Source organism: Trachemys scripta, chromosome 5, assembly GCF_013100865.1.
Source record: "Trachemys scripta elegans isolate TJP31775 chromosome 5, CAS_Tse_1.0, whole genome shotgun sequence".
Lineage (NCBI taxonomy): Eukaryota > Metazoa > Chordata > Testudines > Emydidae > Trachemys > Trachemys scripta.
Window position 1 is genome coordinate 92,398,665 of NC_048302.1, and position 144,179 is coordinate 92,542,843.

A 144,179-nucleotide genomic window follows, 5' to 3' on the forward strand; every position below is an offset into this window, starting at 1 on the left:
AAGGGGAGCCCTTATATTGAAGGGTTAGGGATTTTTCAGCCTAAGGGGAGCAAAAGACTATTGAGCCCCTGCAATAAGGGGATACCGAGGTCTCTGCAACCACAGGGGAAGGACCTAACAGTCAGACAGAGACTAGGCAGAGAGCTGTGACCCAAAGAGGGTGAAAGATATGGTGTGATATTTGAACTTTAGATTAGAAGGAGAGAACTTTGGTTTTGGCTGGAGGGCCAACACCCCAAATTGCCCTACCAGTGTAGGAAACTGAGCCATAGGCATGCAACTGGTGATGGCAATAAGTAAAGCCTACCCTCTAACACTAACCAAGAGAGAGCCCCAACGGTGCAGACAATATCACTTCTCTCCATGGCAGGACTATGTTGGATCTATGTGCGGAAAGATTATCAGAGAGATGGCTGGAGCATGAAGCAGGAAAGCGGTGGGCTCTCTTTTGGCTGCTTTCAGAGGAATTTTCAAAGGACAGGCAGTGCTAAGGACTCAGCAGGAAGCCTTGCTGAATCTATGTGACGAATGCTGGGTTATAGACAGAACCCACAGAGATCCAGGAGCCCTGCAAGATGGTGACAAAGGTGCTTAGATGAAAGTTGGCAATTCCTTTCCTCATTTTTAATTGCCATGCCTACAGCATCTGCAGGATAAAGGGCTGCTATACTACATGTTCACTCAAGATAGATATATTTATAAATATGAAAAACCCTGACAGGAAATACCTTTTGCCATCAGCATCTCAGAGCACTAAACATCACACTGACTGGGGGACTCAGTAACTCACTGTACAGAAAGATCTCCTGGTGTGATCTCTTAATGAGATATGGGTAAGAAGGTCTGACTGTGAAATTGCCAGGAACTGAGGTGGTACTCCTGATTTTTTTTTTTTTTTTTTTTTTTTTTGAGGTACACAGAAAAAAAACAGTCAATAGGGTTGCCACATGCAGAAAAATAGACTCATCAGAGCCCCACCAAAAATCAATTGCATATCATATTCAACCAGTCACCTCCCAAATTTGCCCTCAGATTGTTCAATACCCGAGTGCTGAACCATTAAAATATCAACAGGACTTGAATTACAGCTGCTTTGGTGAAAAAATAAACAAATAAAGAGTTTTTAAAAATAATTTTATAGGTGATTGGTCAAAATACCATTGCATGAGTGGAAGGCTCAGAGGACTTTTGATGAAATATTGAACCTTTTACCTCTGGGTCATCAGGCTGGCCATGACTAAAAGGCATCACTATTGTCATGAAATGAGAAGGTGATTCTCAGACCACTTCCTAAAGTCTGCAAGAGAGGTACCAACATCACATTTAGCACAGCTTTAATTGTCAGCTTGAGAAAAGAAGGCAAGATTGATTAGCCTAAGGAATGAACTACTCTTTCACCCGAACAGGTAGTCTCTTCACTACTGGGTTAAGGGACCTACATGGGACAATGTGAAGAACTATTGCTTGTGCTGCACCAATTCTGTGATAAATAGAAGAATTCTGTCCCCTGGGCTGTCAATCAGGCATCTATCATGAACACTACATTTACGCCGAAAACAAAGGTTTTGCAGCTATACTAAAGCTGGAGTCATTTGCACACCTGAGTTTCTTAAAGCATTTTAAAAACATTAAAAGGGATTAGATTAACTGCTACATCTTTAGGAAACTACATGAAGCCACGCCACATGAGTCTTACTGGCTCTAATGGGAGTTTCACTACTAAAAAACACTGTTATGTTTTTTTTTAAATGTACGGATAAGTACTTATGTTTATAGGAGTTACCTCTTGTTTGACCTGTGGATTCCTGAGATATTCTAAAACTGCAGTAGAAATACCAGAGTTATAGTTGAGAAGACAGGACCAATGCAGCATAGCACTATTAAGGCAGATGTGCTAATGTAGGAGTGTAGTAGCTTAAATAATTTAGCCAAATAAATCATTTTGGTTTTAATTCAGCATTTGGTTATTTGTGTAATTTTACCCATTCAGTAGTGACCTTTCACTTGGATGTGTTGGTATTTAATGAAATTGAGTTGTCTTATTGAAGATAAGTTATGCCTTGAACATAGTCAACTTTTGCTTTTTAGCAATACATTCTAGCAGAGTACAGGGATTGCTCTTAAAAACTTGCCAATTGTTCCTTGGAGTATAGGGAAATAGAACTACTTTATTTAGAATATTTCTCTAAGGAACAATTGGCAAGTTTTAAGGGCAACCATTCTAACAAGTATACTGAGCTTCCTTGAAAATCCTATAAACAAATATAAAACTCAAGGAAAACAACATAAATTAGGTAAGAATTTGATAGTAAAAGCAGTACTGTTTTATAGCCTTGGACTTTGTTGCATTTTAGTCTGTAAACTCTTTTTCAATATATAAATTACCATCATGGGCTCAACTAAGATGAATATGCTGATGGCACCAACTTTATGACCCCTCGGCAGATATAGCAAATGTCATAAGGATGTTACTGTCCCCAAAAGAGATATTCATAAGGATAAGAACTGGACTTGAACTCAGACAAGGTTAGACTCATTCTTAGATGCACGTGCACGTCATGAAGAAGACTTTTGATAATCTCTATTTGGCCAAGGGACCACACCCATTCTTTCTGGACAACTATATGGCAACTGTACTACATGCATTTATCACCTTTAGCTTCACTACTGTGACTCACTCTGCCTGGGGTTTATGACCTAGGCTACAAAGAGGCTACAGCTCATGCATAATGTGCCAGTATTCCTGGCTGAGACACAGTCTGAACGCTTCCCTTAAACCTGTGCTCTGCTCTCCTCCCGGTTTCATCCTCATTCTGTTCTGGGTCCAAGTTAAGGTCTAGGTGTTGATTGACAAGGCTTGAAGCTGACTGGGGTCAGACTAACTCAAGAACTGTATTCTCATCCACGACTCACTTAGAGCACATTGGGGTTGATGTAGATAACAAGATCCAGAGTGAAGCTATCGAGAACTGGAGGCACAGAATTCTCACCATAAGGCTTCATAGACTATGGAACAAATTATCAGAAAAGAACAACCTGAGCCCAACCCAAGCAAGGTTCAGGACAGACATGTCTGTGCACTGGCCTTCCCAGAAAAATGAGCCTTCAGAGTAGTGGCACCTCTCTGTTTCTCACAGATTTTTATGCACCCAACACACTTTCTGTAATAGCATCCTATAGTGCTGAGCGCCTTTGTGGAATTTCCTATAATCATGTGTCAAAATAGATAGGGATACAGAGAAAATGTAATGAGAGGAAAGTTGGAGAATGGAGCTGTGAAGGTGCAGTGTCAATGTCAAGTAAACCTCTTTGAGGGGAGAGAGTGTAATATAGAAAGAGTTTGTATTGCTTTCAGGGTAGCAGCCGTGTTAGTCTGTATCCTCAAAAAGAACAGGAGTACTTGTGGCACCTTAGAGACTAACAAATTTATTAGAGCATAAGCTTTCGTGGGCTACAACCCACTTCCGAAGAAGAAGAAGTGGGTTGTAGCCCACGAAAGCTTATGCTCTAATCAATTTGTTAGTCTCTAAGGTGCCACAAGTACTCCTGTTCTTTTTGAGTTGCTTTGTAAATCAACACCAGGATCTTGATTTGCATCTGAAATAGGATGAGGAGTCAGGGATGTGGAGTACGGGTGTGAGAGATGTCTCCAGCTAGGATATGTGCTCCTGCATTATGCATGAGCCTCTGTGTGTTCCCCCATCATAAGCCAATAATGGAGTGACACCATCAGAGTGATGTAAATACACTCGTCTTTGCACTGCTTTTTTAGGGGCAGTTCATTGTCCTTGATTGTTGTTTGATGTCAATGCTCATTAGGTGTTGGCTAGTGCAAGAAACCAAAGAGAGAACCATTTAGAGCAAATATTTGGAAGCAATTAAAGGAGCTATGAAGTGTTACATATATCATTACTTCTTGCAAAGTATTTATTATCTAGCTGTGACACGTGTCCTAACCATGGCAGTAAGTGTATCCATGATTTGTACTTCCTTGACTTTAATAGCATGTCTCTCATAAATCCTAACAAGTTACGATATATTTAACTTCTGTCCTCTGTTGAAAAGTTGGAGTGTAAATGCCCTAGTGACCACTTACTGTGAAATATTAGAAAATCAGTATCCATTTTTAAATTCTATTTAACAGAAAATGATAGTTACATTTTTATCCCAGGGGGAGATTACACAGTTAGTACAGCACACCAATTATAGTGTGCAAAGACTATATTTTGCTACTTGTTCTGTATCACGCAGTGGCAGATTAGCCACCGGGCCAATGGGGCCCATGCACATGAGCCCTGGCCAATTGGAAAGCTCCAGAAAAATGGGTCCCTGACCCCATTTCGCAGCAGGAGTGCCGAGCAGATGAAGTGGGGCAAGCCCCTGGGCCTTGACCCTGATCCCTGGCACTCCTGCAGGCGGAAGGGGTGGGGAGGGGCCTCCACTTGCTCTGGCCCAGAACCCCTCAAAAGCTTAATCCACCTCTGGAACCATAAATTGATGTCTGGAAATAAAAACAGATACTTGAGTCTTACACAGGGCTGATGGTAAAGTCGAGGGAATAATTTACAAAGAATAATTCACAAATGTTACCTTTTCCCTCTTTATAAATTGTTCGTGAACAGTTCATACATTTCTCAAGTGAATTCATTATTTGGAATTGCACATTTCTTCAGGAAATTATTGATCTGAAGATCATTTGCATACAGTTTATTGAAAATATTTGCAATTTGTGCTGTTATTCTCGCAAGTTGTGTGATACTGAGTGGATGACCTAGGCAGCCAATGAAAATAACACAAATTGTGAATTTTAAGATCAGCACACACTTAAAAATTAACTTTCCAGATAAGGTTAGTACAGCTATTGACAGAAGAATATTTTAGCAGTGTCACACATCATGACAATAAATGTATTACTCTTTAACAGACACAGATCAATGCACATACATATAGTGACTGGTTATTATGGGCTAGATAAAAATTCAACTGAAACTGAGTATACACATTGAAAGGTAACTTGTGCTTTGCTATTGATCTACAATCATCTTTTTTTATTATTATTATATTTTTTATAAATGGAAATATCCTATCGCCTAGAACTGGAAGGGACCTTGAAAGGTCATTGAGTCCAGCTCCCTGCCTTCACTAGCAGGATCAAGTACTGATTTTGCTCCAGATCCCAAAGTGGTCCCCTCAAGGATTAAACTCTCAACCCTGGGTTTGATCTAAAAAGAAAATGAACAAGATTTGATAAGATATATGCTTAAGTGGCCAGAGAAAGTCCAGTGGTTTCCCCCCAAAATCACTCTCACATCAGCTGTCTTCAAACATGAAGAAAACAAGTTTTACAAAGGAGTTTATCAGTGTAGTAATGACTGAAGTAAGATTTGTTAAGAATTCTATCTACAACCTAGCAAATCAGGGTTCAAGTAGCCAGTGTTGTGGGTGAAGCTTCATGAAAACACACAGCTCTTTTAACAGTTATCACTCTTGATTTTTTCCATATTATAACATCCAATGTAGCATTAGCAAGACTGCTGAATGGTGATACTGACTCTATTCTACCTATCTTGTCAACTAGATAATTTAAGGAGATGCACTCAAGACAAAGGACAAATAACTGCTGGGGAATGGTTGTATTGAATGATAAAATGGAGTAATTGGTTTGTTGGCCCCAAATGACATGAGCCAAGGATAACGAAATCTGGCCCTCTTGAGAGCATACTGCAAACTATCAGACAGTTCTTCTAGATATGTGACTGAATAGTTGCATTTCTACATCACTCTGGCCTATGCAGAGCAACACTTTCAGCATTCTAGCATGATGAATTTTCATCACATAGAAATGCTTGACTTTTGAAGCCAGTGATTAAAGGGAACTGCAGTGTGCCTGGTGGTAAGATCAGGTGAACGAAGACTTGGAGCTATGGGTGTGATTTCCAGATCTTGTTGATATACTAGCACTAGTTGTCCTCAAGCTAAAGCACTAAACATAGCACTGTTGCTGTGGTAGCATGGGCAATATTGAGCAGTGGCATGGATTAGCTGCCCCAAGGACAAACCCACCCCCAACCGCATGGGTACATACTCAGGACAGCTAGCCCATGCCACTGCTTATTGCTGCCCAGGCTACCATGGCTATACTACTATTTGGGGTGCTGGAACAATTTTTATAGTTGGGGTTCTGAGAGCCATTGAACCAAACTGTAAATCCTATATATAATGAAAACCATTTCAAGCCAGGGAGTGCAGCAGCACCATTAGTTCCAGCACCTATGCTACTATTTTTAGCATGCTAGCTCAATGATACTTAGTTTAAGTAAGGTTTCAGAGTAGCAGCCGTGTTAGTCTGTATCCGCAAAAAGAAGAACAGGAGTACTTGTGGCACCTTAGAGACTAACAAATTTGTTAGTCTCTAAGGTGCCACAAGTACTCCTGTTCTTCTTTTTAGTTTAAGTAAGTCTCTGTGAGTTGGTGTAGACATAGCCTTAGGGTCTTCTATTCCTAGCTTTAAGAAGCTACAAAAGTAATAGCACTTGAAAGACCAAAATGTTTTTATTTGTATTGCCTTGCGAGCATATATATATATAAAATATATATATAAAATTCAAAACACTGTGGCACTTGTGATCAATTAGAAAGTAAGGGGGATATAAAGTACAATTAGCTTTTTAAAAGTGTAACAATATTATTGCTTCAGATACAATGAAATAGGGGAAAAAACAAGGAACATTCCTAAACTTCAATTTTTGTAAAAACAACGAGGAGTCCTTGTGGCACCTTAGAGACTAACAAACGTATTTATACATTTATTTATTTATTTATTTTTGTATTCTTTAAGCTTCAGTCTTCCTTAGCATTCCTTAAAACAGCCAAATATGAGAGAGTCAACAAATGTGGCTTAACGGTTAACTGTTTAGTAAATTGATCTGTATTTTCTTTCCAAAATCCAAACATGAGCTATAATGATATACTGCTTTTCTTTTCAGTAATTAAACTTGAAGTTATACTAGCTTTCCATTTTAAGCTTTGGTTTTGACACATCCCCTCTAACTTAAGCAAAACCATCTGAAACCATTTTCCATATGTGATCAAATATCATATTACAAGGAAAGTCAAAGATAGGAACATTTTAATAAAAATATTTTTTTCACTACTTAAAAACTTTTCCAACTTTTAGCGGCTCATTGTATCTCAAGATTTGGCCTAGAAACTCAACGGACTGGACAGCCCTCTCCTATAGAAAAACTCACAGAAGGTTGCTCTGATGAAGGAAATCTCTGCAACAGTCCCCTCAGAATTCTGATAATTCAGTGGGGGCATGGGAAGACTGCTGGTTGCAACTCCTGTGGATTAGACAAAGAGGTCAGCCTGGAATCCATGCAGATCCTGGAGTATCTGTGAGATACCAGAGTCATATCTGAAAAAGCCCTCTGTTTCTGCAGCTGCTTTAGCCTCTGGCACGGCTTCCTGAGCATCCCCATATTGGCAATATATCTCCATGTTTAAACGAACATAAATGCAGTTAAGGTTATCCAAACAATAGTAACTGTCCCCCCATAACTATAGCTGAATGCCACCCAAATACTATAATCACAATATGCAATAACCCAGTTGCCATTTGCAAGAGTGACATAGAAATCTAAAACCCTAACGGAAAACAGAGCTACCATAAACGGAGACTCTAAATACCCTTTAGAAACAGTGGCTGTTTGGGTACCTGCAGTTAATTTACAAATGTATGGTTTCTGGATTTGCTACATACATGGTGCTAGGTGCTGAGCTTTAGATGATTCTGGCCATATGTTCCAGTCTTCATTATGTTCATATGTGAATATCTTACGAATAAAGTTTGGGGGATTTTTGTAATGCCCTCAGGAGATCTAACACAAATAATTGGTGGAATGGCAGTGGATTCAGCAAATGGCACAGTATACAAGTCTGTCTCATCTTACGCGGGGGTTCCATTCCGCGGTTAGCGTGGAAAATGAAAACCGTGTATAGTCAAAATTACATTGAGTTCAATGGCAGGTGGAATTGCCCGCACTACAGGTACAGTATTAAAATTGTTATTTTTCTTTTTTGTTGTTGTTGTTTTTGTTTTTGCTGACTGCATAAAGCTGAAATCACGCATGTTAAGATGCAACAGACCTGTACCACAGTGTTTTTCATTGCAAGGCCTGCGAGCCAGTGGCTGCTCCCATCGACCCTAAGTGCAGCTCCTTAAGTTCCCTCTAAGTTGCGCGGCTGCACAGCAAGCTATAAATAGCTGTGCATCAGCTCTAAAGGGCCACTCAGCAGGGACCTGGAGAGGAGAGGAGAGAGGTCAGGGGTGGGCGGGAACTGGGGAGGGGAGCAAGCTGGGGTTTGCAGGGCTGCTGTGGGCCTCTCCCCTGACCCTGGAGCTCCCTGCTGCCAGCAGGGAGCAGGCTGCAGGGAGTCCTCCAGCCCCACCCCTGGGGTAGCCTCCTGCACCCCAAACTCCTCATCCCTGGCCCCACCCCAGAGCCCGCACACCCAGCCAGAGCCCTCACCCCCCCACATTCTAACCCTCTGCCCCAGCCCTGAGCCCCCTCCTGCACCCCAAACTCCTCATCCCCAGCTCCACCCTACAGCGCTCATCCCCAGCCAAAGCCCTCATGCCCGTACCGCACCCTCTTCCTTACCCTGGGCCACCTCTCACACTCCGAACCCCTCGGCCCCACCCCATGTGGCTCTCACATTGAAGGTTTTTTGCCAAAGTGGCCCCCATTTCAAGAATAGTGAAGAGCACTGGTGTACCAGATGGGGAGTGGACTTGTGTTGGATAACAACAATAACTTCTTCCATTTACATTTGCTTAGATAGCACTGGTCTACAATTTTTGAGAAGTCGTCTGCTTCAGAGATAAAATGAGCTATTTATTATGTATTTTGATGTGCTGAATTCAAATATGACAATTAAAACAACTGGCTACTGTTTCTAAGATATTTAAGTTTTTACATTTTATGTCTATGTATATTGTGTAGATAGTAGAGTTTTAATCATAAATTGTAAACCTAGGTCTTTTCATGTGTTTATGGTTGCTTTACATGATAATATTTCACCTGTCCTGTTTATGTAACACTTTAAGAATCAGCAAAAGGTTTATATAAATAAAATTTATTATGAAACAAACGGCAAAAATCTATTCTGTACATAGTTTAGTCCTATTCAGTGTCTACTCGGCGCTTCTTGGCTTGTCTTTTGTATTCATTAAATGGAGCATCTCGTCACTGGCCAGCAATAGTCTGCAAGCATTGATGGGCTCCATTTGCCCTGATAGCGTTTCTCCATTGTTGCAATGTCCTGGTGAAATCGTTCGCTGTGCTCGTCGCTCACAGCTCTGCAGTTCGGTGGAAAAAAATCTAGATGAGAGTGCAAAAAATGTATCTTTAGTGACATGTTGCAACCAAGGCTTTTGTCTGCCTTGTTGTTTCCGAGAACATTTATTGCCACTAACTGGAAGGCTTTCCATGCCGTCTTTTCCTTGCCACGCAGTGCATGGTAAATGCATCATCTCGAAGAAGTTCACGAATCTGATGACCAACAAATACACCTTCCTTTATCTTAGCTTCACTTAACATTGGGAATTTTCCATGGAGGTACTTGAAAGCTGCTTGTGTTTTGTCAATGGCCTTGACAAAGTTCTTCATCAGACCCAGCTTGATGTGTAAGGGTGGTAACAAAATCTTCCTTGATTCAACAAGTGGTGGATGCTGAACACTTTTCCTCCCAGGCTCCAATGACTGTCGGAGTGGCCAATCTTTCTTGATGTAGTGGGAATCTCTTGCACGGCTATCCTATTCGCAGAGAAAACAGCAGTACTTTGTGTATCCAGTCTGCAGACCAAGCAAGAGAGCAACAACCTTCAAATCGCCACAAAGCTGCCACTGATGTTGGTCATAGTTTATGCACCTCAAAAGTTGTTTCATGTTGTCGTAGGTTTCCTTCATATGGACTGCATGACCAACTGGAATTGATGGCAAAACATTGCCATTATGCATAAAACAGCTTTAAGACTCGTCTTCGATGAATCAATGAACAGTCTCCACTCATCTGGATCATGAACAATGTTGAGGGCTGCCATCACACCATCGATGTTGTTGCAGGCTACAAGATCACCTTCCATGAAGAAGAATGGGACAAGATCCTTTTGACGGTCACGGAACATGGAAACTCTAACATCACCTGCCAGGAGATTCCACTGCTGTAGCTCTGCCTTACTCTTGGGTAGTTCCAAATCCCTGACAAGGTCATTCAGTTCACCTTGTGTTATGAGGTGTGGTTCAGAGGAGGAGGATGGGAGAAAATGTGGGTCCTGTGACATTGATGGTTCAGGACCAGAAGTTTCATCCTCTTCCTTGTCTGACTCAAGTGAGAATGATTCTGGTGCACCAGGAACCGGCAATCCTTCTCCGTGGGGTACTGGGCGTATAGCTGATGGAATGTTTGGATAATGCACAGTCCACTTTTTCTTCTTTGACACACCTTTCCCAACTGGAGGCACCATGCAGAAGTAACAATTGCTGGTATGATCTGTTGGCTCTCTCCAAATCACCGGCATTGCAAAAGGCATAGATTTCCTTTTCCTGTTCAACCACTGGCGAAGATTTGTTGCACAAGTGTTGCAGCATACGTGTGAGGCCCACCTCCTGTCCTGATCTCCAATTTTGCAGCCAAAATAAAGGTGATAGGCTTTCTTAACCATAGTGGTTATGCTGCGCTTTTGTGATGCAAAAGTCACTTCACCACAAACATAGCAGAAGTTATCTGCACTGTTCACACAAGTACGAGGCATCTCTGCTCACTTTGGCTAAACAGAAATGTATCCCTTTGCAAAATCAAACACTGACAAATAAGAGAGCACGACACTGTATGATTTCTAGAGCTGATATAGGGCAATTTGTTCAGCAGAGTGATGTAAGCTTCGTTATGATTGCATCATCCATGACTTCTAGGAATAATATGATGCAAGTCATATCATGTATGATGCAATACCAGCTTCAGATTGCATCATTAATTGTTCTGCCTAAAAAGCAAGTACTGTCCAAACCCAGTCACAGATTTATTCATAGATCCAGTCAAAGATGTATTTTAGTCATTTCTTGTTTAAATTGAGATCCCTTCCCTTTATAACTCACTTATCCTCCGCCATACCCAAGTCAAGGGTCGTATATACTGACCAAATAGCATATCTTGAAAACTAGAGCCAATCAACAATTTTAAGCATCATTTTTGTTCTCAGTGACCCAGAATTAGTAAAGTTTGACTACGTTTATTTCAGAAGCATTTTGGCTGTAGAGCAGTGTAATCAGTGAACTGACACACTGGTTTAATCAGAACTGCAATTCTCGAGAAAGTATAATGTCATTCATTAGTCAGACTTCATTCTTATCAAGATACTAGAAAGTTCATCTTTTTTAGCAGTCTGGGATAAGCATACAGTATATTTACATGATAAGGAAGGCTAAACAGGTTGGGGTAAAATTAAAAAGCAATTAAACTTCCATCTAAAGCTTGAACCAAGTATGAACTGAATCTTTTTTGATGTTGAAAAAAGTTCAGCTGATGATCTTTGCCTGCACCATTATTTTTCTTTTTCTCGTGTCTCTATCCTTACTGATTCTGGCTGGAACAGTAAGTGCCCATAGTATTCAGAGAGAACAGCTGCCCTGTTAGCCCCTAATGAAATAAGGCCAGAATGTTAATCAAATATTGCCTCTTAAGAGCATCTTTAATCCATGAAACAATTCTTACTTCTATCTTCTTGTGACACTTTCCATCAAGAATGGAAATGGAAAACATCAACCAAGGTGGTAATCTCTTTAGGGCAAGCACTGTCTCTTTACTAGATATATGCAGTGTTGTGTAGCCTTGTTTGTCTCAGGATATTAAAGACACAAGGTGGGTGAGGTAATATCTTTTACTGGACCAATTTCTGTTGGTGAGAGAGACAAGCTTTTGAGCTTACACAGAGAGATGGTTTTTACAGCACATAACAAATGGAGCCAGATGCCTTACAGAGGCCTCTATGTGCTAGAATTATTTATTATAAATCTCCATAGAAGTCTGTTCTCATGAGACTTTCAGCCCCATTTTGCAGATTCAAGATGCTGAGGTGCTTTTCCAAAACTGATCCAAACTATCTGAACTTTTGTGTGCTTATTCAGGCAAAATCTTTGGATCTCGTGTGATTTGCTCCATTCTAGTCTCTACCTCATCTTATTTGAAAATACAAATCTTTGAATAGATGTTGCCTCTGCTATAGGCAGTTGTCATAACTATAAAGGGAAGGGTAACAGCTGTCCTGTGTACAGTACTATAAAATCCCTCCTGGCCAGAGACTCCAAAATCCTTTTCCCTGTAAAGGGTTAAGAAGCTCAGGTAACCTGGCTGGCATCTGACCCAAAGGACCAATAAGGGGACAAGATACTTTCAAATCTTGGCGGGGGGGAAGGCTTGTGATTGTGCTCTTTGTTTGGGAAGTCATTCGCTCTTGGGACTGAGAGGGACCAGACATCAATCCAGGTTCTCCACATCTTTCTAAACAAGTCTCTCATATTTCAAACTTGTAAGTAAACAGCCAGGCAAGGCGTGTCAGTTTTTACTTTGTTTTCTCACTTGTAAATGTACCTTTTACTAGAGTGTTTATCTCTGTTTGCTATACTTTGAACCTGAGGCTAGAGGGGGGGTCCTCTGAGCTCTTTAAGTTTGATTACCCTGTAAAGTTATTTTCCATACTGATTTTACAGAGATGATTTTTACCTTTTTTCTTTAATTAAAGTCTTCTTTTTAAGAACCTGATTGATTTTTTTCCTTGTTTTTAGATCCAAGGGGTTTGGATCTGTATTCACCAGGGAATTGGTGAAAAGTTTCTCAAGGCTTCCGAGGGAAGGGAATCCACTTGGGAATGGTGGCAGTGGACCAGATCTAAGCTGGTAGTTAAGCTTAGAAGTTTTCATGCAGGCCCCCACATTTGTACCCTAAAGTTCAGAGTGGGGAAGCAGCCTTGACAGCAGTGTTGGTAACAATGCTCATATTTCAGGTTGCCTGACATGTTCCATTACAAGACCATTTTCTCAGTTGTTTATACCTTTGCCAGATTTTAAATATTTGGGCTGAAATTTCCCTTCAGAGTATCTCTCAGGCCGAATTGTTAAGAAAATGTCAGCAATAGTGGGTCAGCCACTTCTCAGAATGAGGTTGGGAAAAAATTTCTTGTTTTGACCCCTTAAAAATTCTCTCAACCTCTTAACTGAGAAGCTCCAGCTTCTCCATACTTTGGAGAATTACCTTTAAATTTGGCAGGGGTGTGTCTCACTGGTGTCAGGGTTATGCCTTTTTCGGTTCCCATGAACCGGTGTCCAAATGTGGCCAAATTAAGAGCCTCTGGAAAAATGTCAATTCACACATGCTTAGTAGAGACTTGATACAGTTTGGTAGCTGAATTCTCCAACGATTCCATCTGAATTGCTCCTTCTGGCTGCGAGGGCTGCTGTGGTGCTGGGCACAGAAAATGAGAGCCGGGAGACTGTCATCTATGCTGTCAATTCTCCCTCTGCTAGCATCCTGGCATTGTGATTGAGAAGGAGGAAACAACCTGACTGGCATACAAAGGCATGATGTGTCAGGGAAGGCAACTGGGATGTGGGAGTGGAAAAAGGTGAGAATGTGGGTCTGGACCATGGTCGGGGGGAGGGGAGAGGCTGGATTAAGACATGAATAGGTCGAATGGGTGGGGACAGAAAGGGTCAGACTTGAGGCGGACAGGGGCAGCAGGGTCTGTAACTACTGGAGCACACTCTCCCCATAACCTGGATTAAAAATTGGAATTCATGAGTCTCAACATTTCTTTGCTGTACACCAATAACTGTGACAACCAGTGGGCAAAATGTGTGCCTTATCTCTCATTAGTGGCTGGTCTACACAGAATATGGTAATCTACTACTGGTACCAGTTACTCTGATAGTAGCTCAGTGACAGAGGTCTGTGCTGTGGGTCTAAAGATTTTAAATCTGCTATTGAGCCAACACGGGTCCACACATTGGAATTTGATGGGGATTGTTGAGTTTCCTTTTCTCAAAACCTAGGGAATTTTATTATACAAAACCCTGCATCTAAAGAATGTTAAAATTGTAAAGTCAAGCACTCAAAAATTAGAAAACACCAAAATTAAGTTTGCCTGGGCCATCTTAATTCAGCCCTCTTGTGTGTATGCATTAGGTAATTAAAGTCTGTGTCCTATCATATACTGTTTCTTTTTCCCCACAATGCAATGCTGACCTGGAGAGTTGAATTCTATCCTAATCTTGTCTCAGCCACAGAGTTCCTATGTGATGCTGGGCAAGTCACTTAAACCAAACTTTTCACAGGTGATCACTATTTTTTTGGACAAATAGGTTATTTGCTGAAAAATGCAGTTTTGGTTGACCAGAAACTATTTGTGAATTTGATCCAATTAGGTTTGACTGGGGGAGGGGGTGTGTGGAAGCTTTTTAGGGGCAGCTTCAGGAAAGCATATGTATGTCTTAGTTTAGTGGTTTTGACACTTGCCTGGGAGATAGGAGACCGAAGTTTGTATCCCCACTCTGGAGCAGGGACTTAATCTAATAAATCCCCACTCCAAGGTGAGCACCCAAATCACTAGGTTATGCAGGGGTATGAGTGCTGTGCTCAGTCTTTCCTGTTGAAGCTGTTTCACTTTGGCCCTGTCAAGGCTGTATCCCCACTTTGAACTTTAGGATACAAATGTGGGGGGCTGCATGAAAACTTCTAAGCTTAACTACCAGCTTAGCTTTGGTCCGCTGCCACCATCCCAAGAATTCCCATGCCTGGGAAGCCTTGAGAAACCTTCACCAATTCCCTGGTGAATACAGATCCAAACCCCTTGGATCTTAAAACAAGGAGAAATTAACCATCCCCCCTCCTTCCTCCCACCAACTCCTGGTGAATACAGATCCAACCCCCTTGGATCTAAAACAAGGAGAAATTAATCATTCCCCTCCTTCCTCCCACCAACTCCTGGTGAATACAGATCCAACCCCCTTGGATCTAAAACAAGGAGAAATCAATCAGGTTCTTAAAAACAAGGCTTTAAATTAAAGAAAAAGGTAAAAATCATCTCTGTAAAATCAGTATGGAAATTAACCTTACAGGGTAATTAAACTTAAAGAGCTCAGAGGACTCCCCTCTAGTCTTAGGTTCAAAGTACAGCAAACAAAGATAAACACTCTAGTAAAAAGTACATTTACAAGTTGAGAAAACAAAGGAAAACTAACACGCCTTGCCTGGCTATTTACTTACAAGTTTGAAATAGGAGAGACTTGTTTAGAAAGATGTGGAGAACCTGGATTGATGTCTGGTCCCTCTCAGTCCCGAGAGCGAACGCACTCCCCAAACAAAGAGCACAAACAAAAGCCTTCCCCCACCCAAGATTTGAAAGTATCTTGTCCCTTTATTGGTCCTTTAGGTCAGATGCCAGCCAGGTTACCTGAGCTTCTTAACCCTTTACAGGGAAAAGGATTTTGGAGTCTCTGGCCAGGAGGGATTTTATAGTACTGTACACAGGACAGCTGTTACCCTTCCCTTTATAGTTATAACAGGCCCAATGATTATTTATGTATGTATTAGCCTGATGTTTAAAGCACTCACCTAGGAGACAGATGTGGATTCAAATCTTAGCTAGGGCTGATTCAGAGGAAGGATGTCAAATAGACTTGTATGGCCCAAAATAGTCTTCTCCAACTTGATGACAAATTTTAAAAATAAAAATCAGAAATGAACTGAATATTTTTTCTGATTTGTTTGCTTGCTGAACCAAAAAACTGTATTGTTCACTACAGACCTACTAAATATATTAAACTAACTCCATACAATCTGATATTCAACTGCTTCATACCTTGTATAGCCTTTTGCACTTGTACAAGTGGAAGTAAAATGCAACCATTTTGATTTGGCAGTATTTTACACCCACTTTGCAAAATGTAAATGCCTTCATGTGATGCAAGGCAATGGTTAATCAGGTCCATATTATTGACATAGTATGACTTTCCTACTGCAAATCAGAATAACTAATAATGTAGATGTTTGATATTACAATATTTGTAAATATCTCATTCCTAATTGAAATATAAAGCCATTGTAGAAGAGTGTACTAGCCACTTTAAGAGCAGGCAACGCTAGCCCTCTTTTTACTGGTACTTGGCTATTTATTTAAAAAGAAAAAAATCTGGACAATGTAATTCTCCAAGAAAGCCCAGACCTCAGGTAAACAAGAGGCAGCACATGACTTCTAGGCTATATAAAGGCAAGCCTGTGGCTCAGTAGAATAAAAGACTTCCACCAGGTAAAGCTTAAAGACACACAGAGGAAAAGTGTGTACTCCAGGAAAGGGGCTGTGGGAGAAGGCCTATGAGGAGGTAGGAAATTGAATGACCACAAGAAGAAAAAAAATACCTGGGGCCTAGATAGTCAAAGGTGCTCATTCTTGCCCTGTTTAATATACTCGGATGCATGTGCCTAGGGCCTCATGGCATTGTCATAGCTGACTCTCTGTCCTTTACACCCCTATGTCACATGTAGTGAATGGGGATACTTGTCAGTGCCTTTTAAATGTATACTAGGCACACATGAGTGGTGGTAGCCTAACTGCCCAGTGAGCCAGCTCCAAAGGGCAGGGGAAGAAGCCAGGGGAAACAAGACTGCCTTATACATCTGAGTCCATCTCAAACAATTTTCTTACATTTTGGCATCATCTACAAATATTGCAGCTGTGACACACACAAGGCTAGTCTCATTAGTTGGAATGATGGGGCAAAATAAGCTTGTTAAACACCTTCCCTTTGAAAAGCATCTTTCCACGGATTTTCCCAAAGCCCCTGGGTTGGATGCACTCTGCATCCCTGGTCCTAGATAGCTGAGGCAACGTCCAACTCACATAATGGTGAGTCAGTCTTTCTCTTTCAGCCAAAGGTGACCAGTAGTCAGCAAGGGAAGGGAGAGTGGACAAGAGAACTGGGTGTGGGAGAAACTGACATAATCTGACCTTATGCAGACTAAATCCATCCCCCTAATTCTCAGGCACAATGGCTCCCTGGAGACCAGCAGCTTGATCCTCAGAGGGGAATTTCACTGTTCAGGGCAATTGCACCTGTATTCTCCCTCTACAGTCCAACAAGGGCATCCACTCTCAGGCTTTTGGCTCCCCAGCTGTCACCTTCTTGGGCAGAGATCTCTCCTCCTTCTGATTAGGATATTTCCAGGCTGCAGATTGTGAATTCCCCAGCAAGTCAGATTGCTTAAGCAACCCTGCTTTGCCTTCCTTTCTTAGAGGCTATGAACTATTGTAATTGCCACAGTTAAGTTACCATCCAGCTCTGTCTAAGGAATCACATTTATTCTTAAGGTGAAAGCATTACAAAAAATATTTAAAATGATAAGAGCCTACCCATGCTAATAGGCTTACCAGAGATCACCTCACCTCCAACAAGGGATCTGGAAGGTGATCATCAAGGGGTTTTACTGTTGTTGCAAGATCATAACCGCTTTGGCTCAGAACAGAGAATCATCAAATTTGTGTATTTCTAGTGGTGTCCCACAGGGAGCTGTTCTTGGCCCTATGCTATTTAAATCTTTATTAATAACCTAGAGGAAAACATAAAATTATCACTGATAAAGTTTGCAGATGACAAAAAAATTGGGGAAGTGGTAAATAAGGACTGGTCAATGATACAGAGAAATCTGGATTGGTTGGTAAGCTAGGCACAAGCAAACAGTTTTTTTTTTTTTTTTTTTTTTTTTTTTTTTTTTTAAGTATGGCTAAATATAAATGTGCCATCTATGTGATTGCTGCTGGAATACCATGTCCACTTGTGGTGTCCACGATTCAAGGAAGATGTTGATTAATTGGAGAGGATTCAGAGAAGAGCCATGAAAATGATGGAAGGGTTCAAAAACATGCCTTATAGTGACAGACTCAACAAGTTCAATCTATTTAGTTTGTCAACCCTTAACCTTCTCTTTGTTATGTGTAATGAGGGCCATGGCCTCCCTCCGAGATTGACAGGGAGGAGCCATTCTCCCCCACAGTGGGCAGAGCCAGGCAAGCCACACCCACCCCACTGGAAGCAAAGGGGTGGGAATGGAAGTTTAAAAGGTGGGCCCTGCTGCTCAGTTGTGAGAGAGCCAGAGAAGGAAGCAGACATCTCTCACCTGCTGCTGAGTCCTGCTCCTGAGATGGAGCTCTGCTGCACTGAGGACCCAGAGGAGGTGCTGGGACTGCTGTTGGACCAGTACCTGGAGGAGCTACTGGGACTGTTGCTGAATGTGTACCCGGGGAAACAGAGGAATCCCAGGATACAGAGGTACACTCCAAAGGGATATTAGGAAGTAGCCAGGGACACCAGACATTGGTTGGATTGCCAGAATTCAGGTCAACATATTTTGGCAGGATCTCTGCTGACCAAGTGGCGGAACCATCCACCACTGTTAGAGCTCTGGGCTGGGATCCAGTGGATTAGGGTGGGCCTGGGTCCTCCTACCCCTGTGGCAACTTACCCACTTAATGAAAAGAGGCCTTCATTTGTCTGCTATCTGCCCGAGCCAGAGGGCCAGATTCCCCCCAAGATTACTAATTCCCCATTGAGCCTTGACTTTATAGATAGGTGATAGTGAGGGGGCCTGGCCTCCCACCAAGACTGACTGGGAGGAATGACCACAGACCCTACAATGTTCTTACAGTCTATAAGGACTTGCATGGTGAGCAGATATCTAATAATAGGCTGTTCAGTCTAGCAGAGAAAGGTATAACATGATCTAATGGCTGGAAGTTGAAGATAGACACATTCAGACTAGAAATAAGGCATAATTATTCTCACCGTTAAAAAATTAAGTATTGGAACAACTCACCAAGGACTATGGTGGATTTTCCATCACTGACCATTTTTAAATCTGGGTTGGATGTTTTCCTAAAAGATATGCTCTAGGAATTATTTTGGGGAAGTTCTACTGCTTATGTTATCATTATAAGAGGTCAGACTAGATTGATCACAATGGTCCCTTCTGGCCATGGATATATGACTCATGGGAAATAATATAGTAGGGTGCATGCAGTGGCAATCTCTAATGTGTTGAGATGCATCACTGATACCAGGGAAGTGGCCCACATGAGCTTGAATGAGCTAAATGCATATAAAGAGCATTTAATTTGCCAATTATGGGTCCTATGAGGCTTGTAGTTTTACTCCTTTTTTTTTTTTTTTTTTTTCCCCCCTGGAGCTAGAAGGAGTTCTTAAGGCCTCCTGCAGCCGTCTGTCCCTTGCAACTTGTTTCAGTGCTACTTTTAGTGGCTTCTGGATTACCTCCTCTTGGGGGTGCCTTGAGAGTTCACCACCACCACTCTCCTTTGTATCTCTATTTGACACTGAAGGTGAAGATATTCCTTTTTGTGTGGCTGTGTTGTGGAATATACAGAGTGCAAGGAATATCTTTCCCAAACCTAGTAGGTCAATGCTGTAATGTTCCACACCTTTAGAAGGGAACTGAAACACATTTTTAGGATATCAAAGGCTCTCTTGGTGACCAGTTTTGATTTGTGGTCATAGATAAATCATCTTTTGCAGACAAAGGACAGATAATGGAGATCAGGAGTTGGGGTCAGAAAGGGTATTCTCTGCCTCTTGTGAAGGTAAGAAATCATATGAGACCAGCTGTCAGGATAATGAAGCCCATGTTTTAGCATGTGAAATGGACAGTGTAAGAATAGGGGCTGGGGGCAGAATGGGAGCTGCTGATAATGGGATAGTAGTCCAATGGCAGGTGGTGGCAAGACAGGGAAAGACCCCATGTATCACTTCTTATCTAACAAAAGCCTTCCAAAAATTCTCCATTGAAGACACACCTGAGATGGACCGATTATATATGTTGTGGAAACAGCCTGGATAGCTGGTCACCGCTTCCATTAATTCCAGGCAAGCATTGCATACAGTCATCATGATCATAGAATAAGGTCCTTTTTCTGTAGAAACCTGTCAGCTGGGAGTCCTAGGGTTAATGTGAGTCCCATCCATTGCTCCAGATACTCATGGGAAACTAGTGATCTCACAGAAGTCTCATGGGGAAATCAACAAAAGTCTGAGGATTGACTAACACCTGTGGTTTGGGTAATGGTCCACTAAAAGGATCCTGAGGGAAGTGGTGACAATGACAGACACTGGTTCCTTTATCATGGTGAGGAATAATGGAGACCCAATTGAGAGATGCTTCTGGATACAGACCTGCTTGACAAGGCCAAGGAAATTTGAGGGGGCTGATACATGTGAGGAGGAGAGGGTATGAGAGTTGCCTCCGAGCTTGTGCCTGACATACACACCTATATATCTCTTCCCTTTCTGCCAGCTGCTGCATCACTAAATTGTTGAACATGTCTCTTTACTCTCTGGTTGATCCCTGCTCTCTCTCTCTCTCTCTCTCTCTCCCACCTGCAAACAACCCTCCCTCACCCTGTCCCAGCCCTCACCGATCTATATGTTCCTTACCGTGATACTGCAGGATTGAAGTGGGGGTGGGGAACAGGGACAGCCAATGGCTTTCAAAGCCGTTAAATAAAAACTGGTCCCAGTCTGAGACTCCAACCTACTAGTGCTATGTTGCCCCCGAGTTAGATTTTCAAATATATCTGCACCAAAAGCAGCATATAGCTCATAGTCAAGGTGCATGGCATTTTCAGAAGACCAGTTATGTCCCATACAAATACACTAGGTGCATAATGTTTTCCACAACCAGGAGGCAATGCTTGGTCAAGAGTAGCATTTTCAATGTACAGGAGGTGCTACTGCCATTATTTGGCTTATGGCTATTCCTATTACATTTCAGCTCTGAAAACAGCAGTATCTTCAGCATGAACTAGCAAAATGGCAGCAGGTACATCATGCAATATTTTGGCATTAGGTGCAGGCCCAAAAGCCTCTATGATCCCTTTCCATTTTCAGAATGGGCACGGAGAAGGGGAGAATGAGGTATGGTGATGCATCTAAGAGGGTTTGACCTGTTTGACAATTGTTACAGCCATATTTTCAAAAGTTAAACCTGTAAATGTGCCATTCTGTAAACACATTTGGTGATGTTACACATACAAGTTTCCAGTGTGAATGTACAAAGCAAGTATTTTCATATACCTAGCCAGCTAGCTGGCAAAATGTGTGTGCAGTAATCTGACTTACACATGTACATTGTGTATTGTGCTCATAGGTTGGATAAATGCATGTGCAGTAGTACGTCTTTTGAAAACGTAGTGCACAAATAAGCTGTTGGATGGATCCAGCAAAGTGGCATTAAATATATAATTCATGTTCAAACCCACATGAACATTTATTGTATATTAAAGAATTAATGCATTGTGGTGGCCCTAATGGTACTTTAATAGCTGTACAAAATATCTGAAGAATATTGACCTTTCTTATTAAAATATGGCATTGACTTTTTGAAGTGTAATTGTAAAGATGAGGTGGGCAGAATTTGGGTATGAAGGGCACAGAAGATGGATTATAAAAACCACATCACTTGGATGTAGCATTCATATTATGATCAAATCATGAAACCATTACATTCAGCCAAATAGTTAACATTTTAATAGAAAATTTATAAGAACATGAGAATGGCCATACTGGGTCAGATCAAAGGTCCATCTAGCCCAGTATCCTGTCGGCCAACAGTGGCCAATGCCAGGTGCCCCAAAGGGAGTGGACCTAACAGGCAATGATCAAGTGATCTCTCTCCTGCCATCCATCTCCATCCTCTGACAAACAGAGGCTAGGGACACCATTCCTTACCCATCCTGGCTAATAACCATTAATAGACTTAACCACCATGAATTTATCCAGTTCTCTTTTAACCCTGTTATAGTCCTAGCCTTCACAACCTCCTCAGGTAAGGAGTTCCACAAGTTGACTGTGTGCTGCGTGAAGAAGAACTTCCTTGTATTTGTTTTAAACCTGCTGCCTATTAATTTCATTTGGTGACCCCTGGTTCTGTATTATGGGAATAAGTAAATAACTTTTCCTTATCCACTTTCTCCACATCACTCATGATTTTATATACCTCTATCATATCCCCCTTTAGTCTCCTCTTTTCCAAGCTGAAGAGTCCTAGCCTCTTTAATCTCTCCTCATATGGGACCCCTTCCAAACCCCTAATCATTTTAGTTGCCCTTTTCTGAACCTTTTCTAGTGTAAGTATATCTTTTTTGAAATGAGAAGACCACATCTGTACACAGTATTCGAGTATTTATATAAAACTATTTCCCAGAGCTAAATACCTTTTTTTTAAATTAAGATTCCATCTGATACATTAATTGCCTCACTCACGTTAATCATTAAAATGATTACCAACAGTATGATTATAGCAACACTTAATAATTTAAATGAGAGAAGCAATACCAAGGAGAGAGGAGTGTGTGCATGTAGGGGAAATGAAACAAAACAGCCCTCATGATCCCTGATTTTTAAAAAGCACTTAAGAGACTATCCCTTTCAAGAGTAGCTAGGATAAAATGTGAATCAAATGCTGTATGAGAAGGCAGACATAAGGGTGACATGAGAGAGAAAGTGAAATGATTACCTAAACTAGAGGACTGCAGACAGTGTCCAATTTATGAATGTACCCTGTATAAGCTTTATAAATAGTAAAATGGATTTATTTGGGGTTTGGATCCCATTGGGAGCTGTGTGTCTGGGTGCTGGAGACAGGTAACCTGCTGATCTGTTTTTAGTTTAAAATCTGCAGCTTTGGGGGTGTGGCCCAGACCCTGGGTCTGTGTTGCAGCAGGCTAGCATGTCTGGCTCAGGGCAGGGTCCTGAAGTCCCAAGCTGGCAGGGAAAACAGGCTCAGAGGTAATTTCAGCACATCAGGCGACAGTCCCAAGGGGATCTCTGTGACCAAACTCATCACATTCATAATATTTTGGATTTAACTTTCTGTTTTTGTTTTACTAAAAGACGTTTGGCATCTAGCACTGGCCAACATGGAACTTCATCTGCCATTGTGCTGTCCCTTTACCTATTTTTTGTTAGCACTCTCTGAAATTTCTCACTTTCACCTCAATTTTGACTGACCTATATAACTTTGTGTCTCCCACTAGTTTTGCCTCCTCACTGCTAATCCCCATTTTCCTTGCCAATGAGAAATAGATTAACTGACAGCCATCCTAGTATAGAACCTTGGGACACGTCACTGTTAACTTTAGTCATGCTAACCTTTGACCATTTATTCCTATCCTTGTGTCTTAGCCACTTTCCAATTCATGACAATATTTTGCCTTTCATCCTATGACTATGTAATTTCCTTAATAGACTTTTGTGATGGACTTTTTGAGAGACTTCTTTATCCATTACGTCATTGATGACTGAAGAATTCTAACAGATTAGACGCTATGCTGGTTTGTCCCCATTACACCATCTGAAACTTCTAGAATTCTATTTTTCAGTTAACATAATCAATTTTCCTTTTTCTGAGGCAATGCTCTTTGTCTAAAATTATAAGGATCACCCCTAAAACCTCCATATTTTTTAGTTCTGGAATTAGTATTTTCCCAACATCTTCTCTTATTTCCTTATTCTTCTCTATTCTTTCTTTTGCTCACTTGTACTCCAGTACATTTTTTGTCCATCTCTCAGGATTCCTGCTTCTGATAAGCTTTAAGAAATTCTCGAAATTTTTTTTTTAAATGTCTTTAGCTATTTACTCTTCAAAACCTCTCTTTGCCCTCTTAATCTTTCACTTTTCATTTAATTTACCAAAGATTGTCCTCCTTTCTCGTGTGAAGGATTAATTTCTACTTTTTGAAAGACAGTACAAGGAGGGAAGGCTAAGGCTTGGAGTTACCTTGATCTACATTTATCTCTGACAAACAGAGCACATATCAACTTTGCTTGCTTGCCTTTTTGCCGTGATCTCTTGGTTTTGGTTTCAACTATTTTTTTTCCCTTAGTTACCATTTTAAAATTACAAATCAGTTGAAAATGAAACCTGTGCTAAGTAAATTTTACTCTCAACTTTGTTTATTGTTGGTACATACTAGTATAGTCCTAATCTTTGCCTGAGCCTGGAATTTCTTGAGTATGCACAGACTGCTCTACCCTCAGGGAGCTGCATTGAAGTCCATGGGCATCAGCACAGGCACAGCAGTCTCTTCATATGAAAGAAGTTGTGGAGTCCAGGCTTATGTTATCATGGATATCTATTTACACTTTATACAATTTTCTCCACTAATCATGTGTCTCCATTTTCTGTTATGACAGCATGGACATAGGATAATTTTTTTATGGATTAACAAGATCCTTAATGGTCCTAGTAAAATGATTGACTTTAGGCCCTTTGAAAAACAGGGTGTTTGTGCGCGCACATCAGTGCCATCCACAGACAACCTAGATGTGAAAGGAGGGTGGGTGTAGTATACATCCTGCACAGGGCCAAATGTCTCTGGAGTCAACACAACCAGAAGGGGAGCTTCTCTGTATCCATTTTCAGTAACAAATACATGTTTTGTGGTGACTGAGCTCATGCCTGTCAGTGTCATCATTCCCTGGAGTGATTCTGCCTGCTGGTGCTAATTTATCAATAAGAAGAGCTGGAGGTCATTCAAAAATACCAGGCTCTACTTTCTGCCATCACCTGCCTGTCCAGTTACTTATCTTGAAGTCTTTGACTTTTTCACTTGATGTACTGCATCTGGCTGAAGTGTAGTGTAAAAATTCTTATCCTTTCAAGAAGATATAGATCTCAAAATATAACAGTACCCTATAGAAGGAGACAAGAATAAAGAACCCACTACTAGCCTGTATCGAAATAAGCATTAGCAAGGAGATTGAGCTACACTTCAATATATTTTCTATCTTTGACCCATTTTACTCTTGATAATCTAAGTTAAATATTACTCAATCTAATGAAGTAGGGCAACTCTTTATTTAATTTAAAAAAATGCTGACCTGGAAGCTGGTGCAACTACACTGATTTCAAAGTTGTTTAAAATGTAAGCTCTACCTAGTAGAGAGCTGTACTGTGGAAAACTAATCTAGATTGTATCAGAGGGGTAGCCGTGTTAGTCTGAATCTGTAAAAAGCAACAGAGGGTCCTGTGGCACCTTTGAGACTAACAGAAGTACTGGGAGCATAAGCTTTCGTGGGTAAGAACCTCACTTCTTCAGATGCAAGTAATGGAAATCTCCAGAGGCAGGTATATATCAGTGTGGAGATAACGAGGTTAGTTCAATCAGGGAGGGTGAGGTGCTCTGCTAGCAGTTGAGGTGTGAACACCAAGAGAGGAGAAACTGTTTCTGTAGTTGGATAGCCATTCACAGTCTTTGTTTAATCCTGATCTGATGGTGTCAAATTTGCAAATGAACTGGAGCTCAGCAGTTTCTCTTTGGAGTCTGGTCCTGAAGTTTTTTTGCTGTAAGATGGCTACCTTTACATCTGCTATTGTGTGGCCAGGGAGGTTGAAGTGTTCTCCTACAGGTTTTTGTATATTGCCATTCCTGATATCTGACTTGTGTCCATTTATCCTCTTGCGTAGTGACTGTCCAGTTTGGCCAATGTACATAGCAGAGGGGCATTGCTGGCATATGATGGCATATATAACATTGGTGGACGTGCAGGTGAATGAGCCGGTGATGTTGTAGCTTATTGCTGAGCTCTGTGACTTTATCCTCACGCACAATTATTTCAAATTTGGTGACAATATATATACAACTCTAACTCAGGAACCAACCCATGCAACAAACCTCGATGCCAACTCTGCCCACATATCTACACCAGCAACACCATCACTGGACCTAACCAGATCAGCTACAACATCATGTAACAGAGAGTGCTAACAAAAAATAGGTAAAGGGACAGCACAATGGGCATGAATACAATGCAAATAAATAATAAAGTATAACAGAAGCCCATGTCAGAGTGGGGAACAGAAGCCAGGCCCCCTTCTCTTCAGCAACGTGGCCAGGCTTCTTCCTCTAAATAATACAGCTCGAATCAATATCAGCAGAAGGAAAGATGAAGTGAGGGGTGAAGAGAGACGTTTGCAGATGAGATCAAAGGTGATATAACCTCCTGGGCGAGGGCTCCCCCTTTATTCACTCACTTGGTGGGAGGGACAGCCTGAGCTGGGACAGTCCTGCATCTTCCAAACTCCTGCAGGAAAGTTCCGTGCCAACCACATCCCCATCACCCAGCCGGACGTGCCCTGAGTCATGCCCCAAAGGATGGGGAGTTGGGGCGGATGAGGAACTGCAGGTGTCCGCGTTGTGGGGCTGTGGCAGCCAGCAGAACGAACCCCCCGCCCCGGCTGGCTGCAGGGACTGAGCGCGCAGGGCAGAGCCAGAGCGCAACTCGCAAGCTCTGCTACCTCTACGGCGACTGCCCGGCTTTTCCCATCCCCATAGCAACCGCCCGGGCAACAGGCGCTCGAGCTCCGCGCTGCTCCTCTAGCACAGCGGGCCGGGGGAGCAGCCTCGCCGTCTCAAGGTGCCTGCACAGGGATCGCGGGGGTCGCACAGCGTTGGGCGGGAGCGGGATGCAGCAACCAGGGGCGGTAGGTGGGCAGCGGGGGAGCCACACAGGGCGCAGCCAGAGGCGGCTCGCTGCGCTAGCAGGGCGCTGAAAGCAACTGGCTTCCTTGCGCTCTGTCTTTGGGGGAGCACGTTCAGTCCCCGCGCCGCGGGGTCCCTGTCCCGCGGGCGGGTATGAGCTGGCACTCTGCCCTCGGCAACGGACAGCCCCATGCCGCCTCCGTCTTGTTTTGTTTTAAAGCGAGTTGCAACTTCCTCCCTCTACAGCAGTACCGAGCTCTGCGAGGAGCGCCTAGCTCTCTTCCCACTCCCACGCCCCGCTAGGGTCGCAATCAAGCAGTGCCGAGGTGACCCTTGTCCTATTGCAAGACCCTCTGTGGGTGGGTTGTTTTTGTTTCGCCTCCAGCTCCCGTTTAAAAGACGCCAGGCATGTTTCCCTTCTAGTAAAGAGGCTCCACCTCTGCGAGGGCTTGATTCGTCTAGCACTTTTAAGATAATTTATGGAGCAACCTGATGAGCTTATTGGCCAAGTTGGATGGTCCTTTTAGAGTCGGATCCTACCTGGCTGGGGGGTTGTCTCCCTCTCGCTCCTACGCGCTGGGGGGACACCGAGATTGCAGAGTAATTACTAGAGAGTGACTTGTAAGAAAACCAGAGAAGAGAGACTTAAAGCCAATGGATTCATGGAGGCGTCCCTCCTTCCTGTGGCCTCTGTGCAGTCCCTGCAGCAGGGGGAGGCTTCTGCTCTTGTTATTGACCGTGCGTTTGGGGAACTGGTAAGTACAAGTGACGACGGGACCTGAAGTGGCTTTGCTTAGTAGCCTCTCTCCCTCCTTCATTGATCGCTTTGGGTTGGAGACGTTGCATAGTAGCAGCCCATTGTAATACGGAGATCACGGGCAGGTTTGTCCCACTCCCCTCCGCCCCCATCACCCAACTCCTCCTTTATGTTTGTTGTCAGATTACTTTCAGCTTGGACTTGCATCACTTTCACCTGCCTGAGAGCATCCTCTAGGAAGGGGGGGGGTGCCCTATTGTTACAAACCTTGACATAAATTATAGCTCTTTTGCAAATGACTCTCTGCAGCCACCGCTAGTGAATCTGACATTGATAAAGTAAAACTTAACTTGATATGTTTGTCATTTGCGTAAGAAGCGTTATTGGAGCCCCTGCTTCAGTTTAGCTGCAGTAAGTGATCTTCAATTTACCCTTCCTTTAAAATAATGAATTTTTCTTACCACTCGATATTCACTGTATGGGGGCTATAGAAGTCAGTACACTTAGGAATCTATCAGAGCTTGTACATATTTGCCAGCATCTGTTTCTCAAGAGGACCTTAATATTCAACAGTAAACATTGTTTCATGCAAGCTGCAAGTTATCAGAGTTTCATCGTAGGCAATTAGTTTTATGCATTTATTGATTTGGTTTAGTATGTGAAAAATAAATCTCTGTCATCTGACAAGTGTCAGGTTGCTGTTCCTGTAGCTGAAAAGTACTCTGATGTAAATAAATAATACAAATAATTTGGGAAATAACTTAGTCTAATCATTTATTTGCAGAAGAAATAAATCAAGATATTTGTACAAAAAAAAAAAAAAAAAAAAAAAAAGGCAACTGCTTATCGTATTTTAGTTTTGCTCCAAACTCTGGTACTATCTGCATGGCTTTAGGACATAGGTCCTGATCCTGCACAATTGAATCAATGGGAGTTTTGCCTTTGTCTCTGATGGGATCAGGATCAGGTCCATTGTGCACATGTGGAACAGCTGGGTAGGTTCTGAGGTGCTGTTGAAGTCTGTGAAGCTGAAAATGCAAGCTTTAAGACAAATTTACAAGACTGAGCATATGGGCTCTGAAGAAGGCATTATTTTCTACCTTGTCAATATGCCATTTATAAATGTCCATAAAAGATGTAACATAATGCTGATTTTGTTTTCTTTTTATCTTTCAACTCCTTTAATAATTCAGAGTTAACATATATTATTCCTTACTTAATGCAGTCATAAAAAACATTAAATAGCTATAATAGTGCAATAGAATATTGCCCAGCGTGCCTATCTTTTTAACTATATGCATAAAATTATCATTCAGAGATGATGTAGCAGATGTGTAGTATCTAGGATGGTAAGAAATCCATTAGCATATGTTTAAAGAAATCCATTAAAAGTTAGACCCCCCCCACGCTGAACTATAATTTATCAGTCTATGTGAAGTGCGCAGATCTTGGCTTATCTCTCATCTTCAGAGGACTGCTGTGTGATCCCAGTTAGAAACATAACTGATTACCCTTTTCTTTGGCATGTACTAGTGTCTGTTTCTTTTAAAAAGCTTGTCAGATTAAGGTAACATTTTTCAAAGGCATTGATGGAAATGATACTAGCACAGCTGTGCGTCTTCAGAATGTTTCTTAATGAACATGTTGTGCCTCAGGTATGAAGGAAATTACCAAGTGATTTGAGAGAAAAGAATATGTATGCTCATTTTATCAGTTCAAATACTAAGTTTCAAAGACAGGAAGAGTTCTCTTAAAAATAGTTGCAGATGACATTTCTTTTTTCACTTATTAAAAATAAAGTATGATTGTTTTAGAGGACTAGGTATGGGTTTTTAATCATATATATATATAATTAGTAGTAGATTTATAAATAAATTAATGAAGAACCCTCCATTGAGAGAAAGAAATGCACCTGGATAAATTATTTTATTCTGGGCTGCACAATCTCTTCTCAGATAATATGGAACCTTCAATATAAATATGTATGTACCTATATCAGCTGTTTTCAGGCTTGCTTTTCATTCAGAGACTAATTGGTAATATTCATTGTTGAGAGCTTTTCCAAGTGGCCACAAATGGATATGTTTTCCAGAGACTGAATCTCTGATGTGTAGTTTGTTACAGATTGCTGATGTTCTGCAGGGAGCTCTCTGGGACTTTCCAGAGCCCCTTCTTAACATTCTGCCTCTAAGTTGAAAGGAAGTTTGGAGGGAATTTTCTGCTTCTCTGCATTCTGTTCTAATCTCTGTCAGAGATGGCTTTTCCTTGAAGTTCATGTGAAAAACATTCTAAAAAGCAACATTTGCCTCAAGAATAGACCGCAATGCCCCAAACTGCAGACACTTTCCAAAAATTGCTCAAGATCGGAGATCTCCAAACTCTGATACAAGGTCCCTACCTTTCACACCACTCAGACTTCAAAGGACCTAAATTGGACATTCTCTGTTATGTCAGTAAAGACTGCTCCGTAAGTAACATACTTAATGCAAACCTAAAAGCAAGGAAATGAAAAGTTGAGTACCAGTAGTACATCCCTTTTAGTCTAGACTACAACCTAGAGATGCACATGCATCACAACCTTAACTCTGCCTACAGATACCGACCTTCCAACATCCCATCCCCAAATCTTACCCAACTCCAGCCCTGTGTTTAACTGCAGCATAGATATACCCAAACAGACCAGACCAGACCTCCCTCCTCTACTGTCCTTTCAGCACAGTTCTGTGAAATTACACATGCTCAGGTTTGAAGAAAGGCATGTTGAATGGTTGGTACCTTTACTGGGGTGAAGATAAGGTTGTGGTGCTTTTTCTGTGGTGTATGGTTGTTGTGCTGGAACAATGTACAATGGAACCTCAGAGTCACGAACACTAGAGTTACGAACTGACCAGTCAACCACACACCTCATTTGGAACCAGAAAAAACCACACACCTCATTTGGAACCAGAAAAACGCAATCAGGCAGCAGCAGAGATGACAAAGAAGAAGGAAATACAGTACAGTACTATAAATGTAAACTACTTAAAAAAATTAAGGGAAAGCAGCATTTTTTTTCTGCGTAGTAAAGTTTCAAAGCTGTACTAAGTCAACGCTCAGTTGTAAACTTTTGAAAGAACAGCCATAACATTTTTTTCAGAATTACAAACATTTTAGCATCCGAAGAAAGTGGGCTGTAGTCCACGAAAGCTTATGCTCTAATAAATTTGTTAGTCTCTAAGGTGCCACAAGTACTCCTGTTCTTTTTGCGGATACAGACTAACACGGCTGCTACTCTGAAACATTTTAGAGTTATGAACAACCTCTGTGGAGGTGTTTGTAACTCTGAGGCTCTACTGTAGTTACCCATCAGTCACTTACTTTTAAATGCTTGTGTTTTGCAATAAGATCATAAATATTATGCTGTCTAAATATAAAATCACAGTAACTATAAATAAATGCATATATCACCATGACACAAAACCCTAGACTATAACCCAATAAAACTACTTTTCTTTTATTAGTAATCTCTAAATACACACAATATAAAACCCTTATAAAAAAGAAACATAAGTGATATATGTTTATCAGCCTCCAATGCACATAAATAGACAACTGAAACATAAATCAATATTGATACACTCTCCTACCAATGTACATTATTCTCAAGAAATAGCAATTATACTTTATCAAAAATGTAATTTAGTTGATAAATATATTTAACTAATAAAACTTTTCCATCTTTATGTATCCTTTATGGAAAATATTTATATAGTGAATTCCAGATAGCAACAATTTTCCTTTTTTCTCACAACAGTCCATCAATGAAAGTGTTAAGGCTATTGTGATAAAATATGCCTTTCTTAATAATTTATAAGGCTAATGTATTTGTAGTGACAATAAAATATTTATGATGTTCATAACAGTTAATTTCCTTTTATGTGCTTGGTATATGATGTGATAAGAAAGGACACTGTTGTCCATTAGCAACTGTAACTAGTTTTGGTTTGTTTGTTTGTTTAAGTGAAGGTTGTTTTATTAACATTTAACCTCATTTTAACATTTTCTTGATTTAATATACAGTGTATCAGGTCATAGTTAAGTACTGAGAAGAAACTGTTCTTAAAATAATTGTGCTTTTCTTACAAGTGACTTAAAAAGAAACTTTCAAACTTTGGCAAACTAGATGAAAGAGGTTATTAAAGCTTTGCTGGTCACTTTTAATATGAGGGTCTTGTGACATATACCTGTATTTGAATAAGAGGTTCTCCATTACCCATTCAGGCAGAAATCCTGCAAAAAGAACTATCCAGACAGGCTCCCATTGTCTTTAGTCAGACCCCTGCATCCATATGGAGACTATCTCTGCAGTGTAACTTGCGGAATTGGCACCTCAGTTTCTGCTTGAACCCACAGTGAAATTATAATTTCTTGTGTATAACAGAATATGTGGTTTCTGTGAATTCAAGAAATTAAACTATAGGCAATGCTATTCAAACCTGAAGAGTTTGGGTAACTTGACACTGCACTACCATCTGGGTGACCAGTCATTATGACTCAACACCATTATGTACAGATCAGCACAAACTCGGCAAAGCAATGTCAATTGAACTTAAATCACATCTAACTTCTCCCCATTTCTGTGGCATCACCTACAAAAATCATTGCTTGTTTTATTTTTTTCTAATTACAAAGTATAAACAACCATCTAACTGCATTTAAGCCATTGAGTTGTGAGTATGCCTTAAGACAGGGGTAGGCAATTTATGGCATGCCTGCCGAAGGCAGCACGCGAGCTGGTTTTCAGTGGCACTCACACTGCCCAGGTCCTGGCCACCGGTCCGGGGGGCTCTGCATTTAAATTTAATTTTAAGTGAAGTTTCTTAAATATTTTAAAAACCTTATTTACTTTACAGACAACAATAGTTTAGTTATATATTATAGATTTATAGAAAGAGACCTTCTAAAAAAGTTAAAATGTATTACTGGCATGTGAAACCTTAAATTAGAGTGAATTAATGAAGACTCGCACACCACTTCTGAAAGGTTGCGGACCCTGCCTTAATAGAATAACCATGTTGTCATGTCAGTTACGTAGCAGAGAGGAGTGGTGATAATAAATAGCAATGGGCAAAAGTCAATATGATTTCTGTAAAGGGAAATCATGTCTTACTAATCTATTAGAGTTCTTTGAAGGGGTCAACAAACATATGGACAAGGGGGATCCAGTGGACATAGTGTACTTAGATTTCCAGAAAGCCTTTGACAAGGTCCCTCACTAAAGGCTCTTACGTAAATTAAGTTGCCATGGGATAAGAGGGAAGATCTTTTCATGGATTGAGAACTGGTTAAAAGACAGGGAACAAAGGGTAGGAATTAATGGTAAATGTTCAGAAGGGAGAGGGGTAACTAGTGGTGTTCCCCAAGGGTCAGCCCTAGGACCAGTCCTATTCAACTTATTCATAAATGATCTGGAGAAAGGGGTAAACAGTGAAGTGGCAAAGTTTGCAGATGATACTAAACTGCTCAAGATAGTTAAGACAAAAGCAGACTGTGAAGAACTTCAAAGAGCTCTCACAAAACTAAGTGATTGGGCAACAAAATGGCAAATGAAATTTAATGTGGATAAATGCCAAGTAATGCCCATTGGAAAAAATAACCCCAACTGTACATACAATATGATGGGGGCTAATTTAGCTACAACTAATCAGGATAGAGATCTTGGAGTCATCGTGGATAGTTCTCTGAAGAAGTCCATGCAGTATGCAGCGGCAGTCAAAAAAGCAAACAGGATGTTAGGAATCATTAAAAAAGGGATAGAGAATAAGACGGAGAATATCTTATTGCCCTTATATAAATTGATGGTATGCCCACATCTTGAATACTGCGTACAGATGTGGTCTCATCTCAAAACAGATATACTGGCATTAGAAAAGGTTCAAAGAAGGGCAACTAAAATGATTAGGGGTTTGGAGAGGGTCCCATATGGGGAGAGATTAAAGAGGCTAGGACTTTTCAGCTTGGAAAAGAGGAGTCTAAAGGGGGATATGATAGAGATATATAAAATCATGAGTGGTGTGGAGAAAGTGAATAAGGAAAAGTTATTTACTTGTTCCCATAATATAAGATCCAGGGGTCACCAAATGAAATTAATAGGCAGCAGGTTTAAAACAAATACAAGGAAGTTCTTCTTCATGCAGCGCACAGTCAACTTGTGGAAGTCCTTACCTGAGGAGGTTGTGAAGACTAGGACTATAACAGGGTTTAAAGGACAACAAGATAAATTCATGGAGGTTAAGTCCATTAATGGCTATTAGCAAGGATGGGTAAGGAATTGTGTCCCTAGCCTCTGTTTGTCAGAGGGTGGAGATGGATGGCAGGAGAGAGATCACTTGATCATTACCTATTAGGTTCACTCCCTCTGGGACACCTGGCATTGGTCACTGTCAGTAGACAGGATACTGGGCTGGATGGACCTTTGGTCTGACCCAGTATGGCCATTCTTATGTTAACGTTTATGACACTGAAGGGAAGCTTCCAGCTTAGGATGGTGTAGAGGAGACACAGAAACTTAGTTTTATTTAACATTAATGACTGTAAGTTGGAATAAACAATGCATTGAGTCAGTCAGAAGATAAAACTAAAGTATTGGTCCTGCAAAGTTTTACGCACATGAGTAATTTTATGCATGTAAGTATTTTCAATGAGTTCTATTAATCTATTTGCCCATGTAAAGTTAGATTTGTGAAGTACTTGAAGGACCAGGGCCTAAATTGTTAGCAGCTGTGAGGACACTGAAATAATACGAAAGAACCTTGAGAGACTATGTTGTCAGGAAATAGCAAGATGAAATGTAAATGTCAAAAATGCCAGGTAATATATCTAAAAGGAGAGGGGAAGCATATCCAGCACTGTATTTTGGATTCCTCACATCAGTGCAATGGGAGAGATGAATGCAAGTATTTTTTTAAAATTCAAGAGGTTCTTTAAAATATGTTTTTATTCATAGATTTCTAAAGTAAGAAAGGTCCATTATGATCATAAAGTTTGACATCCTGCATAACATTGGCCATATAATTCCACCCAATAGTTTCTGTATCAAGCCCATGACTTCTGTTTGAGCTATAGCGTATCAGAAATATATCCAGTCTTCAGTTAAAGACTGTAAAGTATAGCAAATCTACTGTGTCTCTAGGTAAGGTGTTTCAATGGTTAGTTACTTTATTTTGCCTTATTTCTAGTTTGAACTTGTCTAGCTTTAGCTTCCAGACATTGGATCTTGTTAACATTTTTTATTCTAGATTAGAGATATATGTTACTGCCAGTACCAGTCCCCATCTCTGGATGGTCTCCAGTCTGTTCTGAGTGGACCTGACCATTGGATCCCACATGCTTCTAACCCCCATTCCCTCGACTCTGGGTAGTGACTATGCACTGTTTCTAACTGTGGGTCTCTCAGACACAGTGACAGGTGTCGACTCCACATCTGACACACTTACTTGGGATATGGTCAGGAGCCCATCTGCCTTAAACCTTGATCCAAAGTTTCAACCCACCTGAGCCCTTAGTTGCTCATATAGACTCTCTCAGATGCTCCTCACTGCAGGAACTCCCAAGTTCTCAATTTACTACTTCAGGAACAAAGTGGCAGGCAAGCTTAGCAAAGGAATTTCTTAACCACCTTCACTTTTACTCTCAAGAAAGTACTAGAGAGTTACAGATTTATGCAAAATAATATACTGAGACCCATCCTCATTAGTCTCACATCACTTCTGAGAGTCTGAGGTCTGGTCAGCTTTTCAGGCAAGGCAGTGTTCCTCCTGCTTCTCCCTCTCTACAGCCAGGTCTTCTGGCATAAGGACATGTATGGACCCTCTTGCTCAAAAATTCCCCTCCTTACGTACAGTCTGCTCCTTTTTGCCCATGTGCTCCATCTGGGAAATTCTAACCTCTTCTTCCAGTCTTGTTTCTGTGTTGAGAGTCCATATTCCCATGATGATGGGCCAGTACTTGAAAGACCATCAAAGCTGTGATCCTAGATTGCTCTATGATGGTTTCTCAGCCATAGACATTCAACTAGGTGTCAAGCGCCAAATAATAAATGGATGTTATAATCTAAAATAGAAGGAAACACTACAAAATAAAGGTCACTGTGAAGGTTACAAACCAAGATGGAGGTTGCAATACAAAACAGAGTTCACAATTTGATACAGCCACATCCCACTTTGTCATACTGTCTACTGTTTGAAATCTTTCCCCATAATAAGTATTTGTAAACTATGATCAAGTAACTCCTTACTTTTTCTTGTAGTGACTATTGTAAATAAATGGAGCTTCTTAAGTATCTCACTATAAGGCATACTTTCCAGATGTCAAATCATTCTCATAGCTTTTTTCTAGACCCTTTCCAATTTGTCAACATCCTTCTTGAAGTGGGCACACTAGAACTGAACATATAGAAGTAAAACCACCTCCCTGTTCCCAGTGGCGGATTAACAAATTTGCCACTCCAGGCCCTGAAAAAATTGCTGCCCCCCCGCGCCAGTTCACCTCCGCTCCCCCGCGGCAAGCCTGGGAGGGAGGGGGGAGAAGGGGAGTTGTGGCATGCTCGGGGGATGGCGGTGGTGAAGCGGAGATGAGCTGGGGCAGGGAGCGGTTCCCTGCACCGCCCCCAGGGTTACTCCCTGTGCCCGCCGGCCCCAGCTCACCTCCGATCTGCCTCTGAGCACACTGCTACTCGCTTCTCCTCTCTCCTTCCCAGTGCTTTCACGCAGCAAGCCTGGGAGGGAGGAGGAAGGAGGGAAGCACGGTACGCCTGGGGGAGGAGGCGGGCCGGGGATTTGGGGAAGGAGCGGAGTTGGGGTGGGGCCGGGGGGGGAGCGAGAAAATTTGCTGCCTCCGCAAATTTGCCGGCCTAGGCCTAGGCCTTGTTGGCCTAGGCGATAATACGCCACTGCCTGTTCCCACTTGATATTTCTCTGATCATGCATCCAAGGCTTTCTTTCACCCTTTTAACTACAGCATTACACTGGGAGCTCATGTTCAGCTGGTTATCTACCATGACCGTGTAAGTAATTTTCAGTGTTGTTTTCTTGTGTGACCTACTTCGTGTGCCCTACATTCTTTGTTCTTAGATGTATGACCTTGCATTTGGCTATATTAAAATGCATGTTGCTGAAATGGCCTCACTTTACCAAGTGATCCAGGCTAATCGCTAATAACTGATCTGCCCCCATCATTATTTGTCAGTCCACCAATTTTTGTGTCATATGCAAATTTTACAAGCAATGATTTTATATTCTCTTTCAAATCACTGGTAAGGCTACTGAACAGCATTGGGCCAAGAACAGATCCCTAGTGGCCCTCATTAGAACCACTCTCACTGGATGAAGATTCTCCATTAACAAGTACTTTTCTCTTGCTTACATGAAACCCCCAGGAGATGTGATCCTGTTCTGGACAACACAAATTTCAGATACACAAGGCTTTACTATACTTCCAACATCATGTCTTCAGCATTCATGGAATATCATATCCTTTTTCTATACCATTTTCCCCCTTCATGACTGTAATTACTTAGGCTACGTAATTACCTAGGGTTATCCATTTATCTTGGGTCCTCTGATGATTCTCCACTTAATTATCCCTGTTTGGTTTGGGTGGGTAGTTCCACATTACAGTGTAGAGTTTGTTTACATTTAATTATTCAGTTAATTGCAGGATCTGTCCAAAAAACAGAAAAATGATGGACTTCAAAAATCAGAAGGACCTTTAAACCTGACTCATGTGTAGATGATATCAGGAACTTCAGAAGGATATCAAAGCATTAGAAGACTTGCCAATCCATATTTCTCTGTTTTTCTTATATTCACTTGAAATAAGTTTTCCTAAGCAGGATTTGATTGGACACACTCCTCATTGTCTGTTAGTGGTATAGATACTTTTGATGACTACTTTATTCATTATGATAGGATAGATTTTTTTTTCTGTTTGCATGATATATATTGAATGCTGATTTCAGAAGGTACTTTGTGGAAAAAGTTGAGATGGTTTTTACTACAAGAGGATTTTACAATTGAAAATCCCAATCACATTTACAATATCCAGCTGTTCTTTGGCACAATCAGAATAAGAATTCTACTGATGTTCGTGTGGTAACATTAAAAATATCTGAATAGGAGAAAGGAAGAGCTTCCTTGCTGAAAATAATGAGCACTCTCAAGTACCTTGCTAGACAAATACTTGCTTTAAGGGCCCATGGTAATGAGACAGGCAACTTCAGTGAATTTCTCACAATGGGTGTAGATGTGTGCCTAAAATGCAAAAGTAGATGTCACAATTATCAAGCTACACAAGTTTTTACATCCAAAATAAACTACTTGAAACATCTTCAACAAGATTACAGTGGCGGGAATTGACATGTGAATATGGAGTAGAGTGAGAAACCATTGCTGCTGTCATCTGTGATGGAACAAAAGATATGTGCGGTCTTCAGTAAGATAGCATTTGCATAGTCTTTCATGATGAAACCTTTTCCGGGAAGATTTTTTTTTTAAACCAAGCCACAGAAACCATATGAGAAGATATTTCTTACATTTTTTGATATCTTTTGGGGACTATAACAGAGTAACCTAAGCTGACCCTGATAATGTAATTGGCCAAACAATGTTCAGGTTTGGGGGTGGGGGGGGGGAAGGCAGCTGTTATCTCTTTGTTTACTTTTCAGCATATGTTATTTTAGTCACACGAGAATCTTATTCCTTATCTCAAATTATGAAAGAAGGGGATGCATGAACTGCTAGGTGTTGTCCTTTGTAAATCCAAAATACTGGAAAAGCAAAAACAAAGGTTTTGCAAAAGCCCTGTATGCAAAAGCAGCCTATCTGAAATCCCTCTGCCAATCAAGGTAAATTGTTTTGGGATCACAAAATTGAGCAGTTTTGAAATCAGCATAAAGAAATGCATGTGGTTCTGAATAGAGTTAGTTAAGTGAAAAACTCAACTGATTTCTGGACAGTTATGTAAAATGGGCAACATTGTTAAGGCGTCAAATAACTTTTAAATTGGTTTGGGTACTTCAGCTTCTGAACAAAGCTTTTCAAGAGAAATCAGAACATACATGGTACAAAAGAAGCGTTCGTTATGGAATAGCTTTGGTACATTAGGTCCAATGATAATTTCAGTTTAAAGCTTTAAAGCTGCTTAAACCAATAGCAACAATAACCATCAGAGGTCAATTTAAAATTTATTACAGATGGTATCCACCTAAAAATATATTTAAAGCAGGAGAGAGCAATGTGTAACTTCCTCAGAACATCATTTAAATGGAATATCTTTTAGAATCTATTCTTCAGTGAGTGACTGTTCACAAATTCAACCAAGATATTATGAAAGAAATAGTGAAACTGGAACAGTGAATATTTACTGGAAGAGATGACAGACAATGTCCTTGTTAAGTACCCAGAGATAAGTTTGGTTGCACTGAAAGTTCAGTTACCTATGTTCAGATAGACTTTGTTATGCAAGCATCACAGATGTTGAAGGTCATTTAACTAGAAATATAAGAAAACTGTTTCAAGTGAAGATTTTACTGTGACTAAACTTAAATTGCTGAGCTTATTATTTGTGGGAGAATATTTTTAATGTCCTTTGAAGATATATTGCTAATCTGTGATGAATTAGAAGAGGCTTGATCACCTTGGCATACCCATTAAGATACTGCTAGCTTGATTGCCTGGGCACTTAAAAAAATTGGCAAAGGATTTCATTACACAGAATGATTGAAAGAGAACTGAATGGGTTTCTATTAGGGAGCTGAGTGTTTTTGATTTTGAAACAAAGTTTTTAATATTTAATGTTAAACAATTTTTTGTATCTAGTATATCCTCTAAAAACTCAACCATTCCTCCTGCTCAATAAAAGTGCCTCTGATTTCTGTGTACAATATATTTTAACAATATATTCAGACTTCCTCTTCCTTTACCTTTTTCTACTGCCTTAGAGCCCGATTCTTACATTGAATAGACAGTCTGCAAGTCTGCAAGCAGCCTTGTTTGAAATCACTGGATCCACTTGGGGAGGCAATGTGAAAAAGGGTGGCAGAACTGATTGTTAGGAGTTACATGTCTTGAGCAGAAAAAGGCTAGTTATATTCAAAGCACTTCTAAGGCCTTTATTTATTCATATACAAGGACACACTGATTAGTGTTTAAATCTAACCCTAGCTTTTCATCATATTCCCCCGTAACATAAAATATGTAACCATTATTGTCCGCTCTTGCAACTTGTGATGTTTGGGGTTCCTTTTAAATGGGTTTCCATGAATGTCTAACTTCAAGATCATGAAGTTTTGGCTTTAACCAGAGTTGTTGTCATCACATTGACAATAATGGGAGATTGCGTTTGCCCTCAGCAAAATGGCCTCCATGTCCTTTTATTCTTTGCAGGTGAAAGTGAGGCTGCCGGCTTCCATTGTTTCCAAAGCCAGGCTGCCATCAGGAAATGAGACTGTGGGAGCAGGGGAAAGGGAATGTTTTAGGGTATAGGGCAGGAAGTTATGAGGAGTCAAAGGAATATGGTGTACAGAAAGCAGAATAAGGGGATGCAGGATAATGTGGGGAGCATGGAATAGAGGAAGCTGGAGGCAAATTGAAAGGAATATAGGGACATGAGGTAGAGTAAAGAGGCTGTTGGGGAATGTAGAGAACAGGAGGAGCCACCCCACATCCCAAGGGATGGGAGAAAATGCATAGGGTTCCTTCTGAGAAGTAAACATGGAGGTCTGCCTCATGTCTTTTGAACACGAGGGTTGGTAATACATCAAAAGCAACATAGAGATTATCTCATGTATATGCTCCCTTTTTTGAATCAAACTATCGTCTTTGATTGATCAACTCTAACGTACTTTCTAAGAATGCCTCTCTCTCTCTCCGCCACCGCCCCCAATATGGTTAGTTCTTCAATTGCAGCCACAGAGGTGGGGAGTTCTCTGGATTAAGTACCCATTGCAATGAAATAATACACATTTACAAATGAATAATATTTGTGTATATCCAGGACTCCCAGCCTTTCTCTAACCCACGGAAGGCACAATTGGTCCATTTTGGTTTCTTATTTGCCCTTAATGGGCTTTGGATCAGGTCCTATTGATGATGTGAACTTTGGCCAATTCATCCAATTTCTGAAGCCTCATTACCAGGCCTTGAAAAAGAACTTCTTTATAGTATAGGACCATGTTCAATCATCTGGAGTAGGATAGTGGCTGTTCAGGTGTCTGACGAGCTGGAAGCCTTATCTGGAAGGCTTATCAATAGAGCATTATTGTATAAAGACAAAGTCTATGCAAAATATCCCAAACTGTATCATTAGAAAGGATGGTTATTTGCCTTAACAAAAAGATGAGGAAAGCATCACTTTGTCCAGGCAAAAAGGCAAAATCACATTTTTAATTAAAAAGAAAAAAATAATGGAAGACAAAATTCTAATTAATACAGTCTAGATTACACAGGAGGCCTAGACAGAACACAGTGGGAAGCCCAAAAAGGAATAACTAGGTTTTCATAGCTTGTGTTATGTGATTGGCTCACTTATGTGCGGCATGGAAGGGTTTTACTTACTGGGACTATAAATGAGTAACAAAGTGTGTGGGTTGAACACGGGGGCTGTTAATTTTGTTAACTTAATTTGTTACTCCTGTGAATCTTGTTCTTGTAATGATTTTTATTTAGTGGATACATCTCACACTCACACAAGGCCTGGGAGGATAGAGCACACATGGAGCAAGTCTTGCTGTTACTTACTTCCAGATTCTGTTAAATATATTTGGGTTCTGGCCATATCAGGGCTCTGTCAGCCTATAGAGCAAAGGAACAGAACCAAGACTGGGTCTTCTTAATGTAGCAGTACTCTGCTGTCTGTTGATCACGCAAACTGTTCCTTTTGTTTTCAACTTTGTCCTTGGTTCATTCATATCTAACCAGTATCAAATGTCCCAGGTATATGGAGGTGGAATAGGAGATGTGTCATGAATACCAATGTAGTGACTTCAGTAGACAGTTAATAGGCACTGAAGTACAGTAGAGCCTCAGAGTTACAACACCAGAGTTACAAACTGACCGGTCAACCACGCACCTCATTTGGAACCAGAAGTACACAAGCAGGCAGCAGCAAAAAAAAAGAGTACAGTACGTTGTCAAATGTAAACTACTGACAAAAAAGGGGAAAGTTTTTTAAATAAAAACTTTTTTTTGACAAAGTAAGGAAACTGTTTCTGTGCTTGTTTAATTTAAATTAAGATGGTTAAAAGCAGCATTTGTCTTCTGCACAGTAAAGTTTCAAAGCTGTATTAAATCAATGTTCAGTTGTAAACTTTTGAAAGAACAACCATAACGTTTTGTTCAGAGTTACAAACAACCTCCATTTCCAAGGTATTTGTAACTCTGAGGTTCTACTCAGAGCAATGAAGGGGTTAACAATGGGCTTTGACTAAAGGTAAGTGCAATTCTAGTAGTTCTGTTCAAAGCAATAGTAAAGGTGGGTGCAAATTTCAGCTCTTTTACAAGAGCGTTGACCTGAAATGTTGACCCAGTTATGACCATCTTACTGATGTCTCATCATAGCTTTTTATTATAAGTATTATTCTGTGTTAAGAAGGAAAGCAAAGTCTCCAAGTTCATAAAGTCATAGCGAACACTGTATACTCCCCTGTGGCTTGTGCATTATTAGTTCCCATTATCCAGAAATAAAATGTCTTATCTACCACAATTAATCATTTAATTCATTTATGAAAACTCTGAGGTCATTTTATTTAGAACATTTAATCTTTATGATCATTGATTGCGTTTAGGCACTTACATTTATAGTGTGCATATAATCCCTGGTTGGTACCTAACCTTACATATGCTGCATCCGGCAGAAAGAGCAATATCACTGCTTTATTTTTTATAATTCATTGCATAACCTGACAGATGTTAATTACAACTTAAAGTTAATCTGATTATTTCCCCTCATATTAAAAGTAGAACAAAGACCTATGATATTAAAGTCTAAAGATGAACATGCTGCCTGATGCTGAAAAGACTTATTCAGTCGTTAGTCACTTATGCTCAGGGATTTATTAGTCATGGTAATGTCTCTAATTAGTTGGAGGGTATAGAGCAAATTAGGGCACTTTTTGTCTAATTACAGTTAACCATATATATGTAGTTACTGTTCAGTTTATCATCATAGCTACTGTAATAAAAACCTCTGTTTAGAAATGAAATTTCTTTTTATTTATGGTGAGACTTATTTATGCTCCTTCAAATTTATTTTTATTTTAAAAGAATTCATAGTGAAGTCAAACTCAGTATCTGAAGTATAATGGGTGATAATTAGTGTAGTGCCACGGAACAGTAAATTTTTAATGTTTGAGAGTCTTATCAAATTCATTCTTAATCTTAGTGCCTACAAATATTCTCCAAAGGCTTCATAGAGAGTGGTCTTGTTGAGACAAATCACATTTATTTTCCATTACTTTACACTTCCCGTAATACACAGGAGGAAAGAGATGTCATGCAGTGGAAGTACTGAAATATTCTGTGACTGAAACTGGAAGAAAATAAATATACATAAAAAAGTAAAATTGTCCTCTCTCCACTGGTTTTAGGAATGGATAAAGTTCTAGTGGTAAGGATTGTGGCAGAAGATGGGAGTGAAGGGTGGCTTTAATATACATGAGTATCAATAATTTATTTTTATTATGGCACAGTAATAAAAAGGTTTCTATCCCAAGTCTGCCCTTGCCAGATATTCAAGCTATAGCCTTTAATTCAACAGTTTCATCTCTATGCCATAGAAAAAATATAGCCACACAAGAAAATGAACAAAAATACCCCTTCCTTGAGCTAAAGACATAACTCCTTTAGCTATGAGTCGGTAGCTCTTAACTTTGGTGTGGGAAGGTCACTAAAAGGAGACATGATCATATCCACTTCGTCTATTCCTTCAGAATTTAATGAAAAAGCCCCGATCCTTAAAGTGACTCCACTTGGGCAGATCCCTGCACCTCCATGGAGCCCTGCTGGTTTTAGTGAGTCTTTGGTAACTGCACTGAGTCACAGTTGCAGGGCTGGACCCTTTAAATAAAAAAGAAGAGGAAAAGGCTTGCTCCACAGCAGTGATGTCTCCTTCCAATGTACATTTGTTGTAAATTCAGTCTAGCTACTCATTATCCTCAAGGAAAAAAGCAAAAAGAGTACAGAGCCCATACACTCTTACTAAATTTAAGCAGTGATTAGAGTAACCAAGTAGGTAAAAACAGGGACAAAACATAAAATAATAGCAATTGGTAGTTCTGAAAAGATGAATGTACAGTTGCGAGACTTCTGTTAATACTCATTTTAGTGTTCAGTATGGAATTCCACTAATGGGAATCTTTAAATATTTAATAGCTGATATTTGTATAATGTCTGTACAGTACTGTAAAGATGTTAAGTGTTATGCAATGCCTTTCAAATCTAAGGAACTAAAGTGATTTCCACACTATTACAGGGGGAGCTGGCAGTGAACCCTGTATCTAGGTTGCCCAACACTTTCTATTATAAAAGATTCTTACAACTTTTTGAATAGTTATTAACACCTCAGTTGTTTGCTGTAGCCCTTTGATCTTTCCCAGGAGGCAAGCCCTGGGATCAGAGAGGTGCCTTTTGCTCATTCCATGAAAATCCATTCAGCTTTGGCTTAATTCTAAACCACTGAAAATAGGAATTTCCCTCTTGTGCCTGCTTTAATTTTGGCAGTAAGCCAAACACCATGAACGTTCTAAGGCCATGTCCTCACAACTGCAGCAGCAACATGTACTGCAATGGGACCCCCCAGGAACAGACTGAGCAGCCATAGTTGTTGTAGCAGGGAGGGGAAGATAACACTGCTGGGCTCCCCCTGACCACCTGGACATCCAGCATGTCACCCTAGTAGCCCAGTCTTCCCTCTAGGGGCACTACATGAGACAGAAAAGTCTTTCCACCTCCCAAAGTGAGAGACAAAACCAAACTAATATTAATCATCGTCCCAAAGCCAACACTTTCTGTGAAAAAAATAGTTTAGTTTTAATCCCAATTTTCAATTGGAAAAAAACAGTTTTGATAGAATTTTTTCAACCAGCCCTAATTATGTATTTTGAGAAATTGTAGGAGATCATCTGATTAAAGACTAATTTGGGGTATCTATACAAAGGAGCAGAATTAAGTTTAATCATTCATATTCTTGCAGTGTCATTTCCCGACTTCTTTGGATACTTGACTCTATAGGCTTAAAGTTTTCTCCATGTAGAACTTTTTCTTTTTGATTTTATTTTGATGAAATAGAATCAAGAGGGCTTGATTTATATGTGCATAACACTTTTAAGTTAGTTTAGACATTTAGGCTTAAGAACTTTGAAGATTCCCCCTTAATGATTAAAAATATGCATTGACTTTTGTAGTCATTTATAATAACATATCTTAATGGCATTAATTCATTATAGGAAAGTAAAACTTTTTAAAACTAAAGGTGGGATTTTCCAAATCACCTAAGTGACTTTCAGTGAGACTTGTGATCATTAGTCACTAGAATACGTCTACACTACATTTTAAAACCTGCAGCAGCGACTCTCAGAGCTTGGGTCTACAGGCTTCTGCCACAATGCTAAAAACAGCGGTGTAGATTTCAAGTTTGGGCTGGAGCTCTGGCTTTGAAGCTCAGGCAGGGTGTTGGGGTTCAGAGAATGAGCTCCAGCCCAAGCTGTAAGGTTAACCCTGTTGTTTTTAGTGCCATAACACAAGCCCCATGAACCCATGTCTGAAGGCCAGGTCTCTGAGACTTGCTGCCATGGGTTTTAAAATGCAATGTAGATGTATCCTTAGGCACTTCTGAAAAATCTTACCCTAGGAGTACAATGGAAAGCAGTAATTTTTTTTTAAACATTATTGATGTGCAACTTCTTCCAAGGATAATAATATAATTCCTTTTTGTTGCCTAAATACCTTTGCTTATCTTATCATTGTAACTATGACTTTTATGGGTTCCATATGCTCTATTATAATTAATGGTAGCCATTGTCTCTTTGTCAAGATACATTGTATGACTCCCGTAGTTACTGCTGAGAGAAGGTGGGTGCGGTAATATCTTTTAATGGACCAATTTCTGTTGGTAAGCGAGACAAATTTTCGAGCTTACACAAAGCTCTTCCAATAAAAGATATTACCTCACTCACCGTATCTCTCTAATATCTTGGGATCAAAATGGCTACAATAACACTATAGTTACTACTATCAGTTTGATGCACATTGTTTGATTAGAAGCCCACAGCAATTTCCTTGAAATAGGTGGATGAGTAACATAGATTGCAAATGTTAGCAATGGAGAAATATTTAAGTCCACACTCATTTGATTCAAATGGAGAGAAAATTACTTCTAGGCAACTTTTGCCCTTTTGGAGATCATCTGAGTGGGTCAATAGACACAATAGACACAATAAGCCACTACCATTTTTCTTCTGACTCAGTGATAAATTATAAATTGCTTCTTATCTAATTGAAGGGTAGATAATAAATGGGCATGTAATTGTTTTCCTTGTGTATTTCTTCGATCTTGATAAAATGTCCTGATAAATAATTGGAACTAAAATAAATAATAGCACTCTTGCTGCCATATGTTTAAATGCAAATAAACTAATGAAACTGACACAACTTTTAGCTCCTAACTATGAACATTTAGTCATAAAAAATGCATACATTAGGAATCCTTTCTCATTATCTGGACTAAATAAAATAAATGTATTTGGTTTTAGAACATTCTGAGGCTTGAACCAAGTATTACCATATGGGAAATCTTGGTTTGGGAATGATGTCACTGGGCACTAGGAGAGATGGCAACATTAAGGTGATGGTCTTGATTTCTGAGAGACACCTACTCTCATGATTCAACACCCCTTAGAAACATTAAGATAGTGATTTAAATACAACAATTAAATTGGGAAAAGCTTACAAAAAATCAAACTAACAGTAAAATTGTTGTCAAGACTTCATTCAACTTCACTTTATTTGTGATCTGAGTTATTGTTTCTGAATGGCAAACACTCTTCTTGACACATTTCTCACGTGGATGAGATATTAGGTTCTCTGTGCTGCCATAAAAATAAGCAATAAAATATATCAATTAGTGTAACTATGTGCTGGCACCAGAATATGTTCAAATCTTTATTCTACATAATAACTAGGCTGCCATATTTACTCTTTTTATCATTTCATTCTTCATGCAGTGTGCATTTGTTTCACTGTTTTTCTTCCCCCATGTTTCATTGAACCACGCTTAGTGCTGATAAAGCAGATGATGAGGATGATGAAGATCTAACAGTGAACAAAACATGGGTACTTGCACCAAAGATTCATGGTGGAGATGTCACTCACATACTGGACTCTTTACTTCAAGGCTATGACAGTAAACTTCGGCCAGATATTGGAGGTAAGTTCATCTCACATATAGTAAATAGAAAATATGAACCAGAGAATGCAGACATTGCATGGGCTTTAATGAAATGGTGGCAAGTAGCTGTTTAAAAGTCAACTGTTCATAATTAATGTATCAAGCTAGATAAACAGAATGTAAATAACATGGAATGTGTGAAAATAACTTTCAACTTTTTTATAGCAAGTACAATAGAAATTGTATATATCTGTTTTTGTACTATGTAAAGTATTTAATTTTTAAGGCAGTATCAAATAGGTAACAAATTACTGCAATTCCAAGTTTGTTTTTTCATTTTCCTATTTTAAATGTGATACCTCTGATAAGAAGGTATTCCACATACAGAGCTCTCATTGACTGTCAGAAATCTACCCTGAAATCTGCAAATATTTATTCAAATGTTTCTACCCAGTATTTTTAGTCCTGTCGGAGATAACACAATGCAATCTGTTTCATGAACAGGTTTAACTCAACTCACTGTTACTACTTATTTGTATCTAATCATGGAACACCGTAATACCAGGGAACAAAATATATCGGAAGGACACAACAGGTCATGCTGGTGAGGGAGTGGAACTATATGTGAAAGAAAGTATAGAAGCAAATGAAGTAAAAATCTTAAATGAACCAAAATGTACCATAGAATCTCTATGGATAGTAATTCCGTGCTCAGATAATAAGAATATATCAGTAAGGATATACTAGCGACCAACTGACCTGGATAGTGATAGTGACTGTGAAATGCTCAGGGAGATTAGAGAGACTATAAAAATAAAAAAATCAGCAATAATGGGGGATTTCAACTATCCCCATATTGACTGGGTAAATGTCACCTCAGGATGGGATGCAGAAATAAAGTTTCTTGACACCTTAAATGACTGCTTCTTGGAGCAGCTAGTCCCGGAACCCACAAAAGGAGAAGCAATTCTAGATTTAGTCCTGAGTGGAGTACAGGATCTGATCCAAGAGGTGAATATAGCTGGACAGCTTGGTAATAGTGTCCATAATATAATTAAATGTAACATCCCTGTGGCGGGGAAAACACCACAGCTGCCCAACACAGTAGCTTTAATTTAATACACAAAAATAAGGAAGTTAGTTAAACAGAAATTAAGAAGTACAGTGCCAAAGCCTCTCTGGCTTTAAGATTAAGCTTGATAAATTTATGGAGGGGATGGTTTGATGGGATAAAGTGATTTTAGTCAATAGGTCAATAACGTGCAATCGCTGGTATTTAGTAACAATGGTCAATGATGGGATATTAAAAGTTACTACAGAGAACTTTTCCAGAGGGTCTGGCTAGAGAATCTTGCCCGCATGCTCAGGGTTCAGCTGATCGCCATATTTGGGGTCGGGAAGGAATTTTCCTCCAGGGTAGATTGGCAGAGGCCCTGGAGTTTTTTTGCCTTCCTCCACAGCATGGGGCAGGGGTCGCTTGCTGGAGGATTCTCAGCGATTTGAAGTCTTTAAATCATGATTTGGGGACTTCAACAGCTGAGTCAAGGGAGAGAATTCTTCCAGGAGTGGGTGGGTCAGCTTTTGTGGCCCACATCATGCGGGAGGTCAGACTAGATGATCATAATGGTCCCTTCTGACCTTAGAGCCTATGAGTCTATAAAAGTGAAATCATTGCAAGCTGCATGGAAACTTTTTAAGACACCATAATAGAGGCTCAACTTACATGTATACACCAAATTAAAAAACATAGTAAGAGAACTAAAAAAGTGCCACCATGGCTAAACAACAAAGTAAAAGAAGCAGTGAGAGGCAAAAAAAGCATCTCTTAAAATGTGGAAGTTAAATCCTAGTGAGGAAAATAAAAAGGAGCATAAACTCTGGCAAGTGAAGTGTAAAAACATACTGGTAATTAGAAAGGCCAAAAAAGAATTTGAAGAACAGCTAGCCAAAGACTCAAAAAGTAATAACATTTTTTTAAGTACATCAGAAGCAGGAAGCCTGCTAAACAGCAAGTGGGGCCACTGGACGATAGAGATGCTAAAGGAACACTCAGGGAAGATAAGGCCATTGCAAAGAAACTAAATGAATTCTTTGCATCAGTCTTCATGGCTGAGGATGTGAGGAAAATTCCAAAACCTGAGCCATTCTTCTTAGATGACAAATATGAGGAACTGTCTCAGATTGAGGTGTCATTAGAGGAGGTTTTGGAACAAACTGATAAACAGTAATAAGTCATCCGGTCCAGATGGTATTCACCCAAGTGGTCTGAAGGAACTGAAATGTGAAATTGCAGAACTACTAACTGTAGTTTATAACCTACTAGCTTCTGTACCAAATGTCTGGAGGCTAGCTAATGTGATGCCAGTTTTTAAAAAGGGCTCCAGAGGTGATCCCAACAATTATTGGCTGGTAAGCCTGACTTCAGTACTGGGCAAACTGGTTGAAACTATAGTAAAGAATAAAATTGTCAGACATATAGATGAACATAATTGGTTGGGGAAGAGTCAACATGGTTTTTGTAAAGGGAAATCATGCCTCACCAATCTACTAGAATTCTTTGAGAGGGTCAACAAGCATGTGGGCAGAGGGGATCTAATGGATATAATGTACTGAAATTTTCAGAAAGCTTTTGACAAGGTCCCTCATCAAAGGCTCTTAAGCAAAGTAAATTGTCACGGGATAATAGGGAAGGTCCTCTCATGGATCGGTAACTGGTTAAAAGATAGGAAACAAAGGGTAGGAAAAAATGGTCAGTTTTCACAGTGGAGAGAAGTAAATAGTGGTGTCCCCCAGGGGCCTGTACTTGGACCTGTCCTATTCAATGTATTCATAAATGATCTGGAAAAAGGGGTAAATAGTGAGATGGCAAAATTTGCAGATGATGCAAAGCTACTCAAGATAGTTAAGTCCCAGGCAGTCTGCGAAGAGCTACAAAATGATCTCACAAAACTGGGTGACTGGGCAACAAAATGGCAGATGAAATTCAGTACTGATAAATGCAAAGTAATGCACACTGGAAAACATAATCCCAACTACACATATAAAATGATGGGATCTAAATTAGCTGTTACCACTCAAGAAAGAGATCTTGGAGTCATTGTGGATAGTTCTCTGAAAACATCCACTCAATGTGTAGCAGCAGTCAAAAAAGCTAACAGAATGTTGGGAATCATTAAGAAAGGGATAGATAATAAAACAGGAAATATCATATTGACTGTATATAAATTTTGAATACCGTGTGCCCCATCTAAAAAAAAAGAAATTGGAATTGGAAAAGGTTCCAAAAAGGACAACAAAAATGACAACATATGGAACAGCTTCCATATGATGAGAGCTTAATAAGATTGGGACTTTTCATCTTGGAAAATAGACGACTAAGGGGGGATATGATAGAGGTCTATAAAATCATGACTGGTGTGGAGAAAGTAAATAGGGAAGTGTTATTACTGCTTTTCATAACACAAGAACTAGGGGTCACCAAATGAAATTAATAACAGCACAATGCACAGTCAACCTGTGGAGCTCTTTGCCAGAGGATGTTGTTAAGGCCAAGACTATAACAGGGTTCAAAAAAGAACTAGATACATTCATGGAGGATAGGTTCATCAATGGCTATTAGCCAGGATGGGCAGGGATGGTGTTCCTAGCCTCTGTTTGCCAGAAGCTGGGTGACAGGGGATGGATCACTTGATGATTACCGATTCTGTTCATTCCCTCTGGGGCACATGTCATTGGCCACTGTTGGAAGACAGGATACTGGGCTAGATGGACCTTTGGTCTGACCCAGTATGGCCATTCTTATGTTCTTATGGATCAAGGCTCCTTTGTTTTAGACTTTGTACAAACACACAGAAAGAGGTGGCCTTTACCTGAAGAGTTTACAGTTCGAATCAGTGGTTTTCAACCTTTTTTCATTTCTGAACCCCTAAAATATTTCAAATGGGGGGTCCAGAACCCTTTGGAAATCAAATATAGTCTGCGGCCCCCAAGGGTTCATGGACCACAGGTTGAAAACCACTGGTATAAATAGATGAGACAAAGTCTGAGAAGGGAAACAGAGGCACAAAAAGGTGAAATGACTTGTCCAAGGTCACTGGTAGGGCCAGGATTGGAATCTAGGTTTCCAGACTCCCACACCAGTGCCTTATTCATAAGTCACATTACCTTTCTGTTTCTGAGAATCTTTTTTTCACAAACTTTTGTCCCTGAATAAAGCATAGGTTATCATACTGTTTCCTGTGTTACTTCTCTCCAGAACCAGGAAAGCTTGTAGCCCTATGCTTCACAGGCCTCAAAATTTGGCCCATACAAAGAAATACAATCTATACCTTCAACTCCTGTCCTGCTACTTATTGAAATGCAGTAAACATTTAACAGAGAAAGAAACAAAATCAGTCAATAATGCACTCATCCTATACTCCATTCCAATTATGTTGATAAAATCTGGTGTTGATTTCAATGTCTCAAGACTTGCAGAACAGTTACTTGACTGGGATTATCCTTAATTTTCAAAGTAATAATATCCCACTGAAGAATTTTTGCTGTTGAATTAATTTGACTCATTTATAGTAGGAACATTTTTGTCTCTGAGCCTGAAGCTCATGGGTTCAAATACCAGAGCAGGATTCGGTCTCTTCCTGATGTTAACACAGCATTTCAGCATGTGAGAACAAGGGGGAATGCTGTGCTGTTAAAAGTAGAATCCTTTGACTGAGACACTGGGTTCCCTTTTCTGCCTGTTTCTGGTGACTGTCTAGATGAAAGTTGAGAATCCTATGACAATTTTGAAATTTAAAAAGAGAGAACACCATTGTGTAGCCAGTCTTTTTCTGTCCCTCTCATTCCAATATTCATGAGCTTTGCTAACTGCTTTATAGCCACTTGGTTTGTTTATATGTTCATTATTACTAACTTATTTGTTGTATGTACTTTGACATGCTTAGAGCATGAAGATGCTATTCTAAAACCATATTCTGTTCTAAGCATACTACTGCTGGTTTCTACATGGAAACAAGATTGTATAAATCCAAATTACATACAGACATTACCTTGTGGAAGGTTTTTATTATTAATCTGTATATATTAGGAAATCAATAAAGTGAAAGTGCGGTAATGCCTTGCCTTGCTTTTTGTTTGTTTGTTCCAGGGATTTTTTTTGGTTCATTTGGCCCTTCTGAGTTTACAGTGATCCATGTAGTTTCATCCTTAGTCCCATGTGTGACGGGTTTGGTCACAGAGACTCCCTTGGTACTGTCACCTGATGGGCTGGAATTACCTCTGCACCCGTTTTCCCTGCCAGCTTGGGACTTCCAGAACCTGCCTTGTTGAGCCAGACACGCTAGCCTGCTGCAACACAGACCCAGGGTCTGGTCCACGCCCCCAAAACTGCAGACTTAACTGAAAACAACTCAGCAGGTCACCTAGTTCCCAATGGGAGCCAAACCCCAAATAAATCCATTTTATTCTGTATAAAGCTTATACAGGGTAAATTCATAAATTGTCTGCCCTCTATAACACTGATAAAGAGATATGCACAGCTGTTTGCTCCCTCATATATTAATCACTTACTCTGGGTTTATTAATAAACAAAGGTGATTTTATTAAGTATAAAAAGTAGGATTTAAGTGGTTTCAAGTAATAACGGCCAGAACAAAGAAAGTCACAAAGCAAAATAAAACAAAACATGCAAGTCTAAGCCTAATACATGAAGAAACTGATTACAGGTAATATCTCACCCTCAGAGATGTTCCAATAAGCTTTTTTTCACAGATTAGACCTCTTTCTACTCTGGGCCCAATCCTTTCCCCTGGTACAGTCCTTGTTAGTTGTCCAGCAGACATCTCAGGTGGTAAGCAGGGGTGTTCTCATGACTGGCAGCCCCCTTCGTCCTACTCCATCCCCTTTTAGAGCTTTGGCACAAGGTGGGAATCTTTTGTCTGTGCTTGTCCCCACCCCCACCTCATCAATGGAAGAGTACAAGGGTTAAGATGGATTCCAATATCATGTAACATGGTCACATGTCACTGTAAGACCCCTAGTCTCCATTCTTCCTGGGTTGGCCCACAGGTACACAGGAAGGCATGCAGGTAAATAAACCATTTACAACCAGTTGTCCTAGTCAATGCGAGCCATCAAGATTCTAAACCATCATTAATGGCCCATACTTTGCATAATTACAATAGGACCTCAGAGTTATACTTCATATTTCTAGCTTCAGATACAAGAATGATACATGCATACAATTAGGATGGATATATTCAGTAGGTTATAACTTTTGTTATGAGACCGTACAAGAGACCTTTTGCATAAAGCATATTCCAGTTACCTCATATTCACACCCATAAGCATATTTCCATAAAACATATGGAGTGTAATGTCACACCATGCATGGTCAGTTCTCAAAGTGACAAAAACATGGATTGAGATGGTTGACATTTTCAGAGCTTCCAATGTGAAATAAAATGGAAAAAATAAAGATGTTCACTGTTTTCATCACTCCCCACTCCAGTCTCTGTTCCCTTCACCCCCATTTTTGACCTGTTCTAGACAGGCACTGCCTAGATGCAAAGGAAAAAATGACACTTCTCTTGCTAGACACAGGGTCCAGCTACTAAAGGGGCATGCATGAGCAACAGGAGATTCACAAGGACCCTCAAAATGCAAATCTGCAGTATGAAAGGGGGGCACACTCACCCAGTCAGAAGCCATTAGAGTGTTCACTAATTCTTATAGATGTTTTCCCCCACCTGCCAACTTTACTTCTGTCTCGTCCGAATTGGGCATCCTCCATCCTGATGTCATCTAAACTCTGATCTCATTCTGAGATTAGGTTATCTATTCTGCTGGATCAGCTGAAATGGGAGCTTTGCCAATGATTTCAGTGGAGCCAGGATTTCACCCTCCTGGCCCATTTAACAGCACCCTGAACGCGTTGAACAGGTGTAGGTAGACAGATGGAACCTTGTGGTACCTCACACGAGGACCCTTGAGTGTGAGAAACAATTGGTTATCTCATGGATCTCTCCCAAACTAGGAGAGGCCCATTCTAGAGACCACAAGTGTGCCCACAGTATCTCAGCAGCTCTTCATCACCTCTGTACAGCCATGTCATATGACCTCAAATGTTCTTTGGAACTGAGAAAATAGAACTCTACTTGGGTCAATGAGAAAGCGGAAAAAAATTAATTCTATATTAAATACTTTCCTTGTGACTCTTTTCTCTTTCTGCCCATAAATCAGCAGAGGGACAAAGGGGCTTCATTTTTAAAATCTTCCAGCCCATACCCACCACATTTTTATTCTGCCAGGTCCTCTTGGCTAGGGACAATGAGACAACCTTAATTCTTCCTGCCCTGTTGTGAGGTGCTGCATGACATGTCCTCTTCCCTTCATGTATATCTTCACGCACTCTGCAATATGAAGTAGAAAAAGGAAAAATTCATAGTAACAATGTTTTTAAAAAACAATAATTCTATTGCTGAGTCCTGGCCTCTCTCTCTCAAATTCCCCTCCTATAAACCAGCCGGGGGAAGGTACTGCATCCATCCTGTGACACCTATACAACAGAAGACCTTTATAAGGCAGACAGGTATTTTAAGAGACTATCCAAATAAATTGAAGGCAATTCTATCCTTCCTCTGTTAGAAGATGATCTCTTTAAAGAAGCTAGTTTTTTGTTGAACACGTTAGACTGTCTTCCTTGTATTATGAAATGAAAGTCATTTAAATGTTAAATATTTTAAGAGTTCTAAATTTTGTCTATGAAGTGACATATTGATCTAGTTGATAAGAATTATTAATGCATCTTCAGGTATGCTTTCATTGGAATATAATTACATAGTTTGAAGAAACCTGGCTAAAAGCCATTTTATTTTTCCTACACATCTTCAATAAGAATTGACAAATTACACTGAGATTTTTCTCTGTGCAGTATGTAGATATGTTTACTCCTAGACCTGATGGATTGCTGTACATATGATTTTTCCAAACATTTTCTTCTTTCTGTTTATGATTCAAATTTTATTTTGGCAGATGAATTTTTTTATTTTCTTCCTCCACCTGACCTTTTTCCATCACTGCTTCATATAGTTACAAAACATATCAGACAAAGGTAAATTTTCCAGTATGAAACAAAGATTCATGTCGAAGATTGTAATTTAATGACAATGAAAAAAGGGAGTTATGTTTCATGTGATTCTGTGCACAGTGATCAAAAGCCAATCTTATGCAATGACTACCTCTTCTGTATTTGATAAGAGGATCACTTTTATTCTTATTTCAATAAATAGCATAGGTTACATTAACAGCATACAGTATATAGAGTTGATTACATATGTAATTATTATGGCTACTCTTTTGTTTAGTGAGAACTACGGTAATTGAAACAGATGTCTATGTTAACAGCATTGGCCCCGTTGATCCAATCAACATGGTAAGTCCTGATTGACTGAAAAATATATTTGGATAAATAAGAAATATCACTATCTTTATTCAGATTAATGCCTTTAACTCCTCTAACTTTCATCCAAGTATAGTGTGCCCCGTAGTGTTAAAGAACATTTATGTTATGTTTTTATATTGAATTATGATACCATTATGACAGAAGCTGAAGATTCTCTGTACTTTGAGAATAGTTTTCTTATTAAAATCCATCACCAAAAATGGTAATTAATAAAAAAAAAAAAATGCCATGACCTACCAAATATAATGCATCAGCTTTTCAGCTGAGATAAATCAGGGTAGTTCACTAAAGTCAATGGAGCTTTGCTGATTTACACTAGCTAAGAATCTAGCCCAATATTTTAGTATTCACCAGTTCAAATCTTAATTAATGAAGAAAAATAAGAGTTGAGCTGGCATTTGTGAATTAACAATAGTTTTATGGAGTAATTTTCATAGGGATGGAAAGCGGGGGAAATATGAAACTGCATTTTTTGGCTGTTCTTACAACTCTTACTTAGTCTCACCAGGCCTTCTCCTATTGGTATATGTTGGTGTATCTCAATTGACTTCAAGGGGGTATGCTGATGTACACCAGCTGAAGAACTGATCCATCATATTTAAAAGGAACTATTTTGTAAAAGACTGAAGTAACAGCATTCTTGATTGATATTGGTTGTATGCAGTTTCTTAAACTATTTGTATTATTTTACTTTTACAATATGTGTAGTTTCTCATGAAAAATATTGGCAGCTTAAAAAGGAGTCAGCGTATGCCATCCCCTGCAAAAGAGTCCTCTCGATTAGCTGTTGCTCCTAATAGGATGAGCTGTTAGCAATCCTTGCACTCCCATGAACTTGAGGACAGAGATTGTGTCTGGCCCCTATGCATGGATGAGGTCAGCTCATTGTACCCTCTACCCTCAAGCACACCTGTCCAGCGTCAGACAAACTCTTGCATTCATACAGCATGTGAGTACTTAAAAAGGTAAAGAATGTGCACATTGCAGTGTTAGACGTTTCTGAGCTTTTTATAAATGGTTACCTTAAATGATTATAAAGAGGTCCAGTGTTTTTGCAAAGACATCCATAAGGCATCACATTCCATATCCTGTTGTAAACACCAGTGTTTCATATTCAGTTAGTTCTTGTAAATATTCATGGAATTCTCTTTGCTATCAAGTGTTGCACGCTTATTAGGGAAGGAGATTTTACTAAGATTCAAATACACAAGTATGTAACGCACATCTGCTCTGTGGTGCTTTGTCTCCCTCTATTGGTGGCTGAGGTTGATGAGCCTGCTATAACCTTACCTTTCAGTGCAGACAACAGAGGCTCATTGTTTCAGGTCCAAAGGTCTCAGGTTTGATCCCCACCTCCAGTGACCCACCCATGGACATTACATTGCAAGTATATTTACACAACTTTATCTGAGTTGCTGTAATGTCTCCCATAATGTTTTATCGGGCAAAAATAAAATAAAATATAATAATCTTGATTTTTTTTTAATTGTTACTACCTTTTCTCTCTTTATCTGCCACTGTTCTTCTTTCATGCCTCTTTTTCTCTCTTTCCTTCTATCCTAAAACCAATAAAATGCTTAGTTTCACTCTCCTAGTTTCTCCATTCTCCCTCTTTTTACACAAACATCTCATTCATCGTCACTCCATACTCCAGGCCATGATTAGGTAAACAGGATATCTCTGCTCCTGGGTTAGGTTGAGTTCAATATGAAGGAAGACTCTAATGTGCTGATTTGAACACAAGGCTCCACTCTGTACTCTCAGGGCATCTGTTGGCTTTTTTGTCAGCCTCTGCTATGCAGTGAGTGGCTGACTTCACTTCTGTTAGGAAGGAGTTACAGGGAAGCAGATTTTTCTTTCAACTACTGATTTCAAGTTAAACACCCAAAATTCTACAGTTTTTTTTTTCAGCCAGTACATCTCCAAGTTTTGGGTGCTAATATTCTGCAGATAGATTGATGTTTGGAGGATGCTTTTAAAAAAATACTTTGTAGCTTTGAAGTGTACAATCCATATTTGAATTGATAAGATGTTGTTATAGCCTCTGAAAAGGATGGTAGTACCCTATCTTCTAAAGCCTTTTAAAGTGTTTTTGGTATTTAGTGCCAATGAAAATGGGCTGATCATTGACCACAAGAAACACCAAGCACCTCTTCTCTTTATATATACTTATTGTTACATGTAACACATTATATTACTACCCTAAAGAGATTAGAGCAAAATAACTTCTGTCTCTTTTCTAGTTTGTACATTTTGACAACAGTTTGTATATCATCAGTTTCATTATTTCTACTGTATAAGCAATTAGGGGATGGTGGGGGAGGGGAGTTTGTAATATTTTAAAGACATTATTGTAAAACCACTAACATAGGAAGGCATAATCCATGACAATATTTATAATTAACTTATTTTAGAAAGTTGTGGTGTCCTTCTATTATTTAATCTGGTCATATGACACAATATAGTCAGAAACAGCTTTTTTGTAACAGAATATAACACTGAAGTAGTATGTCACATGAACCGCTGTTTCTGAACTAGTTTGATAGAAGGATGCATATTTTGAAGAGCAAACCAATTACCTTTCTGATTTTAGTCTTTGTCCCCCACTTCTACCTGATGAACACATTTATACTTGCATGAAAAAAGAGGCTGTAAGTGTATATGAGATAGTTGGTAGAATTTGTCTTTGATTGCACCATTTTGTAGGTGTGGCTGCCAGGATTTAATTTACTGAAGTTCTACATAAATTTTAAAAGGTGTGGACATGATAATCATTCTCTTGTGCCTATAGAGTGTTTTCAGACACCATATGGTCTGTGAGTATCTATAGACACCAGGTGCTTGAGTAAATATCTTCCATGTACAGTACAGGTACAAATCTGTCTAGTCTTTGACATCATACAGTAGTCACACAAGATATGACTAAGAGCATTTTGAATGACCAATGCCCTGGTTACAGCGGTAAATTCTGCTGAGGCACAGGTTCTATCAACATAGAACTTAGGCCCAGATCACACAATGAGTTTCCAATTCTCATCCCGATGCAAGCCCATTTACTTGGGCTTTGCGTAGATCCACATAGGGGTTTCAGATGATGGAATCCTTTCCTTCTCCTCCCAGACAGGAGCCAGGTACAGAGCCACGTTATGTCTACTAGTACCAGTTCGAAGTAGTGGTATCAGCTATGAGTCTAGTCTATGGACTCTGCCCTGTCTCTCTCCATGGAGTGAGTTTTTGTGTAGCACTGCTCCAAAGTGTGCAGGTGATACAAGTTCCCGAGCAAAGACTTTCCCTGTCCTTTCCTGCATGCAGTGGAACTGTGGCAATCCCTTGCTTTTCAGTTTTGGAGAGGCCATGCAAGAGGCATGTTATGGTGATTGAAGAGAGGCATGACAAGCTCCCAATACTTCTTTTATACCACCCTTACATAAAATAGAGCTGGATCCTGTAATTTTTGTTAATCCAAAACTCCCATTAAAATCAATGCATACTCGCACTGAAGGAATGCAGGAAAAGTTCCATAGTTAGGAAATACAGTTATTTTACAGAGCCAAAAGGCATTCTAGGCACTTCACAGCACAGATAAACCACATGTGATCCCTGCCCCGAAGTATTCAGAATCTAGTTTCACACACGATACTATGGAGGGGAAACAAATAATGGAGAGAGAATGTGGTAATAAAGACAGGGGCCACTTTAATGAGATTGTATAGTTACTAATGGAAAGTGCACATAATGATTGGGGGGAAAACTTTTTGCTTGCATGGTTTTGATGAAAAGTGTATAAAAAAGAAAAATCTCTATCTTGGCTGACTCCCACATCTTTAATATTTAGGTAACAGTTTTGGATCTGCTTCTATTTTAGTGTGGTATTTGTTATTTTTTCTTGAATGTCAATCAAGATGACACTATTTATTCAACTTTTAAAGTATATGAAAGGATTTTTGGTTGTAGAACTTCTGACTAGAATACATTCCTGTAATTATACTTCAGTCTTACAGTTTCATTTCCTTATTATTCCTGAACTTGAATTTTTAGCTTGTGTAACTTCTGTGTGACTCTTGCTAGTTATCCATTGAAGGCTCCTGTTACAGCAAGCTAACAGCCATACTTTGAAGCATAGCACCATTATTTTTAATAAGGTAGCAAAAGCACTGGATACGTCAAAGATTCACACGGTACATCAAACATTGCTTCACTAGGCACAGTGAATGGCATGGGCAGTTGTAAGGCTTGTTTTTTCTCATCTTATTGCACCATTCGTTACTTTGATCTGTAGTACTTGCTGATGGTTACTTTTAAATATCAATTTTTAAATGCCATTTTTATTCCTAAATCGTAATCACTAAGAAGCAATACTTCATTTGTAAAAGTTGGTGAGGCTCATTTCCCTGTGGCTGGTAAGGTATAAATGCCCTGATATAGATTACTAAGCATTGTCCTTTATTTGTCCTAGTATAGGATGCTTTGTAGTTTGGTGCATTGGGAATGTGACACAGGATTTCAGTTACTTTTCCTTTTTACACCTTTTAAAGAACAGAACCTTGTTCTGTTAAAATTCAGTTAAAGTATCATACAATGTACATTAAACACATCAGAATAGAAACAGTCTTGGTCAGAAAGTACATTACCATAGGCATTCATTATTCCTATGCTGAAAAATGTAACACCTAATAGTGCATCACTTAATTGTATTTGAAACTGGATATTATTGAATTAAGTGTTCTATTTAATGAATGTAAAGTGACCAGTATAAATAAAGAGTGATACTTGGAGAGAGGTACTGTAGCTATTTGTATTAGTTGTAGGGAGTAAGGGCCTGATCCTGCATATGCTTTAGGATTGTACTTCAGTTTACACATGTAACTAGTCTTATTGACACACACTGGTGGAATCATCTACAGGAGGAGTTGAAACACATGTATGAAAAATGGACAAATCTAAATAAATATATCTATATGGTGTAGTGCCCTAAACCTGCTCTTAAAAAGTAAATATAGTTACAGGTAAGACACACAAGAAATACATAATAAATAATAACTGTCCCACACAGCAACTCACCATCTATTTCTAGAGCTATGTGAACCCTCCACGTTTTGGCTCAGGATGGGTTTGTGAACTGAAGAGACATTGAGAGTGAGCCAATTCCTGAAGCTTTGCTTGACAGCTTTGCTTAGCAGCTGGAGTGCAATGATGTCTAAGAGGAACATGCCACAGTCAGTAGAATCTCTTGGCTTGGTGTGGTGAGGGAGAGAAAAGGGTGGTGGCGAATGAGGCTTACTAAGATTCACAGGTGCAGATGTGCATATAACCTGTATCCATATATGTAAATTTGTCAAAATTTGGGGTAAGGATTCTAAACTTCTAGATCACTGAATCCAAACAACTTGTATGGCTTCTATATGCATATTGTATACAATTCTCACTGTAGTTTTTCTCCGATGACAGTATGTCTCCCATGATGCTCTAATCTCAGGTCAGGTCAGCAGTACCAATCTTTGCTCAGCTCTGGAAACCCCCTCAGCTTTTACAGCTCAAGCCCCTCTTTGAATTGAGCTAACAGAATACAGTTTTTCAATTTACTTTTCTTAATAAGGAAAGGTGGATTTTTAATGTTTTTTGTTTCTGTCAGCATTATGTATGATAGCTGATTTATTATCCACATGTATATTTGATGTTTGCTGATATATATATATATATATATGTAAACAATGAGTAAGCAGATGTCTAAATACTACTTTAGTAAGCGTGGCAGTTGTATTGTGCTTTGCTTTGAAATGTACTTAGCTTTAGAATCCATATGCGTATTAGTATCATTAATCACTGTTATTTTATAATTTCACATGGCCCTATAAACATACACAGTACTGAACAAATATCAGTTTACATTCTCATTCTCTTATATCTTAACATTCTCTGTACAGACATTTGGGTATTTCACAGTAGATGAAACTTATTGTTCCAGATCTTGCATTGCAGTTGCTTTGCCTCACATCACAGCTATTGTAAAGTAACGCAAAACTTGTCATATCCACTTATAGGAAGATTACCGCAGTATATGAGGATCTTCCAGTTATGTGGTGCGGAATAGCAGATCCTATGCCACTCCCCCTTCCCATGGCTGGTGCAAGGGGTGTGGCTGGGAGAGAAAAGGAAAGGAAGTGTCTCTAAGGGAACCTTTGGACAGTTGGCACATGCTAAAGCAGCTTTCAGGGATTCAACTAGAACTGGCCCAGAATGGCAATGTCACCTTTGCATCCCTCTCCCAAGTAACATTGTGCTCTTCTCAGCCACCGCTGAGAATCTGGGCAATTGTCTCTTAACAGACTTACTGTCTACAGGAGTTGATCTATTTATGGTTCCACAAAGTTTTTTTTTTAAATGCTCTTCAGTGGAAAGATACCCTGATTTGTGCATGCCACCTATGAATCCTTTGATATATGGCTTTTGTCATTTTAACACCGTATGCCTAGGCAACTTTATGCTGTAGTGAAATTTTAAATCATATATATCCAGCCAGCTAATTTTTGACTGTCTATCTATAAAATAACTCTGCTGTTTAAACCACAGTTGGCTTAGTTTTTCCATATCTAAAACTATCATTGGATAATTGACAAAATATATGGTGCTAGATCCTCAGCTGATATAAACTAATATAACTCCATTGACTTCAGTGGAGTATGCTATATGTATACAAGCTGAAGATTTGGCTCATGCTATCTTAGACATCTTAGACAAAACAACAATATGAATGGCCAAACCATCACCAAAGACAGAGGGTTTTTGTTTTGGTGTATTAATGTTTCCTGGCTTTCCAATATTTGATATATATTTCAATTGTTGATGTATATCTACACTATTACCTATATCTTTTTAAAAAGTATTTGAAATTAGTAATTGAAAGATACAGTTTTGGGAAATGAAATTCCACCTGGAAATCTGCTGCCTTTTTTTAACCATGTTTTAGTATCTGCTATTAAACATAAGTATCAAATTCTGCTAATGCTATACAAGACCATATGTTCCTCTTCATAGCCTTCACTCCCCTCTCCTTCTTCTATTCAACTTGCTCCCAACACACACAGGCTACTTGGCTGCATTTTTTGTGAGATTTCCAGTCAGCCCCTCTCTCTGGTGATCTGTAGGACAGACTCACTATTTTTCATTTCTTGTACCATTTTTAACTTCCTAGCCTTCCTGTGCAAATAATGCCTTTGATGTTGTGTTCAAGTTGTGAGAATCATCCTACCAAACTTAATGTGAAATCCTAATAGACAGAAATTATCATGCAATAGTTACTTTTACAGTTCATCTTGCCTAACTAACATTTAAAATACACTTTGAGATCCTTAGAAGAAAGTCTGTGTTTATGCCATCACGTATACATACTACTCTAGTCAAGAAGTGATGATTTCTCATTGTGGTTGCATTTGTGCATCACAGATGCTAACAGTAAGTAAATTATTTTTTATTTCTTTTTCTTTGCTTATTACTTTTGGTTGAATCTTATACATTCTTATTACCATGTTTTGTCTTAGGTGCTGTGGAAAGTGCATCAATAACATTTTACTTCAGACAGTTTGGGTTTTTTTTTTGCCTTTTTGTTGGTTTGGCATAAAATAATAATTTATTGATACTTTTTTTTTGAAGTATCAATAAATATCTCTGAACATCATAGATCAAATCTCACTTTAATAGAGGTTACCTCAAAATGAATGTTGAAGCATTTTTGAGATTTTACAGCATAATTGAATCTTGTGCAATTTGTTCCCTTAAAATTTGCACCCACATCTTTGTGCCTTCAGCTCAATTATGGATGATTGGGCTTGAGTCTCTCTAGTTATATGATAGTGGGTGTAACTCAAGAAGTCAGAGGTGCAGTTACTCAGGTTTACAGGTCACTGATGTCAACCACAAAAAGGGAAGATGAACCCTAGCCCCTTTCAGCATTCACCCCATGGCTCTTTGTGTATTTACACCTTATGATGCTGTTTGGCTGAGTAGCCTTCTCTTTCATTGCTTTGAGGTTTTTATAGGAATGGCAACAGCAGGCATACTTATGTTTAAATGAAAAGCAATGCATCACTTTCAGCAAGGGAACTCCTGTGTGTTTAAAACAAATAAATAAAACCCAAACTCTCAAGTGCCATAATTGCAGGAAGTACTCTAATAAATATTTCAGGTAGAAAAATAATTAACAGGCATGATATTTATTAGTAGTCTCTAATTTATACAGAAGAGTCAAAATAACTCTTATTATTTATTTATACAACCACTTATCTGTTTTTCACATTCATAATGGCCCAGATTAGTGTGTACACCAGATGTAACAACAAAGAATATGAATTTATCTGCTGTATTATTACAATTTAGGGAGTCAAATGGACTTTTTCTATACACCCCTTGTGAACATGTCATTGCAGTATTATTTCCATTAGCCTGGCATATGCTCACATGACAGTCTATATAGTAAGATCTGTTAATGGGAATTATCTGATTGGTTTAATGTTTCCAACCACTGATGAAACTGTGTTCTGTTCAATAAAGTTCCTACAAGCCCCGGCTGCCTCTCCTCCCCATCAACACAATATCAAAAATGTCAGATTTATAGGTCAAAATGTATTGCGACTCATTGGGCTTCCCATATCTGGCCTTAGGGTCCTAAGGAAATAACCAAAAGTGTTTGCTGAAACAAGTAATTTAATTTCAGCTTCAGTCCCAGGCATGGGGATCTGCTGTTGATGAATCCATTGCTAAGCCTGAAGCAGTTCCCATAGTTTATAAAAGGGGATTTTAAAATAACTCACCAAAGAGAGCAGCCACATTTTTAGAACTTTTGTTAGAGTAGCTATAAATGAAAGAATGCTAAATATTTTAATACTGGAGATCTTGCTTGAAAGCCCTTGCTTACATGCAGGTAGAGGGGTGTGTGTGTGTATGTGTGAGAGAGAGAAAATAAGTGCTCACGGACAGCATGCTGGTGAGATGCTGATAAAAACAGCTAATGCTGATAGTTTTATTCCATGCATTCCTGCCTTTTAGATCATATTTTCACTATTTTGTATTTGACTGCCTTGATCGCCTAACCCTTTTATCCCCACACCAAACTGTGTCTGTGGAATTTAGTAATTCTCTCCTTATTGATAAGAACAGAATGCCAGTATATTTTCTTTAACTTTCCTGAAGAAGAATAAAAAATTTCCCTTTTTCTTGAAATCTCTTCCTGAAAACTCTTTCTTTCAGTTTAAGTTTTCAGCCAGAACCAACCAAAGAGGGCAATGACCTCTAGACAGAACTGAACTGAGATGAATTAAATGGGTTTTCTTCTTCATCTCTGCAGCTCATTTGAAGCAAGCTGCACTGCAGACCTTTGCTGAGTCTTCATCTCAGACTTTGGCTGAAGCAAGTCTTATGCTATTTCTTGGACTTCTGGCTTAGGGAAATATGGTTGTATTTGTGTTTGTCCCATAAAGAATGAGGACATTTTTACTCTTAATTTCCTGTTTCCCATATAAAATATGCTCCAATTAGCATGTCCCCGCTAGCATGACAGAACCACTTTGCTGCACATTACTCTTTAATACACGCTTTTATTGTGGAATAGAAAATCAGTTATGAGACTACTAGAAAAAAATTAAGAAATGAACAGTTTCCTTTTTTGTTGGATTTTACTTACTCTTTGGAGTCACTGTACTCCTCAGCATGCTGGAATGACACATGGTTTCCATCACAGTGATTGTAGTTAGGCCTCAGAATCGATGTTGTTGTTCCAGATGCAATAGCTGGTTTACAACCTGTGCAATAACTTTTGCAGAATTAGTTACATCCATGTAGAACATCACAGAGCAGGGTCTGTTTCCTTTTCTCAGGCCCTTCCAACAAAAAGTCAAGTATCTAGCTGTACTTGAATGCTGACTATGCATATTTTTTCATTTGCTATTTGAAATTGTGACAGATCTCAGGAGTTGTCTAATTTAAATACCATGTAGTGACTGTTCCTGATTTTCTTAGTGCAGTTACTTTTTATTATTGATTGATTTTTTTCATTGGGACTACTCAGCTGAGTAATTGCTCAACTGTTCACAATCTAGCTGTTTGATGGTCATCCATCACTATTCATTATTTTCTCCACTTTGAATTATGTTACAGTGCTGCAGAATAATATTTGTGCCACAGTTGAAAAGAGATGGAGAAAAATTGAGGTAAGCTTTAAATAATTAGGCAGGCTAGCTCTTTCTTCAAGTCATGGGAGAGCAGAGTTCTAAAGAGTTCAGTGTCTAATCAAATGGCAAATATAAGCTAACGTGTCATGGTCATTGAACCCTAGGTATAATTTGAGGCTAAATGTGAATGAGCACACATTTGCTGAGGCCATAGATTAAATCTGTTTTAGTTTGCATGGCTATTTTATCACTCGTGTCATTTCAAAGAGAAAGCAGTAAACCATTTTTATTTTAAAATTTTTATTTTGTGGCACTGAAAGGCAAAATGTTTGATGAAAGACTAATGGAAAGTGATAGAATTGTTAAATGTAACTTTCTGTACCAAAATAAGAGAGATAAAATAATCATCTGGAGAGAGATACTGCAGTAAAGGAGTATATTATAAATCTAAATTACTATTCTGCTGGATAGTATAGAAGTAAACTATTAGTTTCTACACACACTATGACCTTCAATCATCTGGCTGTGGCAAGCACTGCAGACAGGATACTGGACTAGATGGATGTTGAGTCTGATTCAGATCATAGGAACTGCCACACTTATTCAGCAAATTTTAGGAGCCAGACTTCTCCCTCTTGTAGAGAAAGGACAGTTCCTTCAGTAAATAGGGAATGAAATAGGTAGCGGTTTCATCTTCCAGAATTCATGAATCCACTAAGATCAGTGCAGATGTTGATGTCACTGGCAACACAGATATCAGGCCAACACCAGAGGCAGGATCTTTCTCTGGTCTTTCTCTTCCCACCTCTCCTTACCACAGCCTTCAGTGCTGGCTGTTGCACCCAAAAACCTCTTGAAAGTGTCAGTCAGCTGTGCAGAGGGGTTCCGTAGAAAAGTAATGCAGCCAGAGAATGTATTATGGATTCTCAAAAATAGTGGTCTCTCATGCAGATAAGGAAAGATGAGAATGCTTTGGAGGTGGCAGAGAAAGGGAGTGAGTTGCATGTGGAGGGCCCCCTCTCTTCCATCCCTCTCTCACGGATCCATGAAATTGGGTACAATGTTGCACAGCAGTGAAATACTCAGCAACAGATTATTAATTTTGTTGTATTATATTTTATGCATTAGGTTGTATTTGAACAGTGATAAATGTTGCATGCAAGGTGTCAGCAAAGTTGTGCCATTTTTTAAAAGGGGGAATAGTTAAGTACTGTGCAATTTATGACTATGTCTAGAACTTGTATTCAGAGCTAAAATGCAAGATAATATAAGCAGCTGGCTTGGTTCGGCTGTTCCCTTGCTGGAAATCCCATTTTCCTTCAAAATCTTCTAGTAGTTTTTCTTCCTTTTTAACCTTAGTTTGTTGAGGTGATAACTGTTCTGTGGCTGCTTGAAATTTTCCTGCTCTGGTGGGTTTGACTGTAATGTTACTTTGACATATTTCTTTTTTGCAGCTCTACTGTGAAAAGTGAATATTTAAAATGGTACCTTCTTACTCTCCTGATTTGCTCCTTTTGTATATTGAAAATATCATCTGCTGATTCATTCACCTAGTGACTACTTTTTACTCCAGTTAATGCTGCAGAGGCAGCTCTAGAAAAGGGAGCTGGAGTCTGTTCTGTTCTTGTGTCTTCAAAAGAATTACTTACTCAGTTTCAATTAAACTTGTGCAGCCCATTGAAGTCACTTGAGGGGGGTGGGGAAGTTCTCCATTGTACTATGTTTTGTGTGATCATTTATACCAGTGCAGAGTGAGTGCCAAAGGGTGCCTGCCATTCTGACTTGCTAGCATTTTGCATCCACTTTGAACTGCTGTAGCTGACTACACAAAGGACAGGCAAATGGAGAGTCAGGCTCTCTTTTGAAGGCAAAATTTAAAGACAAAGGGGTTGCACAGATATAACCAGTGGCCTAATTTGACCTCTGGAACCACAACTGCTGGTGTTAGTAGCCGTCAAGAAATAAATCAGACTTTTAGATCCAGATGATCCCAGGTCAGTCTACATGATTAGCAGTTACAGCCCCCCCAGTCTCCTCCCTCCCACCTTTTTCCTTATATACTGATCATTTTTGAACAGGAAATCACTCAAAGAGAATAAGCAAAGTCCCCCAATGCCTTATTGGCAGAGTGATTTTTCAGAAAATAGAGACACTTCAAATTGTAATTGTGTTTAAAGTCTTTGCAATTTCTGACAAGATTGTGGATATGACTGAGACTTGTTTCGCTCTGTGTAAGGGGCCAAATAGCTAATCCACCCCAGGAGTAGCCCAGGAAAAGAACAGTGACACAGAGGGTAATAATTCCTTCCCTGATCTCCCGCTCCTTGATTCAGAGAGTCAGTAACTTTTACTGCTATGCCACCCCTATGCTAGCTCAGCTGTGCAGGTTGGCATATGGGGCAAGGGAGAGGGAAGAGAGTTGGGGCAGTGCATTCTCTACACATGTGGACCCATAGAACTTTTCACAGGGTGGGGGAATGGGTCAGGTCTTATATTCCCTTCTTCCCATTCATGACATAAAAGGGCAAGTCACTATCTTTCCCTGTATCAGTCACTTAACATCTTTAAACTGTTATTAGGGTGACCAGACAGCAAATGTGAAAAATCAGGATGGGGGTGGGGAGTAATAGGAGCCTATATAAGAAAAATACTCCAAAATCGGGACTGTCCCTATAAAATCAGGACATCTGGTCACCGTAACTGTGATAGACATAACTTGTTCCAAGTGTGTTATGTTACAATTATTCAGCTGATATTTTGTTTCCCCCTGGGCTCTTTTCCTACCTCTCTTTTCTGTGTTTTCTTCCATTCATCCCATTAGCCATGGAATCCTCTCTTTGGTTTGCCTGCCTTGGCATCTCTCACCCCTCAAGGCACTTCTGAAAACATATGTCAAAGTTCAGGGCAACTGCACTTGTATTCCCCTCCATGGTCCCTCAAGAGCACTGACTCTAGGCTCCTTGCTCTTCAGCAGTCACCTCTCTTGGGCAGTGACCAACATTTCACTTCGTCCTCAACAAGGTTTTTTTCCAGGCTGCACAGTTCCCTGACTGTGTTGTGATGTCCACAGCAAGCCAGCATCTACACTTTGCTTTCTCTTCAAAGGCTATGAACAGCTTAATTGCCAGCAGTTATAAGTTACCCCAAAGTCTTTTATAAGCAAGCACATTTATTCTTAAGGTGAAGGCACTGTACAGAAAACCTATTAAAAACAATAAAAGAACCTACACACATGCAAATGAACTTACCCGAGATCACACCCAAACTCCAACAAGGGCTCTTGTCAGAGTCATTCCTGCAAGCTCCACAAAGGAGTTTTTCTGTGCTTACAACAGCTTTAGCTCAGAAATCCATTCTTGTATGGGCCATTGTTCAACACAGTCTTTTGAAGTGCATATCACCTCCAACTGTTTACGTACCATCTTCACCCCAGAGAGGTTACATAGAATCCCAATCCACAGTAATACATAACCTTTGCTTATAGTACAATGGACTCCAAAGATACTTACATTTAACTCAGTAAGGTTTTTTTAGAAAATTGCCATGTCTGCCACAACATACTTAATCAAAAAGACCTTCAAACCCAATTCTCCCATCAATAAAATGTGACATTTTTCTTTTTTATATAGTCAGCTAAACAAATAAAACATCCAGCAGTTGAAAAGTAGGGTTAGCAATATGTGCCAAACATCATGATTCAATCATATGTCTTTTCCCTCCACCCTAGGTTGCAAAAGGAACATTTGAAAATTAGGAAATGCCAGAATTAAGATTGCCCATGGAACATTAATTCTATTCCCTTGTGTACATGCATTCTGATACAATTTTTAATTAAATGATCACATACTATTTTTCCACATGTCTCCCTGCTTCATTCAATGCACAGGATGGACAGTGCTCAGGGAATGAGACAGTTGCTCCATATTTTTATCATCATCATTCAATTAGTGATCCCTGCCATATTTACTATACCCCATCCAAAACCTGCACCAAACATTGAATCATTCATTTCCTTGTGGTCTTTTCTCTGACACTCATTTATTTTGTCTCTGAATGTTTCACAAACATTAAATTTAATCTTAACAACCTTCTGGGAAACAAGTATTAGTATCCCCATTTTGCAGAGCGGGGAATTAAAACTAAGACAGTGATTTTCCTGAGGCAGTGAATCAGCAGCATCTCTTATTGATCTTATGCTTTATGTTATTAGATACAGGAAGGGCCAGATCTCCAGGTGGTGTCAATTGGCAATGGCTCTATTAACTTCAGTGAAATTATGGCTAGTTTACACCCACTGAAGATCTGGCCCAAGCTTTTTATTTAGCAAGTATAGTTTCCTTCTTCCTTCCTTCCTTTGTAAAATCCGGCTGATTTTTATGTTGCTGAAAACACATTGAACTGAACATATTTTGGGTATATTCATTTCTTAGAAAACAAAGACATTAATCCCTCTGCAGTCAGTTTTACTTTTATATGACCGACACTGTATCTTGTTTTCTGGACAGACCAACATTTCGAGGCTGTATTTGAGTGACCCAGGTCAAATAATTGAGCACTACACGTAAGTGGAGTCCACTGTAATTGATAATGCCTTCCTTTTTCATGGCATTGAATTCTATGCAAGACAATTTATATTATATAATAGGGCAGATTGACCCTCCAAGTTAAAGCTGTGGCGATTTCCCCCACCCCAGGAAATGATGTGTTGTTCCCCTCCCCTGGCAAAACTAGCACCTCTACAAAAGACCAAAGCCAGCTGCATGAAGACCCTGTGCCCCTACACAGGGTCAGCCCCTCCGGTCACACTCCCTGTGGCTACAGCTGTCTCTGGGACGAGGATAGAGAGCTATGTGGAAAGGTACATCTCTACCCTAGCCTTCCAAGTCGTCTTGTTCCTCAGAGCAGACTCTTGATGCACTGAAAGCCTGTGCAAGGTCTCTGTGGGGAAAGAAACACTGTTGCAGACACTTCCATGCATGGATGGTCCCTTCCCTTATGGGATTCAAGGGCCTAATATGACCCTGTTACAGTAACCAAACTCTCTTCAGAGGAGATAGTGTCAAGTTGCTCCTTTGTCTTAAGTGCAGAGCAGCCCTGAAGGATTTCTGAAGAACAAATCTAACAGAGCCGTAAAATTTCTCCCCTCCCACGCTGTACAGTTACTATTGTCATATGAAGATGCAGACTAAATTGTCTAATGAGAATCCTGGTTTCTTTGTTTTTTTATTACCATTCTTCTGTTCTGGACATAAAATATCTACTAAGGAAATTACTTTCCATCAAGATAAGATGTTACTTACAGCCTGAAACAGATATGTGGTTTTCTTTAACAAGGTTTGCTTCCTACTGTGGACTTCTGGTCCTTATGCAGAGAGTGTTCATGATCAAAATTTACATGGCAAATGGTGAAGTTTCCCTTGCTGCGTGTTCATGAATTTTTCAAACTGTGTTTAACTTGACTGGTAGACAAATTCCATAATTTTTGTCATGAGACATTCATGGAAATTTTGAAAAATTACCACATTTTACCCATAGGAAAACTTTTCACAAAATGCTCAAGATAATTAAAAAAAAACCCCAACAACAACCAGGCCTAGAAACTTGGGTCTAAACAAGTTATGCTTGGTGAAAGAGTAGTTCTATCTGCATTGTGAGCCTTTGGGCTGCTCTAACTCGCATCTAGGTACCTATGGTCCCAAGTGGCTGTTCTGGCAACTGATTTAGTCATGTCCCCCATTCCTCAGTTACTCCTTTTATATCAGAGGCTAGAAGTGCTGTGCACTCCTCAAGCGCTGCAAAGGAGTCCATAGCAGAATGAAGGCGCTGACCTTAAGTTTAACTTTTTTAAAAAAATATTTGGCATATAGGCTTTGGTTGTGTGTGTATGTGTGTGTGTGTAAATATAAAAAACTATATGGTTGTTTCTCTTTTTCTAGGAATACACCATAGATATAATTTTTGCCCAGACTTGGTATGATAGTCGCCTAAAGTTTAACAGCTCAATGAAAGTGCTTATGCTTAATAGCAATATGGTTGGAAAAATTTGGATTCCAGACACTTTCTTCCGGAACTCAAGAAAATCTGATGCTCATTGGATCACCACTCCAAATCGTTTGCTTCGAATCTGGAGTGATGGACGAGTATTATATACTCTGAGGTAAGGGCTCATTAACTGGATGTAAAGGAGCTCTTCATTAATATTTTCACTTGTTATATTCTGCAATCCATTACAATTAAACCTATTAATTTTACAACTTTAAAAACAATTGCAAATGGCAGAAATAAATGCATTATCATTAATAAACAAAATATTGTGAATGGGACTTGGAAAGAATGTGTGTGTGTATAGTAAGTTATAGTAAGAAGTAACTTCCAGGTCCCTTTCGCTTCCAAAGTTCAGAGGCTCAGAAACAAATGTGGAGAGGAATTAGTTGTGGCTTAGTCAAGAGGAACATAAAATATATGCTGTTGTAATGTACTGCTCAATAAGAAATTAAATCAGAGCAGGGGGCAGATTTGTTTTATTTAGATACAAGAAGACAGTAAAGATAAATAAGATTAATGTAATGTGACAAGCCAATACCATAATTTGTGTTTAACTCTTGAAGTGTCACCACTCCAGCTGTACACTGGATAGCAGACTTACTGGACTGAATTGAACTCTTAACTATCCTGTAGAGCTATATTTCACAAGATTATGTTTGAATAAAAGAAAGCACTCAGTTAAAATATTAGTCATAAATACTTATATATATGTGGGGTAGGAGTGCCCCTCATGGGAAACAGTTGTTTGCCAGTATAGGATAGTATAGTATGTAATAATCCTTTAGAAGGAAAAATAATCTAACATGATTTAAAGAACAGTGTTAACTTGATTTTTTAAAAATATCTTATTTTGAAGAGTGCAGTTTTCTGATAGAGACTTCTGATATAGCCCTCTTTAAAGAGTATATCCTCTTCGGTAGAATTTCCTGTATAGAGTTTTATGCTCATCTGCTAATGTTCAAAATGTTTGTTAACTTTTTGGAGCACCACCACCAAACCTGCTCATACCCATATCTTCTACTGTCTTCCAGCCAGCTTGCTGCGTGTCCAATTGCAGTTCCAGGTTTGTTGCTGCTGTTTCTGGTTAACATTCTTTTAGAAGGCCTAGGGAAGAGCATTCATGTAAGCTCTCCAAGAGCAGTGGATGAGAGTGATGTCACCAAGCTAGTGTATGAGACAGGAAGTGTAATCGACCTTCAGCATAACCCAGTGCTGTCCAATGCACACATTTGTATCAGGGAAAGAGATGCCCTGAATTTGGCCTAAAGTGGAAGTAAATGGAGTAAAACAAAGTTCATATGATAGCAAATGAAGGAGCCACAACAGGATCTGACAACACATCAGGCCATTTGTCTACAATTACCCCTAATGGCCTTAGCCACTTCCCTTTTGGCACTTTGTGGAGCAGGACTGGCACTTCTTCACCTTCAACTTCATAGGCAGGTTGATTTTCCTGAGGTTGGTCAGCTGATCTCTTCAAGACACCCATCTGTGATCCGAAACCTAATTTGTTTTGTCTTAAATAAAAGCTGATTTTATTGGTTAATTATCCAAAAAGAGCAAATCACAGAAAAGAAATCATGGGGAATAAATGCATGTACTGTAGTTAGCTACTTAAAGAAAAAAACAAACATGTGACCCAGTGGACACAAAACTTTCAAATTGAAATATAGTATGTTTTCTACAGCATAGTAGAAGTCCTTTCCTTCTTGCATCCTAAAGTCTATCCGTCTGTCTCAACTGGTCAGGTCAGATTTCCAAAAAGGCCCCAGAGAAGTGTGTATATAAAATAGCAACTTACTTCATAGTCCTATTTTGCTTGTCAGGTTCTCCCCCGGCACCCCTCCAACCACACAGAGATGTGGATATTTAAGCATGGTATTACTCTCAGAAATCAGTTTAGCTGACCCCTACCAAAAAAGAAGGGGAGATTTAATTGCACAAATAGCAGTTAGGTGCCTAATTCCAAGTGGAAGTTAATGGGAGCTGGGGACCTAATTTGTGCCTTTGAAAGTTTTCTGTGTAGATGTAAGGTATAATTTTCAAAAGCCCCTAAATGACTCAGCAGCCTAAGTCCTATTTTCTGGAGTGATTTAGGGCATTTATCTTCTTGAAAATGTTACCCATGGGCATCTTCTCTTTAAGAGCCTGATCCTGCTACTCATATTCGTACCACGAGCTTCATTGAAACTACCTACATGAGTAAGATCTGCAGGATTTAATTCCACTATTGCATGTCTAGTCATCAAGCATAATGATTCCAAATTCCACTTTAAGAGAAGCCAATAGAGTAGGTTATTAGGTGGTCTAACATATACCCATCTATCAATGGCTTTCACATAAAGGACATGTGGTTGAAGACTTTCAGGGGGTGCAGTGAAGGGAGCACAGCTCTGGCACCTCTGCTAATACTGGTGGGGAGCTCTCCCAGTCTTGGGTAAGTGGCACTTTTCTACAATTCCCCCCTCCTCTTTGGTTAGTGAGGGGAGAACTGTGTCTCCTATTTTAATCAGCTTGTACTAGTGAAGAGCTGAAAGGATACAAAAATAGAATGGCATACTTGATATACCTTGTGGGTAGCATAACTGGTCATGCAAACTAGCATGACCAGGCAGACGCATGGGTCTTCAAGTAGTATTTGGTGATGGATATCTTTCTTTAGAAATGATACTGAATACTCTTTGTACATGGCCAGTTGCCTATCCCTAATACACATTCATTGGCCAAAACGACTTGCATGTACTCTAATATGTAGCCCAAAGAGTCTAGGTGCTTGAACATAACCTCACTCATAAAACTTTTTCTTCTAATTAGGTTGACAATTAATGCTGAATGTTATCTTCAGCTTCATAACTTTCCTATGGATGAGCATTCCTGTCCTCTGGAGTTTTCAAGCTGTAGGTGGTAAAATACTTCAATAATTTTATTTTCTTTTATTTAAATTCAGACACTGTTGATTGATAGGCTGCAAAGCAGCAGGTCAGTGATTGCACATTAAATTATTGCAGAACAGAAACAAATTAGCTGTTTATAGTTTGCTTGGTCTTCTTTTGAATTGAAAGAATGATGTTAAAGTTGCAGTGAAATGAAGTGTAAAAGGTTAAAAATAATCCTACCAATTAGGGGCCTGATGCAAAGCACCCTGGAGTCAACAGCCATCTGCTCATTGACTTCAGGGGGCTTTGGATCAGATATTAGGAGAGGAAGAAATGTATATAAACTGCAAAATTTACGTGCATTTAAGTGACTACATGTAGTATATTTAACAGCATAGAATTTCAGGATCAGGTCACAACAAAGTAACACTTAATCACCACAACTAGGCCCACTGTGTAAAAGGATTAAGGCCTATTTTACAGTGCCCTGCTCCTACCAGACCAGACTTGACTCTTGCTGAGTCACTCACTTCCTGGGTTAATTCTAACTAAACTCTCAAGTAATTCATGGAAGCAGTTCCCAGCAGGGTTAGTTGTTTGATCTAAGCTTTATTAACAAACAAAAGCAAAACGTTGCAGACTCTTCCCTCAAATGTCTGTGTAGGCTGAGGAGTCCCTTCCTTTGCACTGGTAACTCCAGTGACCAAAGTTTCCTTGCTCTTACCTCAGAGCCTCAGCCATAAATGACTCCACGTAGTATCCCATTTGCCCGTTTGGAGCAAATCATCTCTGCAGTAGCTCCAGTAACAGTTCTTTGGAAGCACTGTCCCTGGCCTCTCAGCTTTCTGGAGGGTATTGCAGTCCTTGCCTCTATTTCCTGCTGCCCTCTTTTATAAGGGTCAGCCAACTTAAGTTCCAGACCTTTCTCAGATGCAGTGAGTGTGGCTAATCAGCCAGCTGCAGGCCTCTGACCCTAGAGGAATACTATCCCTGATACCTTTACATACCCATCTGTCTTGAGTGGGCCTGTCATGGCACTTATCACAGAGCCTGCTGTATTCTTCGGTTCTTGAAAGCAAGCCTGTATTCCAGTGGTCCTTCCTAGGCCAATGCTCCATTATAAATTGAAAGGGTTGAAAGTCTAAGTACCAATTTGTCACATGGGCATGTGAGTCCTTCATGGTTTGGAGCCATCTTAGTGCCACATGGTCAGTGACTAAGACAAAGGGTGTTCCAAACAGATAGTATGTCAGAGCCTTTAAAGTGTAGTGTATGGCCAGGCTTTCCTTCTCAAAGGACAGAGTACTGGGTTTCCTGGGCTAAGAGTTTTCTACTTATGTAAAGGATAGTGTGCTGTTGTGCATGGAAGTTTTGGGGTAGCACTGCACCTGCAGTGTAATGCAAGGCGTCTGTTTGTAGGATGCATTCTCGAGTGAAATCGGGGCTAAGGGACACTGGCTTGTTGCAGAGAATCTGCCTAATTTTCTGAAATGCTTGATCACGCTAAGGGGACCATGTGTCCAGGGGCTGATTTATTTTTAAACCAGGTTGGTAAGAGGTGCAGTTAACAGAGCAAAGTTGAGCACAAATCTTCTATAGTACTCTGTTAGGTCTAGGAAGGCCCAGACCTGCTTTTTGGTTCTTTGTTTGGGGGTGTTTGCTAAGGCCTCAACTTTGTCAAGTAGGCATCATACCTTATTGTTCCCCTACGAGATAGGAAAAAAATATTTTTTTCCTTTCCCACTTTGCAGTTCTTTGGGTTTGCTGTTAAATGGGCTTCCTGTGGGGCTTGAAGGACAGCTGCTAGGTTCTGGAGCTGTGTGGGCCAGTCCCAACTGTATACCACCTCTCATCTAGGCAGGCCGTGGCATAGTGATGGTGGGGCCATGAAACCTGATCCATCAGCTTATGACAGGTGGATTGGGCCTCATACAACCGAAAGGGCATGGTAAATTGGAATAGGCCCACTGGGGTAGAAAAAGTTGTTGTTTTTCTTGGGAATCGAGAGAAAGAGGAATTTGCCAATAGCCCTTTTATTAGAGCTAATGTTGTTATAAAGCAAGCTTGACGGAGACAATTTAGCAGCTTATTGACTCAGGGCATCGGCTAGGCATCAAATTCAGAAATGGCATTTATCTGATGGAAATCTACACAAAATCGGATGGTCCCATCCAACTTTAGTACTAGAACTACCAAAGTACACCAGGAGTCCTTGATGAGTCCCAATCTTAACATTTCCTGTATTTTCTGAATGAATGGGTTTTTCACCTTCTGGGATTTGATATGACTTCTGAATGGGCTTGGCCCCTAACCTTATGTGGATGTAGTGAGGCACCATGGAGGTTTGTCCCAGTAATAGGGAGAACACCTCCTTTTAAGATCTCAGGGGGTTGTTTATTTGCCTTCTCTGCCCATTAGAGAATCCCTTCCCAAGTGATACCTCCTCTATCCCAAATTTGGCTTGCTTAGGAAGCTGAGGCACCAGATCCTCTTCTCCCTCTTCCAGGTGGATGACAAGGCTTTCCTGTACCTTCTAGGATTTTAACAGGTTTACATGAATAATCTGCCTTGTTTTTGCTGGTTTGGGCTGTAAATTTCATAATCTGCTGGTCCCACTTGATAGAGTACTTCATATGGGTCCTGTCTTTTGGCCAAGAGCCTGTTTTCCAAAGAGTTTGGCAAAGAGTAGGAGCACTTAGTATCCCAGTTGGAATTCCTTTGCTCTAGCCCCTTTATTATATTGCTGCATCTGGATCTGTTGGGGCTGAAAGGTTAGTTCGGGCAAAGAGGCACACAAGTTCTTATCTTTCCCTCATTTGACTGACATATTGGAGGACATTGGTAGGTTGAGCTTCCCAAGACTCCCTAACTAAGTCTAACATTCCTTGAGGCTGTCTCCCTTAAAGAATCTCAAAAGGAAAGAAGCCCATGGAGGCTTGTGGTACTTCTTGCAAACAACAAATAGGGGAGCAGCTGGTGCCAGTGTTTGGCCTCTGTTCCCACAGGCTTGTTTAAAATATTCTTGAGAACCTTATTGAACCCCTCCACCAGACCATCGGCCTGAGGAAGATAAACTACTGGAGTGGTCACACTTTCAGCAGTGCTCAAACTTGTCCCTTGATCAATGACTACTTCCAATGGAAGTCCAGCTTAGAAAAACAGTTGGAGTAACTCTCGCTCGGGGTGGAGGCAAAGGTGTTTCATAAGGGAATTGCCTCTGGACATTGGGTGATATAGTCCACAAGAACCAAAATGAACTTGTGACATCAATCACTCTTTTATAGAGGGCCTATTATATCAATCCCTAGCTGCTCACAGTAGGTTGTGATGAGGATAGGGGAATGAGAGTGGCCTGGCCCTGACCCTTTGGGGGTCCTTTTGGTAATCAGGGCATGTCACGCAGAAATCGGCTATCTCTCTACATATCTTCAGTCAAAAGAACTGAGCCAACAATCTTCCTTGGGTTTTCACCTTACCCAGATGTCCAACCATGGGAAGAGTATGGACTAGCCATAGGAACTTCTGCTTGGCAGATTTGTGGACTAGGAGTGGATCTCTGGGTTCTTTAGTTTATGGGTGTCTCTCTCCTCAGTTCAGAATCTCATCCCATAATTCAAAGCAGGGAAACTGGTGAGGTGTGTGTTCAAAAGTAACCATCCTGTTGGCAGCAGTAACTTGACTGAAAGCCTCTTGTAGTGTTTGGTCATCATGCTGAGCTGCCACAACATCAAAGGTGTCATTTAAGACATTGTAGTCTAAGATGGGAATGGGATCTGCAGTTTCCATGGATAAGTGATAACATACAGACTTTTGGGATGTTCCCTTCACAGAGTTTGCCCTTTGGGAAGGTCCTTCTCCAGGCTCCATGGAGTCAACTCCAGGATAGGCTTAGGCTTGTGCTTGATCCCGAGACTTCCTTGAATGTCTTTGTGAGCTCTGGACCTTCATGAGACTTCAAATAAGTCCTAGCATCCTCAGAAGGGGTCTTTTCTTGAGATAGGGGGTCTGGGTTGGAGGGAACTGATTCTCCTTACTGGAGAGTAAGAAGACATTTCCAGTCACATCCCAGGATCACTGTCCAGGGTAGGTGATCAACACTCTAGCTGGAAGTGCCCTACCTGATTTGCTAACTGCAAAACAACTGAGGCCATTGGGTATGTACAGGTTTCTTCATGAATGCAGGAAATTCAGATAGATCACTCTGGATCCAGGGCTTTGGGTGAGACTAAGTCCCTTTGAAGTAGAGTTTGTCCATACCCCAAATCTATCAATCCCTCCACTCTGTTTGTCCCTATTTTTATAGGGACCATGAAAAGCCTTGGGGTCAGTCCTAATGGTTGATTTGGTTTCTCACCTGCTTGGCCAAAGAGGCATCCTAAATAGTCATATTCCATCACAGGGCATTCCCATAGTCTCTGTCCAGGTTGCCCAGAATGATAACATACCACTGGCCCTGCATGGGAGGGTGGTGGTGGTCCCTTGAAAGTCTGGGACTTTGGAGCCCCTCTTCCTGATGTTCCTGTGATGAGGGTAAAGTTTAATTTGCTCAGGACATACCAATACTATGACTCTTGCTGGTTTGGCAGGTTATTGTCCCTTGACACTGTCCTAAGTGTGGCCAGCCCTCAGGGAGACTGGATTTCCTACTCCTAGGCAATTTGGCTTCCAAAAACCTCTCAGCTGTCTCTAGTGACTCCTGAATGGATGTCAGGTAAAACTCAAACCCAGCTTTGAACACTATAGGGAGAATGTTCAGGTTTGTTGTAGTTCAGTATTGTCCATAAGCTCTGCCACCGTCTTGGTCTCTGGGTTTAGCCATCAGGTAGTGGAGTCCTAAAGCTGTGGAACTACTTGCTGAGGGGCATGCTCCCTTAAGGAATGGCTCTGGCTGAAATTTCTTTTGATAAGCCTCTGGAGAGAGACAGAGGCGGCCCATAAGCACTGCCTTTAGTTTCATGTAGGATTGTGCCTTGTCCACACTCAGGGCTCAATAAGTTGCTTGGGCCTCTCTGGTGAGGTACAGGGCCAATTGGCCACCCAGGAACTCCTCTTTCAACCTGCTGTGGGAGCAATGCACTTGAAGGCAGTTAGGTAAGTCTCAGGGTTATCACTGCTGCTCATCAAGGTGAGACTTGGTGAAGCCCTGTCACCTGTGCAGGCCACCCCTCTGGGGCTGTTCCCATCTACCAGCAGCCACTGTGAGAGCAGCCAGGCCATTTCAACTTGTAACTGTCTGTTCCGCTCATGCTCCGCCAGCTGGGCTTCCTGCAGACATCATTGGGTGGCAGAAGTGCCGTCTGGAATTTCCTTTCGTTCTCTGCATGCTGTTGATTCACCATTATTTGGAGTATCTTCTCCATATCCTTTCTTGATGGAAGGGGTTTAGGTCAGGCCCCTGTTTGGGCATCACTTGTAAACAGATTGGGGACTATCTTAAAGCACCCTTCTCCTACCAGCATTGCTCTTGATGAGTCATTCACACCTTGGGTTAATTCTGTCTGAGCTCTCTCAGGGAATCCTGGGAAGCAGTTTCCAGCATGGTTAGTTATTTTATCTAAGCCTTCTTAACAAACAAAAGCAAAACCTTGTAGACTCTTCCCTCAAAAGTCTGTGCAGGCCGAGCAGTCCCTTCATGCCAGTCCTTCATGCCAGTAACTCCAGTAACTAACATTTTCTTGCTCTTACCTCAGACCCTCCCTTCTGTCCATTTGGAGCAATTTCTCTCCACAGTAGCTCCAGTAGCAGTCTGTTGGGAGCACTGCCCCAGCCCCTCAGCTTTCTGGTGTGTGCCGCAGTCCCACTTCTCCATTTCTTGCTGCTTTCTTTTATAAGGGTCAGGGAATTAAGTTTCAGTATGTTATTAGGTGCAGCAGGTGGAGCAAATCAGCCAGCCAGCTACAGGCCTCTGACTCCAGAGGAATTATATCTTATACATTCACATATTGCTTTCAGTGGGACTAGTATATATGAGTAAGAATTACTAACTTACAGGTTTATCCTCTTTAGTATAAACTCTATTAAGCATGTAAAATTAATTTGTTCCCAAGGACATTGTGCTACCACTGGTAAAATAAAACACTGAACACATCTAAACAATTTATTCCTTAATGTACAGTGTAATAGGAGATGAATGTAACTACAGTGAATCTTCTTAAATGAATATTATTGCTTAATGTTTGCTTCTTAAATACTTCAACTAAACATGCTTTCACAGCTCAGGTCTGGTCTACATCTAAAACTTAGGTTGACCTAGCTATGCTGCTCAGGGGTGTGAAAAAGTCACACCTCTGAGAGATGTAGTTAAGGTGACCTAAACTTCTGTGTACCTAGATACTGCCACATGAGGGAGAATGGGTAGATTTATTACAGCAGTGGAAAAACCCTTCTGTTATTGTAGCAAATACCTACGCAGCTGCAGCTGTGCTACTGTAGTGTAGACATAACCTCTGTCTTCTGAAAGACTGTATTCTCCTAGTGCACCTAAAACTGGATTAACGCAGTTCTGAATCTGTCCCCAAATATTCAGCATGGAAAGGCAAATAAGTTTCCAAATGCATTTATACCTTTTAAAGCAAATAAAGTAGAAATAAATAAAAGTAGCTACCACATTTAAGCTTTAAATATGCTTCTCAAATTATGCCCCTCTGTTGTATTACATTAAAATATCATTCTAACGAAACAGAATCACTAAAAACTAAACTTTTTCATATTTAAATATTGCATTATTAATTTGAGACATACATTTTCCTTAAATGTCTGTATTCTCTAACATTTTGGTTGGTAGAACTTTTAGCCATACTTAAAACTGAGATATTTGCAGGCTAAAGCTTAATAGTATATCAGGTATGTAGTTGTTTTCTGACCCACTTATTTGGGTTGTATCTAATTTCAGAAATCACAAGTGAAAGCATTCTTTGCTGTATACTGTGAATGAATACTTGGTTTACTCTACTTTGTTCTAGATGGATATCCCAGAAATGAAATTGAATACAAATGGAAGAAAACCTCTGTTGAAGTCGCAGATCCCAAATACTGGAGATTATACCAGTTTGCATTTGTAGGGTTACGAAATACAACTGAAATTTCTCATACTCTGTCTGGTAAGGAAAAACCTGATGTTTTCTTGCATGCATTTAAAGGATTAGCAGCCTATGCACTTTCATTCTTTGTCTAAATTGTGCAAGGGACCATTTAGTTATGTGTGCTGCTAATGTCTAGGGCAAAACAGAATTGCAGCTGACCTGTTTTAATGGATAAAAGTCCTTCGGCAGCTTTGTTTAAAAGGAAAGTACATTATGTTTCCCACTGTAAATTTTACAACATGGTATATATTTGGAACAAGAATACCAAAAATTATGGGATAGAAAACCACTTGCAATGTCTAATTAGAATTGTGGGCTTTTTCCTCGTAGGGGACTATATTATCATGACAATCTTCTTTGATCTGAGCAGACGCATGGGATACTTTACTATTCAGACATACATTCCTTGTATACTAACAGTTGTTCTTTCATGGGTCTCATTTTGGATTAATAAAGACGCTGTGCCTGCAAGGACATCATTAGGTATGTATGTTCCCCATGCATAAAAATCTTCAGAGAGAAAGAAACAAAAATATCCATGACTTTAAAATTATGATTCCGGGCTTGCACCAGGGGACACCACAGCAGAGGCTGAAAATCCTCAGGGAATCCTGATCCAAACCCCATGGATCTGCAGCTGTGCACATAGAGGAGTTTTCTATATATGCTCTTCTCATCATCCAGTATGGTCAATGATTAGGCAGAGAGGCATGATTTTGCTGCAGTGAGAGTTGCGGAACACAGGGGAAGTTGATCCAGGAAGATTAACTAATCCCAGTGTTTAACATATCTGTGTCTTTATTGGCCTGGGACCACAAGTTTTCCGTTCTCTGGCTCCTTTCTCAGTGAGCAAGTCACCCTTTACTGCATGCAGAAGGGAAAGGATCCTTAAACATAACAGTTGTTCCTGTTTACATGTGCCTGATTCTCCTCTCACACCTGGAAAAATTGGGAGTAACTCAACTGAAATTAATAATGGAGTTAAGCCTGTGTGAGAGCAGAATTAAGCCCCATTTCTGTTATTTCCATGGTTTTCCTGTGCTCCATGCAACGGAGCACAGCAGCCTATCAGTCTAAATGTATAGCCCTTTCAATATTGGTTCTGTTTTAACATTTGGTTAAGGCACTCATCCCAGCTCATTTAATTAAATCAGTTTAAGAGTAGTAGTAGCTAAAACAGTTTCTAATTTTAGTGGTACTAAAAAACCCATATTTACTCTTGTTAACATGTTGCAGTTATTTATTCTCTCTTCAAAAGTATTGGTTTGTCAGAATAAACACTTTCAGTCTGTAGGAAAACACTTGCAAATTTGGTTACAAAGAAATATTGTTCAATATACTAGTATTTACATACTGGAGTATGGGTAACAGGAATTTACTGACAGCATTAATGTACAGGAAGAACACAGGAAGATCTAGATTTTTTTAAAAAATGTGATAAATTTGGTCACTTAGTTCTATGCTATTTAATTAACAAAAAGTTACATAAAAATTTAGTGAATAGAGTTTAAAACCTAATAATTTGACATGTCTCACGATATTCAGACTCTATATAAATTACCTCTAAAGTATAGTATTTAAACCTCAGCGTGGGTACAGTCTGAAAAGAGAATGTAAATATGGCATCCTATGTTCCCGATTCATTGTCTCTTGCGAACTTCATATTCAATTTGTTCACTTTACAAGTTGTTTCTTCTAAACTGCCAGCCCTGAAAACTTACCCTAGAATATGACAATCAAGCTATTACCCCCCGGCTCTCAGCAACAGTAACCCTGTTCCAACTAAAATGTGTTTCAGGTATGTTATAGAGGTTTATAGTACTGCACCTATAACTCACACCAGTTGGGTTAGTTACTGTTTACTGATGTATAAGCAGTAAAGAACCCTGGTTGACTGTCAGATCCCAGGATGATTTTGGCAGATGGAGTGGTGTGGTGGTGGTAGTCAGAGATTTTACTTGTAAATGGAGCTAATTTGATATGAAGTCATTGTGGGAGGGAAACACAAAACCAAAATACCCCACCATGCTGTTTTTTTAGAGTCACTCTTCTGAGTTTAACCACATTTTAACTCTATTTGACAAACAGAGCTCCTGTGCTAAAGTTTATTTCTATCATTAAAGGGCTGGACTATGAGGAAACTCTGTTGCATCAATGGGGACAGAGGAGCAATCCAGATACCTTTTCTCCCCACCCCATTTCCACTTGTGAGCAGCCATTCCATAGCTTCACAATAGCAGCATCTGTACTGCTTTCATTGTGAGGAACATTGGGAATGTTTGCAACTGCTACCTCTTCCCCTATGGAACAGGACTCTGAAAATAGAGTAGTGGGGAGGATACAGGGCCATGCCCATCCCTTCCCCACTGGCTGCTGCAGTGGGAATGATGCATTGAAGATGGAGACTTGCTAATGGATGGAGCTGACTGCTCACCCCACCCACATGTATGGCAGAACTTTGGTGGAAATTGTGCCTTTCCAAAGCACAGTGGTTCAGATTTTTGAAGGCACCTAAAGATGCACATAAGCCAAAAGATGCACATAGGCACCTAATGGAATTAAAAAAAAAAAAAAAAAAAAGCCTGCTGGGAGGTAGGCATTTTTGAAAATCCCACTAGATACTTATCTGCATTGTCAGGTGTGCCAATATGAAATTGGAGTAGCCGTTGTATTCTAAAGTTAATCCTCATGAAGCAGAAAATATAATAAAAAAATTGTTGTATTACATCAATGAAGTGTGATTTGGTGTGGATTCTGAATATATAGTTACTAAAGCCAGCTCTTCTGTGTGATTGGTTCATATGTCAAAGACTGTGCAGTGAGTCTTAGGCGGAATACCTCTTCTATGAGTTAGAACTTTCATAGACTTGAAGGCCAGAAGGGATCATTAGATCATCCAGTCTGACCTCCTGTATATCAAGGGCCATTACATTTCACCCAGTTAACCCTTTCTTCTAGTTTTTTTGGAAGAATCGATGGTTAAGTAGTGCACCTTTTCCCTAGATATTTACATTTGTTCCTTATTCACACTTTTTAAATATGTAAAGTCTGAATAACATTACGCTGTATAAAATGTTGAAAATTTCACAGACCTTTACAATTTATTTAACTCTGCAGTATGTGGGGAGAACAGAGAGGATTTGAATAGAGGCTAAAATCATCTAGCTCTCTATGGCCCCAGCCCTGCCATTGGCTCCATGGGGATGGACTCTTGTGCTGGCACATATATTTGTGCTCATGTGGAGCCTCATGAAAGTCATAGGCTCTGTGTAGGTGGAAGAGTCAGTTTGCTCAGATCTGATTGTAGCATTGGGGAACGCTGTGCCAGTTTGATTGCTTTGGTACTAAAGGGAATAAATTAAATGCTTCACAACTAAATCTGTCTGTAGGATCACTTATTGAAATACCTCCCTTTGTTTCTGTTTTGAACAGGTATTACTACAGTATTGACTATGACAACACTAAGTACAATTGCTAGGAAATCTCTCCCTAAGGTCTCATATGTGACAGCAATGGACCTTTTTGTTTCAGTTTGCTTCATTTTTGTGTTTGCTGCCTTGATGGAATATGGCACCTTGCATTACTTCACCAGCAACAAAAAAGGGAACAAAGAGAAAGAGAAGTCTTCAAAACACAAGCCAGCTGTAAGTTTAAGAAATTTGGGAAAAGCCTACTTAGTTGTAATGCCTTTATTTTATTTTTTACAAAAAGTTATTTTTGTACTTGTTATTATTGGTATGACCATAACACCTGAGAGCCTAGTCATGGACCAGAAACCCAGTGGGTTAGGTGCTGTATAAACGCAGAACAAAATGATGGTTCCTGCCCCAAGAAGCTTGCAATCTAAAAGGAACATTTAAGAGACTAGCTGGCAAACTGCGAGGCTCAGTCAAAGGTAGATAACACGACAGCCTTTCACCCTTGGATTCATTTCCTGATAATTGCACAAATAAACATGAATTTAGGCTCATCCTACTCTCTAATGGATATAAATTAAGCCAAAAAGCAGTTGAACATAATTTTCCATAGCTTCAAAGGAGAAACCCAAAGCCTCAATGTTTCATCAGGATCCACCAGTGCAGACCCAGTAACCCACAGAGTGATGAATACCACTGAAGATTCGGCATGTGTGCAGGGTCCATGCTAACACATCCAGACATAGGATCAGGGCACAATACTGTAGCAGCAGAGATGATGTAGGTGGATTGAGGTTATGAGGATTCACTTGGACTGCCATTACTGTCTTTGGACACTTGCATAGAAAACATTATATCCAACTTCAGCCAGAATTCTTTATTCCTTGCTTTCATGAAAAGCAAATTCCATAGCCTCATTTAAGAATCTTATTTAATTGAATCAACACCCTGGTATTAAAGTCTGTGATTTGTTGAGTGGGAAGCTCCACACAGCAGAAGTGCAGGAACAAATATTAGACTATTTTAACGAACTGTGTGTTCTAATATATAAAACCTGTTCAGTATATTTTCCAAAGAATCTAATACTAGCAAATAGGAAAAATACTTGAAACTAAACTTTAAATTGACAGAACATTGAGATAAAGGCATTGAATATCTTATGCATTGAAACACAAACTGAAATAGCCTTATTTCATAATAATTTAAGTTTGGTCACCACTTTCTTTGGGAACCCTGCAGGAAGATCTAAGAGGCAGGAAAATGCCCCAAAGCTGTCTTGCTGCAAAACTCCCTTCCAAATCATTGAATTATAAGAAGATACAGTTTGGTGGCAATACCACTGCATGGGTGACTAAGCCCTCCTTCTTTTTTCCCCTGCCTCAGAAAATCAGAGAATGACAGATAAAGCTTTCATGACCAGATCAAAGAAAAAGTTTGTAGGTAGCAAAGATGAACATTGCTGTTGAAATCAGGCTCTCTATTCTGGATGAACTATATTTGGGATAGGTCTAGGATGGAGTGTGTGTGTGGGGGGGATATGTAATTTTAAGTCACTTTTGCAGCCCCATGATTCTAGGGCAGTCTAGCCCAATCAGGGAGCCATGGAGGCAGCAGGTGAAAGGAAGGCTTGGAATCTCTTCAGTCCAACTGGTCAGAGGACATGCAGTCACAGATGGAAGGAGAGCCTAGCCTAATTGATGGGAGAGGGTGACAAAGATAGAGGCTGCCAGTGATGGTGTGTCTGAGCTTCACTTTTAGGGCATGGCTCCAGGGAGGTCACTGCAGTATGTGTCTACTGGTCATGGTAGACTGAAACAAGAGGGGTAGCTCTCAATGTACCAAGGAGGAGAGGTTGCTGTGGGGGAGTGCGGTCTATCCAAGCCAGAGAGAGGAGGAGAAACTGCCCTTCACTTTAACCTAGCTAATCTGCCACCATCACCAGTGGGTCTGAATGCATCCCATGTATTTTAATAATAGAAATAATAAGAATCTCTCTTCTTTCCCAGCCTGTGGGAAAGAGAGTTGGTTAATGTTATATATTTTTTCATAATAATATTTTATTAGTATTAAATGTCTTCTAATATCAGAGTCAAAATATCTAAACATCTCTTTTGAAATAGTGGCTGACCAATATCCATTAAAGTAATGGAGGTGCATTAATATAGAATTCCCAGTCTACAGAATTTCCTTCATAAACTAAGCATTTGTGTGATATTCTGCCAAATGGTACAAGACTTACAGCACATAAAGCAATATAAAATATACAGTATTGGTGAGGCATACGTAGAATCAATTACTGAATGTGTAGCTAAAGATTTATCTAAGATGAGAACCAATGATACAATATCTAGAACACTGTTTAATTATGTGTTTTCCTTTATAAATGTGCTTTGTTTCTTAAGGTCTAAGAAATGCACCCATCTGTTCATCCAGATTTCTTCAAACATGTTTATAGCAAACTAAAAATATCAGAGCGCTCACATTTGTTAAGTGATTAATCTGAAAATAGAGGAGTAATGTTTTTAATTTAATGCATTTAGTTATAAAAGATGCCAGTCTAATGAAAAATCGTTTTTGCTCACTGACATTGTTTAAATGCGTAAGATTTCTAATTCCAAATAGAACAATTAAACTATCAATCTATTTAATTACAGAGAAGCCATATAGTTACAAACCCTGATGTTTTTTTCAACTGCCTTTCTTCAAGTCCTATATTAATTCCTTTTTTCCTTCTGATTATGGGTATATTATTTTAAAACCAATGTAAATAAAAAAATCAGTTTAATTCTTTATGAAAAGATTTCATTCACACTTCTTCTGGAAATATGTCTTATAGGAGTCTTCTATTTCCAGTTGGGCATTTAGTAAGAGATTATTACTCCTGGAATTTACTCCAAGAAGAGGCTGATAACATAGCATTTTAGCAAAGGGCAAGATTCTGCAGCTGATTAGAACTGTGTTTATTCTACGGAATACTTACTAACATGTAGGGGCAGGAGGTGAATTCATCAACAGCATTTTACTTCATTTGTTAGTATTCACATAGCCCTTTCAGTGATGGCTGTAGGGCTAAGTTAATTTTCATGCCCAGAGAAAAATTATCCAAGTTATTATAAAAAGGGCTTTTTTTTCCCCTTCAGTGAACATAATACACTTCTAATAATCCAAAAGGGTAAACATAATAAAATATTAATATGCAGCATTTCATTATGCAATATATAAAGATATAACCATGTCATATAAATAAGCAAAAGGTTACATCTCATCTGTATGTTCTCACAACAGCAAGATTACTACAATATATGGAGATGAAAACATATTTCCATGAATAAAGGAGTTTGAATGAAGAGTTATTGTCTAAGCAATACTAGAATGGTAAATAGTTTTCTGAAAGTAGAATATTCATTAAGTTAAAAATTTCCCAGGATGTGAGAAATAGGCTGAGTAACGAAGTTCCATATTTAAAAGTCATTGTTATGTGTCACATGGATGCAGATTACATAAAATACACAGATTCCCACAGTATTCTTGCCACCAAGTTGAAGAAGTATAGGCTGGATGAATGGACTATAAGGTAGATAGAAAGCTGGCTAAATCGTCATGCTAAACAGGTAGTGATCAATGGCTCCATGTCTAGTTGGCAGACGGTTTCAAGTGGAGTGCCCCAAGGGTCAGTCCTGGGGCTGGTTTTGTTCAATATCTTCATTAATGATCTGGAGGATGGCGTGAACTGCACTCTCAGCAAGTTTGCAGATGACACTAAACTGGGAGGAGTGGTAGATACGCTGGAGAGTAGGGATAAGATACAGAGGGACCTAGACAAATTAGAGGATTGGGCCAAAAAAAACCTGATGAGGTTCAACAAGGACAAGTGCAGAGTCCTGCACTTAGGACGGAAGAATCCCATGCACTGTCACAGACTAGGGACTGAATGGCTAGGAAGCAGCTCTTCAGCAAAGGACCTAGGGGTTACAGTGGACGAGAAGCTGGATATGAGTCAACAGTGTGCCCTTGTTGTCAAAAAGGCTAACGGCATTTTGGGCTGTATAAGTAGGGGCATTGCCAGCAGATCGAGGGACGTGATCTTTCCCCTTTATTCGACATTGGTGAAGCCTCATCTGGAGTACTGTGTCCAGTTTTGGGCCCCACACTACAAGAAGGATGTGGAAAAATTGGAAAGAGTCCAGCGGAGGGCAAAACAAATGATTAGGGGGCTAGAGCACATGACTTCTGAGGAGAGGCTGAGGGAACTGGGATTGTTTAGTCTGCAGAAGAGAAGAATGAGGGGGGATTTGACAGCTGCTTTCAACTACCTGAAAGGGGGTTCCAAAGAGGATGGATCTAGACTGTTCTCAATGGTACCTGATGACAGAACAAGGAGTAATGGTCTCAAGTTGCAGTTGGGGAGGTTTAGGTTGGATATTAGGAAAACCTTTTTCACTAGGAGGGTGGTGAAGCACTGGAATGGGTTACCTAAGGAGGTGGTGGAATCTCCTTCCTTAGAGGTTTTTAAGGTCAGACTTGACAAAGCCCTGGCTGGGATGATTTAGTTGGGAATTGGTCCTGCTTTGAGCAGGGAGTTGGACTAGATGACCTCCTGAGGTCCCTTCCAACCCTGATATTCTATGATTCTATGAAAAGACACAGCAGGGAAATTTCAAGAGGCAAGGTGTATGCAGTGTTGTTCTAACCATATCAGTCCTAGGATTAGTGAGACAAGGTGGGTGAGATGATATCTTTTTATTAGACCAACTTCTGTTGATGAGAGAGACAAGCTTTCCAGCTTACACAGCGTCTTCTTCAGGTCTGGGAAACGTACGTGCTGATTTACACCAGCTGAGGATTTGGCCTTTCCTGACCTCTAGATTTTAATGTTTACTTTTTTATTTTTAAGGTTTTCTTTCATTCTGAGCTTTTCTGCTCTTTTCTCTCCCCTTTCTCGTTCTCATGCTATCTTTCTCCTCTCTCCATTATTTCTTTTTTCCCCTCATACTACGTTTTCTCTCTCTCTCTCTTTTTTTTTTTTTGGTCTCCAATGATTCTCCCTCCTCTGAAACTCTGTGCTATGGAACATTCTAATCATTGTCATTCACTTCTCTGAGTCCCTCTGTGGAACATTCCACTAATTCTCCTCATGACTAGACTGATCACTATTGTGTGACTCAGGTCTTTCTCATTCCTTCTCAATCTCCTGAATGAGTATGAGGACATCACATCTGCAGCATTCTCAACTCTTTGCTGGCCTAAGGAGAGAAAGACCAGTAGTGATTGTATAGCGTTATTCTTCCACATGTTGTGCCCTTTGCTGTGGTTGTCTCAGTCATATTCTGGAGTAAAAGGAGCATTTTAGGTTGTCCACAATATTTTTTGTAAATGGCACTTACCCTGGTGGACGTGTACTGCCATTATGTCTTCCAAACTAGACACAGATTAAACTTGTTCCTAACAGTGGGACATACTCTCTTAAATGCATATGCTTCTTTTTCTACTGTTCCATCTTTCACTTATTGACATGCTTACACCATAGCTTCTTCTCCTACAAAATTTGATCTTTATGAGGAAGAAAATCTAGGAGAAAAGGACCTAGACATGCCTCAGATACACTTTTATTTTTAGGTAAGAATAAAAGGGTATCAAGCCATTACATATTGTAATTGTTTGGGTAAGTTATGTGTGTGTTCCCTTACTGCAGTGGTTCCCAAACTTGTTCCGCCGCTTGTTCAGGGAAAGCCCCTGGCAGGCCAGTCTGGTTTGTTTACCTGCTGCGTCCGCAGGTTCGGCCGATCATGGCTCCCAGTGGCCGCGGTTCGCTGCTCCAGGCCAATGGGAGCTGCTGGAAGTGGCGTGGGCCGAGGGATGTACTGTCCACCCTTCCCACAGCCCCCATCAGGGCCGGCTCCAGCTTTTCTGCTGCCCTAAGCGGCAAAAAAAAAAAAAGAGAGAGAGCGGCGGCACTTCGGCAGCAGCTCAACCGTGCCGCTTCTTCTGCGGCACTTCGGCGGCGGGTCCTCTCTCTCTTCCTCTTTGGCGGCAGTTCGGTGGCAGCTCAAAGAGGAAAAGAGGGAATGAGGGACCCGCCACCGAATTTCCGCCGAAGACCCGGACGGGCTGACCCTTTGAATTGGCTGCCCCAAGCACCTGCTTGCTAAGCTGGTGCCTGGAGCTGGCCCTGGCCCCCATTGGCCTGCAGCAGCAAACCGCGGCCAGTGGGAACTGCGATCGGCTGAACCTGTGCACGTGGCAGGTAAACAAACTGGCCCGGCCCGCCAGGGTCTTTCCCTGCACAAGCAGCGGAACAAGTTTGGGAATCACTGCCTTACTGGATAGAATTAGAACTGCTCAATGGAGCATCAGAGACCCTTGCTTTGTGTAGTTTCAAGATTCTTGGGTTTCTTTTTACACCAATAGTCAGGACACCTCTGGCACCGAATAGCTGTGCCATCTTGGATAAATGACTTGACAGCTCTGGGCCTCAATTTTCCCTTTTATAATGTGGGTATAATAATACTTAACTGTCTTACAGAAGTGCTGTGAAGCTATAATTAATGAACGGGATTATTGAATGTGGAAAGGTATACAATGTTGTGACCTGTTTTGTGCTTCTGCTGCTTAACACTTTTATACATTTTTGAATTATTTGCTAAATGAATAATTAGTTAAAAGAAAAATGCTTCTGAAAAAAGCATTTTATTTCTCTACATTGCATAGAAGTAAAAGCTGAAAGAAGTGGTTTTGGTTATTTTCTTCATGAGATCAAGTTTAGAGACCTCATCCCCCACAGCACCCTTTATGCAGCACTCACCACTGTTCCTTGAATTTTACACCAGTGAAACCAATGCAGTAAGGTTGGTGTAAAACCAGGGTAGCTCTGTAGTGAATCAGGCCTTGTATCTTTCTACTTATTGGTATAAATTAGTAATAAACAATAAAGTTGAACTGCAACTTTTTTTCTAATTTAAAAACAAACATTTTTGTATTAATTGAAATGAGAAACATCTAACTGTTGATTGCTAATGTAGGTAGTGTATTTTCACAAAATTGAAGACAATAATTAATTCCTACAGGATAATAATTAGCTCCTGTCCAAAAATGAGAAACAGCAGTCTCTGCAAAATGTCCATGCTTATGATAAAGTTGATATAACATGTTAAAATACATTATTTAAATAACATTTCTGGAGGCTTTGGCCAATGCCAGTAACTGCTGTCCATTGTACCACTTCAGTACCAACTCTGGGAGACTACTGGCTGCAAAGATGCACTGGCACAAATCACTCTCTTAGCAAGGAATCGGAGACTTACACAATGTTTAAGGCAGAGCCTTGTAAGTGGTGAAACAGCACCCCAAAAGTGCAAGGTCCCAGATGACTTTGGTTCCCATGTCTGTTATTGGCCATCTTGTATGTTTTTTTTGCTTGCCCCCACCATGTGCACCCCAACATGTGCACCCACAAATCTTTTAGAGAGGTTCCCTTCCATATTTTCAGGTGCTAGGGATATGAATGCTTTCATTGCAAATTTGTGCTCTCTTGGCCTATCTTCTAACTGTATTTCTTTCCATTGCTTTCTGTCTCATTCCTGTTCAGTATACCAAGGTGCTCAGTCAAAGTGCTGGTAGAGGAAAAAGAACATATATGAGCATGATATAGGGATAATATGAAGGATCGCCATTTTTTTTTTCTGTCTGAAAATGCGGGCGGGAACACCAAATCTGAGGTTGGAAGAAACAAGGAGAGTGAATAAGAGGACAGATGAAGAGTATGGAGTTGAGGTTGGAAAGAGGATAGACTTGGGAATGAAGAAGAGTGGGGAAACAGTTGATAGCGGAATCATGGGGGAAGGAACCAGGGGACTGAAGGTGAGAAATAACATGAAAAAAGGAGAGTAGTTGAAGGAGGAAAGATTAAAGTAAATAGTGTGAGTCGGAAGAAGAAAATTCAGGACAGTAGAACAGAACATCCTTTGTATAGTCCGTTATGTATTATTATTATTACTTTATTATTTATTTTATTATTATTTAATATCAGGTGATAGGACTTCCATCACTTACCTGATGAGATTATCTACATAACATATTTTACCAGGTTATAGCAAGGTTGGCTTTCCATATGGCACATGTCCATTCAACACAGTTAACACATGGTGCCATATTAATCACTGGTTCAGTTTCACTGACTTGAATGGAGTTCTGCTGGGGAAGAATTTGGCTCTTGGTTCCCAACTGCCTGGGTCTACCATTCATCAACTTTAATTCCAGAAGAGATCATTAGATCATTTAGTCTGACCTCCGGTGTACAAAGGCCATGAAACTTTCATACAGTTACCACTGTATTGAGCCTAATAACTTGTTTGTCTAAAGCATATCTTCCGAAAAGACATCCAGGCTTGATCTGACGACATTAATAGACGGAGAATCCACCATTTTCCATGGTAGTAGTGTTCTTATCCTGCTTGTAAACAAGTTTGTGACCCAACTTTCAGGCTGCCACTGTGTTCCAAAATGTACTTTGTGCTGTATAGATTGGATCACCTAACTCTGTCTGTCTAACCTATTATTCAGTATTCCTGTCTCACAGAACAATCTACTGTGCATTGCACCATGTGAAAATATTCATGATCCTTTGGCCTCATCAGTTAATTATAAAATGTTTCATAACAGGAAAAGTTTCCAAAATTGATTTCTTCAAACATGAAATTCTGTGTATTGTACTGTAAAATGTTTGTAGTTGGACATAGCTCAGGGAAACATAGGGTTATTTTTTTCTCTCTGACTGTAACCAACATATTGTTTTCTTTAGAAATCAACTGCAATTGCTGTCCGTCCTAGATCAACATTAATAGCAATTAACAACATTAATCACCTCCAACAGCGTGATGAGGATTATGGATATGAGTGCCTGGAAGGCAAAGACTGTACCAGCTTTTTTTGTTGTTTTGAAGACTGCCGCACAGGTTCTTGGAGAGAAGGAAGAATACACATCCGTGTTGCCAAAATCGACTCCTATTCTCGAATCTTCTTTCCAACAGCCTTTGCCTTGTTCAATCTCGTTTATTGGATTGGTTACCTTTACCTATAAATTCCAGAGGTTTGACAAACTCAGAAAAGGGATAACTTAACACTGATACCGTTTAATATACTTCAGTGAAAAATATAGAATTAGAGCTGCTCAAAATCTCTGAAATTCACATGAAAATTGAAATTCTTGAAAAAATGAAAGGAAATAGAACGACATTTTCATACATTTTCATACTATCTAATTGATCAATTATATAGCTAATTTTTAACTTTTGAAGTTAGGGGCAAAACTTTCAAAAAACTTTTTTTAAATTTTTTTCTTTTGTCCAGCTCTAACAAAAATGCAGAGAAACCAGTGGTTAAATGGCTGAATCAGGCACCTCTTCATAACTTTTAAATTTTGTTTTTAAATGGAATAACAGCTAAACATTGTAGCATCTCTTACACCAAAGTTAACAAAGCCTTAATAAAATAGGTGTAGCAGTACTGTTATTGAATCATTCTCATATCTACCTTTTCTACCACAGAGTGACTTTTAAAAATAAAAAAACCCTGAACTTTTATAAATTCCTATTTTAAAGAGGTTGGCGTGGAATATTCCTCTGGTCCATTTAACCATTTGTCCTCTGCATAATACTGGTAACAAGAATTTGTAAACCTGAATGCAGTTAATTAGCACTTAATGAAAGCAGCATGAAACTGACATGTTATATGAAGGCAATAGTAATTTTGAACTGGTATGATCCTGACCATCACATAAGTTTTGTGCTTAGAACTTGGGTTAAGTTTATGCTTGCTCTTTGCCCGTCATTGCTTAGCTATTGGTAGTTTCCTAGGGTTCCAAAAAAAGGGCAAAATCCTGCAGAGATCCTTAACTAATGTAAATTGGTGCAGCTCTACTGATTTCACCAGAACTATTCCACTTTAAACCAGATCAGGATCTGGGCACTGAACATAGTGCTTCTCCTTCCTTTCTCCTGCTCTCTTCCCCCAACTAGTCTCATTCATTCTAATGGACTATCCAGGGTTGTAAAAACCATTGTGCTCAGTAGAGTTTGTAGGACTTGGGGCCAGCTATTGTTCTCCCAAACTCTACCACTGCCATAGTCATTACATTCAGAGGCATTACTTTCCAACTCCAGCCCTCAGAGCAAAGGGCATGGCCTCCTTCACTTCTTCAGAAACCCATATTATTTACAGGATAATCCAAAATGGTAGTGCTTCTATTGATTCTGTTCATCTCTGTGTGTCTCCTTCTGAGTCAATACTAAAAAGCAGCAGTTTTAATACACTTGCAATATGAATTGATTTATAATGGCTGTTGTAATAATTGTATGTTTAATTGGAAATGTGTATTGTTCAGAAAGAAAAATAATTATGTATTTCAGGTAATTCTCCATGGTGCAACACATCCCTAAAAAGCATAGGACTCTGTCATGCACCCCCTCCTCACTCAGATGTTCCATTGACATTAGTGGATATTGTGCAAGTGATGGACTTGCTAGACTGAGCTCACCGCTTGTTGAATATTGTTGGCTGGCTAAATTAATTAGCACTTTTGTATCATAAATCATTTTGTCTTTACTGCAGAAAAGTACAATCCTTTCTGCTTTCTGACCTTTCATAGACAATGAAACTGGTCTCAAGCTAACCCACAAAAGTCAGCTGTGTAATTGAAGAATTCCTTAACTAAAAGTCAAACAAAAGAGTCCTTGAGGATACTTTAAAAGGGATGTGTGGGACAAGGAGTTGTCTACTATAGATGGGCCTTAGTGCAGACTTCACTGTATCAGAGGACATCTCCACAAAGCATAAAATAACTGATAGCTTGAAGTAGACAAAGATTTATCATTTTAAAGGGGAAGACTCTAGAGTTCTATTGAAATCATCCCTTCTCTGGATGCGTCTCAGAAACATACTGTATCCTTATAGTCACTGGTATCAGAAACAATATGGTTTGATGTACATTCCACACTGAATTCAGAGGTCCAGATCCTCAAAAATATGTAGGTGTCTAACTCCCTTGAAACCAATGGGATTTAGGAGCCTAAATGTCTTTTGAGGGTCTGGGCCAGAGGGACTACTCATGTGAAATGTGAGAACTGCATTTGACCTCTGAGTTCAATGATGAATCCAAGACCCAAAAAAAAAAAAAAAAAAAAAAAAAAATCAGTGGTTCTGGGGGGAAAATGTATTGATGGACACAGTTTAATGCAAACTTTATTTCAATATTTAGCTGACAGGATGTAGAAATGATCAGGAGAATTTGAAAGACTGCCACTGACGTCAGACTTCTTTTACTGGGTGACCTTTTCAGAGCTCAGAGCTTCTCCTACCTGTTAGAATGAGGGTAAAAGTGATGCAGCATCTAAAGACATTTCCTAACCTACTATCATTGCTTAACAGTCCAGTTTCTGGGACATGTCCAAAAAAATTGAAATGAGCCAGTTCCAACTACCAGTGCAGTTGTGCACTGTGCATTGGGAATGTGGTGAGGGTGGTTTCAATAACAGTAGATTAAAGGAAAATGAAGGGTACCATGATTACTATACCACTAAAGGCCCTATCCTATGAAGAGCTGAGCTCCACCAACTCCCGTTTAAGCAAACGGCACTTAGGGAGCTCAGCACTTTGCAAGAGGAAATCAGTACTTCAGTGCTGCAGAGGGAACCCTCTCTTGGCACATCCAGTTAGTTATTTCTATTTCATTTAATTGTCAGTTGCCAGTCAGCTCCAGTGAATGAATTAGCAAAGAGAGAACATCCTGAATTGGCAGGGGATGGACAAGAAGTCTGTCATCTCTAATTTGTATGAAACAACATAATGGAGTATTAAAGCTATTGAATGTTAGGGCTGTTTGGCTTATAAATACACTTGCTTCTGTCTGTTAACCAACTTTTTTGTGTACCTCATTTGTTTCTGGTGAAAACATTTCAGGTTTTCATAGTACTGTGTGTGCAGTGAACTATAACTTGGCATGCAATAAATGTGTTGATTTAGCCCTACATGTTTCCTTTCTAGTCTGCATGGAAACTCTCCCTACATACCAAGACATCTAACTGAACTTAATGAAAAATGGCAGGAAGCAGAGATTAGATGTGATCATCTTTAAATACACATAGCTATCAAAGGGAGAGTGGCTTATTTGCTGAGGTATGCCATTGTCAGATTTGGAGGTTTGGAGTAGTGCACTGTGGCCCCAATTCAGCATAGCACTTAAGTGTATGCTTAAGTCCATCCCTGTTCAGAACAATCCTTGGACTGAATTCAGGAAAGCTCTTGCACATATGCTTAAGTGATCTCATGAATAGAGATGTTTTCCTAAAATTAGTCCTTAAACTCGTGTTTAAATCCCATTGATTTCAATAGGCAGCACTTAAATGACTGAGCCCTACCAACATGATCCAAAGCATATTTAAGTCAATGGGAGGTTTTCTCATTGATTGCAAAGGGCTTTGGAGCAGCTGCCATATAAATGAAAAGGGCTGGGACAATGGAAATAGAGACAACTGCATGAAACCTGTGCTTCATAGACTTGAGAAATTTCTGAAATGTATCTTGTGAAAGACCTTAAGTGATACTTTTATAGTCAAGTGATCATCTCTCTGTTGTGAGTTAATGCATCTAAATGTGTTATTTTGCAGCAAGGTTTTGTGTATATTATTGTATTTCACTCATTACCCTCAGTGTTTGAATGTTTTATTTTATGTAGTGACAGGACCAAGCAAAAAAATGTGAACTCTGATTACTGTGCTTCACACAATTTCTTTCAATATGCTTTATAGGCCTGGTCCCTTGTCTTATGACATGGAATGTTGCAACATATTAAAGGAGAATTACTTCAGACAATGTTGTTTTGCCACTGTAATTACCTGTTGCTTACTTGTTATGTTAATGTATGGTTTGTTTTAAGATGATATTTGAAAGATGCTTTGTAATTTGGTCATAAAAATGTGAACCCTTAGCCTGTCTTTCATATCAAAAGCTCATGGAAAAAGATTAGATTTATTTTTTAAATATTTGTATAAAACAAGATACTTTGTTGCAGTGTCCTTCACCATCACAGTTCATATTTTCAGACTTACTGCAAATAAGCCTAATTTATATATTTTTAAAATCCTTATCAGTGTTTAAAGTTAAATTGCACACTGTTGTAATTCTTCTTTGCATAGTCATACTTTCAAAATGATCTTTTTATCTGTTTTTATTGTATTAATCTAAAAATGCAGCTTCTAATGATTATGCATACAGCCAATGGAAAGCAAAATCATTGTCCATGAGCTAAATTAAACAAGTTACTAAAATACAAGAACAGAACTTGACAGAATTACTTTGCTTTCATTTCCATAGAAGCTTAAATCTCCAACGCACCTTGATAAACATAGCAAAGAAGCAATTCACTGAGGTGTAGAAGCCCCAGACCAGCAGCTCTGCACAAGTAAAGCATCAACATGGCAGAGTGCATGCACTATAAGCTATGGAAGGTCTCTGTCCTGGCTTTGAATAAGGTTGAGATTTTCAAAAGCATCCAGTGTTGGACTAATTTTGTTCTTAGTGAGGTCAATGGGAGCTTTACCACTGACTTCAATGGGACAGAATTAGGTCACTTTTGAAAAACTTCACCCTAACATCCTGGCTACTGTATCTTCTTGGCTTCTTTTAGTTAGAGTATCTTTCAGAGGTGCTCAGTGTGACACTGTTATTCTACCTGCAGCTTAATTGACTTTGTTTTTAATATAACAGCAGAAAAAAATTGTAACCAACCAGATTTAAAATAAGACATAATTAAACAACACCTGGGTTTTTTTCTAGAGATTATTGACTGGCTGGAAGGAGCTAACGGCATTAACTTCATTGGTCATGAATTCCTGTGAAATATCCTGTTATAGGGATGTTATTGCTATTATGATATTAAAACAAAGTGGAAAATGTTTTTGTTTTATGGCTGATTAAGTTTCAATTGGTATTTACAGGGCCTTTCTTGAGAATTAATGCCCTCTACATTAAGCCAATAAGATTGCATGAATCACATTTCATTGTCTCATAAAAAAATGTTCACTGTATCTACACAAAGAATCGGACTAAGTAAATAAATTGTTACATGTATTTTTGAAAATAGTGTATACTTTACCACACGGCAAATTGCCCATGCAATTTTCCAATGACTCACTAAAGAAAATCAGTTCACTGTGTAATAGAGTTACAGAGAGACTATTAGGTGTCAAATCAAAGCAAAAGTGTAGATAAAAATAAAATGGATAAATGGCTCTAGGCCTTGTTTTCACAGAGAGGTTTTATTAACAAAATTGACAGTAATTTGTTTAATAACAATCCAGGTGAACTGTGGTGGAAGTCTCATGGCATTTTTAAGGAAAAAGGACTAACAGACTCCCTATGTTTTTGGAGTACCCACTGCAGAGTAGGATTAGGGTTCCATCTCCAAATGTCTGGTAATGCTGGATTGACAAAACTTGGACTATATGAGAGTGAGCCATGCTGACTCTCTGCAAAGCACTCCAGCTGTGAACCACTATATATATAGAGAGAAGGTGGAGTATTAGCCAGCCTGCTAGCTGGCTAGATCTAATGGTATGCTGGTCAGTAGATGAAGGGGCATTGAGGAGAAGGGTTGCTCTCTATCGATTTTCTAAAAGTAGCATCACTCCAGAACCCTCTGATCTCAGAGTTGTTTAGGTGGGCAACTAACATAGCATTTAGGAACCAAGTTCTTCTGTGGCCCTATAGGAGAGGCAGAAATTTCAATCTGCTGGCCAGGCAGATGGCTGGTAGGCATGGGAAAGTTTGCTATGTGATTAGGGGTACAGTTCCCACCAATCCATAGATCTATTCACTCTCTCCTCAAGAGGGAGAGGAGTCAGCTTGCAGTAGTAAGGTTTCCCTCTCATATAATCCCTGCAGTAGTTGCTCTCCCATTCACCCCTTAATTGGCTAGACTCTAATAGAAAACAAAACTCAGAGGTAATTGGGAGTGGAGATCATTGTATTGTGTTGTGATAGGGTGTCTACACTACAAGGGTAGTAAAAGGGTTAATGTGGGCTGGAGAGGCCAAGTTACCCACCTGTTTGAACCTGGAGGGTGGGCCAGGCATAATTAAGGATGAAGCCCAGCTGGGGAGAGCTGGGTACTATAAAGAGAGGAAGCCTAGAGGAGATGAGGGAGCCGCTGAAGATGTGCCTGAGAGGCAGACCTCAGGTGGGACATTATCTCAAGAAGGATTGTGAGACCCTAAATGTGTGTGTGTGTGTGTGTGTGTGGGGTCAGTGGTAAGTCTACTTTTTTTTTTTTTTTTTTTACATATGTTTCTTGGCTTCACAGACTGATCTTGGTCAGTGGGCTGGATTTTTGTTGACAGCCATGTATGGGGTCAAGGAAGAATGTTTTGTCTTGAGGCTGATTGGCTAGGGCTTGTGTGTGGTGGTTTGCTATTCTACAGCACATCTGGGAGGTGACTCTTAGATTCCTCCAGTTGTGAGGAGACAGGATAGCACTGTTGGGTTGCAGAGTGAGTGCTTTCTGGATTATGGCTGGAAAAAAACTGTTGCAATGTTGACCAGTGGAAGTACTAGTCCCTTGTATGCTAAAATACACAACACTCACGTTTGTGGTTGGTTCAGGCATAGAAATGGTAGAATGAGTCTTTATATCTGTTCAGAAATATGATACTTGCTGCCGCCACCACCACCACCCTTCCCCTTGCCTTCAGAAGACTGATCAGGGGATACTTGTTGTGAGACCAAACCTCCTGTAGACAGTAGGTCATGATCTCTTTGAACCTAAGAAGGTAAAGGTGTGTTTTTCTGTCCATCACATGATGGCAACAGAGATATAGGGGCTGTCCTGTTATGGCCCTGATCTTCAAAGTCAGGTATGTGCAGAAACTTGTACTGGCACTGCGAAAATGCAAACACCTGATCTGTGCTCGCATATTGGGCATTCATGCACTTAAGTCTATCATAATTGTCTGCATATGTCTAATTTTGAAAATCAGGCTTTATTGCCTCACATTAGTTTAATTTTTTTGTTTGTTTGTTTTTGTTTTGCAGCAGTGCCCATTGTGTGCTAAGACCTTTTGTGCAAACATAAAGGTCTAGATTGGGATATCCTTATTTGTGTTGAATCCACAAATAGTCCCTTTAGAATCAACAAAACTATTCAGTGGGAGGAAGGGCATCAGAATCAGGTCCACTGGAAATCAGGATTCTTGCCCTGAAAAATGTATGGTGTTTACTGATCTTCCAATTCTTACGTCTTAATTTTTTCATAAGGCCAATCTTTGAATTCTTTGTTTTCCCTATCCCTGAAGTTGTGCTAATCAATTAAAGTTGATTTTAGACTTTATTTTAAAAAATAACCAAACAAAAGAAACCTCTGTAGCAGCCTAGCAATGGCAATACTCAGTACTGTCATTATTTTATTTGGGGGTGGGAGATGCCAATCAGGAAATGAGACTGCACTATGCTAGCATGTGCACACACGCATATGAGGTCCCTGCCCAGAGTTATAGTGTAAGTAGCAGTTCATTGGTGCCCTGGCTGCACTTTACTTTCATTTTCAAATTGACATGTCCTTTCTTTCATTCAGTTTCCTTTATTTTTTTAAATAAGTATTCCCTCCCCAAAGCATTGCACAGGCCTCCTTCCTGGTGCTTGCAAATTGGAATGGCTTCTCTTCTCTCCTCCCATGGGTTGGGGTCTTGGATTCTTTTTCAGTGCCTGTCTCTGCTCAAGGTAACTCCTTTCTGTGCCTGGGGAAAAGAGAGTGCTGTCCCTGGGGAAAATAACTAACTAATACTGTGACTCTATTCATGAGGAAGTACATGAACAACACAATACATTAATACGAGCCCCGACCAATGAAATGCCACATTCAGAACAATATAACAGAGAACTGTACTGGGGGCTGAAAATAAAGGATCAGTACTAACTAAAACATCAACCATATAACACATTCCCCACCTCCCTACATTTGCAACTGTACACAGACCCCAGCTCCCTCCCTAGCATTGTTCCAGGTAGAAGGGATGCTGAGGATAAATCCTGTGATGAGTGCTGCAGCACTGTGAATATTGGCCAGCTTACACAAAAAGAAAGGGGTCCCCTTTGGTGTCTTCTGGCTCCCTGGTCTGGAGCCCTGTGGAGGTCTCAGCTGGACCAGGTTTATGCTCTACCTCTTTGCTTGCTGGCCTCAGTAGGGCTTGGTGCTCCTAGACAGCATGTCAAATTCCACAATAGTTAAAAGTCCCCCTTTTTTTTTGAAGTGGGAATTAAGTAGACTGCCCAAGCTGAACGGTTCCTCTCCCAGCTCCAAACTCAAACATCCCCAAAGTGAAACTAAAACAAATCCCCCATTCCTTTTGTCTCTGTGGCAGCCTGCCCCCTTCCATGAGGGACTGAGCAGTCCTAGCCTGTCATTGGTTATATGCTTTTGTGGGAGTTTCTACTCTATTCTGTGCCCATCCCAGAGCCCAAGCAGGCTGAAAACTGCTACCCAGAGGTTCAGTTCAGTGTTACAGGAGCTAGCAAACTAAAGGGAGTCTCAGTAAATAGTGATGCAGTCTGACTCAGGGTGTTGAATTAGGTTGGGTTTTTTCTGCCCCCATGTATCATGGTGGTACATATTGAACATTTATAGATGTATAGCTGGACATTACTGTCTATCAGATTTTCCTGTAGAACAATAAGTGGGTAGTTCTTGTGGAGCACTTAATATTGGAACAAATGGCAATGTAACTTACTGCTAATTACAATAATTTACATGGTTATCTCTCTAACAATGCAGAGATATCTATTTATACCTGCTGAGGCTCTGGTCCTATGTACTGTATGTGTATGTCTATACATAGACACACTTCTATTGTAAATGTAAACCTGAACTCATACCAAAATCCCTTCCAAGAGCCCTACTACTGCTTCAGTTTTGCTGGTCTCCCTATGACTGTACTAATATGTACATTTCTGTTGGGCTGTTTGGTACAATTCCAACAGTAACTTTGTTGTTCATTCAGCCTCTATTATATTCAGCTACACAAAGCTTCAGAGTATCCCAGCAAGCTTTTAATATGATTAGGCCCTGACTTGTTTGATCTCTCTTAAAAGATCATGGTCTCTCAGTGCCAAAACTAAAGCACTTGCAAGTATTAAATGGAATGTTATGTGATTCTCCATTTTGATAAAGTACCTTTGCCAAGTAAGTATCCTGTCCAAACTTCATTCTCTTTTAATATTTGACAACATTATTAAAGGTAGTGACTAAGCTATTAGAATTCAGAGTCAGTAAACAAAATAAAATCATGGCCAAACCAGGCCTATTTGAACCATAGTGACTAAAGGAAAATGAGAAATTGAGACATATTTTTCTTTAAGATGGATGGGAGAGTTTACAACTTTTACATATAGATCAATCTCTGAACTACCATTCTGATATGTTTTTGGGGCATATTTTCTTATGCTACTGTGCACTGGAATAACTTTTGGGAGGAAGATCTATTCTACTTATGTGGCAGTTAAAATAAGAAGACTCTAGGAAACAATAAAATGTACTAATGCAACACGTAGGGCTGCACAGTAAAATATAGATAGGGCATAATGTCTTACAGTTGTGAGGGGAGTCAAGGGATTTTTGGAGGGGGGGCGGTGAGAACATTGCATTTAATTTTCTTTTTATTATAAAAAGTGCAAAATAAATTGCCTGTTGAAGGCTAGCACTTCAATGGCTGCAGATAATCTTTGAAATTCAGATTTCAGTGAGGGGTTTTGGATATGACTGAATACCTACTCTTAGGTACAGCTGTTATGTGGATGAAGACAGACCTCTTTTTGCAAGCTTGTGCTTCAAGAGCAGAAGTGCACACTGCTTTAAACAGGGATAGCTCTGTCCACAGTGGGGAAAAGATTGAATCTTTGGCCTAAATTTTCAAGCATGATTACTGATTTTATTAAGCAACAGAGGGTCCTGTGGCACCTTTGAGACTAACAGAAGTACTGGGAGCATAAGCTTTCGTGGGTAAGAACCTCACTTCTTCCGATGCAAGTAATGGAAATCTCCAGAGGCAGGTATATATCAGTGTGGAGATAACGAGGTTAGTTCAATCAGGGAGGGTGAGGTGCTCTGCTAGCAGTTGAGGTGTGAACACCAAGGGAGGAGAAACTGTTTCTGTAGTTGGATAGCCATTCACAGTCTTTGTTTAATCCTGATCTGATGGTGTCAAATTTGCAAATGAACTGGAGCTCAGCAGTTTCTCTTTGGAGTCTGGTCCTGAAGTTTTTTTTGCTGTAAGATGGCTACCTTTACATCTGCTATTGTGTGGCCAGGGAGGTTGAAGTGTTCTCCTACAGGTTTTTGTATATTGCCATTCCTGATATCTGACTTGTGTCCATTTATCCTCTTGCGTAGTGACTGTCCAGTTTGGCCAATGTACATAGCAGAGGGGCATTGCTGGCATATATAACATTGGTGGACATGCAGGTGAATGAGCCGGTGATGTTGTAGCTGATCTGGTTAGGTCCAGTGATGGTGTTGCTGGTGTAGATATGTGGGCAGAGTTGGCATCGAGGTTTGTTGCATGGGTTGGTTCCTGAGTTAGAGTTGTTATGGTGCGGTGTGTGGTTGCTGGTGAGAATATGCTTAAGGTTGGCAGGTTGTCTGTGGGCGAGGACTGGCCTGCCTCCCAAGGTCTGTGAAAGTGAGGGATCATTGTCCAGGATGGGTTGTAGATCACTGATGATGCGTTGGAGAGGTTTAAGCTGAGGACTGTAGGTGATGGCCAGTGGAGTTCTGTTGGTTTCTCTTCTGGGCCTGTCTTGTAGCAGGAGGCTTCTGGGTACACGTCTGGCTCTGTTGATTTGTTTCTTTATTTCCTTGTGTGGGTATCGTAGTTTTGAGAATGCTTGGTGAAGATCTTGTAGGTGTTGGTCTCTGTCTGAGGGGTTGGAGCAGATGCGATTGTACCTCAGTGCTTGGCTGTAGACGATGGATCGTGTGGTGTGACCGGGGTGGAAGCTGGAGGCATGAAGGTAGGCGTAGCGGTCGGTGGGTTTTCGGTATAGGGTGGTGTTAATGTGGCCATCGCTTATTTGCAAATTTGACACCATCAGATCAGGATTAAACAAAGACTGTGAATGGCTATCCAACTACAGAAACAGTTTCTCCTCCCTTGGTGTTCACACCTCAACTGCTAGCAGAGCACCTCACCCTCCCTGATTGAACTAACCTCGTTATCTCCACACTGATATATACCTGCCTCTGGAGATTTCCATTACTTGCATCGGAAGAAGTGAGGTTCTTACCCACGAAAGCTTATGCTCCCAGTACTTCTGTTAGTCTCAAAGGTGCCACAGGACCCTCTGTTGCTTTTTACAGATTCAGACTAACACAGCTACCCTTCTGATACTGATTTTATTGTTTTTAGCTGCCTATATTCTTTGATGTCTAATCTAATACACCTTAAAGGGGCATGGTTTTCAGAGGGTGGGGTGTTCAGAACTTGCTGAAAGCCAGGTCCTTTAAGCTTTCTCAAGTTGGACACCCAAAAATGGAGGCGAAATCATTGGTCAAGTCTGAAAAATGTAGTATTTTAAAATAAATGGAAAGACCAGATTACTTCAGAATACAGCAGAAGCTGCCAACAAAGCTCAAAACCCTGAAACCCTAGCTTTAATTTTTTTGTTTTTTTCATGCCTATCATATTCTTTTGTCTGAGAAAGGGGGCAGAGGAGGAAGGAGGGGTTTTGCTCTCTTACTGATGCAGTATCCCTCGTGCAGATTGGTCCACCAATTACCTGAAAGCAGCAGGCTGCTTCTGCTTTTGTGTCTCAGGGAAAACAGCAACCCCTAGACAGAGAACATGGTTTAGTATTGCATGGAGCAACATTAGCCTCTATTGGCATCTCAGCAGATGCCTACTAGGCATGATCAGATATTTTTCAATAAGATTTATTTTATTTTTTCCCTCCCCAAACTGAACAGACTCCAGTCATGAGTGAGGATGAGGATTTTAGAAATTTTTACTGTAACATTGCTCAAAAAGTGTGTGGTTTTTATTTGAACAATGCAGAATTTTTTTTAGTCAAATGGATGATGTATCTCAAAATGTTAAATCTCCTTCCAGCAGAGGCAAAGCCTAGAACACTAAAAATGTTTAGCTTAAAAATGAATGGTTCCAAAAGTTGTGAAGACTTAGAAAGGCCATCCTGCCAATCTGACTCGTGCATTGGGCTTCAATGTTGGGGTGCTGATCTCATGATTAGCCCTATTTCCCTGGTTGGTAAAGGAAGTAATGTGGAGGCAGTACTTTCAATCCAGGTGAGTGGGAATACCTGATATACTTCTCCAGCAGTCCTCTTGGACTGACTTGCAGGAATAATGTTAATTGGCTCCAGGTGGAAATACAGCCCATCTTGATTAGAGGGAAGTGCCCTGCCACACAAGGCCCTGAGGGTAGAACATACCTGTGTTCTCCCCCCATATTATTTAGTATCCCAGGACTCCCACCTCTACAGAAACCTGTGCCAAGAGAGAGACACAGCCCATGGGAATGGGAGGGGGTGGCAGCAAGTGTTGCTATAGGCCACTGCTGTACAGGATTCTGGGCTGCTCCGGGGACTTGTTCAGGCCCTGGCACAAATTATATTAACCTCCTGAGGGTTGCCTATGGGCTATTTCACAATCCAGAGCATTCCCAAATCCCCTGTAGCATCCTGGGCTATAGCTCCCACTGGTATGTGCCCCACTACACTAGGCTTGCAGGGAGCTAGAGTATGTAGAGGGGCTGATTTGGGGGACAGAATCTGTATATTCCTTTTGTTTTACTTGAAGTATCTAGTAATGCTAGGACTCTGCTAGGGATTGCCAATGTGATCTGTTAGATGTACATTTCAGTAAAAATTGTGCAGCTACACAATACCACGACCCTGAGAGCATAGTGTTGTTTAAATAGCCTTTTACTTCCCAAACTAGCTTCTACAGTTTGGTTCTTTTGAAGTAGTTGATGAATGGGGTAATTTAGACAAAATCTGTATGTACAGGCCTCAAAAGCAAATTCTGCCCCCCCCATATATAATATATATATTTTAGAATGAGTTTTCAGCAACAGGTGCCTGGTACAGATTTAAATGCATTCAAATCCTTGGAGCAGCCCCAAAGAACAATGGGGTTGGTCTTTCTTTGTCGGGGTTGGCCCTGCTTTAAGCAGGGGGTTGGACTAGATGACCTCCTGAGGTCTCTTCCAACCCTAATCTTCTACGAGTCTATGTACAATATTTCTTTCTGCACACTCAGGGTGCTGAGACTTGAGCAGGAGAGAGCAGATCAAGATCATTCCCTGGACCAATATGCTCTGACTGAAGTTATTAAACATTAGTGCACTGGATGCAGTGTGCAGTAACACACAGGAACATCCAGTCCTTCCCATATAAGTCTAATTTAGACAAGCAATGCAGTTCAGATGCCTAGAGCGTCATCTAAGTACAAATGGAGGTGCAATCACAGAACTGAATTGAGATTTTTCTTTTAATGTCGAGTCAGAATAGACTTTTTTTTTAATTTACCTTTTTTAATCAAGTGTGTAGAGTTAGAATTTATGCTAAATTCCTGAAGTGAAATATCTGGAGACAGACACCCTCTAGCCACACAGCAGGTACATCAGTCTCACAAGGTATTTCATGCTACTCTGGCAATGTGTCTCAACCCTGACTTAGATGAACCATTGCTAGTTATGAGACAGTAGTTGAATGTACAGGTGCATTCAGTCCTTGGCTTCTCTGGAACTGCTAGCTGAGTTGCCGTTTGCAATAGCTATTTTTGTGATCGCTTGTCCATTGGGAACTGGACAGCAACCATCAAACTCATTTCACACAGGCCAAAGAATAGCAGTCACATAGTAATGACTTTTAGTAACTACCAGCCTGAGCTAGATTTGAATTGGTAACTGAGAAATTACAGGCTCTATAGCCCATTACTTATCCCTGGGGCCATGATTAATTGCAGCCCAGCTCTCTATCTTCTTCCCACTCATTCTCTCCTTCAAGCAACATAGCTACAAGCAAGGAGAGAAAGAGTGTGAAGCAATCATCTACCTTTCTATTCACTCTGAATCTACCCCATCACAATCGCTTGTTCCCTTTTCCTTTAGCTGGAGAGAAAGAACTGTTAGAGGGAAAATAAAAAACCTTTTTGACAGCCTTTTAAATGGTAGTAAATATGGTAACTGTCTTAGGAAAAAGAGAGGAAGTTAGTTATGGGCTCAGGCTGCTGCTGCTTTTAAAATCTGATCCCATTTTTTAGAATACAATACAAGACAAACTTTCACAAAAGAGAAGAGAACAGCAAATATAGAAAATGCATTTTCTATCTCTGGTATTGACTCATGTTTCAACCTCACTACTGGAAAAACAAGGGCTAATAAGACCCTCTGATACTTGACAACCTTGTACCGCCATTGGGCTGTTTAGGACATTGCTTTTAGCTGGCTGTCTAGTAACAAGCTTACAGCAGTGTTGCAAAATATGCCGTCTTCTCCGACTGAGCTAGGCTTTTATAAAACAGAAGGCAAAAGAAGAGGGATAGGAAAGAGAAGAAACACGGTGGGGAAGGAGGACACCCCAAAAGAGGGAGGGGGGAGGGAGACAAGTCTCATATCCTAGCGGTATTTGGGATTTAGTCAGAGCTGGTGGAGATGGCAGTGTCATCTGGGTCCCTCTCTCTAGCACAATCCGGTCAGGCCATCTTTCACACAATGGTGTGAAGGTGGGTCCAGGAGATGTGGAGCACGATGGTGAAGCTCACTCCTTTCTATTCTCCCATCTTCCAGTCAGTCAGCATTTTTTAAGAACCACAAAAGGAAGTGATGGGTGGACTAGCCCATCACCTTGATTATTTTGTTCACCAATTAGGCCTAACTTCAGACACACCAAACTTGATTTCTCAGACTTCTTTTGTTTACCTGGCATGATCTTAACAGTCCTTGAGTTATATCAGTAGGCCTTCTTGTTTAGATTTACTTAGTCTTTGTCTCCATTTTGCACCTTTCCCCATCAATTTTTATTGTTCTCAACCTTTTCCTTTGAGTCCCCCCCCCCCCCCCCCCACCCACATGATATTAAAAACTCCATGGTCCACCTGTGCCACAATAACTGGTTTTCTACATATAAAAGCCAGGGCTGGTGTTAGGCTGTAGCAAGCAGGGCAATTGCCTGGACTGCCATACCACAGGGGCCCCCACAAAGCTACATTGCTCAGGCTTCAGCTTCAGCCCCGGGTGGTGGGGATCAGGGCCCTGGACTTCAGCCCAATGGGATGGGGCTTCAGCTTTCTGCCCTGGGCCCCAGGAAGTCTAACACTGGCTCTGCTTGGTGGCCCCCCAAAACCTGCTCGTGGCCCCCCAGGAGGCCCTGTACCGCTGATTGAGAGCCACTGTTCTAGGTTATTGCAACACTTTATAAAAGTTGATCCACTTTCCCACAGTTGAGCTTACAATTAGGGTAAACTAGTAAAACTTGTAGACCCAGTTATTACAACAATACACCAAGCTAAAGAAGTTCTGTGAGAATACAAGGTCCCAATTGCAGTCTAAATGGCGTCAGTGGCAAAAATCTAATTCAGTGGTATAGAGCTGGGCCCCAATTGACTAGCCTAGATTATTGAAAAAGTTTATGGGTCAGACACTATCAGTATAAACTCCATTGGAGCCAATGGAGATGCACTGATTTACAGCAGCAAATGATATGACCTATGGAATGAAAAGAAACTCATTGAGAGTAATGGACTAGAAACTTGATACAGTAGTCAGTGTTTGTTTGGGTTTTTTTTTTTTTTTTTTTTTTTTTTTTGCATTAAATTCCACTGCTGTTTTAGTATAGCTAAGAACTGACTTTTTGGCTTCAGTGAATGGGAAACACCAGCGCTGACTTTCCAATGTGCCAGGAAGAGCTCGACACCTGGTTCTGCCCCAGGTCGCCCCCCCCCCCCAAGGCCCTGCCCCATTCAGCCCACCCCCCTAGCGCCTCCTGCATGCAGCAAAACAGCTGATTGCAGCGGGCAGGAGGCATGGGGACAGAGGAGGAGGTGCTGATCGGCAGGGCCCGCTGGCAGCTGGGAGGCACTGGGGAGGAGGGGGAAGAGTTGATCAGTGGGGGAGGTGCTGGGTGGGAGCTGATAAGGGGACTGCTGGTGGGTGTTCAGCCCCCACCATTTTTTCCCATGGGAGCTGCAGCCCCCAAGCACCCATGGAGTCGACACCTATGATGGCAAACCAACTCAGAGGTCACATGGTGACTGCACTGCCAATATACTTGCAGTTCTGATCTTATCAGTGAGTGTGTGCATATTCCAATTTGTGTCATTTAATGCGTATTTATGTAAAGAAGGTGTTGCTTGAGAGATGGGGTTGATATTCTTTAATTTATTGTATGGAAAAACAGATACAGGAAAAGCTTTGCTCTAGTCTGTTGGACTGACCAAAATTCATCTCCCTTGCTGAATTTATAGGCCCAGATTCTTCCTTACACTGACTCTAGGTGTGGCACAGGGACCAAAGGGAGGCAACTTATTATAGGAACAAAGTGCCCTGGCCACTCCCCCTACCATTTCTGGCACACCGTGGAATGCCCCCTGTGCCAGGACATTGACCTGTGTAAAATGTTACCACCGGCATGAGTGGAGAATACAGACTTGGTAGCATTTCACACCCACTTTGCACAGGTCTAAATGACTTCGCAATGTGCAAGACTGGCTTTTGTTTTTTGTTTTTTTTAGCGCTATAACATCCTGTCTTTCTAAGACACCAGTGCAGCTGATATTAGTTAATGTTGCTGCCACTGATCTAAACACAGCTAAGTGGTCTGTTTGGATTAGTGCTGAAAGAATCAACGGGCAGGTCTTCACTACGGGGGGGGGGGGTCGATTTAAGATAGGTCGAATTCAGCTATGCTATTCGCGTAGCTGAATTTGCATATCGGAGCCGATTTACCCCGCTGTGAGGACGGCGGCAAAATCAACCTCTGCGGTTCCCCGTCGACGGTGCTTACTCCCACCTCCGCTGGTGGAGTAAGAGCGTCGATTCGGGGATCGATTGTCGCGTCCCGACGATTTCTACTCGCCGATTCTGGCGGGTAGCGTAGACCTAGCCAAAGATGTGAATGGAGTTAAATCTCAGTCATAACATTTATACTCAATCTTCCTCAAAATAAAGACAAATTGGGAATGGTGTTCCAAATCTGTCTTTCCTAGAGAGATTCCAATAAAACTTAGGATCTTGGTCAGATGTTCTCCCTGCCAAAGTTTGGACAGGAGGTGGCTTGACTCTCTTTTTGGTTTTGGGCCCATCTTTAGTGAGAAACATGGCAAGGAATCTATACTTCAGAATGGTGAGGTTTTTTAGGGCAGGAGTGGGGCATGGTCTGTGGGGTCTCTTTCCTACTAAACATGAATTGCTTTTCTAGATCTCCAGTTACAAAGCAGGTTGGTTTTGTCTTTTAATTATAGGTGTGTGTATATATAGGTGAATAATGTAAGGATTGAATTACATAAACACTGCATTGCAATTTTCTATAGTTCTCCTCAATCAAATTAACATCACATGTTACTTGACAGATTTGTGGCTGCCTTTGGGTGACACATAGTGCCTTAAAATTCTAAATGATGACTTGGCTAAATGGAAAAATCGCATTACAAACAACCTTTACACTTCCCAGGAGCCACAATTGAATGTGATGCCCTGGCACCATTCTAAAATGACACTAAATGAAGTTATACATTGAAGCCACATGATCCTTGAAGCCACTTGAGATAGTGAGTAATTTTTGGACATGTGCAGACAGCCATTAACAATGTGCCCGATGTTACCCCGAGTGTTGGGGAAAATGTATATCAGATGCTTGCAGAAAGTTTTGAAGTGGCTAAGTTCAGTAGAAGTAAACACTATGTAGAAGTACTTCAAATATTTCTACCATCTACTACATTTAATCAATGGAAATAATTAAGGTCTCTGTGTGACAGCATCTGTAACTCGGTCATTATTTTGTACACTGTGTCCTCAAACTCCTCAGTGCCCTCTTAGGAGCAGAGTCATCAGTGCCTTCCCTAGCACAAGATCAGTGACCACACTGTTACTCTAATTTTTTACCTTCCTCTGGGAAAAAGGACTGTCATCGTGCTTTCCAAGATGGCAGACAGTATTCTAAAAACAGATTTGATTCAGCAGCCTTGTTTGAGCTAAACAAAGTGGAATTTTTATAAACAAAGCTGGAATGGAAATAAAATATATTTAACAGCACTTAAGTTACTAGCGAGAACTGGCAGTGTTGTATGGCTACTTGATTGGGCCTCTTTGCAGTGGAGATGCTGGTTTTAAAACTGGTTCAGCTAAAGCTGTTCTAAAACCTATTAAAACCAGGGTGTAGAACCAGCCTGGGTTGTCCTCTTTTGCCTTTTTATTTTGCAAACCAATTTCAAGATCATCTAAGGTAGGGCCACCTTAAACCATTTCAAGCCATTCTACAGTTCTAACGGGCTTGAAAACTGGTATGAGTCAACTGATTTAGAAAATGTCCCCATGAGCATGGAATTGCATCTCTAGCATATTTCCTCTTGTTTTGGGGAGTATTTCAATATACCATGTTCTAACCTGGCAAATGCTTTTTCCTCAAACACCTCAAAATTCCTTCTTTTCCTATGCTGGCAAGGCCTGACATCTGATGCCTTTTTTATCTATCTCTTACCTCTTAAAGACACTCTTCTCCTGCCCAGTCTCTTCAATTCCATTAACTTTTTTTTTTTTTAAAAGGCCAACAATTCTAAAATTTCACTGTGGTGCTTGCACAGAGTGTTTGAGTTATCCACTAACGGTAGCAAGGCAATGTAACTATTCTAATATTACAAGTACAAAATGAAAGCTTGTAGATACAGACTGAGAGGTTATAACCTATTGCAGCATGTCTTCCCTAAAGTAAAATGAAAATAGTTTTGATGGTGTTATCATGTAACTGCTGCAAAGGGTAGGCATATTACATTTTTCCCTAATGCTCACTCGGCCGCAAAAAAAAAGAGGGTGTTAAAATGAATGTTGAGGGGTTGGGGGTGGGAGGAAGAGTGGCTTGGGGCTCCCAGGAGCACCCAGGCCAAACTGGGCATGCTACGGTATCTGAGGAGAAACACTCCTCCCTTGGCACAACAGAAATTATAGTATTAATACAGTGACCAGGACAACCAAAGGGCAGCTGCAGTGAAAGTGACCACAGGGGCTCTGACCCCTTGCTCTTGGCAGCTCATCTCCACTTCTCTGCTCTGCATAGTGAAAGCATGAAGTACAGATTTGAGAGACCAAGAGGCTGTGATAGCTTGGCCCCATCCCAGCCTCTTGCCTTCAGAAGGTGTCTTCTGCTCTCACTGACCAGTAGCTTCAGGGAGTTTGGAAGGAGAAGGATGCTATACATTCCCCTTTCCTCCACTGCCTCCCCACAAAAAGCAATTTTATAAATCGCTATATTAGCAGTTTTCAGAGCAAGGTGGACCAACACTTTGAAGGGGAACTGAAAATGAATCTCTTAGGCCATACAGAAACCCTTTCACTTTGTAAATAAACATCCAAGTTCATGTACTGTATTGGAGTGGTCATCTTCTTTAAGTTTCAGGGAGCCTGGGGCCAGCCAGCCTGGTCTGATTATCAGTTCCAGCTGGGAAGGGGTCAAGTGGTCTCTATAAAAGTGGAGAGAGCTCAGGTGCAAGAAAGCTGTAGGAGGGAGCCTTGTTCCCATGAGTCTCCCTGGAGCAGAAAGAGGGGTACAGCGTGGAAGGCCTCTGGGCCCATTCATCCTGGGTTTGTTGGGGGGGAGGGGGATACTGTGATGTTTTTTGTTAATAAGTAAAATAAAACCTTCCTGAGAGAAGATCCAGAAAGATCTGAATGTGTGTTTAATTCTTCCTTGATTGGCAAAACAGGCCAACAGCCTTACAGTTCACTTCAAGGAAGTTTAAAGTTTGTGTGTGTGTGTTTTAAATAGACTCATGGCTCCTGACTCTCAGCACCAATGGCTAAACTAAAGCTTATTATCTGACAACTTCTCACCTGTGGTTTTTTGTTTTGTTTTGTTTTTATTTTTTCTTCTGTACTTGCTTCCTTCCTACTTCTTCCTTGCTCCCCTATACAAGTTTCTGTTATGAACTAGTACCTGAAGATTACTTTACCTCAGTTTTGCAAGCAACTTTAATGGACATTTGACTTCTGGTTTTGTTTCCTCTCTTAGTATAAAGCAGTCAGGTTTTTAAATCCACCTCTTAAATGGATCATAGCACAAACTTGAATGAATATCTCTGCTCTGGGTTTTCCCTGCCATGTGCTGCTTTGGACTGCTCAGGGGAAGAGAAAATCTGGGCTTGGTACAATTTAACTTCTCTGTTTTACAGTGTCTGAGTTCCTATGCTCCCAACTGAAAATATTCCCTCTGAGGGCTCCCATTCACTATTCGGCTTTTGTTTATTTACTAAGACAATCTGCTTTGTTCTGTTTGCTATCCCTTTAACCACTTAAAATCTACCTTCTGTAGTTAAACTTATTTTGTTTATTAAACCCAGTTTATGTAATTTCTAACTGGGGATGGCAGGAAATCGTGTACATCTCTTTGCATTGAGGAAGAGGGTGGATTTTTATGAGCTTGTGCTGTGCAGATTTTTCTATACAGTGCAAAACAGTATTATTTTGGGTTTATCTCCCAAAAGGATGTTCATGTGAGTGCTGGAGAAGTCCTCTCACATAGAGCTGACTTCAGTCTGTGGCTGTAGCTGGGTGTGGCCCCCCTACCTGGTGGAGCAGGAGAGACTCAGTGAAATCCAGTACATCAGGTGGCATCCCAGAAGCGGGGTCCAACCCATCACTATCCCTTTGTGCTTTTGTGCTAGCCACATAGAGGCTGCCAAGAATAGCCCCTGTATGGTTGCTCCCCATGGGAGCAATTCACTAGATAAGGTGTGTGTGGGAAGTAGGAGGATCCACGGTGCTAAGCAGTGAGGGAGCTTTAAAGGGCAGGGCTGGGGCAAATTTACTCCTTCCCTTCAGCACAAATCCAGGTTGCGCCAGCAGACACTGTGCCCCCAATGCTCCCCCAGAACAATGCAACTACAGACACATTTTAGACCGAAAGGGAGTAAAACTGAAGTTAGATTCCTCATCAGTTAATCCAACATGTGTACTTGGGGCTGGAGATTATACAGTTCCACCACCACTGCTAAATTACCTTATTGGTATGAAGTGTTCTGACTTTACTTCAAAGACACTTTGAAGATCAATGAAATGTTTAATTTTATAAAAACTTCCAAGGTTTTTGACTCTGGTTTAATCCTGAATAGGGACAGATTTTCAAATCTTAGAATTTCCATCCCACAGGAAATTTAAGGTTTTGGCTAGCTCCATTCCCAATATATGTGTAACAGGGCAAGCTGGCTGGTGGAGAAGGAACTGTGGATTGGGAAATAGGATGTGTTAAGGAAAAATGTATGAAGTGGGATATAGACACTTCTCTTTCTCCCCCCGCCCCCGAAAACAAAAAAAGCAAGCCCCTGGGTGCCCAGACATAGAGGGCTTTGGACTCCTGCTCATTTGGAACTTTAGGAGGTTAATTTGAAGGATTGTCCATTGCTTCTAAGGAGAGGGATCATTGATTGACTCTCTCTCCTCACAGGAGCCAAAGCTAGACTACCTGGCCCTGAGGGGAAGCACTGCGGGTCCCTTATTGGATTAGGTTATTTAGAGTATTGAAAACTGTGTTTAAAATTTACAAGCTAACACTTAAACTTAATTTAGATTGCTTGCAGGCTAGCGGGCCCTGGAGGAAAGTATAGAATCAGAGCCAGCCTAGAGAAAGTTGGGATGGGTTGTGACATTATGTTTAGGGAGAAGTCTGCTGTATGTGTTTCTGGTTTGTTCTTGTGTGTTCTGAATTCTAAGATATAAGGTAGGGTAATGTCAGCCTTCCAGCCAGTGTATTTCATGTTTATCTAATGTCTTTGTATGTGTGCCTGAACACAACAGGCTGTCTCTAGAAGTAGAAAGATTATTGAACACTGCTGTTGGGTTAAGTAAAACTTCAGTGGTTTTTGACTACACCTCCAACATTGGGGTTTGACAATCACTGGGGTTTGCAGAGATCTGCAGGGCCCTTAAAATGGAGTTAAGAAAAGCAGCCAAACTCACCTGATATTTACAGGCAAGTAGTAGTACTGGTGACTCAACACACAGGTTGAATGTGTGTATATCCAGGAAGGGGCAGGTCATGTGGCCCTGTAAGACAGGCTACAGGACTGGCATGGTCTGCTTCCCAGTTCTGCCAACCACAGGGATATTCTGGAACTTGTGGTTCCTGTTAGATAGTTGATCAGATGTCTGGTAACTTTGACTAATAAACACCAATAGAACTAAGATAAATCAGCACTAGACAGGCAAATATATTATACCAATCTGAGAAACAGCATGCAGCAGTTAGTTTTCAAAGTACGATCTTAATCCTATCCTTCTTTTGTATCACACTTGATTACAGCAGATGGAAAGTCCACGGTTAATACAGACCTTTCTTCTCTTACCTAGTTTGTACCTCCTGTTTTTTCAGGGTACAGAGATACCTACCCCAACTATTTCTAGTGCCTGCACCAATTATCTCTAGAAGATAAACAAACCATGTTGGTTATATTTGGCATTACTTCTGTAAGGTTCTGCTTACACAAATGGTTACATACAGTTCACCTGCATGGCATGAGTAACAAAGCATACTGGGAGCCTGGTTCACAGTTAGCATAAGTGCAAAGAATACAAAGTCTTCTAAAAATATATAATTTGGCTAACATTCCCACAGTAATGACTGTTGGAGACACAGCAAGGAATACCAGGAATATAGGAAATAGCCCATTCAACAGAGTCCAGAGAGACTGGTGCCTGCTTTCTCTACAAAAAGACCCTGGATTGTGCCAGGGCAGCAGGGAACATCACAAGAGAGCCTGGGAAGGAGAAGTAGAGACTGAAGGGTTTAAAGGAGGCTTGGACTATCCCAAGGAGGGGAAGAGCATAGGAAGTCATATTGGAAGTGAAATGGGAGAAAAATGGATTGTTTCTACCAGGGCCGGCTCCAGCTTTTTTGCCACCCCAAGCGGCGGGGGGAAGAGAAAAAAGAAAAACCCAATTCAGCTGCCACCAAAGTGAAGCTGAAGATGATGAGAGGGAGTGAGGGACTCGCTGCTGAATTGCCACCGAAGACTGAAACGGAGTTGAGCTGCCACCAAAGTGCTGCCGAAGACCAAGTTGTTGAAGGTCCCGCCGCCAAATTTCCGCCGCAGACCGGACATGCGGCCCCAATGAGAGATGGAGTGCTGCTCCTTTCTATTGGCTGCCCCAGACACCTGCTTCCTTCACTGGTGCCTGGAGCCAGCCCTGGCTTCTACTTCATTCAGGACCTCATGGGTGGAGCTCTCAGAGGAAAAAGCATGAGCTTTCCTAAGAAAATACCAAGGGGTGCTGTCAGACACTGAAAGAAGGAGAACCTTGATAGACCTTTAAGGGAAGGTAGTGGTCCTCAGATACTGGATGGGGGTAGGTGGAAGCCCGTGATGCATTCCTGCATGAGAGGAAGGCCTTGTGAACTGGATTTATAACCCTGCGTGCAGTGGTGGTGGTACTAGTGGAAAGGTTGATACAGCCTTCAGTGAAGAGGGTGTGGCCCATAGAGGGAAAGAAGCTGGGTGAAGACTGCCTGATAGAATCATTTGAAATTCTTGATTTGGCCAAGAGGGCTAACTACCCACCAAGGAGGGAAACAAAAGCATAGTTGCATCTCCATGCCAGAGAGGTAAGGTCCTCATTGTAATACCAAATTTTCTAATATTGAAGAAAATTAGCTATACGGCAAGTAGGAGGGCTATATACCCCCTCTTAGTCACAATCTAGCCCCAAAATAGTTCTGGGATGTGTGGGCCATACAAGGAAAACATAGAAGCATACAGCTAAACAACACGTCTCTCTTGAAACCGTGGAAATTCATCTGCTCTGAAAACTGGTTTCACACTTGTTTCTTCCATTTCTGAAATTTAGACCTAAAAATAAACTGCTATAAACTTCACTATGAATCCTTAAATTGAAAACCACTTTGGTCTGAGAAAGTGACTCAATACTTTATATACAAGAACAAAAGGTAGTTCTGGAATAATTTCAATGCTGGAAGAAGTTGGGGGGAGGCAGGGGAATGATCATTCTGTCAATTGTTGCAAAAAATGGCTTACATAACAGTGGTTCCACAGTCAGCTATGCTATATGAGGAGTAATGTGGCTATTGAGACCTTATCACAGAAGCAATGTGAGTGTGAGTTTCTTTCATGTGGCCACTTTTGATTCTGAATTTAAAGAAATGCAAATATTCCACGTCTCATCATAACCCTGAAAATGTAAACAGTGTTATGCCAATCAGATACACCGCCTGAGAAAGTTGACTACATTTTTCTAAAATATGATTTATTCTCTACTAAAACATGCACACTTTAACCAATTTTCATTTTAAGGATTTTGTAGATGTGCACTAGTAGAGCTGCAAGGCATTTTTAGATTAAAATGTTTTCTTCAGAATAGTTTGAATGACACCCTAAATTAAAAATAAAGAAGAGAAATAAAATTAAAGGCTAGATTACTTTCGGTTGTGCCAGAATATAAACTGCACCACCTCAGGAGTAGCCCAGGAGGCATTGTGTTATGGACATGCTCCTCTGAGGTAAAATTTGTCTCCTGACCCTCTCTTGCTTCATGGGGAAGTAAGTTACTGCAGCCTTTAAAAGGGTGCATTTTATTTCTTCATGTCTGGATATCTAATCTGGCCCCATGAGCAGAGGGGACAAAGCCAAGACTCTGCTTTTCCCACTGGAGCAGATGGACAGTGAGTGGGTGCAGGAACTGCCTGCTATCCATCATGCCTGGACCCATTCTCTGGATACTCTGTGCAGGGGCATAAGGCAAGTAGGAGGGCTATATACCCCCTCTTAGTCACAATCTAGCCCCAAAATAGTTCTGGGATGTGTGGGCCATACAAGGAAAACATAGAAGCATACAGCTAAACAACAACTTTAATGCATGCCCCATTTATTTATTAAAGAATAAATATTTAACAATATTCTTTAAGAATAAATGGATACAAATCAGACGTCAAGAATAACATTCAAAAATCAGTCAGAACACTTCAACCTCCCTGGACACTCAATAACTGACTTAAAAGTGGCAATTCTTCAACAAGAAAACTTCAAAAACAGACTTCAAGGAGAAACTGCAGAACTGGAATTAATTTGCAAACTGGACACCATCAAATTAGACCTGAATAAAGATTGGGAGTGGATGGGTCACTACAAAAACTAAAAACTAATTTCCCCCTACTGTTACTCAAACTTTCTTATCAACTGTTTGAAATGGGCCACGCTGATTACCACTACAAAAGTGATTTTTTTCCTCCTGTTGATACTTCAGTTAATTCAATTAATGTGGGTTATCAGGGGGTAGCAGTGTTAGTCTGTATCTACAAAAACAACAAGGAGTTTGGTGGCACCATAAAGACTAACAGATTTATTTGGGCATAAGCTTTCGCATCTGAAGAAGTGAGGTTTTTACCCATGAAAGCTTATGCCCAAATAAATCTGTTAGTCTTTACGGTGCCACCAGACTCCTTGTTGTTTTTTTCTGGATAACTGAAGTTTCAGAGGGTAAACCCTATTTTTCCCCATGCTGTGTTTTCTGAAGAAGCTGTTGGTACCCAGACAGGCTACATTGAGGAATGCAGCATAGGTGTTTTAGGAGAACTTAAGTAGACTTTTATTATTGCAAGCCATTCTACTTAGGAATGAAGCCACACATCTGGAAAAAGCCCTGATACAAAATGCAGCAGCCATATTTGTTTAGCAGCACAAGTCACAATGAATGCATCATCACAGGAAATTTATTTAATTTTGTCCTGGGGATCTGTTTTTTGACATCACTCCTGTGACACTTTCTTTAGGTATCCAGGCTGAGTCACCTTGCAAACTGCCTGCCTACAGCGTGAGAGAGACTTGCTGTCATCTCTGATGCCATCAGCCTATTAGCCCAAAGGAGATAGCAATTCCTTACTTTGCCTTGTAGGCTAACAATAGGTGCACCCCAGTTCCTGAGTCTCTTTGAAGCATTCCCCTGTGATATCCAGTCCCTGTCACTGGCTATTCACAGAAATACCAGGTTTGTTGTCCCCAGGGGAACAATATATGCACCAGCTGGACTGATTCAGCTTGGGTTCAGCTCCTTGTACAATAAATATAACTCAGTGCTGTGGTATAGCAAAAACAATCATGAGCCTATTACCAGAGATCAAGAGTTTAAGGAAAACAGAAATATATTATATAAACAGTTATAAGTTTGTTTAATGCAGGTTAGCTTTAGCAGGCTAACAATCTGTCTGAAGCAGTCTTATCTCCCCCAAATGTCCTTTGTAGCACTTCCAAGCAAGGATGGTTGGGATCCCACTTTCATGAATGTAAACCTACTGTCTATTTCCTCAGGTGCAGGAATAAGGGGAGGCTTTTTGCCTTTTCCTTGTATCCCCCAAAGTTCATTGTTCATCTCCCGAGTCAGGATCATCCCATGCACCCCCTCCCCCCACCCAAAGCTTATACTGCAGTGTGCTGATTTCATACATAAATGTGACTTCCATTGTGTTTGCTTACAATGCTAAATTTACATGTGAACTGAGGAAAGCAGGTGACTATACATCCTTTATCTAGCAAAAACCTGTTTTATCACCCAATAACAGGTCCATCAATGGCTATTAGCCAGGATGGGCAAAGATGGTGTACCTAGCCTCTATTTGCCAGAAGCTGGGAATGGGTGATAGAGGATGGATGAATTGATTACCTGGTCTGTTCATTCCCTCTGGGGCACCTGGCATTGGCCACTGTTGGAAGACAGGATACTGGGCTAAACTGACCTTTGGTCTGACCCAGTATGGCTGTTCTTATGTATGCCTTGATTCAGACTTTAGGGACTACACCCTTACATGGTATTTGCACATACATTTCACAATGGTATTAATAACCAGTGTGTCTCTAGCTTTTATGAAAGACCTTACTGAGCAATCTCTGGGGCACTGTGGTGCTGCAACTATCCCTGCTTAGGGCTGGGCCTACAGGCACCAATTTAGCCTTAGCAATGATACAGTAACATATATACCTACAGCATTAGTTACAAGCATAGAAGCATTGGGCAGGATGTGTGCCAGATCCTCAGCTGGTGTAAATTAGGATAGTCTGACTTGGGTGAAAGCCAGTTAATACTGGGGTTGGGAAAACCTGGTTCAGATTCAATAATTTTGAGCCAAATCTTTGCTCTGAAGTTGAACTGAATGACTATTCATTTGGGGGTTCCAAATCTATCTTCTAACTTTTGTCTGACTGCAGTGCCTGAGTTAAGAACAAAAGTGGAAGTACCAAAGGTTTGCCCCCCCCCCCCCGCTATTCCCATAATACTTCCTCCTCAGCTGAGAAGTATGGGACCTCTCCCAAGTAATACTGCTCACATAAGGCTTGCAGAACAATGTGGTTTTAATTAAGCTTTGGGTAAATCTTCAAACTTTAAATGTCTGAATTGAACACTCAAACTTTGGGTGGTGGGGGTAATTCATTAAGAGCATAGTGGTCAGAAGAGAACTTGTATACTACAATTGGTCCTTTTCACTTGCAAGGCGATCTTACAAAACCTTTTAATAATAAAAAACTCCTTAGAGAACAAATGTCTAATTCAAAAAGTACTACAGTAGCCAGGTCCTCTTTCTTCACAAGCAAGACTTGCAGGCTAAAGGTTCTGTTCTGCAGCCCTATCTCATTTGAGCCCACAATCCCCTTGATTACAGTATCGTTAATCTTCATGGGCCTCAATCTGCTCCCTCAATCAGTAATAAAGTGTAGATACTACTAGTAAAAATCTCAGATTCTAGAGGCAACTCCTGATGCAGCATACTTTGCTGATTCATACTACTACTATATACAACTCCCTGAACAGGTAGCAATAATAGCAATGTTAAGGAAAGCAGACCCATTGTTAGTTAAATATTGTAATATAACTCAGTTACCACTTCCATTTGTCGTTGGCAAGGAAAAATATCTGATATTTTGGTATTCTTTCAGATGGCATTGTTTCCACTTGTCCTTGCAAGAACCTGTTAAGTTGTCATCTTTTGAATCCAGGATGCCTTTTTTCATGAGACTGATTATTTACCATTTCAAAGTCACAGCCATCATGGATAAGGTTTGTTAGTATTATTAAAACATGAAGAGCAGAATTACTGCAGTTTAGAAAACGTTGGAAAGGAAAGGCCAGATTGTAGATCAACCTGATTGCAGCAACATGCTGACAGCAGAATACTTGTTTACCATTTCTACTTACTAGGCTGCTCCAAAAAGTGCCACTTGTTTAAAGCAGTGATACAACCTGACACATGCATCACATTACATTAGGCTGTATATGACCTGGAGGAATCAGAAGGTATATAGGTAGGCTAGACAACTTAAAATAGGAGCTCCTAGTCAGGGACGTGCTTTGCAAACGGACTTTTGAGGTCTAGTACAGCTGCTGCAGGAGGGATGAAGGGAATTCAGGCTATAAAGGCTCAAACACAGAAAGAGCAGTGGCCTCTTCAACTCAATCAGAGCCCAAAGCATGTTCCTGAGGTGCTCAGGCTGATTAAATCCACCTGAAAGTGATTTGCCTGCATTCAAAATGGTCACTTAATAAAATCAGTGGCTAGAGCAGTGAAAAAGCATTTTAAAACAACCAGGACCATTTTGAAGGTTCTCTACCTGCTTTCCAGTCAGTAAAGTGAATTGAAGCTTTAAATAGTAAAGTTAAAGGGACACTGCCAAGATTTCTTAGGCTACATCTACACTACAGGGGGGAGTCGATTTAAGATACGCAAATTCAGCTACGTGAATAGCATAGCTGAATTCGACGTATCGCAGCCGACTTACCCCACTGTGAGGACGGCGGCAAAATCTACCTCTGCGGCTTCCTGTCGACGGCCCTTACTCCCACCTCCACTGGTGGAGTAAGAGCATCGATTCGGGGATCGATTGTCCCGACGGGACGCGATAAATCGATCCCCGAGAGGTTGATTTCTACCCGCCGATTCAGGCGGGTAGTGTAGACCTAGCCTTAAAGTTTTGGTTTCCATTATTTCTAATATCCTAGTAGATGCTGAAAACACTTCCCCCTCCCCATAATATTTTGTCGTCTTCTTCCTTTTTTTTTTAATTATTATTAAACTAACATTGTCCCCTCCCTTGTAACCAAGGTGTACAGAGTTAGCAGAAGCCTTGTTTGCTCACCAGCATTACTGATGATGACATTAGCACAGCTGGTGTGTGTACTGAAGTAGTGTCTGAACCACAGCATCAGATCTGAAGCATCCTACATCAAACCCTTCCCTTCAAAATTTGGGGTTGTTTTGAAATCTGAACCAAAGATCGATCCAAATTTTGCATTTAAGAGTTTGGGTATTTATGTACCAAATTTACATTTGGGCTAAATAGCCCTCGCCTAATTGCTCTTAAAAGCTGTAAGTAAACAACCCAAACAGAAAAATAATATGGTAAAGGGTCTTTCATGCCAACATTCCTTCCTCTCTATCAGGGTCTTACTTTCTTCCTACAAAGGACATGTTCTCTAACCTGATGCCATGTAGGTCCACACAGCTCATTCCTTGCTGTGGCCTCCACAGCCCTGATGCTGATGGCCAGTACACATTTCAGCACCAATGAGGTGCCCACAGGGAGTGTCAGCCTGGCCATTCTGTGAAGTGACAGCAGAGGTACTCAGTAAGAACACCAGCACTATCATAGGCTTTCTAACTGCCCTCTCTCTTTCAAAGGGCTTTATTGTACAGATAACTGATGGAATGGCAAAAAGAACAGGAGTACTTGTGGCACCTTAGAGACTAACACATTTATTTGAGCATAAGCTTTCGTGGGCTACAGCCCACTTCTTTGGCTGCGTAGATGGAATGACAGTTAGACTTCTAAATAAGACTCCTAGTGTCCTGATTGGTATCAAAATTAATATCAGACTCTGGAAACATTGAAGGGAAGGAAATTCAGCAACAGCAGACAAGCAAAATAGTCTCCAAAAACTCAATAATTGGAAATAAAAACAGAGAACTTTAAATCCTGGGCTGCAAAAGTACAAAAAAATCAAAGTAAAGAAAATAATGGATTAAAGTTTTTGAAATAGACTACCATTTTCTAGAACGAAATTCATTCTTTGAGACTTTTAATGTTTTGGACTTTTAGTGATTCACTACTATTCATTCCTATACTGAACTGCCAGCAAGTTTTGATTGTGTGCCTCTGTCTTTCATCTTAATGATGATTAACTCTTTCCTGCTGTCTTTTCATAGACCAAAAGAAATTTGCTTTTTCTCTTAGAGTCCGATTTTCATTTCTTTGAGCTAGCCAAGTCCAACAGAGATTATTTTGGCCATCTTAAGTAAGTTTACTTTTGTACTGTAAGGACTAGCATTATGGAATCTTAAAGAAACATTCAATAAGTCAATACTGACTCCTGATGAGGTTAATATCAGTTTTATTGATGTGGGATGTAAATATCGTGTGCCCAGAACTTGTTGGGCCTGTTTGTATTTTCAATTAAACTGGATTTGGACAATTGAGTCCATGGCTCAACGAATGCTATGATTGATCACTATTCAAGGTGACCATTGGCAGTTACATTTGGAGCATCTTCATCAGCAATGTATAGAATTTTCTGTTTATAGAGGAATTTTTTTTTTAAATGCTCCTTCACTAGTATTTCTTTAGAAATCTGTCAGAGTACTTGCACACCAAGTCGTAAGGCATCTAAAACTATGCAATTGCAAGTGCAAAGAAATGCTCCTGAAATTATGTGCCTATATTTTTATTTGCTGAATGACTTTAAGAAATAAAAATAAGGGCAGATAAGCTCATGGTTTTTGCCTGGCCACTGTAGTGTATAAACTTGAGGCACTTCTAATTTAAAAATATTACATATAATATGTATATGCTCTGATTAGAGATGGACTTTGCATTCTACTATGGTAGAATCTGTCTGGAAGTGTACCTAAGTACAGTATCTTAATTTCTTTCTCTGACCTTTGCAAAGAGCATGTGAAAAACATACTAATGGGAACCAATAATTCACAATTGATTTAACAACCTGCACTAAGAAATCTAGTAAAGCTTACAGTGCTAGGTAAGCTTTTGAATATGCTACTGAAGAAATATAGTGGTATCAAAAATGATCAAATACACACAGTATGTGTCAGGTATTATGTTGTGGGATATATGATGTGAGATAAAATCAGACTCCTACTTTCCTACATATTCTTACATTTTATTTCAGGCTATTTTGCATTTTGCAAAAAAAAAAAATTAAAAAAAAATAATTGGGACTCTATTGGCCTTTATCCGGTGTGCGACCGCAAAAGCCTGGCCCTTTTTCATGGGCTGTGGAGGTGTTTTTCTATTTTCTTTTGGACTTCTTTAAATCCCACACTCCAGAATGGGGACACACTCCCTAAGAAGTAGAGCAGGAGGGCTAGACCCCCAAGTTTGGAACCTAGATGAGTCATAGCATTGAGAGAAGGATGTCCAAGACAAGAGGTGCCCCCTCATCCCAAGGTAGTGCCAGAGAAAGAACCTAGGTTCCCTCTCCCCCCCCCCCCCAACACACACACACACACACACACACAGATTTTTACCCACCTCACCTGAAAATAAACCAGCTGAACTCATGGTCAGTGCTGATTACTTGCATCCCGTGGTGTGGTTTGTTTCAGCAGTCTTGGAACTTGACCATGCATCTCTAACGAGCTTAATTCATCAGGGCAATGTCTCTAAAGTCTTACACGTGGAAAGGGATACCAAGTATTCAGTAACTTGTTGCAGGCTGCCACTCTAGAGCATGTCTAACAAATTCAAGACTTTGGATACTCTTCTCAGAGCAACAGAAGAGAAGAGCAAAGGAATGCGCTGTTACTGGCCATTTAATTCCAGGGCCTGTGAGGGGAAAGGGAGTACAAAACCCCAAAGCTTTGAACCCAGGTTGTGTTCAAAACAAAACCCAAGTGAAACTTGTCTGGCTATGGGCTGTGGTTCTGTTGTGAATACATTGAATAGCTCTAAAGATCCAGATTTCTGCTATGAAATGATCTTTCCCATTAATGTATTTTCCAAAAAGAGACTTCAATAAAAGTGAACCCTTCATAACAGGAAGAAGGGATTTCTTAGCCTCAAACCAACTAATGGAAATTGGCATGTTAGGACCTAGAGTTAAAGTAGTATTAAATATACTAATATTTTTTTAATAAAAAATCATAGTAAAAGAGAGATTCTGAGCCTGGTAGATCAGTTTTACTGACAGTGGCTCAGATCTACCCAAGTAGAAAGGGCACATATTCATTTCCCACCCACCCCGCAGGAATCCTTGCAAATGAATCTAGCACAAGCTGTCTTGTTTTTTTTTAGTCTGTCTCTCTCTTTAAAACTCACATAGCTCAGTAACTCATGGCCTTGTCTCACGTTTCATCTCATTTTCCCCAAGTAAACCTCATACAACCTTTGAGAGAACTTTTCATGCTTCTTGTATTGAATTGCATCCAGAATGAAGCTCTCTCCTGGTCAGAGGGTATTTATTAGTCCCAGTCCCAAAGAGTCTTTAAACCTTAGAGATGCATTTGACTGTTACCTTTTATCATTAGAATGGGTACCCCATTATTCAGAAGCCCTTGCACATTTCAGTCATGCTGTAGTCTTTAGCAATGTGCTTTGTGGAAAAATAAAATGTCAACTTGCCAAAGGCAAAGCTGTGCATTTAGTCCTCTTTATCAAATCAGCCGATTACAACTCTACACTGCTCTTCATAATTATACAGGAAAACATCCTCTCCCCCCACAGACTGAGGAAAGGCACTTGGTACCTAATTGGCTGACTCTCAGGTGATAACATGAATATATAGTCAGTTGGAAAGCAGAAACGAACACCGCTTTTCTTCATGACAGTGGTGCAGATCTGATTTGTTTGAACAAGTACAGCTATGATTTGACAGCAAACTAGGTAATTGTGAAATGCCAATTAGGTGTGTGTGTGTGTGTATTGTTTGCATAATTTGTGAATGCATTGTTAAAAATCAGATGCATAATGTTATCTCTTAGTTAATGGGCACAGACAGATTAACCTAAAATGGTAGGATTATAACTCTGCTATGAAGGCCCTCCAACCATTGTCTTGACAGCTCCAGCTAATTAAGGGAACAGTGTCTCCATAATCTGTTCAGTCAAACCTTGAAACCATTAGGACTCTCAGCAATATTGCACTGCTTATATATCATTAAACAGGGAAGAGGCTCCTTAGTGGGAGGTCTAGTCATGCCAGTTGCATGCTGTCCCTTGCATGAAATGTCAAATTAGTTTTATTTAGAAATGTTAGCCAGACTTCTGCTTGCTTACAGCTCACACTAGAGGTGTGTCAGCTTCTAGATAAAGGCCATGAGAAACTGAAACATTCACCTCTGATTCAGTTTGTATTAAAACAGCCTATCAATCAGGAATTCAGAGAGGGAAAAAATAGAAGTCTGGAATACCTAAAATATAGGATTTGGTATGAATTTAAAACATTTGTTGAAACCTTTGTATTTTTAATGTTTCTCTTGCTTTGTGTATGTGATTTACACTCAATCATTCCTATTGCTTGTACATTCAATTGTATACTTGCTCAGAACCTCAGTTATAATACCCTGCCTTATATAAAAGCTGCTGGCACTTTATTACAATAAAGGTTAATGCATTTGAAAGCCATCTTATTCTGTATGTAAGAGTATTTTATAGGGAAAGGATTCTCCAGTGGTTAGGGCATTAGCCTGGTACATCTAGACCTGGTTTCACTTCCCTGATCTGCCACTTCATGTGTGGCCTTGATAAATCACTTTATCTCTCTGGCCCAGATCTTTAAAGGTACTTGGATGCCTACGTCTACCATTCAGGATACCACTGGCATTTTCTAAAGAACCACTGTGCTGCTTCCTAATCCTGTAGGCACTTAAGTCTTAATAATGCCTAAACTTCCACCAGGCAGCGTCCAAAAACACGTCTAAACATTGATAACCCTACTTCTAAAGAGCTATTCAGAGCCCTAGCATTAAACCAAAGCTGGAGTCTCAAAGTAGGTGGGGGTATGCCTATCTTTCTAGTGGGGCCCAATCCCATAGGCATGCTCTGAGTACCCCTAAAACCTTAGATCTGTTTAATCACACAGCAGGAGGGGCAGATTCATAGATTACCAGGCCAGAAGGGACCATAGTGATCATCTAGTCTAACTTCCTGTGTAGCATAGTCCATAGAACATCCCCTAAATAATTTCTAGAGCAGATCTTTGAGGAAAAAATATTAAATCTTGATTTTAAAAATTGCCAGTATTGGAGAGTTCGCCATGACCCTCAGTAAATTGTTCCATTGGTTAATTACTCCCACTGTTAAAAATGTATGCCTTATTTCCACTCTGACTTTGTGTAGCTTCAGCTTCCAGCCATTGGATCATGTTATACCTTTATCTGCTAGATTGAACAGCTCATTATTAAATATTTGTTCCCCATATAGGTATTTATACAGTGCAGTTAAGTCACCCCTTAACTTTCTCTTTAAGCTAAATAGAATGAGCTCCTTGAGTGTACACTATAAAGCATACTTTCTATGCCTCCAGTTGTTCTTGTGGCTCTTCTCTGTACTTTATCAACAACCCTTTGGACTGTGAGACACCAGAACTGGACACAGTAGTCCAGCAGAAGTTGGACCAGTGCCAGATACAGGGGTAAATAACCTGTCTACTTGTCGAGATTCCCCTGTTTATGCATCTAAGGTTCAGAATAGTTGTTTTTAGTTAGAATGTCATTCTGGGAGCTCATGTTCTGGTAGATATTTAGCTGGACCCCACAAATCTTTGTGACATTGCTTCTTAGTATAGCATCCTCCCGTGCTGTAAGTATGGCCTACGTTCTTTGTTCCTAGATGTATGTTTACATTTAACCATATTAAAATGCATATTGTTTGCTTGTGGCCAGCTTACCAATTCGCTCAGTGGCTTGTCCCCTTTGTTATTTACCACTCCATCAATTTTTGTGTCATCTGAATTTTGTGGGATCAAGCTGAATTGCAAACTGTTTACATGTATGTAGACTTTCAGTTAGTTGGCATTTTACATCATTTGAAAGCTCTTCAATTCTTCTACTAACTGTGGCATTAGAAAGTGGTATGGCCTTAAGTTTCTTCGCTGCATTATCCCTAACCTACAGCAGGTGGAAGAATCAGTTCTTCTCCAACTGTATGGGATTTTCTGCTCTTTGTAGTCTGAAGTGCTGTTAAGAAAGATGCTTTTGGAGCCTTTTCTGGAACTGATATGTTTGTTATTTGAGTTTTGTGTCAACTGTATTCTTCTTTCATTGAAAAAAGTCTCTGGATTTATCTCTTATACTCCAGGTACCTTGTTGCGAGGTGTTGTTTCAACTTGGCAGGTTTAATTGCTTTGTTTGATAGGATTTATAAGCATACAATGCGTTGCGATCATCCATCACTAAATTCCATAAAACCAAAATCAATATAATTTTGGTCAAACTCTGTTCTTCATTTTGTTTCTTATTACTTGCATTGCCCATGGCTTCAGCACAACTACAGTACTAGTATGAGGACATTTTAAAAAATGTATCCATTTTCAATCTAATTTGCTCACACACTGCAAAAATATATTCCACTTCTGCCCACCAAAGACATCTCAGTCATCAAAAAAATGGATGTCACTTCTGATTTGCTGTTGCAATGCAGTGAGATTTTTTTTTTACATTGATACTTGCACAATGTGAGTATTGCGGTGTTCATGCACCATAGAACATTGTGTAAATAGAAATAGTAGATTTGTTGGTTTTAATGGTTAGGGGACGCAGACGTGGTGAAAGCTTTGTTTGTTTGTTTGGTAATATTTTGCAGACCCCCTGTGCAGTCTTTAGGATTAACGACCTAGGAGAGAAGGACACCCCAACATTAGTAGGGTGAGGAGCTACAAATAAGACAAAGGGGCTGAAACCCATACTGAATATGCATTAGGCATGGTGGTATCAGTATAACACATAAAAGCTGTGTCCCAGCCTGTGTGCCTTAGGAGGTGCCAGAATGATGACCACTGGTGATGGTGAAAGGGAAGATGAGGAAGAGGATAACTAACACTTCAGGATGTTCTGCAAGGGATGGGGAGAGCATATGGATGCTCAGCACATTCTGTATTATCTCTACCTACCTTGCTGCACCTACCTTGCTGCACAACTGTTGAAGTGTTAGTTTTATTAACACAGTTAGCAAAGTTACAATTACCAATACAGAACGTCTGGATGTAGGGGCTCAAGGTGGTGCAGGGGGTGGGACATCAGGGTGGGGGTTTGAGTGCAGGGAGCTCAATGGGGGGTGGTCTGGGTGCAGGGGTGGGAGTCTGGAGGCAAGGGTTGAGGTTCAGTGGTGTGGGGTTCGGGTATGGAGGACTGGAGGGGGGTTCTGGATGTACCAGCTGAGGCTTGGCAGAGGTGACTGGGTATGGGAGTTCCTGATGTGGGGGTTGGGTGGATGGGGGAGCAATTCCCTGTACAGTGACCCCTCCCACCATAGCTGATGAGCAATGGTGGGAGGATGCTGAGCTTCCTGCAGCTGGGGGAAGTTTCTGGGGGTGGGTCTGACACAGCCCCAGCCTCTCCTTTCAGGTGAAGAGGAAGTCCTGTCCTCTTCTGCCTCCAGCCCAGCCAGGACTAGCAGCTGATCCCGGCTCAGTGTAGGAGCCTCTGGCTTGGGTGTCCCCAGTCCCATGGTGATTTATCCCTCCAACAGCTGCTCTGGGTGCCTGAAATGATGTACCTGCACTACTAGGGCGTGGTGCATGAGTGCTCTTGCAGCTTACCTGTCAGAAAGTCATTTTTCTGCAGGGAAGCAAAGAAATCTGTGGGGGCATGAATTCTGCATAGTGGTGCAGAATTCCCCCCAGGAGTAAAAGAATATGGTACAAACAAAGCTAAAGGAATTAAACACTTTTTTAAAATGACACAGAAGTAGACTTCCACTGTCTCTGTACTCTGGGGGAGAGAATAATAGTGCTCTCTTGGATATCTGCATTTGTGGCATGTTTGACACTTTCACCTGGAGTGAAATCCTGACCTCATTCAATACAGTCCTGCCAGACCTAGGTGTTGTGTCCCCCTCCCCCCCCCACCATGCAATTCTAAATGTGCATTCCTGTAAAAGGGGCAAAGTGGGAGCATCAAAGCTCCTGGCTCACCATTCTGTCATCAGTACCATCCCAGTGGATGGGTGGGGTGGGGTGGGTTGGAAAATGTGTTCAGATCTAGTATCTAGAGTACAATACACATCAGCTAGGCCATTTTAATGGCCATCTCCCATGAATATGTGAGAATAGCTACAAACAACTCAGTTGATAGACACCCTGACTTGAAATGAAACCATTAGGCTGTTATGGGGTAGAATGGTAATGCACCTGCTATTCTATAAAAGAAATAGAGGCAGCAAGATGAGTTGCTGTCCTACTGTATAACCAGTTACAACATTTCACATCTTCCCCATACTTTGTACTTGTTTTCTCTGTTGTTTGTGTTGTGCAAAGACCATTTTTGTGGCTTTATGCTAGTACCTGCTGCAATACGTTTGGCTACCAGTGATTCATGTGCTTGAGCAATCAGCTACTCACACCTGTAGCAGGCCCCATTCTCTGTCACCTCAAAGCTTTCTGTCAGTGAGAGATTCTGCTGTGTACTTCCCTTGCACTTCTGGTAGCACATTCTGAGTAGGAGTTACTTCAACTTATCTGTAGTTAGATAACTCTACAGCTTCTTTACACTGTACTCCCAGCAGGTGTAATTAATTGGGCTGAGAATTCAAAATGACATAAGGGGTGAAGAGAGGGATTGCCCAATTAAATTATACCTCTCACACAGGCAGAAGGCCAGCTATACTGGGAAGAAGAGAACAATTTCATTTTTTTTTTTACCTGTTGCTTTTGCCAACCAATAACTGAGAACTGTTAGTCATCATCACATCAGCTCAGTACATGTGAGCATCTATACATATATCCTAAGAGCTGCCATCTCAGTGCGTATGTTAATGAAGGAGACCACCTAAAGTTCACAAATATACAACTTAAACTTTAGCCTTTTCTAAGGAACTCTGGATAGCCAGTGAAGATTAGCACAGAACCCATGGTGATGCTCTATCATCAGTTCCATCAATCCAGTAGCTGGCATTGGGATTGTGGGTCCAGTGAGGTGAATCCCTGAAAAGCTCTTGTGTATCTTATATACTGTGCAGAATGATGCAAAAATTGGCACTATCCCACTCTGTGCAACTAATGACAATCACAACTGATTTAGTGATGGGTAATCTTCCCATCTGTTTCGCTAAACCTCTAAAAGGTCAGATACTTCTCTGAACCATATGGAAACCTGGAACTTCCATTTTTCAGTCACAAGCAGAAATGAAAATAATGTTTAAAAAAATTAATCTTTTAATCTCAGAAAAGGTTTGATTCATGCTTGGCTTGTGTTCCAGGTGAAGGTTCTGTGAGTTAATTTCATCCAAATCCACTTGTTCACTGCCACTCTGTGGTGGTATTTTATCTTTAAATTTAAACAGCAAATGAGTGGTGCCTTTACTACAGTAAGAACTATAGTGTAGGGATTTTTCCAAACGAAAAACAAAACCAAAACCTTACCTACTGCTTGCTACAACTTCAGTTTTCAATTATCCATCAAATGAATAACTGATCTGCAGAGCAGCATAGCCTTTGGCAGCCAGTTAAGATTCTTATCTGCAGGACTTAAAATTTAGCACAACATTACTAGAATTTGACAAGTCCCTTAGTATCTGCATTAGGTCTGAATATCAAGCAGAGCTTGCCAAGGTCCAATTGAAAGACAAGAATAAAAGATCTCTGCCTAAGCTGAAAGAGTATATACTGAGACGGTACATTTACTGTATGTCATAACTTGTGCAGCTCTGGCCAGTCAATTTTGCAGGTCAGCTTATTGATGCCTTGAAAGACTGGGGGTGGGGGAGCTAAAGAAACAAATAATCCTTTATGACCTCCTGAGAACTATATAAAAAAGACAAAGTCCAACAAAATATGAGAGAGGGTGCAATATACCTGATAGCCTGAAAAGCAGCAGCAACAGAGGTAATGCTGGTAAGTGGCAGACAAATATGTAAAATGAGCTAAGGAAATGAACTACAGCCAGGATTGATGTTCTGAGATCGATCCACCAGCAATCAATTTAGCAGGTTTAGTAAAGACCTGCAAAATCAACAGCAGTTTGCTCTCCAGTCGACCCTTGTACTCTACTCCCAGTGAGAAGAATAAGGTAAGTCGACGGGAGATTTTCTCCCATCAACCCCTCCGCGACGTAGACCCCATGGTAACTCGACCTAAGGTACATCAACTCCAGCTACATTATTCACGTAGCTGGAGTTGTGTAGCATAGGTCAACTTACCGTGGTAGTGTAGACATTAGCCTCAGTAACTTCAATGTGCATCGTTATTTTTGTAAATGTAGTTTTGATCTTGAGTTGAGTTGTTTAGGGTCCAATCCTGTAATGAGATCCACATGTGCAGACTAGAGTATCCATGCAAAGCCCTAAGGGTCCATTTGTATGGATCTGATTACTGGATCATGGCCATTGTTATGCTAGAAACGTGCACAACAACATGCAAAACTCTCTGACTTTAGCAGGATTTCTGGGTGAAATCCTGGCCCAACTAAAGACAAAGGGAGTTGTGCAATTGACTTGAGTGGAATCAAGATTTCACCCTGTGAATCTAGAACAGACAAAATATATTTCCAATCCTGGAAGATCGAACTAAATCAGCAGAGATGATCAACTTTTTTCATATTTGAAACTTGGATGAAAGTGTAAAATCTATTTTTTTTTTTTAAATTGAAAGTTTGAAATTTTCTCTTTTTTTCATGCTTCCCCCCCCCACCCCGAACAAAAATATTGTACAAATTAAATGTGGCCTTTTCCATCAGATTTCTGAATTAACAAAGATTTTTATGAGGATAGTCCTCCTCTCTCCTTCCCCCCCCCCCCCCATAGAAGTATTACATTTACTGGTGGGTGGTAGGAGGGAGGAAATCCTAGGTAGTAGCCACTAGAGTTGGGTGAAAAAATTTTAAGCTGAAACTTTTTTTGGTTTAAAAAAAAAATGTAGATTTAGTGATGCGGAAATGTTTGAGAATTCATTAATTGTGAAAAATTGTTCAATTGGAAAAAAATAATTCTGAAACTGAAATAGCTTGTTATTTTTTTAAAAGTCAAATGTTTCAATTTTTGGCTTGAGGGGACTTTTTACTTCAAAGTTCCTTTAATTTTTATTTAAAAAACCCTAAATATTTTAAAATGGTCAAAAAAATCCCACCACATCACTTTGTTCAACCTGATTCTTCCCCCCTGCCCCCAACTTTATTTCAATTCACCCAATAGGATTTGATTTGATTTGATTTTTCATTTTTATCTCACCAGAAATAACTTAAAAATACGCTTCAGAATTGCCAATGAACCAAAAATTGGTTATTCAGCTATTCTAATGGTCACTCCTGACTGCTTTCCATGCATCAAACCTCCTAAATCTAAAAGCTTCAACTACATAGTTTCCCTTTACAAAAACTTCTCCAAAACAAATCATTTTAAAGTGAAAAGTAACTTGCTGGAAGAACATGGCAAATCTTGTAGATTCAGCCCTTGCATGTGACCTGTTTAATTGTAATGCCTCCACAAGTTTTTTTTTTTAATTGTTATTGAAGTTATTGTTCTTTACTAGAGATGACTAAAAATTTTCCATTTAAACAGTTTTTTTCCAAAGGAAAATTGGGTTTTTTGATCTAACAAAATTTCTCAGTGTCTGCATTCCACACACATCTTCAGTTTTTCATGGAGAAATTGAAACCAAAAATATGTGATTGAAAAACTGAAATATTTTGATTTGAATGCTGTTACATGCCTTGTGGGTTATATTTCGGTTGTTCATTTCCCCATTCTTATGATACACTACAGCCAGAGACTCCAAAAAGAGACATGGTGGTTTTATGAGAGGTTTTATGAGTTGGTTTTACTCCAACTAGAAGGCCTGGCCTATAGAAGAGAAAGGGAGCATGAGGCATGCAAAGCCCAACTCCTATGAAGCACTGGTGGTACATCCAAATCAGTATATTTTGGTTTGGGGGTATTCAGCTTTTCAATGAAAAATCAAAACTTTTTTTTGGGGAGGGGGCGGGGAATGTCATTTTCTGATCAGCTCTACTTATTACAAATACATCTGTGCATTCATGTAAATGAGCCAGCAATATTGTGGTTCAGCTCAGTCTTTGCTCAGCAAACATGCTTACTATGATTACTAGATAGTGGGAACATCTATGTACAGACCAACAGTAAGTGGAGAGGCCTTCCCCTCCAAAAATCCATAGCTCAGCACATAGGACAAGTAGGTAGGATCTGCTCCAAAACCCACTGAAGTCAATGAAACATTTTAAACAGGAGAACACCATAAAATACAGGGCACTTCCAGTGTGAATCCTGAGACAAGTGCGCATTGTTCTAAAATATGTGGCATTTTCTGGCTTGGTGAACACGTTCATAAAATGCCTAGTGACTGCATAAATAGCCATGAAAAACAAGTATTATGATCTCATGTACCATAGAGAACCAAACTGGTGTTTTAATTCACACAAATATCCATAAATCAGGATTTTTTTTTACTATTCCTCTAGCTCTAGTTATATGCCTGGATTTTGCTAGGTGATAAGGCAAGCTTCACTTTTTTGTATTTAAATGCCTCCAGTCCAGACAGCTGAGAAGTATTTCTTTCCAATAGTTTATTTTAGGAGGAAGAGAGAACTAGGACTTTCGAGGCTAAACACATACACCCATATTGTCTCTTGTTGCAGGAAATTCCTATGGGAGTGGGCTCTGGGTGAGAATCTCCAGAGTTCCCTCTCCACTCCCCCGACATCATTCTTTTAGAGGGGTGGGCTATTTCCCCTTGTCGAAATGGCTATAGGGCCCATTCCCAAACCTAGCAGATCCCAGGAATCTGTCAGAGACCAGAGTCATCCACTCTAAGGCCTGGTCCACACTAACCCCCCACTTCGAACTAAGATACGCAACTTCAGCTACGTGAATAACATAGCTGAAGTCGAAGTATCTTAGTTCGAACTTACCGCGGGTCCAGACGCAGCAGGCAGGCTCCCCCGTCGACTCCGCGTACTCCTCTCGCGGAGCAGGAGTACTGGCGTCGATGGCGAGCACTTCCGGGATTGATCCCAGAAGATCGATTGCTTACCGCCGGACCCGGAGGTAAGTATAGATGTACCCTAAGTCTTTATGCCTCTTTAGCAACTCTGGCTCCCTGGTGAAATGTTATGTTTCTGCATCTAATTTCTGTGGAACCAGAGGGTGGGGGAAATGATGTGCATTCCTCTTTCCATGACCTACCTAGTTTCCCTCCCACACAGGGGTTCTCAAAACGAAATTTTTGGTGGCCTCAGAATACGGCCACCAACTCTTGCTGGTGGCCGTTCAGACAATTTTTCCTAAAATACTTTAGGGAAAACAAATAAGAACACATACATGTCCAAATATTGTAATTTATTTATGTAGGGTTTTTTGCAGACTCAATAATAAAAATAATGTACAGTAGTCTCTAATCTTTACTGGACCTAAACGGAATAGCAATACAAATAAGGTGCTTTGAGTGTTTTTGCTTTCTTTGGTTGATGACTTTTTTTTTTAATTTGCTAGCTAGTAAGTCTGCTACTGTGAAAAGTGATATTTGTATATTTCTTAATATCACTTTTCACAGCTGACTTACTTGTCCCCGGCAAGCTGGGGAACAAATTAAACCCTGGACGGGGAGGTAGGCAATGGGGGACTGGATGGGGGGCTGGAAGAGGTAGTGGGGGTTGGGGCTATGTGGGGGATTGGGGGGGGGGTTGAGTCCAGGGCTAGATTCTGGGGTCCTGCTGCATGGCTGGGGACTGTAGGAGGCAGCAGGGGCAGAGGTGACATGGGTGGGGGGGAATGAGCCCTGGGCCAGAGCCCAAAGCCCTGTGGCTGGGGGATGAAGCCCACCATCTCATGGCCAGAGCCTGCTGCCCACCAGCCCAGGGCTGAAGCCCCAGTACCCCTGGGAAGGTGGGGGACTCCAATTGGTCACCTGCTCTTAGTGTTTGTGGCTCCAAAAGGGGGCAGGGACCAACCCCTGCTGGTGGCCCTGAGGGAGGAGCCTCTGCTTCCATACCTCAAATACCACCCAGGAGGCTGTGGCTGCAAGTACAGCCTCTGGTGGCCACATGTGGCCACAGTGCACACATTTGAGAAACTCTGCACTAGACTTCAGAGTTCTGTGCAGGGCCTGGAGTTGGGGGGAGAGGCAGATCGAGCTGTGGAAGTGGCCAGGTTCCTTTTTATACGAAAAGTGGGAGATCCATGCCCAGAGTCCCCTCTATTTGCAAATATAGGCGATGTGATCTAGCCTGTCACTGAAATCTCCCTCTGTGAATATGCCATTTTCCTTCCCTAGGAATTTAGGAAAAATGTTGTTTTCAAATATGTGCCTATGCCTCAGGACTGACAAAGTAGTATAGAGCCATGGTAGGTATTGTAGAATTAAAGTTGTGACTCACTTCCTTTTAAAGACAGATTTTGATTCAACCCTCTCAAAAACTTCCTTTCTGTCTGAATTTTTTATGTCTAGTCTCCAGACAAATGAAGTGGTTTTTTGTTTTTGGAAAGTCTAAGGTGAATAAGACAAGTTGTTTTTTAGATATGGGATTTGGAACAACGGAGGTATTTTTCACTTTGAGAGATCTCTTTTGGAAGGGCATTTCTCAAAAACCTTGCCTTGGTACATAAACTTCAAACAGTCCTGGGACCCAATTTTGTTTGAGTCTCATTTACTTTGGTGCCTTTAAAGGTATTTCTCTCTTATACCTGCAAAAGTCAATCCACAATTCTAAATGAAATGAAAGAATACAATATATGGCACATTGTGGTACCTGGATATGAAAAGTGCCATATAAACTCAAACTCTCCCTTCATAAGAACAATGGAAAGTTAACTTTAATCTTAACTCTCTACAGGCTACCAATACTCCATGATATTCACATTGATTACCTGTATTAATCAGCTTTGAAGGCAAGTCCACAGATGTACATAATTTTATCATAAAGCAATAATGTTACAGTTTTCCTGTCAGACTATAAATACAACATTATTCTCAAGAAACAGCAAATAAGTACTAACACATTCGATCAGAAACTTGCTTTGATCTTGATAGGGGTCTCTAGACATTACTGTAATAAGAATATTTTAAAATATATCCCACTTAAGGGTGTCCCTTAGAAAACTGGGTACCAAAATCAAGACAACAATAATAGTAAAAGTGAAGACTTAGTTGTAGTTGTTGTTAATGAAATGAAATTTCCTTATAAGAATAACAGGCCAGATCCTTAGTTGGAGCAAATCGGCAACGGAGCTACTCTGACTTACATTTGGCTCACTGTGTTTGTTTATTATGTGGGAAGTGTAAGATGTATGGTGTCCTTATCTTTTCGTTTCCTTGATTTTTTTTAAATGCATGGCTTTGTATATGATGGGATAGGTAAGTACCTGAGCAACTTTAACCAGTTTTTAAATCTACTTGGGTTTTTTTTTAAAATGTGTTGTTAAGAAGCAAACAAAGGGCACAAGCTTATTTTTGCCTTGAATGTTTTGGCGAACTGAACTAGCTATTGAATAGGTTTCTACAGTGAAGAACTCTGTTATTAGGAAGCCAGCTATCATGATGGAGGAGTTATTTAATATTTTGCCTTCTTAAGAGGAATTTGTGAGAAGGCTGTAATGGCTCCTTTAAGTTAAAAAGAGGAAGGACCTTAAAATGCAGTTGTAAATGCAAAGACCCTTCAGGGAAGTGGCAGTGCTGCTGAAGGACCTTTTGTGTATTGCAGCTGCTCACATATTATCCATTGTGATGTAGCAGAATTTCCCTGATACTAGACCAGGCCTAGAGGGAGCACAGATGGATCTGGCTACCACTTAAAGAGATCACTGAAATATGGCACTTGATTACAGTGTTCTTTGAAGGGCATACAGCTATTTTCACTACACCAGAACACTCGACAATCATGAACATCATAAATACTCTCTTGTCTCTGCTGTTTGGCATTTTGGCTGGGCTGATCCTAGTTTTTGGCTTGATTGTAATGTTTTGCATCCTGCTTTTCAGCACAAGACTAACTGTTACATTTGGTGAAACTAAGATGGTCACCATATTTGAAAAAGCAGCAACGGTGACTGAATTTGTCAAACCCAGTCCAGTCACCAAACCAGAAGCAACCCACCTAGTAATCAAATTTGACAAAGCTGAGCTACTTGCCAAACTGGCCAAGGAGATCGCTCCCAACTACAGTGTGGTGGGTATTAGCATTTTCTTACTCCAGGCACAACTTAGAGTGTGAGACTCCTCAGTTTAACTCATTCTGCCAGGCAGAAAAGACAATGTGTGAATGGGTGGCCATGTTGGTTTAGAAATACTACTACTTTATGACTCAAGGGCTCCCTTTTCTCTTCTGCTACTGTCTGTTTAAAATATTACCATTGATGCACAGGATTGTGGTAAGAATCAGCTTAAACCTTACCAGTTATGAGGGTGAGAAAAGGGGTTATTCCTGAAGTTATTAATGCAGAGATCAAGGCAATTTGAGGCTAACATCATTTTAGGAGAACTTAATGAATATTACAGACATCTCTGTTTTGGAGTGTGTTAAGGAGGTGGTTGGTAGGAACAATTTAGCTGATGCTTCAGAGTTCCCTTCTCTTTTATTAGAGAAAATAATAAGGATGAAAGAATCTGTTACTTATTTTGACATAGAAGATGCTGTTACGATAGGGCAAGATTCGGCCACTCTTATGTTCCACAGTACCATATTTCATGAGATGCTCTATTGAAATCAATGGGACTTTTTGAGAAGTAAGATGTTACTTAATGTCAGAGAGGGTGGCAGAGTCTAGCCTTCAGTGATTATGAACTAAGCTCTGGAAGAAGAGAGAATATTTTAGAATTTTATGTATTGATTTAAGATCAAGTAATAAACAGTGAACAAATCTGTAAAGAAGGCAGAGAATTCAAACAGTTAATGTACCTCAATAGAGCAGTAGTAGGCCTGCTACACTACTACACTAAGGCCACTTCATACCACTCTGACAGTGCAAAGGGGTGTTAAAATAGGAATAAATGTAATGACAATATAAATTACTCCACCTTTAAGGCCCTTTTACACTGCAAAGTGGTATAAAGCATCCTTAGTGTAAATGAGACTGTAACCCACTACACCTCTACCCCGATAGAACGTGACCTGATATAACATGAATTTGGATATAACGTGGTAAAGCAGTGCTCCGGGAGGCAGGGCTGTGCACTCTGGCGGATCAAAGCAAGTTTGATATCACGCAGTTTCACCTATAACGTGGTAAGATTTTTTTGGCTCCTGAGGACAACATTATATCGGGGTAGAGGTGTACCTCTAATCACAAAGAAAGAGGAGATCCTCTGTATTACGCAGAGCTATTTCAAAGAGTAGAACTGCAAATTGGCTAAACACACTGATAGCCTAATTCCTATGTTAATACATCTCTCCCAAGTGAGATTTATGAAAGAAGAAATGTTTTTGCAAATAGGCCGATGCTGCTTCGTCTGTGGTCTGATACTGAGGTGCTACTGAGCCCCACCCACTCCCTTTGTAGTCAGTGGAAGATGGGGGCTGCCCAGACCTTGCAAGAGGCAACCTCATAGAATTGGGTGCCTCAGCTGGAAGGTGATTCAGTTCACTTTGGTATTACCATGTCTCTGAATATGGCGGCGGCTCTGATCCTGTTGAGCTGTTTCACATACTTAAAATGATACTGTTGTGGGCCTCTTGGGTTTTTGTTTTAGTCAACTTATTATACACTAATCCCATGTCATGTGTTCTTTGTAATGGCTTTATTTCAGCCTCACTCATTCCTAGACTTTAAAGCCAGAAGGGACCATTGTGATCATCTAGTTTGACCTCCTGTATTTACTTACTTTTAAATAGTTAAATTTATTTACACAACTTGTCCATATTCTCTTTCCTTTTGTATTAGTGATCCTCTGTATTTCAATATTTCCATTAAATAATAAGCTGAGATTCTGGTCCTCTATATTTTTCTAAGTTTTTAATAAACAAATAGATCCAGTGATTGCCCAAGTTGTGTAAATTGACTGGCATAGCTCCACTGAAGTCAATTTTGCTCTACAAAATGGTGTCCTCTATGCTATCTCAGGTCCTGTGAGGAAATAGTTCATTAATAGTTCTACCTGGGTGTGTGGGTCGATCTCAGGATGACTGAGCCAGCAATGTGATGCAACTGCGAAAAAGGCAAATGGGCATTTCAGTAGAGGGAGAAAGACGTATTAGTGCCATTGTACAAGGCATTGATAAGACCTCATTTGGAATAGAATTTTTGTCACCCATGTTCAAGAAAGACAAATTCAAACTGGAGCAGGATGATCAGGGGAATGGAGGGCCAATCGTGCAAGAGGAGATGGGAAGACCTTGGCTTATATGGTTGCTCTCTCTAAATACACCGGGGGCTAAATATCAATGAGGATGAACAGCTGTGTAAGTGAAAGGACAATGTTGGCACAAGAATAAATTAATATAAACTGGCCATGTACAAATTCAGGCTGGAAAGTAGAAGACCGTTTCTAACTATCAGAGGGATGAGGTTTTGTAACAACCTCCCAAAAGAAGTTGTGGGGGGCAAACAACTTAATTAGTTTTAAGAGAGACCGGAACAAAATCTGAATGTGATTGTATGATTGGGTTGCTTGTGATTGCAGGGGAGGGGTCAGTAGCCCTGGGGCTTACTTCTAGTTTTATGTTCCTCAAAGCTCATGCATCACTGTTTCAGCTGGCCACCTGCAGGTGTGAGGAAGGGATTCCTGCCCCCTCAGTGTATTGTGTGGTGTCTTTGTTGTTGTTATTTATTATGTTTTTGTCTCCTTCCTCTAAAGCAACAGAGATGGCCAGGCTAGGAGATGTGCAGGGTGAGCCAGGGTTATGAGGTGTAACTGAGCATTTTGTCTCAGCGATTGGCTGGGTGGTTGTTGCTCACATGCTCAGGGTCTAACTGATTGCCATATGTGGGGTTGAGAAGGAATTTTCCCTGAGGTCCAAGTGATAATGATTTTAGGGAGGGTTTCACCTTCCTCTGTGACATGTAATTTAATTGTAGTTGGAATTTCTAATTTAGTTGCATTATTGGTTCTTATTTGTATTGTGGTCGCATCTAGAGCCCACATTTGGGAATCAGGGCCCCTTTGTGCTAAGATCTATACATACACATAACAAAAACATGGACTATGTCCCAAAGCCTTGTAATATGTTGGGCTCAATTGATATTTCTTACATGTATCAACAATTAATATAATTTATTTTAGAAGGGAGCAATTGGGCTAAATATTAGAGGGAAAAAATCTTCATAATGAGAACTATTAATCTGTGAAATAAGTCTCCTAAGGAAGTATTGGAAGCACTGTTTCCCGAGACTTTTAAACTTCCTTCTTTTCCTATTGTATTGTGTATAGTTCTGAATTGGTAGGTGATTTATATTTTATAGGCTAACAGGACTTAAAACCAGTCACTAAACTTAGACCCCTAAGGGTAGAATGGAAAGAAAACGTCATCATGTAACACAGAGAAGTAGGCACAAGTCTACAAAGTTTGTGTTTGTTTAGCATGTTTTGTCTTAGATTAGACTGTCTATGCAGTTTTTTCTGGCATTTATTTGTTTGCACCATGGAGTCCTGATCCTGAACTGGGTGCCTGGTAATAATAACAGAAGAAAAATAAGATGTTGATTATTCTAATACCTTTTTTTATGGGATTAATTGCATTGAAGAATAGTTGCTATTAACTATCATTACCCATAGTTACTACACAATCATAGAATCCATACGTTTTCCTTTTTGCTTAGAATAGAAAAGAGCTGTAGTATCTCTGATACTCCTACAAAGGGTAAGTAAATACTGACTTTTAAACAACTAAGGTAAATGGTCTTCTCCCAGGCCACTACAATCAATATTCTGGCATTTGGAGCCATCGTTCTTAACTCAGACCTGAGCATGCTAGTTTTAACTTAAGTGCACTTTTTTTTTTAACAAAGAACATGCAGATCTCTATGAAAAACAAGACTTGGACTGGCATCTCAGTGAAAGTGGATCCCAATGACAACACTTGGAATGCCAAGGCCAATATCCAAGTCAAGTCTGATGCCCAAGAAGATCTCAATTTAGAAGAGGAAAGCTTAATTTTCAACTGTAAACAGCTGAATGACAGCTGCACTGTAACAACTTACAACATCCAAAATGAACCCACGATCCAGAGTCTAGAGCTGAGTGATGTTGTGCGGGCCATCTTGCAGGTGTTTTATGGCACGCTTCAAATGCCATCAGCTGTAGGATCCACTGACACCAGTGAGATTAGCAAGAGTAAGGAGGCAGAAATCTACCAGAGCAGTGAAGACTGAGCCTATCCTCTTCACATCTGGAAGACTGACACCATTTACAAGATTACAACTTTCAAGAACCCACTTTCCATGGATTGTTGCATTTGAGGAACAAGACAGACATAACTTGCTCATCTGTTACTGATCTGTGGAAAAAATCAGAGCATTCTGCACTCCTAACACGTTCTTGGTTTTTTTGTTATAGTTCTTTAAGTTATACATATAGTTTCTTTATAGTTCTTTTAAGTTATACATATAACAGCCACACTATTAGCATCTGCCATTTCCTCATTCACTGCGTAGTGCAATAAATTATATGTTACTGTTCAGTGATTTAACTACTGCTGGCAGAAAAATGGGGGAAGGGAATTTATTAATTTTTATAGGTTTTTTTTTGTTTCCCCTTTCTTTCATAGAAATTCAATATTTGAAGAAATGTGTGAAAATATTAGAAGTTTCATCATGACCAGCCTTCCCCTTAGTCACCAGCAATTGAGGGGGGGGGGAACCTATCTGAGTATAATTATCTCAGGCATGAAATCAGCAACTATTTTTAATCCTCCCTGTTATGCACAACAATGAAGACAGTACACATAAACCTGTTAATATTTGATACACTAGCTTCTATGTCTGTCTCAGTGCAAACTT

General features: G+C 40.3%; 1 protein-coding gene across 4 annotated transcripts; it reads left to right on the forward strand.

The window, feature by feature from the left end:
• The first annotated feature begins 27,024 nt into the window (after positions 1–27,024).
• On the forward strand, positions 27,025–98,929 carry GABRG1 (gamma-aminobutyric acid type A receptor subunit gamma1). 4 transcript variants are annotated; one of them, XM_034772596.1, is made up of 9 exons: positions 27,025–27,354; positions 46,666–46,814; positions 55,139–55,206; positions 71,336–71,556; positions 74,259–74,341; positions 81,283–81,420; positions 81,733–81,885; positions 84,835–85,046; positions 93,616–98,929. In XM_034772596.1, the coding sequence occupies exons 1-9, from the start codon at positions 27,254–27,256 to the stop codon at positions 93,892–93,894; spliced, it is 1,404 nt and encodes a 467-aa protein (XP_034628487.1). In that variant the 5' UTR covers positions 27,025–27,253; the 3' UTR covers positions 93,895–98,929. The 4 variants fall into 4 exon arrangements, with proteins under 4 accessions (XP_034628487.1, XP_034628488.1, XP_034628490.1 ...); XM_034772597.1 differs by having other exon boundaries at positions 84,934–85,046; XM_034772599.1 differs by lacking the exon at positions 81,733–81,885.
• Positions 98,930–144,179: the final 45,250 nt, after the last annotated feature.

Excerpts from the sequence above, each read along its gene's own strand:
- GABRG1 (XM_034772596.1), top strand. The coding sequence starts at position 27,254 with ATGGATTCATGGAGGCGTCCCTCCTTCCTGTGGCCTCTGTGCAGTCCC. Across the intron at positions 27,355-46,665 it reads ACCGTGCGTTTGGGGAACTG|TGCTGATAAAGCAGATGATG; the intron begins GTAAGTACAAGT and ends AACCACGCTTAG. Across the intron at positions 81,421-81,732 it reads AATTTCTCATACTCTGTCTG|GGGACTATATTATCATGACA; the intron begins GTAAGGAAAAAC and ends TTTTCCTCGTAG.